This window comes from Chiloscyllium punctatum, chromosome 14 (genome assembly GCF_047496795.1).
Source record: "Chiloscyllium punctatum isolate Juve2018m chromosome 14, sChiPun1.3, whole genome shotgun sequence".
Lineage (NCBI taxonomy): Eukaryota > Metazoa > Chordata > Chondrichthyes > Orectolobiformes > Hemiscylliidae > Chiloscyllium > Chiloscyllium punctatum.
In genome coordinates, this window is record NC_092752.1 from 25,642,133 (window position 1) to 25,786,311 (window position 144,179).

The 144,179-nt window shown below is 40.7% G+C and overlaps 1 long non-coding RNA gene across 3 annotated transcripts; it reads left to right on the forward strand.

Annotated features, from left to right (window-relative positions):
* The first annotated feature begins 37,835 nt into the window (after nt 1-37,835).
* On the forward strand, nt 37,836-84,327 carry LOC140485671 (uncharacterized). Of its 3 annotated transcripts, none has more exons than XR_011962406.1 (5): nt 37,836-37,986; nt 43,105-43,167; nt 79,862-79,935; nt 80,350-80,552; nt 82,773-84,327. It is a non-coding gene; the product is annotated as an uncharacterized lncRNA (long non-coding RNA). The 3 variants fall into 3 exon arrangements; XR_011962405.1 differs by lacking the exon at nt 37,836-37,986 and adding an exon at nt 37,991-38,105; XR_011962404.1 differs by lacking the exon at nt 37,836-37,986 and having other exon boundaries at nt 42,684-43,167.
* The last annotated feature ends 59,852 nt before the right edge of the window (nt 84,328-144,179 follow it).

The following is a 144,179-nucleotide window of genomic DNA, read 5'->3' on the forward strand; positions in this document are numbered from 1 at the left end:
TGGAAAAACCACAGCAGGTCAGGAAGCATCTGAGAAACAGGAGAGTCAACATTTCAGGCAGGACCCTTCATCAGGACCCTGACTATGGATTCCCGCCTGTGTCCCAGCTATGCCTGCCTCTTCATAGGATCCGTGGAACAGGCCCTCTTCCACAGCTTCACTGCCACCTTTTCCTCCACTACATCGATGAGTGTATCGGCACTGCCTCGTGCTCCCACAAGAAGCTTGAATAGTTTATCCACTATACAAACACCTCCCAGCCTGACCTCAAATTCATCTTGACGATCTCCAACACCTCCCTCCCCTTCCTGGACCTCTCCGTCTCCATCTCCAGCGATTGGCTCAACACTGAAATCTACTTCAAAACCATCATCTACCTTGAGTACATCTCCTCCTACTGCCCCCCCCCCCCAACCCTGTAAAAACCACTCTTATTCCCAATTCCTCTACCTCCACCGTAGAGTCCTGGTGAAGTGTCCTGCCCGAAACGTCAACTCTTCTGCTCCTCGGATGCTGCCTGACCTGCTGTGCGTTTTGCAGCGTCACACTCTTTCTAGAATGAACAGACCCCAGATCATGTTCCCAAAGTTATTATCATTCCAGACAAGGTACAGCAAGTCACGAAGCTTCCAAATGAGGAAGGATGAATTAGCTCTCCTTCTTTATTAACCCGTCTCCTCAGCTGGTCGTAACAAGATTTATTAAAGTAATTCTGCATCTTACAAACTATTTTTGTTAAGATATCCAATCCTGTGTTCTGTTTTGCCCATGTCTGACCTTAACTTTATGACAACATTAGTTTATCTAACATTTTCTCTTTATCGTTATTATTTAAAAACGTTTAAAGTTGCTTTAAATCTATTGTATCGCAGTGTTCTTTAGAAGGTGCTGGCTTGTAGGTTTTTCATCTTTGAAGTATGTCAATGCTGTTCTAATCTTCAGCCTTTGCCAATTAAGATAATTCTACACACAATAGCTATGCTGTTTAATATTCTGATTTTACAATGTTTTATATTATTGTAACACTGTCATTGTCTTCTATTAAAGCTTCTGATTCTATATTACGGCAATGTTGAAATATTTTGCTTCATTCAAAGCTTGAGCCTCTGTTAAATAGCAACAATTTTTCTCTTTACTGTTTTCCAGCCATTCTTGCAGTCAAAAAGCTTTCTTTTGCTGCCTTTTCCAGTTTAGATGAAGATTTCCCATTTCTTTGCAGGCAATATGTGTGTTTTCCATCTTTGACAATACACAAAGCAAGTGCCTTCTCTCAATTTTTACATTAAAACTTTGTGGTTGTGTTTTTAATAAATCTTCCTGTCAAAATTTTGGTTTAACTTGTTAAAAGCATCGCTATATTGTGTAGAATTATTTAAATTGGCAAGGCTGAAGATTAGAATAGCATTGACATGCTTCAAAGATTAAAAGCCTACAAGCTAGCACCTTCTGAAGAACTATGTGATACTATAGATTTAAAGCAACTTTAAAAGTTTTATTCTGTCAGGCTCTGACTTCTGCATAATTTACATTGGCCTTTCATTGTCTTAAATGTGCATCAAGATATTCCAACTATTGCATCTTTCAAATTAATTAACTTAAGGTTACCACTCTATTCATCCCCCATGTTTTGTGATGACGGCAATGTTCACCATGACAGGCAAATTCTGCAAGTGAAGGACTAATGCTTTCAACCCTCCATTCTTTCCATGGGTTATATTTCCTTTTATTTTGTTCACTCATGGACTTTGTTGGCTGGGCCAGAATTTATCGTCCTTCCCTAGCTGCCCTTGAGAAGGTCATGGTAAGTTGCCTTCCTTGTTCATTTCCAAGCCAGATGATGAGTGGCTTAGAGGGAAACTTTCAGGCAAAGGTTTTCCCATGTATCCAATGCCTTTGTCCTTCCAGATGTTTGAAGATTTGCAAGGTGCTGTCTCAGGAACCTTGGTGAATTTCTTGGAGATGGTACACACTGCTGCTACTGCACTTTGGTAATCGGGGGAGTGAATAACAGCTGATCTATGAACATTAAAGTGGGTTGCTTTGTCCTGGATGGTGTCTTGTGTGTTGCTGGAGCTGCATCCAGGTGAGTCGGAGCATTCAGTCACACTCCTAACTTGTGTTTTGTAGTTGGTGAACAGGCTTTGAGGAGTCAGGAGGTAAGTCACTTCCTGCAGAAATCCTAGTCTCTCTCTTGCTCTTGTACCCATAGAACTTCTATGGCTACTCCAGTTCAATTTCTGAGCAATTGTAAACACCAGCATGATGATAATGAGATATTCAGATATTCCCAGATCTGAGGTGACCACCCTTCAACAACCACAACCATTTTCCATAATGCTCGGTATGAATCCAACCAGCAGAGAGTTTCCCCTCTGATTCCTGGTGACTTTAGTTTCACTATGTCAATTGTGGCCTCAATGTCACTTTTATCTCACCTCTCCAATTCAGCACTTTTGTCCCTGTTGAAATCAAGGCTGTGATGAGGCCAGGAGCTGAGTATGCCTGGCAAAAAACAAACAGAGCATCAGTGTGCTGGCTATTGAAATGCAGGTGGATCTTGATGATACTTGATAAAACCTTCAGTCATATACTTGGCCAGTTTGATTTGTGCTAATTTTTATGTTTAAAACATTCTAGGCAATTATTGACATTGGCAGGTAAATGCCAATATTGCAACTGTATTGTAACAGCTTGGTTAGAAATGCTGCAAGTTCTGGAGTGTATGTTTTTCATACTATTGACATAAAGTTGTCAGGGCCCATAAACTTTTCAGTTGCCATTGCCTTCAGCTACTTCTTGATATCACATGGAGATAATTGAATTGGCTGAGGACTGGCTTCTGTGATGCTGGAGTCCTTGAGAAGGTGCCAAGACAGTTCTGTCACTCAGTTCCTTTGGCTGAAGATTGAGGAAAGATTGCTTTAGCCTTATGTTTTGTAATAATGGAGTCCCGCATTATTGCATTTGCATATATTTATGCATCCTCTTCCTCTGCTGAGTTGTTTCATTGTCCATCACCATTCAGAGCTAGGTGTGGCAGATTCGAAGAGCATAGATGTGATTCACTGGATGTGGAATCCCTTATCCCTGTCAATCACTTGCTGCATATGCAGTTTAACATATAGTAGTTTTATGCTGAGCATTCACCAAGTTGACACTTCCTTTTTAAGTAAACCCAGTGCTGATCCTGGCATGACTTCCTGTAAACTTCATTGTATCAGATTTAATCCTCTGGCTTGATGATGATGCTGGAGTGAGGGGATGAGCCAAACTATGACGTCGTAGATTTGTTTGCAGTGCAATTATGCTGCTGCTAATGGAGCACAGTATCTCCATAGATGCCCAATCTTAAATTGTTAGAGCTATTTGAAGTCTGGAAGAGAAGCTGGGGCTTTACCTCCATAAGGACTGTACAATCTGATCTTGGACAGATGCATCTGCAGCAGGCAGTTTACTGGGGATGAGGTTAAGTATGTTTTTTCACTTTTATCATTTCCTTTCCTTTTGCCGCAGACCCAGTCCAGTAGCTTTAAGACTCAATCAGCTTAGTCTGTAATTGTTCTGCTGAGCAGCTTTTGGAAATAGACATTGAATTCCACAACCCAAAACACATTCTACTCCCTTAAGATGTCCAGTTTTTCCAGCAAATGCTGTTCAGCGTGAAGGATCACTGATTCATCAATTGGTTGTAGAGTGATGTGGGTGTGGGGCGGGTGGGATGTTGATACATTGGTGGCAATGGTGGCACATAATACTTAGCAGGGGCTTTTCTTGCCTGGGTTTCAATTAATCTGATCCCTATGACACTTTGCAGCTCACCTGTGCTGAACTTGCTGTTTTGATTTGCGGTGCCCAGATCAATGCCAAGAAGTTTGTTCTGGTTTCATTCTAAACTTGAGATTTTTCAGCTCTTTAATGCAACTGTTTGTCTTGATAGCCATTTCAGAGGTAGTTAAATGTCAAGCACTTTGCTATGAGTTGGGTGTAGACCAGAGCAGATAAAGGCAAGTTTTCCATCCCTAATAGAAATTAATGAATTGGATGGGTTTTTATGACAATCCTCAATGGTTTCACAAACATCATTATACTTCTAATACCAGATTATTAAAAAAACCACCATCTATCACGTTGGAGTTTTAATCTGAGTCATCACAGCATTCCATGGGTCACTGGATTATTTGAGCTGCTGGTCTGTTCTAGTGCTATTCATAGCTATCCGAGTATTCTTTAAAGTAGTAATGTGTTTAAGGTTTTGAAACTCGCATGCCTTGTCATCATTATTTCTCTGGGTTTTGCTTTCATTGTTATTATCGTGGTAAACTTTTTCTGAACGACACTAAACCAATCATTTTGCCTTGTGTGCTGCAGAGATAGCCATGAACAGCTAATGGTTTGGGTAAAGTGATGCTACCAATCCTCCACTCTATAATGGATGAACATCCTGCATGGTAAACAATGGTAGAGTATAAACTGCCAGAGATTCTTAGTAAGAACAGACACTTGTCTTACTTGCAAGATACAATTTATTCCACGTCTATCAAAAGCCAGGGAAGATAAGTTTGACCCCATCAGAAACTCAAAATTGACTATTCTTTACCCAATCCTATTGAATTGTATCATCAGGTTGGGTGCAGCTTAATGTAGTCTCCAACATTAACCCTTGCTCGTTGGATGCTGCCTGAACTGCTGTGCTCTTCCAGCACCACTAATCCCCTTTCAAATAATTACCTTACACAGCATAAATCAATTCAATGATAAAGTTCTAAGTATCCTATCCAAATATCTAGCTCAGACTCTCAAAAAGAAATTTCTTACACCAGTCTTATTCTTCCTCATCGACCATCAACTATTCTTACAAGTGTTTTACATTGATAATTGTACATATGAAATCTGTGAAACATTTCTGTTATAGACCTATACCTAATTAGGATTAATTCTGTAATTTTTGAAGTCCTTGCAGTTACTAAAATGTGTGGTGACTGTTGTTCATATTATGTCCCTGAGAGTGTGAGCTCATGTCTCACTCCAGGACTTGAGCACACAAATCAAAGCGGACATTCAGTGCAGTACACCACAGAGTGATGCATGTTAATGATATTCTGGATCTCAAGGAACATTGGATAGTTGATTTTATCTCTTTGTTTTTCCCTGTGATGTTGGGATCACGGGAAATCCAGTATTTATTGTCTATCCCTCATTGCTCTTGAGCTTTCAAAAGTTGGCTGGGAGCAGATGTTCGCAGGTAAAGGGACTGCTGGAAAATGGGAAGCCTTCAGAAATGAGGATAACGAGAATCCAGAGAAAGTATATTCCTGTTAAAAGAAAAGGCTGGTAGATATAGGGAATGCTGGATGACTAAAGAAATTGAGTGGTTAAGAAAAAGAAGGAAGCATAATTAAGGTATAGACAGGATAGATCGAGTGAATCCTTAGAGTATAAAGGAAGTAGGAGTATACTTAAGAGGGAAATCAGGAGGGCAAAAAGGGGACATGAGATAGCTTTGGCAAATAGAATTAAGGAGAATCCAACGGGTTTTTACAAATACATTAAGGACAAAAGGATAACTAGGGAGAAAATAGGGCCCCTCAAAGACCAGCAAGGCAGCCTTTGTGTGGAGCCACAGGAGATGGGGCAGATACTAAATGAATATTTTGCGTCAGTACTTACTGTGGAAAAGGATATGGAAGATATAGGAAGTAGCAAAATAGATGGTGACATCTTGCAAAATGTCTAGATTACAGAGGAGGAAGTGCTGGATGCCTTGAAACACATAAAGGTAGATAAATCCCCAGTACCTGATCAGGTGTACCCGAGAACTTTGTGGGAAGCTAGAGAAGTGATTGCTGAGGTATTTGTATCATCGATAGTCACAGGTGAGGTGCCGGAAGACTGGAGGTTGGTAACGTGGTGCCACTTTTTAAGAAGGGCGGTAAAGACAAGCCAAGGAGCTATAGACTGGTGAGCCTGACCTCGGTGGTGGGTAAGTTGTTGAAGGGAATCCTGAGGGACAGGATGTACATGTATTTGGAAAGGCAAGGACTGATTCGGGATAGTCAACATGGCTTTGTGCGTGGGAAATCATGTCTCACAAACTTGATTGAGTTTTTTGAAGAAGTAACAAAGAGGATTGATGAGGGCAGAGCATTAGATGTGATCTATATGGACTTCAGTAAGGCATTCGACAAGGTTCCCCATGGGAGACTGGTTAGCAAGGTTAGTGCTTACTGAATAAACGGAGAACTAGCCATTTGGATACAGAACTGGCTCAAAAGTAGAAGACAGAGGGTGGTGGTGGAGGGTTGTTTTTCAGACTGGAGGCCTGTGACCAGTGAAGTGCCACAAGGATCAGTGCTGGGCCCTCTACTTTTTGTCATTTACATAAATGATTTGGATGCGAGCATAAGAGGCGCAGTTAGTAAGTTTGCAGATGACACCAAAATTGGAGGTGTAGTGGACAGCGAAGAAGGTTACCTCAGATTACAACAGAATCTTCATCAGATGGGCCAATGGTCCGAGAAGTGACAGATGGAGTTTAATTCAAATAAATGCAATGTGCTGCATTTTGGGAAAGCACATCTTAGAAGAACTTATACACTTAATGGTAAGGTCTTAGAGAGTGTTGCTGAACAAAGAGACCTTGGAGTGCAGGTTCATAGCTCCTTGAAAGTGGAGTCGCAGATAGATATGATAGTGATGAAGGCGTTTGGTATGTTTTCCTTTATTAGTCAGAGTATTGAGTACAGGAGTTGGGAGGTCATGTTGTGGCTGAACAGAACATTGGTTAGGCCACTGTTGGAATATTGCATGCAATTCTGGTCTCCTTCCTATTGGAAAGATGTTGTGAAATTTGAAAGGGTTCAGAAAAGATTTGCAAGGATGTTGCCATGGTTAGAGGATTTGAGCTATGGGGGGAGGCTGAACAGGCTGGGGCTGTTTTCCCTGGAGTGTCGGAAGCTGAGGGGTGACCTTATAGAGGTTTACAAAATTATGAGGGACATGAATAGGATAAATAGGCAAAGTCTTTTCCGTGGGGTGGGGGAGTCCAGAATAAGAGGGCATAGGTTTAGGGTGAGAGAGGAAAGATATTAAAGGGACCCAACGGGCAACTTTTTCATGCAGAGGATGGTACATGTATGGAATGTGCTGCCAGACGAAGTTGTGGAGGCTGGTACAATTGCAACATTTAAAAGGAATTTGGATAGGTATATGAATAGGAAGGGTTTGGAGGGATGTAGACCGGGTGCAGGTAGGTGGGACTAGATTGGGTTGGAATATCTAATCAGCATGGATGGGTTGGACTGAAATGTCTGTTTCCATGCTGTACATCTCTATGACTCTATGACTACGTAGCTTCTTCGACCATTTCAGTGCATATTGAAGAGTTGCCCTGTTGCTGTAGTTCTCAAGTCATATATATGCTAGATAAAGTAAGAATTGCAGATTTCCAAAGGATATTAATGAACCAGATGGGTTTTTATGACAATCACAATGGTTTTATTGTGGAGGTTCGTTTTTATTTTCCAGATTTACCTATTAAATCAAATTCCACCAATTTTAAATTTAATTTCCACCCAAGCCTCAAACAAATTGTCTTAGTTTATGACTGGAGGGCTGAATGTGTGTCTTAAGGATTTGTGAGGGATTAATGTTTTCTATCCATGGGGCCCTGTATCAGAAATGGAGATAGACAGAACAGTATATTTTGGAGTAATCTTGATTTGAACCACACAGAAATCAGCATTCTAGAAAATTTTAAAATTATAGTTGGAGGAGTCGGGCAACACTCACATGAGGGTTTGGAGTGTTGAAGTGGAGGGATGAAGCAATAGTGCAGGGTAGCAGCAAAGGTAAGAAGTGGAATTGGAAAAGGGTTAAAAGATAAGAAAATAGGGAAATAGTGAAAGACATTTGAAGACAATATTTAATGAATCTCAATAAAGATATTCTCCATTCAGAAAGCAAGACTTTATGGGTTACATCTTCTTACAGTTTCCCATGTTGTTCAAATGCATATTCAAGGCTAATTGAGACAGAATTCTAATGTATAATAGAGCCAATGGGGTGGTCAGGTAGGAAAGTGGAGTTGAGGTCACAGTCAGATTAGCCATGATCATACTAAATGGCAGGGCAAGCTTGATTGGTTGAACTGCTTCAATTTATTAAGATCTTATAATTTCATGAAAGGAGTGTTATAGTATTGCTTTTTGGATCAACAAAAAATTAAACCAAATTCACCATTTCTCTCTTGGGTTTCCATATAAGATGGTATGGTATGCTGGTCAAAGACCTGCCTGAGTGTCATCCCTGACATTCTGGTGAATAATTATCCCTCAAATGAAATCACAAATAGCAGTTATTTGTTCATTATCACAGGGCTGTATAGGAGAGCTTGTGGTGCATAAATTGTCTATTTCCTTTTGTAAACCATCAGTACCCATCAAAAGCCTTATTTGGCTGTAAACTGTTTTGCAATATCCTGAGATCATGACAGAATATGCTGTAGAAATGTCAGCTTTTTTATCTCTGATAATACGTTTTTCTGAATTTAATTTTAAATAATTGTTTTTTTTTTATTTTAGTACTATAACTCCATCCATCTCTCATATGGATATGGAATCACAGATGTGAAAACTCTACCAATGTTTCCAGGAGTAATGGATTATCAATATCAGAGATTCAAGTGTAGAACTGAACAGAAGTAGCTGAGTCATATTGTGTAAGGGAGGTGAGCAGCACTGCAGCATCTCCTAGTGAAAATAAAAGTGCAGCACATTTCCAGTGATGCCTCAGCAGACTTAATCAAATCCAATGTTAAGGGGTCCAATTACTTATAAGAGGTATATTTAATTTTAAAAAATGAAAATGTGCCTAAATCAATTTATGGTTCTAAATTATGATTATCTACAATAAAATGACTCTTTTGATTTGTTTAGTTTGAAATCAGAGAAAGCTCAGATCTACAGAATTTAACATATGGAAACCCAACTCCTCAAATTTAGCATCTATACAAAACAGTTGTCCTGCATTTACAAGTCAATGTTTTCCCCTATGTAGTCTTCAACTACATTTCTAACTGTTTACTAAGTGTTGATTTGGTCTCTGCCACAATCACTCGACTTTGTAACCCTCTCTATAAACAATTCTGCTCTCTGTCCTAAATCTCATATATTTAATCTTTTGCTCCATGTCCCTTTTTTCGATATTCTCAGCTAGCCTGTTTCCATTTACCATTATCACCCTTCATAACTGTAAATACCATAAACAAATCACTCTGCCATCATGCAAACATATGAATTAGAGCAAGATTGAATTATTTGGCTCTTTTAACCGGCTCCATCTTTCCTATTTTTGACCTAATAACAATTGACAGTCTTGCTAGTCAAGGATTAGATTAGATTCCCTACAGTGTGGAAACTGGCCCTTCAGCTCAACCAGTCCACACCGACCCTCCGAAGGGGAAACCACCCAGACCCATTTCCCTCTGACTAATGTACATAAACTATGGGCAATTTAGCATGGCCAATTCACCTGAGCTGCATATCTTTGGACTGTAGGGGGAAGCCGGAGCAAACCCACACAGACAGTCACCTGAGGCTGGAATTGAACCTGAAACCCTGGTGTTGTGAGGCAGCAGTGCTAATCACTGAGCCACCATGCCGAAATTATCTACCTTTGTCTAGAAAGTATTTAATGATCCCATCTCTACACTTTACACTTGAGTAAAGGGTTCCATGGATTCATCACCATCTGAGATGGGAAAAATCCTCCTCATCTCTATTTTGAATGATAGATCTCTTTCTTTTCAAACTGTCTACTCTAGTTCTATTCTCTCCCAAAAGGGAAACATCCTTTCAGTATCCATCCCGTAAAAAGTCACTCAGGGTCTTTATATTCTTCAATAAGATGGCCTCTCATTCTCCTTAACTCCTCCAATGGTTAAAGGCACATCCAAACCAACCTTCCCCATAGGATACCTTGGCAATGCCAGGTATGAGTGAATTGAATCTTTTTTCTGTAACTGTCTCCAAGGCAATTACATCCTTTCCTTTATATAGATATTAAAACTGTACTGTACACATCTCCATATGTAATCTCATCATCATCCACAACAACTAAACAAAACATTATGACATTAATATTCCATTCTCTGGCAATAAACAACATTCTATTTACATTCCTATCACTTGCTATGTCAACACATACACCTTTTTTGATTTGTGTACCAGGACTCCCAGTTCCCTCTATATCTCAAGTTTTGCAACCTCTCTCCAGTTAAATAACATGCTGGCTTTCCATTTTTACTACCAAAGTGGATGCATTTTACCAAATTTTATGCACCATTTGCCAATCTTTTTACCCACCCACTTCCTATCTGTATTCTCTTGTAGTCTATTTGTGTCACCTTCACAAAGTTATTTTCTGATCTATCTGTGCATCATTAACAAAGTTAGCAATCATTAATTTCATCCCTTAATCCAAGTTGTTGATATAAATTGTAAATACTTGAGGTTCTAACATTGATCCCTATGGCAGGATATTTGGCATATCCTGTGACCAACTAATTTAAGTTCACCTACTGTTTCTTATTAAATAACCAATTACCTATCCATGTTGATATACTACCCCCTGCACCATGGCTTTTGTTTTGCATATTAACCTTTGATGTGACCTTTTGTCAATGCCTTCAGGAAATTGAAGTACAGGTTCCCCTTTTTATGTATATTGCTTATTACTTAATGAACGCTGATAAATTAGTCAAACGTAATTTCTGTTTTATGTACCATGTTGGCTCTGCTTGATTCCTTTAAGATTTTATGAGTGCCCTGTATAATGCCCTTAAAAATAGATTTCAGAAATTTCCTTATGACAGAATTTAGCCTTACTGACATGTAGTTTCCTGCTTTCACTCTCTCTCCTTTATTGAATAGATGAGTTACATTTTGCATTCCAATTAAATGGAGCCTTTCCAGAAACTGGGAACCTCTGTATAACTCAAACCATGCATCTACTATCTCAACAGCCATTTCTTTTAAGAGCCTAGGCTAATGTTTGTCAGGGCCAACAGACTACTCAAAACTATTAGAACCAAAATGTGACCACTTTTTCCCCAGTGATTAAAAATGTTTCTATCTCCCTTTCACATTCTGGTTCACAATTGTTTCTGGAATGTTATTTTTATTCTCAACACTAAGTACATGCAAAATAACTATGCACCTAGCATTCCTTTCTTTTTCCACTATAAACTCCCCAATCCTTCATTGACAAATTCTTACAGTACTTATTCTTTTCATTTTTAAATATCTGTGGAAATTCAGGTCATAATTTTTGTCACTATTGTTCAAGTGTGGAGGCAGATATGTTCAGAGGCAGTCAACACACAATCGCTCATTGTCAAGATAACTCGGCTGATGGTGCGCACATCAGCCTCACTAAAAATGACAGGTGAATGTGGTTGTGTTTCTCTGCCTATCAGAAGCCTCAAAATGGGCAGCCTGGTCAGCAGAAGCTGCCAGCCAATCAGAGTCTGTGTCTTAAAAAATGCCAGTTGAGGCTTAATCCTGATGGAATCCAGCAACGTGAAGCTAAGTGATTTCTACATTTTTTTTTTCCACAGGTTGGGAACTGCTACAAGAGGGCAATGAGGGGCATCAGAGACAAAGACAGGGAGATGACTTTCAGAGGTCAACCCTTTGCTCCCTCATCTGTGCTTCTGCTAGCCCTTAATCCTCCAAGCCCAGCAGGCAGGTCACCCTCATTTTCTAGACAGGGAAGTAGCCATCCTTTCTACCCACTGGGAAGGCAGGTAATTGGAGAGCTGGTGAGTTGAGGCCGTTGAGTGACCAATAATTAATTACTGAAGAAACTCAATTAGTGGTGGGTTGTGAAAACCCTGAATGAAACCTTCTTTCCAAGAACTTAATTTGTAAGGGGGCAAGTAGCTCTCTAGGACCAACTCACCCAATTAAGACCTTCTCACCACTTCTAGCGAAGGAAAAATTTTACCCTATTTTTACATTTCAAGGTAGTGCTTTTACACCCTCCTTAATGATCTTCTAATTATTCTTGTTTTTTTTTAAAGATTCCCTACAGTGCAGAAACAGGCCCTTTGGCCCAACAAGTCCATACCAACCCTCTGAAGGGCAACCCACCCAGGCCCATTCCCCCCTGAATGATGCACCTAACACTACAGGCAATTTAGCATGGCCAATTCACCTAACTTGCACATCTTTGGACTGTGGGAGGAAACCGGAGCACCCAGGGAAACTCATGCAGACATGGGGGGATTGTGCAAACTCCACACAGACAATTGCCCGAGGTGGGAATTGAACTTGGGTCCCTGGCGCTGTGAGGCAGCAGTGCTAACCACTGAGCCACCATGCCACCCTTATATTCTGTCTGATCTTCCAACCATCTACTCAACATTATAGACGTATACACTATTTCTTTCAATTTGATATTAACTTTAAGTTCCTTCATTCACTAGAGATGATGTATCCTTCTCTTAAAGTAATATTCGTGTCACACAAATGCCAAACAACGACCATCTCTAATCAAAGACAATCTAACCCCGGTTCTTTGATATTCAGTGGTGTTATCATTACTGAATCCCCCACTATCAACATCCTGATGGTTACCATTGACAAGAAACTGAATAGGACTTGCCATATCAATACAATGCTAACAACAACAGGACAAAGGCTAGGAATACCGCAGCAAGTAACTCATCTCCTGACTCCCTAAATCCTACAAAGCACAAGCCAGGAGCATGATGACTACAGTTCCAAGAACACTTAAGAAACACCAAGACAAAGCAGCCCACTTGATTGGCATTGCATTCACAAGCATCCACTCCCTCCGACATCAATGCTCAGTAGCAGCTGTATTTTGCTAAAGTTCCTCAGGCAGCACCTTCCAAACTTACATCCACTTTCATCTTGAAAGACAATGAGAGTGGATATTTGGGTATATCATCAGCTGAAAGCTCTCCTCCAAACCACTTGCCATCCCAACTTGGGAATATATCACCAGTTCCTTTTACTGTCATTGGATCAAACTCCTAGAATACCCTCCCTCATGGTGTTAAGGATCCAACTACAGCACATGGACTGCAGCGGTTGAAGAAAACAGCTCACTACTATCTTCTAAAGAGCAATTGGGAACAGTCAATAAATGCTGGCCAGCCAGCAATGCCCACGACTCTCAACTAAACTTTTAAAAATCTACTGAAGGCTATCTTTTCTGAGTGTTCTGAAATACCTTCTTAAAGGTCTGTCACCCTATCTCTGCCAATGTATTAATTAGCCTTGTTAAGCTCTTTTACTGAGATAGCTCTGACTACATGTACTTATAATCGCTCTAGTTTAAAGAATTTTGTGTCAATCCAAACTCCTCTGCCTCAAACCAATGTAAATTTCAATCAGTTTATGCTCACAGTTACCTAGAAGCGCCTTTACCTTGAGATCATTAGATCAATGTCCTTTCTCATTTCACATTATCAGATTTAGTGAAGCTTGATATTCTGAACCCGAAGTGTTAATTCTGCTTTCTCTCCACAGATGCTGCCAGTCCTGCTGGCAATTTCTGTTTCTGATTCTGATTTTTAGAATCCTTAGTTCTTTGGGTTATCTTTTCGAGCTTGCTGCCTGGGTGGATCTAGAACATGTTCCTTGAAGAAACTGTCTCACAAATGCTCTGTTATGTCATCACCAGGCTTCCATTACTATGCTGATTCATTCAATTTGTACATAGATTACAATCACCCATGATTATCTTATTATCTTTCTCACAATTTCTCATGAATGCAACCCCATTTTTTTAAAATATAGATTGAAAAGCAACACACTGCAGAGGCTGGAAAATTCAAGGAACGCTCAGCAAGTTAGGTGCCTTTCTGGAGACAGAACCATCATTAACATTATTACCATTTATTCTGATTACCTCTGAGCAGAACAAATGTCAGGTCATCAACATAAATCAGTAACTGTTGTTCTCACCACAGTGCTGGCTGGCTATTTTGAACAACTGGTAGCAAGCTCGCATTCACCAATGTCAATGCTGTGATACTTCAAGGAGACGTTCCGAGTGCCTTGGTGGAATTTATTTGTTCTCTCCTTGAACTTTGGACATTTGAGATTTGAGGAAACAGAACACAATGGGGAGATGCTATTCAGTCATCCAATTATAGGGTTCAGCCGATCATGGTTTATTTTGCACAGGTTTTGCCTGAATACTTATAGAACATACTTTGAAAAGGTCACTATTGTTTTTCGATGCTCCTTCAGATGAATCTGGATAATTTAGCATAGAGATGCTGGAATACAAAACTTGCATTCTTGTTACATTGGATAGTCATAAGACCAATACTGAAAATAAGTCAAAATACAAGCTAAATACTCAATTGGTTGGATAGCTGGTTTGCAAAGCAGAGTGACTCAACAGCATGGGTTCAATTTCTGCACCAACTAAGGTTAGCATGAAAGTCTTGCCTGAATCCTGCACCACCCTGCCTTGCCTAAACCAGTTGTCTCTCTCTGATGAGGGAGCAGCCCTATGGTCATCAAGTTCAATGGTGACTTTACCTTTTTATAATGCAGAATATCTGCTATTTATTGATCCATTGCTCTTTCCATCAATAATCATTGAAAGCACAGAGTATAATTGGGTGTGATACAGAAAACATAAATTTATTTCTCTTTGTTGCACGGTCTAAAAATAATGATATAAGTTTGTGAGAAGATTTGTAACTCGGGTGCTCGTTGTTGTGGTTCTGTTCACCGAGCTGGGAATTTGTGTTGCAGACGTTTCGTCCCCTGTCTAGGTGACATCCTCAGTGCTTGGGAGCCTCCTGTGAAGCACTTCTGTGATCTTTCCTCCGGCATTTGTAGTGGTTTGAATCTGCTGCTTCCGGTTGTCAGTTCCAGCTGTCCGCTGCAGTGGTCGGTATATTGGGTCCAGGTCGATGTGCTTATTGATTGAATCTGTGGATGAGCCCTGGAAAATCATAGAGTCATAGAGATGTACAGCATGGAAACAGACCCTTCAGTCGAATCCGTCCATGCCGACCAGATATCCCAACCCAATCTCCTCCCACCTGCCAGCACCCGGCCCATATCCCTCCAAACCCTTCCTATTCATATACCCATCCAAATGCCTCTTAAATGTTGCAATTGTACCAGCCTCCACAACTTCCTATGGCAGCTCATTCCATACACGTACCACCCTCTGCATGAAAAAGTTGCCCCTTACGTCTCTTTTATATCTTCCCCCTCTCACTCTACACCTATGCCCTCTAGGTCTGGACTCCCTGGCCCAAGGGGAAAGACTTTGTCTATTTATCCCATCCATGCCCCTCATAACTTTGTAAACCTCTATAAGATCACCCCTCAGCCTCTGACGCTCAGGGAAACAGCCCCAGCCTGTTCAGCTTCTCCCTGTAGCTCAAATCCTCCAGCCCTGGCAACATCCTTGTAAATCTTTTCTGAACCTTTTCAAGTTTCACAACATCTTTCCGATAGGAAAGACCAGAATTGCACGCAATATTCCAACAGTGGCCTAACCAATGTCCTGTACAGCCGCAACATGACCTCCCAACTCCTGTACTCAATACTCTGACCAATAAAGAAAAGCATACCAAACGCCTTCTTCACTATCCTATCTACCTACGACTCCACTTTCAAGGAGCTATGAACCTGCACTCCAAGGTCTCTTTGTTCAGCAACACTCCCTAGGATCTTACTATTAAGTGTATAAGTCCTGCTAAGATTTGCTTTCCCAAAATGCAGCACCTCGCATTTATCTGAATGAAACTCCATCTGCCACTTCTCAGCCCATTGGCCCATCTGGTCCAGATCCTGTTATAATCTGATGTAACCCTCTTTGCTGTCCACTACACCTCCAATTTTGGTGTCATCTGCAAGCTGTACCTCTTATGCTCGCATCCAAATCATTTATGTAAATGACAAAAAGTAGAGGGCCCAGCACCGATCCTTGTGGCACTCCACTGGTCACAGGCATCCAGGCTGAAAAACAACCCTCCACCACCACCTCTGTCTTCTACCTTTGAGCCAGTTCTGTATCCAAATGTCTAGTTCTCCTTGTATTCCATGAGATCTAACCTTGCTCGTCAGTCTGCCATGTGGAACCTTGCCAAACGCACGCACAAAAACTCATTCAGCAGAGTGACAACCCGGGAATGAATTCCTCCATGTGGTCCTCATAAAACAATTGTTATTTTACTGTTGCTTAAGGTAATAAAAGATTTCTACATAAATTGTATCTTTTGTGTCACTGAAAGCTAACGTATGGGGTAAGGACCCCAGGGTGAAATGAGACATCAGCACTGCAAATTGATTGAGGGTAGATCTTTGACTCACTGTCTGTTGATCCTGATCTTGTCAAGTTTCATTAGTGGTGGTTTGCTATTGCCTTTGACTCTTGGAGTAAGGCAATGAAGCCACACACCTCCCCCCCCCCACCAATGCTACTTTAACTGTTGAATTTGTACAATTGGTGTTGTTTTGAAACACAAGCTATTTTGCCAACTGAAATGAGCAGCACCTTCTCCTCAATAGTTCCATGTAATATCTAACGTTGTATCCTGCATGATTCATCAGTTTTTATTTTCTTTGCATGACATTTCTATTACAGCAATCGTTCAAACACCATCACTTTCCCCTCTTTCTGTTCTAATTACAAACTTTGAGCCCTTAGCCATTTACAAAGAAAGGTTCTCTGTGAAACTGATTTTTAAAAAAGATCCATTCACAGAATAAGGGCATCGCTGGCTTGGCCAGCATTTATTGTTCATCTCTAATTACCCTAAGGGCAGTTGAGAGTCAACCACATTGCTGTGGTCTAGGATCATATGTAGACCAGACCAGGTAAAGTTCACAATTTCTTTCCCTAAAGGACAGCAGTGAACCAGATGGGTTTTCCTGACAATTGACTCAAAGTCATCATTAGACTCTTAATTCCAAATAGTTATTGAGTTTAAATTCCACCATCTGCTATGATGGGATGTGAACCCAAGGTACACAGATCATTATGTAGGTCTGTGGATTAACAGATCCATAATACCACTAGGCCATTGCCTCCCTGATTTTGATAGGTGATCGGGCTGATGCAAGTTCACATTGTCATAGATCTGTACCGGATCAGTGAGAGCACCAAGCACAAAACTGAAACATTTTCATTTGTCAAATCATCGCCCCCTCACTGAGGGTAGCATATATGCAATTGCATCAACACACACACACCCACACAGAAAAATATTGACCGAAGTGTATTTGTAGAAAACAAGAAATTCCATTATGCCTCTAAAATTTATTTTTGTCTAAGTTTATTGTATTCTTTCTTAAAAATATAATTTAATAAGTCTCAATTAGTATTAAAGTTAAGAAAATTAAACAAGTGGGTTTGGGTCAGGTGGGGAGGTATAGAAATTTCAGACTTGATCTCCAACCTGCCGACTTCTGTATTAAATGTCGACTAGACAAGAGAGAGAAGCCAACTCACTCATAGGAGGGGGATTGTTTTTTCTAAATATAATAGTGAGGCTGGGAGCCTTGCATTGAGCTTCTCTTATCAGATTATCGGGTAACCAGAAAGCTCAAGAAAGAATGCTTATGCAGAAAGTGTGTGTTCTTACAGCACTGTGAGAGAGCCTGGAAGTTCAGGACTGCTTCCCTTTTTGCCCCTCAGCTTGCCTGAGAGTGCTTCTCCCCCAGCCTCAACCCTCACCATCATCCACCCACACCCAACAACAGCAAGGGATTGACAGGATCAGCAGTTAACAAAATTTGTGAAACCCTGGCTTTATAAATAGAGACCAGACCCACAAAATTGCACTTTACAATACTCATTTCGTTCTATGGAAGTCCAGAGTCCCAAGGCAAATTTATCTGATCAGTCTTCAGCATAGACTACGTAATAAACCATGTTTCTAAGGACTCGAGCCCAGCATGCCATGCACATGCCAAAGTGGGTAAAAAGTGATTTCAGTTTGTGTGATTTGGTGCCCAATCTGTGAATGTAGAACTTACAGCCCTTTTCATGTCTTTTCTTAAATGCGATCTTTTGAACTCTTATTTATCGAAACATTTAGCCCCTGTACCCATCCCCATCAAGGGATTGGCATAACACTGTCAGGTGATGGGCTACAGCAGAGCTGGTTGAAGTATTTCTTCCAGAGATACTGAAGAAACTCTGCAATTCCTTAGAGATTTATCCAAGGAGTTCAGTGGAGTTTGAAGGGCTACCAAGAGAAAGGTTGTGATTATACTTGAGGGCTTACTATTTCATTTACTGCTGACCTTTTTGGGCAACAGTATAACGAGGAGGAAGACATCCCTCACTAAAAGGGAGAATCTTAATATAACAGCAAATAATTTCCCAACAATTCTTGCATGATACTGGTCCCTTAAGTGGCTATGTCTCATTAATGTCTCATGCGATTCAACTAAGCCAGTACTGCTAAGGATGTGATGGCAATGGCTTTAAATGCAACAATAGTTTTCAACTGTTCCTTCAGCAGATTCTTCCATTCTAGACCAGCAATAAAATTAACACATCACAGTTAATCCTGCATCAGTTACCTTTTTAGTGCAGCAGTCTGGTTGTGGGAGAATTGGAATGATAGTAAGTTAGTACTTGTCTGATAAGAAAAGGATGCATAGACTTGCTTCTAACTTAAGAGGACCCAGGAGAAAGAAGCACTGCTCTTTGTTAGTTCGTGAAAGGCCAATGATGCATATTGCCTTCAATGGCACACTTGGCTTTGTGAGGCCATATCCTTATGTGGACATGTGACAGAGCCACAGGAATTACCTTTAACTCAGGATTGACATGTGACTATGTACAGTGTAAAATGCCAGTAAAGGCCTACAGTCCTGGTGGTAGCAATGCATCGTCCAGTCTCTGCCAGTCAGCCATTCTGGCCTTATTCCAGCCACCAGCACAACTCTGTAATCAGTGAGTTGAAAAAGAACTATTGCAGAGATGAGAAGACTGTATTTCTCTGCAGCTAGCTGTTATAATCTGGAATCCATCACCTGAAAATGTGATGGGGGCTGACTTGACAGTTACTTTCATGAGGAAATCTGAAAAGGACTGCAGGGGAATAGGAAGAGCAGAGGAATGACACTAACTGCCTAGTTTCCTCATGCTTTCAGCATGATGGCTGAGAGATCTTCTTCCCTGCTTAATAAGTCTATGATGTTAAACTCAAAGCAAGTGAAGTTGGAACATAGTATCTTCTTAGAATGCAAGACGTTTTCTCATGATGTTGAGATTAAATGCCATCAAAGATCAAAGCTTGGAATATAAAGCATACAACTCATTCCCTCCAGAACCCAATCACTATAGCATTTGGATCAGCAAAGGAATATTGCATGGGGAATTCACAAAGTAGAAAGAGCTGCCAAATTCAGAATATTTCACTATCGTGCCTATAGAATACAATGATAGCGGATTAATGGCTTAATACAGTTCACCCCTGTCACACTGCTCCTCATGATAACGTTATCTCAGTTCTAACATGACTGATGGTTGGCTTGCATTTTTTTTCTTTGATCTCACCCTACCAGATGTCTGCCAGGCAAAGATCAAAGGAAATATTGAGATCAAACCAATGGCTACTTTGTATTACAGATAACACAAACAACAGCTGCAATTTTTATTGCAATTGGCAAGGCAAGCTTTTTCCCTAAATAAAAGCTAGTTTTTTTTTGCTTACCTGGTTTTAATAAACCCAATAGGCAAAAACTGTCTTTTAAAATAGAAAACTAATAAAGAATTGCCATGTAGAGAGGGGATTGGCAGAAGAACAGTTTTCAAGTGACAGCTTTGATGCAGCATGTTGAAGAGTTGCAAAATCTCAGAAGCAATATCAGAGTGGTTGCTTCCATATTAATTCACATGAAACCAAAATGACTGAATTAAAGGAGTTTTATGTAGTAAGCACAATGATGAGACTGAATGACCGCCCCTATATTGTTAATAAAAAAATTCTCATTTAATTAATTTTGTATATTGACAGATGATACAGGGCAAAACAGATTAGTTTTGTAGCAGTACAGAGACAATCACAGCAGTGTACAGCTTGGACAGTGCCCTATGCTAACAAATTAATCATTCTTATCAAGGTTTTTAATAAAAGGTAAGAGGAAACGTAGTCCAAAGTCAAGAGCTTCACTGCAAAAATTTCCCCTGAGATAAAGTTGGCAGAATTTCAGCAGACTTTTTGGAGGATGCTGTGCTGTTCTAGTTATCGAGAGTAGTGAAAGCTCCCCAGCTTTGGCTGGGTTCCCATGCAAGTAAGGATTCCTGTGTTCAATGGGAAATCCTCTTCTTGCTGCTCTTTTTAATGAGGTTCAAATTCCAGTCATTCCAGCAACCCATTTCTGGACATCAGTTTTCCTATTTCTCTGATCAGTACCTCAAGTGATTTTCTTCTTTTTCCTTGCCCTCACTCATTCCCTGATTTTCTTTATTGGTTGTTTTGTTCAATATTCCTATTCAGCAACCCGGATGATTTCTGAGCCATGTGATCCAAGTCTTTTCACTGTCTTTTTCCTTTATTTGTTTTGGTTTCCCATATGAGATGGAACAGGTCATATTTTAATTGACAACAAATTGGATTTATATCCTGCCTTTAGTATAAAATCTGGCAAGGTGCTTCACGGGAACAATATCAGGCAAAATGTAACATTGAGACATCTAAGAAGACATAACGACTGTGAAAAAGTGAGTTTAGTCAAAGAGGAAAATAGTATTGAAAGGCAAATAAGTTTTTAAAAAAAATTTCCATCATTTTGAGCCTAATTAGCTGGCAATACTATTGTGCGCCAAAAGAAGGCAATCTTTAACAACAGGGTGAATTTCACAGGATGCCAAGACTCCGCCCAGAGATTTTGGAGTGAGTCCATCAATTCTGATGTTTACCCCAATGCATTTTAACTTTGGAAGGGGCATCAATTACTGTAAGGTGGGACTTCCACATAAGCTGAAATGAATCAGATGGCCAACTGTTCTGTTAGCCCAGCAACAAAGTCACATCCAGTGACTGCTGTCAGAACAGGACCCACCATGCTGACAATTCTAGGTGAATCTGAAGTGGGAGTCTTAGTGTGGAAGTAGTAGGGACCTGGTACAAATGACGGGAAGAAGGATACCTCACATGAGGGGTGCAAAGGATTTGCAAAGGAATTATTCCCCCCTTGCTCGGCATCAGATTTATAGCCTAAGGTTTTTGAATTCCCACATGGGGTGGATCCATCCCCCAACATACTGACAGGGTCAGAATGGGATTCCTGGGAGGTCTTGGCTGTCTGACACCCCAATAAATATCAGATAGTTTGGGATTGGACAGCACTGGAAGATCACTCACTGGACTTTTACGTGCCAATTTACCTTCAAACCCACTAACAGAGTCACCTAAAATCAAGTTTGAGATGCCTATATTTGTGCAGCACATATGGGATTTGAGAAGGTGGGGACAACTGGGCAGACATTGAGCACGTGTGTGACAAGCTAGAAATTTTACAAAACGGGGAAGACTCCCTGATGGGGACAAAATGAAGGCTGGTATTACCAACGCCAATCCAGGGACTCTGTTATTCACTTGTGCCATTTAAGAGTGCAGCCTGACTAGCTTCACTTCTGGGATTGTTATGCCTTACTCTTCCGGATATTTAATCGAAGTGGCCCAGCTTCTCAAGGTGGTACAGTTCATGGCACTGAGATTTCAGAAACCAAGCTCAGGAGGAGGGCACATTTTCAGAAGATAGTTTCAGAGATCCTAATGATGCTCAGCACACAAAATTATGTTCAATGTGCTCAGTCCCAAGAATACATGAAATATCTTTGCTGCAAGTCCACACATTTATTAGAATGACTAAACAGGAGAACACAAGAAAAACATTGTTTGATTAACAGCTTTCTCTCGGATTTCTTCTGCCAATTGCATTATATACATTTACATGAGAAATAGATTTCAAGTACTTGTAATTTCTAATATTATTACTTGCATGGGTCCGTGTGCTCTGCGGTTGTTTTGGACTGTAGTCAAAGCATTTTTTATAAATGAATTCTTACTTTATTTGGAAGCTTTCCGAGCATGTCCATTTGTTACTATGGGGTTCACAGGAATTATAAAGATTATATTGTGGTTAAATGGGTGTGGGAATTCTCCAGGAGAAAGTAAGGGCTGCAGATGCTGGAGGTCAGAGTGAAAACGTTTGGTGCTGGAAAAGCACAGCTGGTCAGGTGGTATCCAAGGAGCAGGAGAATCAACGTTTTGAGCAGAAGCATCATTCCTTATGCTACCTAACGGGCTGTGCTTTTCCAGCACCACATTCTTTGACATGGAGATTCTCCAGCTTAGTAAAGTGGATATGAAGGGACCATTAGCAGTGGAAAGCATCAATTGGCATGGATACAGTATGAGTGTGTGGGGCTTGATGGGATGTGAAGGTTGAAGTCTAGAGGGCCAAAATCCCAAATCACCAAGGTAAATCTTTGAAACAGACCATCTCAGCACTAAGCAGCCTATGAGGATACCTCCAAACTCTTTCTGGGATGGCAGACCTGACTCCCAGCACACACCAGTTGTTGGGGGCAGAATCTTAGCAACATTTTAGCATGAGAGCCAGTGATTTGCAACTTTGCAACAATGAATTGGAGGAAATCTTTACACATTCAATTGGCTGAGATGCAGAATAACACCAACGGCATGGTTTCGATTCTCACACCAGCTGAGGCTACCATGAAAGGCTGTCCTTCTCAGCCTCTCCCCTTACCTGAGGCATTAAAGCCCTCAGTTTAAATGACCAGCAGCCATCTCTCTCAAATGCAAGGGCAGCCCTATGAGATTTACTAAGTAGATAATTGACCAGATGCATGGGAACAGAAAGGATTTCGTTGAGTTAGAACTAAATGTTAGCAGCATTCATGTGGAATATGGTGTGTGGTTTCACAAGGTGTTGATGAGAGGCTACATAGGGCTAAGAAATAGAGGAAGACAAGGATACATCCTTGGATTTCTTCAGAGTTAATGTTGTGTGAATGGACAAAGATTACATTGTGGGATTGTCTGGCTGGTACTGGATACGTGAGAATGGGACCCAGCCAAAAACAATCCTAGTTGCTGGACAATGGATGCGAGACGTTGAACAAGGTGTAAAAGTTGCAGATGAGTTGAGAAGGCTGAGGGAGGATTGTCTGCTACAGTTCCAGATACATACAATATCATATATTAAATTGTTTGAGAGCTGCTTTCATCAAGAACAGAAACTTAATTTAAAGGTGCAGACTGGACATTTTTGGAGAAATGGCCATGGCTTTGGGAGGTGAACATATGGTTAGGTGCATGTGAGAGAACAAGAAGGTTGGCAATGCAACAGCAGCTTGCAAGGCTGTTGATAATAGCCGATGTGAATGGAAAAGGAATTCACCAAGATAGAAATTACCTTAACAATGTCATTTGGCACGAAAGCTAGAAATCCAATTTAGTGGGAATAAGGCTGAGAGATTAGAAGGTGAATGTCTATCACAAGATTTATTTGTAAAGGGTATGAGGGAAATAAAGAAGGTAGAATTAGAATAGAATTAGAATATCCTTTATTGTCATGTGTACTCAAGTACAGAAGTACAGGGGTACCGTGATAAGTTTACAATGTGGCATCATATAACACCATGTTCAGTACAAATTACCGAGGTACAAATCTTAGATACAAAAAGTGAGGAATAAAAACATAGTATTACTTTGTGATTTACAGCATAATTTAGAAATACAATATAGTTAAGATTACATTCCCTACGGTGTGGAAATAAGACATTTGGCCCAGGAAGTCCACACCGACCTTCCGAAGAGTAACACACCCAAACCCATTTCCCACTGTCTAATGCACCTAATGCAATAGGCAATCTAGCATGGCCAGTTCACCTGACCTGCAAATCCATGACTGTGGGAGGAAACCCACCAGACACGGAAGAATGTGCAAACTCCATTCAGACATTTGCCCCAGGCTGGAATCGAAACTCAGGTTGCTGGCACGATACGGCAGCAGTGCTAACCACTGAGCCACTGTGCTGCCCCACGGTGGCTCAGAGATAGACATTCCAGTCAGATAACTAAATTACAAATAAACATTACATTGCAGCACAGTGCAGGGCCCACTCCAAGTTTCCCCACACCGGCCTGCACTCTGGGATTGCTTCTCCACACCGGTCTCTGCTCCGGGGCTGCATCTCCCTCACTGGTCTCCGTTCTGAGACTGCTTCCCCGCATCGGCCTCTGCTCTGGAACTGCTCCCCCATGTCGGCCTCTGCTCTGGGGCTCACTTCCCTGCACCAACCTCCGTTCTGGGACTGCCTCTCCCTCACTGGTCTCTGTTCCAGGACTACTTCCCCACAACGGCCTCCGCTTCGGGACTCGTTTCCCTGCACCAGCCTCTGCTCCGGGACTGCCACCCCACACCGGCCTCCACTCCAGGACTTACTTCCCCTCACTGGACTCTGCTCCAGGACTGCTTCCCCTCACCAGCCATCACTCCGGGAATGCTTCCCCACACTGGACTCTGCTCCGGGACACACTTCCCCTCACCGGACTCTGCCCCAGGACTGCTTCTCTGCACCGGCCTCCGTTCCGGAACTGCTTCCCTGCACCAGCCATCACTCCAGGAGTGCTTCCTCACACTGGTCTCTGTTCCGGGCCTGCTTCCCCATACCGGCCTCTGCTCTGGGACTCGCTTCCCCGCACCGGCCTTTGCTCCAGGACTGCTTGCCCTCAATGGCTTTCAATATGGTGCTGCTGCCCTGGACCAGCCTCCGCTCTGGGACTGCTTCCGTGCACCAGCCTCTATTTTGGGAACCACCTCCCCGTACCAACCTCTGCTCTAGGATCCTACCTTACCATACCAACCTCTGCTCCAGGACTCATCTCCCACACCAGCTGTTATGAAGTTGAAGGCCTGTGCTATACATTTAAAAAGAGAGTGAAAGCTGTTCTGTACTGAGAGCTTACAAGCACTTGTGATATGACCAGATAGTAGTCTCAGCACATACTGGAAAATTGAAAGTATGTATCATTTGACTGTGAAATGGATATCTGAGTGGGTTGCTATTTTGACAACAAGTCAAATTTAACCAATCAGTTTAAATTATGCCCCAGGATACTAAAACCCAAACGAGTTTGAATTTATTGTTTTGCCAGCATTGAACCAATGAGACAATCCAACATTGGGGATATTAAAAAGGCAGGCAGATTGAAAGTCAGATGGAGCAACTGCCATTGAAACACTCTCTAGCAAAGATACCTTTTCTTATGAAACATATTTGCAGGAAAAGAAAGAAGGCAACCCAGGGAGATCTTCAGCCAGAAGAATAAAGACACCAATGATGACAGCAGTTGTATGGTTTTGAAATTAAGTTTATATAATTTTAAGAAATGTTTTATCAAAATACTATATTGTTATAGAGTTGGAAGCAGGTAGTAAGCAGTTAAGAGAAAGGAGTCTTAGAGTTGTGAATAGTTGTTGTTTAATGTTCACTTTTAGAGTTAAAGAATACATTGATACTATTTTCTTTAAATAGTGGAATTTGGGAGTTCTCTGTCACTCATATTTGAATAGATTATGAGGCAAGGTGAGCTTTTCTGGGTGTTTGGTTTAATTCACTGAAGGATTCACTGCCATGTCAAAACAGTTTTTAGGCTTATCCAGAATTTGGACAGGTTTCGATAGATCCAGTCTGAGATTTGGATAGATTTGAACAGATTTGGGATACAAAAAAACCTAGCAGATTTAACACTTGTCAATTAATGACTGAGATCTTAAAATAAAATGTAGGTGAGACAATTTGTTTAATTTTGGTTATTTGTGATCGGTTAAATTAAAAGTGAGAGAAATGGCTCTTAAGATTGCTAAAGCGTTCCTGGGTTTGAAGATTATTCCCAAATTTGCCAAGAACATTTAGAATGTTTAGAGAAAGGCCATACTTTTAGAATTAGCAAATAGGTTAGAATTGGGTCTAACCAGGGACAAAAGGAAAGCTGAATTTGTTATGGAGTTAGTCAAGCACTTAGGTGAGTCAGAGAAACAAATAAATGTAGTAAAATTAGAAAAACTTAAGTTACAATTGAGGCAAATGGATTTAGAAGATAAAGAAAGTCAAAGAAGAGCCATCAAAGGAGAAAGAGAGAGAGAGAGAAAATAGAGAGAGAGAGACAGACAGACAGACAGATAGAGAGGGGGGAGAGAGGATGCAGAGAGTAAGACGAAAAAGGAAAGGAGAGAAGGTTCTTAACTGAACAAAGAGAGAGAAGAGAAAGAGAAAAAGGGAGAGAGGATTTGAACTACAGAAGTTGCAAACTAGTTAGGGAAGTCAAGTTAACAGGATGGAGATGAAGAGAGAAGGTTGTGATGTGTACCTATATGTTAAAATATTGCCACATTTTGATGAGAAAGATGTCAAATCCTCCTTTATTGATTTGAAAAATTGACTAGTCAGATGGAGTGGTGGGTAATGCTAGTTTAGACTAAGCTTGTAGGCAGAACTTGTGAGGTATATGTAGCATTGTCAGATGAGAGGTCAAAAGATTATGCAGATGTCAAACAGGCTATTTTAAGTGCATATGAATTGGCACTAGAAGCATATAGACAGTGATTTAGAAACATAAAGAAGGTACCAGGTCAGACTTATGTTGAATTCAAAAGAATTAAACATAGATGGGTGCGGGTTCTAAAAATAGATAAGACCTATGATGTTCTGAAGTAGGTTGTTCTGCTGGGGGAGTTTAACAACTCACTTCCAGAGATGAAAAGAATTCATGTGGATGAACAGAAAGTTCAAGAACTGAAAAAAGCAGCAGAGATGGCAGATGAATATGCGATACTGCATGAGGCAAAATTTGGCTTCTGGCAAGAATTTCATTCGGTGAGGGATAGAAATTGGGAGAAGGAGAGATCCTCCACTACAAAACAAAAATTAGAGTACACTGATAATAGTTTGCCACAGGTGAAAAAGGAAGCCCAAGAGGATGAAAAGGAGGTGAAAGTCCTCAGGTGTTTCCACTGCAGTAAAGTGGGACACAAAGTCATATTGCTGGTTGTTACAGAAGGGCACTGTGGGAAAAGATATGGTAAAAGTTGCTAAGCAATCAGTGAAAGGAGTAAAGGAAACCTCAAGAAAAGTTGAGAAGCTGCAGGATAGTGCACAGCCTAGGCAGGGGTTGAAAATCGCATTAGTGCTTGATCTCTCTAAAGACTTTGCCTCTCTGGGTAGAGGTTATTCAAAGAACAAAGGGAGAAGGGAAATAAGTTATAATTTTGAGAGATACAGTCTCTAATAGGAAGCAATTAATGTATTTGCATGTTTTCTGACTTGTTATGTAAGAGGATGGCAATTTGTGGGATAGATGGACAGAAATTTAGCATTCCCCTATGTAAGATCAGGTTGGAGTGCTAGTTCAAGACTGGGGATGATAAAGTGGGAGTGATTGACCGAGTGCCAGATCCAGGAACTCAGTTTGTTCTTGGGAATGATTTAGCAGGATCCAAGGTGGGAGTGACACCCCTTGCTGTGGAGAAGCCAAAGGAAGACAAGGGAACTGAGGAGCTAAAAGAAAAATACTCTGGAATTTTTCCAGACTGTGTAGTAACAAGATTACACTATCATAAGTTACAGCAAGACACAAAAACTAAAGAGAAAGACAAAAGGAGTTGAGGCTCAGTTAGCAGACACCCTGTTTGATGTAATGGTGCAGGAAAAGCCTGAGCAGGCAGAGGGTCAGTCAGAAGTGTTTAGTCCTGCAAGGCTAATGGACTTACATGGATGAGACAATAAAAAATATGCACATTAATGCATACTTAGAAAAGGAATCAGAATGTATTCTTGAGGGTTATTATCTTAAAGAAAGAATCCTAAGACAAAAATGGAGACCGCAAGCAGGTTAGTGCAGGGGAGCAATGGGCAGAAGTGCACCAGAATGAGTTACCGGTAGCATGCAGACAGGTGGTGTTATAGGTAGTATACGAATTACCAGTAGGAGGTCACCTCGGGAAATGAAAGACTCACTGGACTGCACAAGGATGTAGTTAACTTTTGATGTACATGTCATACATACCAAATGATGGTTAAGCCACTGGCAGTAATAAAACCAGCACCTTTGTTGCCAATTCCCACATTTGAAGAATCTTTCACAAGGATCATGATTGATTGTGTTGGTCTTCTTCCTAAAACTAAAATTGGGAACCAGGACTTTCTAACCATAATGGATGTGCCTACCAGATTTTGGGAGGCAATTCCATTTATGGAGTATTAAGACAAAAATGGTGACAGTGGAGTTAGTAGATTTTTTTCACGTGGTAAGGGCTACCCAGAGAGATTCAGTAAGACCAAGCATCAAATTTTATTGCTAGGCTGTTTAAGGAAATCGTGGATATCTTAAGCATACAGCACTTTAAATCAAGTGTGTACCATCCTGAATCCCAGGGAGCTTTGGAAAGGTGGCATTAGACTCTGAAGACCACGTTAAAAGTGTACTGTCAGGATTACCCAAATGATTGGGATAAAGGTATTTCATTCGTATTGTTTGCCATTAGAGATGCCTCAAATGAATCTACTCAGTTTACTCCATGTGAGTTAATCTGACATGATGTGATAGGGCCTTTGGAATTAATTAAAGAAAAACTGACAGGACCCAAGTCAGGGGTCTCACACTTGGAATATGTACCGGAGGGGAGGGAGAGATTAAATCACGTAGGTGAATTCGCTAAACAGCGCCTGAAAAGGGCACAGCATAGAATGAAAATCAGACCTTTAACGATGGATATGATGTACTACTATTGTTACCAGTGATAGGAGATCCCTTCAAAGCCAGGTTTAGTGGTCCCTACCAAATTGAGAAAAAGTTGACTCAGGTAAACTGTCTGGTAAAGATGCCAGATAGAAAAAAAACTATATTGGACATGTCATGTGAACATGATGAAACCTTATTATAATTGAAGCAGGGAACTCAAGAAACAGGTGTTAGTTACTGCCCCGCAGAGTGACGTATCAAATCCAGATGTCATGGAGTTTGGTGTACTTCAAAATTCATTAAACAATGAGGAAGTCCTTGAGGAGTGAGATAGGTGAGTGAAATATTTGTCTCAGGAGCAAACAACCCAGTTGAAAGGTTTGTTGTAGCAGTATGAGGACATATGCAGGAATAAGATGGGGAGGACTAATAATATTGTGCATGAGGTTGAAGTAAGGAATGCTGTTCTGATAAAGCAGACTTAATCCTTTCAAGTCACACAGGTCCAGAAAGAAGTGGAGGTGAACCTCAATGAAGATATCATCGAACTGAATCAGAGTGAGTGGAGTTCACCAATCGAGTTAGTTCCCAAACCTGACAGGACTGAACAATTTTGTGTGGACTATCAGAAGGTCAATGCCATGACAAAATTGGACTCTTACCCAATACCAAAAGTTGAACAAGACAGTTACATTACAAAGTTGTATTTATTGTGTGGTTATTGGCATGTACCTTTATCAGAGAACTCGAAAGAAGTTTCTGCATTTGAAACCCCAAATGGGCTCTATCAATTCAAAGTGACACCATTTGGAATGAAGAATGCACCAGCCATATTTCAAAAACTCGTGAACAGAGTTGTGGCTGGATTAACAAATTGTGCAGCTTACCTGGATGATGGAGTGATCTTTAGCGAGTCATGGAAAGATCACATGGTACATTTGGCTCTTTGAATGATTACAAGAAGCAAAACTGGTAATAAACTTTAAAAAAAACAAAATTCGTGAAGGCATAGGTGATGTTCTTGGGACATAACATCAGTCATAGAAGGTTAGCCCCAAGGAATGTGAAGATGACGGTCATCAAGGAATTTCCACAACCATCCTCAAAGAAAGAGGTCCTTCCATTTTTGGGACTAAGCAGTTTCTACCAGAGGTTTGTTCCAAACTTCAGCAGTGTGCTGGCACCACTGACAGATTTACTAAAGAAGAACACAAAATTTCAGATGACAGAACAATGCCAGGAGGCATTTGAGAGTTTAAAATCAGCATTAATCACCACACAACTTTTAGCAAATTTTTTTGAATCCCTTCAAAGTTGCAATTGATGCTAGTGACATAGGAGTTGGAGCAGTACTGCTACAGGAAGATGATGATGGAATTGAATGGCCAATTGGATACTTTTCAAAAAAAAACTCAACATCTACCAGAAAAAATACTCAACCTTCAGAAAGTAATTGCTGAGTTTGATACTGGCCTTACAACATTTTAACGTGTATGTGAGGAACAATGTGTCGGAGACAGTTGTACACATGGACAACAATCCTCTTACATTCTTGGAAAGATTTAAAGACATAAATTTGAAACTATTTCATTGGAGTCTTATGTTACAGACTTTTAATTTCAAACTGTATATGTTGGAGGTTGGAAAAATGTGATAGCAGATGCGTTATCACAGATTAAAAGAAAAGATATTGATTAGATTGGACAGATTCCAGTGCTTTATATTTGTGTGTACAGAAATTAATATGAATTTAGATTAATGACCAACGTATTTCATTGTAATGGGATTAAGAATTTAGAAAAAAAAAAGCCATCTTTTCATTATGATGATTCTTTTTTTTTCTTGGGGGGGTGTGGTGTTATGAAATTGAAAGCATGGACTGTACCTTAAAGAAAGAATGAATGCTGTTCTGCACTGAGAGCTTACAAGCACCTGTGATATGACCAGATAGCAGTCTCAGATTGTACATGAAAATTGAAAATATGTAACATTTGGCTGTGAAATGGATACCTTAGTTGATTGTTATTTCGACAACAATTCAAATTTAACTGATTAGTTTAAATTATGCCCCAGGATACTAAAGCATCGAACCAATGAGACAATCTAATGTTGGGGATATGAAAAAGACAGGCATTTTGAAAATCAGACAGAGCAACTGAATTAGGAAACACTCTCTATCAAAGGTACCATTTCATATGAAACATTCTCGAAGTGAAAGAAAGAAGACGACCCAGGGAGATCTATAGCTGGAAGAAGAAAGACATCGAAGATGACAGCCACGGTATGGCTTTGAAATTAAGCTGTTACAATTTTAATAAGCATCTTAATGGAACAGCATTATGTTAGAGTTGGAAGCAGGTAATAAGCAGTTAAGAGAAATGGGGGAGGAGGGCTTAGATTTGTGAATAGTTGCTGCTTAATGCTCACTGTTAGAGTTAAGGCATAAATTGACATTATTTTCTTTAAATAGTGGAATTTGGGAGCTCTGTGTCACTCATATTTTGACAGATTACAAGGTGAAGTAAGCTTTTCTGGGTGTTTGGTTTAATTAACAGAGGGGTTAACCGCAGTGTCGTAACACCGGCCTTCATTCTGGGACTTGCTTCCCCGCATCGACCTCTGGTGTGGGACATGCCTCCGCATGCTGGTGCCTGTTCCGGGACTGCTTCGCCATGCCGGCCTCTACTCTATCAACTCGCCTTGCCACACCAGCTTCCACTCCAGAAGATGCCTCCCTGTGTTGGCCTCTGCTCTGTCTGGACACACCTCCCCAAGCCAGCCTCCACTCCGGGCTGCTTCCCTGTGCCGGCCTCTGCTTCAGGCTGCTTCCCTGTGCAGCCTCCACTCTGGGACTGTTTCCCCATCCTGGTCTCCGCCCTGGGACTGCTTCCCTGTGCCAGACCCCGCTCCATAGACTCACCTCCAGACTTGCCAGCGATGGCTTCTGGTCTGGATTAACCTCCTTCATTCCCTCCAGGTAAGTCCAAAAGATAAAAAAAATATGCAGGACAGGTGAGAAAAGAGAAGGAAAAGAAAAGAATGGGTGGAGCATCTTACTCTGCAACCATCTTGCTGTAAGAGAAGGTTAAGAAATATGTGACTTCAGGGTTGGGACAGTGGACTGCTTTTGGGAAATTTGGCTTGATTTGGAAGGGAAATGTAGAGAGAGCGAGCATTGGGCGATGAACAGATGGTCTTACTCTTCAAATTAAAGAAGAATATTAGCTTCAGTGTTTATTTGAAGTGAATATTGAGGAATAGAGCTCTAAAAGATGAGTAAATTGCAAAGAATAGAAGGTAAGTGTAAAATTCACATGTAGAGATAATCCCAGAAAACTGAATAGATTTAGCAGAGGAGATCAGGATTAAATTGTCATAGAGTCACAGAGATATACAGCAGGGAAACAGACCTTCGGTCCAACTTGACCATGCCAACTAGATAACCCGAATTAATCTAGTCTCATTTGCCAGCATGTGGTCCTTATCCCTCTTTCCTGATGAAGAGCTTTTGCCCAAAACATCGATTCTCCTGCTCCTCGGATGCTGCTTGACCTGCTGTGCTTTCCCAGCACCACACTCTTGACTCTAATCTCCAGCATCTGCAGTCCTCATATTCGCCATATCCTTCTAAACCCTTCCTCCTCATATACCCATCCAGATGCCTTTTAAATGTTGTAATTGTACCAACCTCCACCACTTCCTCTGGCAGCTCATTCCATATATGCACCACACTCTACATGAAAAAGTTGCACCTTAGGTCCCTTTTATATCCTGCCCCTCTCACCCTAAACCAACGCCCTCTGGTTCTGGACTCCCCCGCCCCAGGGAAAATACCTTGTCTATTTATCATATCCATGCCCCTTATGATTTTATAAACCTCTATAAGGTCACCCCTCAGCCTAGATGCTTTATTGTGTTTTATTCAGACTATTTGATATAAAGGTGAGGGAAGGTAGGGGAGGGGATTGTGACAGATGCTAAGTACTATATTTGCAAGGGTCACTGGGATTAAAAAGCAATGTGTTTTCCTCAGTGGACTTGGAAACTGGTTCGGATTGATTAATAAGAATCTATTTTCTGATGGCCATATACTTTTCAAATGAAAGGAATTGTGGAACATTTCATCATTTTCTTAGTGGATATGAGTCCTCAACACAGTGTTTTCCATTATCCCATTTAAAACAGACTGTTCAGTATAGAGAAATTCACATTGCAGCACTCTAAGGTTGACTCTTAAGGACAGGACTAAGACAAGTTGATTGGGCATCTAATCATATTGCCCCTCAATCAGGTATGCTTGATGGAGACACTGCATAATAAAAAGGATGGGCATTCCACGTACTTCCACAAATGAATGACATTTCATTATAATTACAAAATAAATTATCAATACTATTGGTTAAAATTACAAGAGCAATAATCCCAAACCAATACAACAACTAAAAATAATTGTCAATGTGTTTTATGCGACCTATTCAGCCAAATCATGCAAAATAATTAGTTGACTACATCATTGGTTTTTAAATGAGAGTACCAATTTTCCCTTTTTTTTGCATGGAACTCAGACAAAACAAGGATTGTTTGGTCCCTTTAAGTACATATAGTTTAGTCTTCTACAGGATTTTCAATGTCAAATTCCTTCCTTTTTTCTTGATTTCTGCACTCGACAATAGATTAAGAAGGACAATAGCAGGTAATTATTACTACAACTTGAAATTAAAATAGAATTCTAATTTTGGCCATCTATCTAACTGAACACAGCTGCCAAAATGCTGCATGCCTCCAATCCCACACAAAATATATTTATGGTGGATATTTTAGTAAATGTTCGAACAGAAATTCATCTCAACTGTGCACAGAGGAAAAGATGCAGACTGTGATAACAGCTGGAGACAGATTTAGTGGGCGGTGGATGACATTTGACACCGCAGGTCTTTTGCGCATGAATCGAAGTTCAGTTAGTTACAATAATCTGGATGAATGTGGGTACATTGATCAATAGATGGTGTGCTGCATCCTGACTGTGAGATACCGATAACCCAAAGTCAACATTGATGAGGCTGGGCTGAAAGAACGTTAATTGTCAGCCAATTGGTAATAAATAATGAACCTCTGCAAGCAACTGACTGTAGAGATATTGAATAGCACCATCATACTATAAGTCAACTTATGCACAAGGTATTATTATGTAAGTAACACCTTAACAACTGTACAGAATTTGTGTTATTGGGTCACTGTAACCAGTCAGTTGACTGTTCAGAGAAATAAAATCATTCTGGGAGTAGTTTTATTTTGGATTTAGAGCATAGCTTTTCCCCTTATAAAACAGAAACACATTGTGCATGAATGCAATTCCCCAGGTACCAGATTTGGTTTGCACCACAGTCATCTAACTCTTTTGCAGACCGTAACATTTGGAATTGATGTGGCATTCGGTGAATAAACTACTGGATATGTGACACAGATGCAATTCAAAACAATTTTCTTTTAAATTACTCAAGACAGTCTTTGTATTGCCATCTTCAAGAATGATAAAAATAGAATGTTGTGCAGACAATACTTTATATGGGTTCTCCATTAGTAAAGGAGTCAAAACGAATGTATGATACATCAGAGGTCAAGGAATATCAATTCATATTTTAGTCAGTGTCTACCATCGCCTGATATTTGTTCTCATTTATTTTCTCCCTTTGACATCAGAATGTCATTTCTTCCGTCTCTCTTGATGCTGCCCAAAGCAATCAACAGCACTGCCTAAAACAGAATCCTTCATATGCAGATGCCCACCCCCGATAGCTGAGCTATACCATTCTCAAGAAAAATGTAAGCTTTCCTCACAGTCTCTAGAATTGTGTTTGAATTATGATTTCGAGGTTTGTGAACCTCTTCTGTATCACCTGATTAAATATCCATCTCAGAAGCAAATGGGCAATGTGTAGGAAGCTATTAAAAACTTAAAAGATGGCACCAGGTCTTTCTAAAATGAGGAAGATAGGAAATGCGTCCAACTCAAAAAGAAAATAAATTGAATATGAGCACACTTGCTCATATTTCTATTTTTTTCTCCTGGAACTCGCTAATGCTGAAAATGTAAATGGAGAACAACACGAAGCTGTCAATGTGATGCAAGATCTTCATCAAGAGTTTATCTTTATGAAGAGTTACGCATTCCAAACAAGTATTTAAAATATTTCCCTCTTCAGGAAATCTTTGCTTACTGGGCTAAAGATGAAGTGAGGCTCCCATCTTCTTCTTTTCCATCATCTCTGGCAGTATGGAGTACAGAAGGTGTCGTACTGCAGATTTTTTCAATTGTCCTCTTGGCCTCCACCACAAGAGAAAACAAATACTTCACTGTGCAGTAATCTATTTGGAGTTAAACCCATAAATGTCCAAAATTTGCTGAGAAAATGCTGATGAAGGTAGACAATCATTTACATGCCAAGCTGGTAGGAATTTGAAGTAGAGATTGATGTCGTGCCCAAACTTATATTATCCAAGCCTGATTAAAACTGTGTGCTGATCTACATCGCAATAATTGAGGAGCCTTGCTAGCTTCCTGTACTTACCTTTTTCAACAAGTGGAATCTGAATCACCATCACAGACATGTGGAAAATGAAATTCACCCAACTCCTGTATGGTGTCAGATGTATTTTAGATATATTTATAACTTCATCATTTGATGTGGGCCCAACTATTATATCTGTTAATTTTTTTTTTAAATTTTAGTGAGCCATAATCAATGTGGAATATATAAGCAAGGTGGCAGCAAGTAAAATGTAGTGCTTTGCCAAAACATACATCAACTGGTACTTCGATCACATTCAGTGTTACATTTTCACACCCTAGCAGACCTCTAGTGCCCCATCACAATATGTCAAGCAGTACTATATTATTATAAGTTAGTAGGTGTTCACAACAAAATTTTCATTGATATCCTCTTTACCGCAAATGCCATTTTAGTTTTTTTAAAACAACCTACACATATTAGGCCACAGTTCTAATAATGCTAGCTACTCACTCATGTCTATCCCACATTGCTTTTTTTTCCTTAAGTCGCTGAATTACCATTGGTTTTTGCAGGATGTTCAATAATTACAGAGAGGCTTAAACCACTTCCTGCACAATTTAATAATATTTAGCCTTTTAAACAGCCAATCTTTTGTTACCCCCAATTGGACAATTCCAATGCTTCCGTTTGTGTTTTTCTAGCTTCCATTCTTTGTTAAATTTAACTAATTCAGACTTCTGCTGTTTGCATCAAAACTAGCAGAACCATCTCATTCAGTCATCATTCTTGAGTTTGTTGACCTACACTACTCCTGCTCCAGCAACACCACTATTTTAAAATTCCATAATTGCATTAAAATTGATCCATGGCCTCACCTATCCCTGTGTCTGTTACTTCCTCCAGACGTACACAGGAACCCTTGATTATCTGAAGGACACGGGCAGGGAGCATTTCATTCAGTGAATCAAATTCCGGTTAATCGAATGCTGGATAACAGTTTAGCTTAGCATTGGGACCTTGCGATCTTGCTGGATAATCCGATATTTGGATAATCGAATGCCGGATAATCAAGGTTACTCTGTACAACTCTGTTGAATTGTTGTATTCCTCAAGTTCTGGATTCTGGTATATTCTCAATTTCCTTTTCTTGACCTGAAACTAATACAGGTCAGAAAATGTGGGGATGATGGGTTAAGGATTGGTAACGTCTTAGATATGGTATGGATTTGCATAATTTGAGTTCATATGATGTGAATGAAAATAACATTTACAACAGATTTCCTGAATTAGTCTGAGGTAAGTAGCTGATTTATGACAGTGAAAACATAACTATATTAATGTAATTTTGCATGGTCTCAGGCAAAATATGAATACTGTATCCCAAACTGTCTACTGATATATTTAACACCCAATCATTGGGGGGTTGTGTGTCAAGAAATACTTCTGATCCTCAAGTTTCATCAGCATGCGTCAATTCCCAAATGTTCAGCATGGAACAATAACTTCAGTTCTACAATTGCAGAGACATAAATTTTAAACTTGCTGAATTTAAAAGACAATAGATCCAAATGTTGTTCCAAAGTGTTCATTGTTAAATACTAATTGAGAAATTGTTGTGGGTTAACTATTAGGTTGAACAACGTGAGAAATATTTCACAGTAAGCAACGTGCTTTAAAGATTAAGGCGATAGTATATTGCTGATACTATCCAGAGGGAGCCCTGAACTTTTAAATGATCTATGCTACACTTGCCCAAGGGTTGATTAAACTCAGCAGTAGGTGCAAAGACGAATTTATGTTGTGACAACTGCAATAAGTCCATTCCTTCATACTGACATAAGTAAAGAAATCACGATACTTGAAAAAACTAAGCACGTCAACTCGCTTCTATGGAACTGGGAAAAACAGTTTTATTAATGTTTGTTTTCCAGTGGAAATTATCAATATGATATCATATAACTCCAGATTTGGAGTATGAATAGAGAAAAAGAAACTTTAAATTTAGCATCTTTACAGCATGAGTAGTATTATTAGTAAAAAAAGGATCTTTAAGCAAATTTAAACTTCTGTTAGGCAGAAAATTATACTTACTGCTGTTTAAAATGGCTTTTATTTAAGTAGAGAATGTGTTCTGTATCACTGTGATTGCACAAAAATGAGAGCTTAAACAACTTTAAAACTTTAATTCAGCAGGCTTCCATCTAACCAAAAATATGATAACGTAAAAATAAATTAACTGCATAAAATCAGCGAGATCATACAGATGCTAAATATTTACATTCATTTTGGATAATTTTTCACTGTTAGATTCCATTTTACAGTCAGTATGCCTTTAAGAGAAATGTGCTCATGATGTCACCACTGTATTGTAGTATGGGACCTGAGAGTATAGAGGTCTAATACCACTTCTTACTTCAGATTACTTGAAGCATGCTGCTGTGTTGTAACCCAATATTTAATATCAGCCCAGAAATGTCTTTACTGAGACATGCACACTTTTATATGCTAGTTTGACATAGTTTTATTTTGAGGTATTTTAGGTGTTGGAGGTGACTTCCTCGAATTCCAGGAGCAGCAATTACTGTTTAATATGCTGTTGCATTGTTTTGGAACTTTGGGAAAAAAAAGTCAAAACAACGGCAGGTTAAAAGGGAGAAGAGCAGACAAAGGAAGCACATGGTGAGGACAGTGCAGGAGAGAGAGAGAGAGAGAGCGAGAGTGAGCGCGAGCCTGAGCCTGCACAGTTACTGCCTTTCCTGTTTGAATTCATATGTTGCTGGACATCGGAGTGCGTCTGGGTAAATTAACAAACAGTGAAATTCACAACTAATTTTGGAGGAACTGTTGGGTGAAGTTCACAGCACAGAATCAGATAAGTTAATTGTTGTTTTATGTCTGTCCAAGAGAAAGGCTGCAGTAGTGAGTATCGTGGATTCTATCATGATTATATGTTTTTGGAGATAAGTCTTTTGATTAAACTTAAAATATAAGAAATAGCTATTAATTTAACCTGGGGCAGTGTTTGTAGAGGAATAAGACGGTGTTATTTTCTGGGTCTGTAGATTGTGAAGGAGCAAAAATGGCCTTTGCAGTGATATTGTCAGATGTGGGAGTTCAAAGAGAGTTTAAGGGTTACTGCGGATTATATCTGCCATAAACGCTGTTGGATGCGAATCTTATCAGGTCGAGTGGATCGGTTGGAGAGACAGATAGAAGCGATGAGGAATTTGCAACAGGAACAGTACGTGATGGATGGCAGTTATAGGAAGGGGGGAAAGTCTCAGATATAGTCACATAGAGGGGTTAACTCCAGGAAGGGTGAGAGAGGTCAGCACCTAGGGCAGGAGTCTTTTGTGGATATACCCATTTCAAACAGGTATGCTGTTTTGGAAAATGTAGGGGGTGATGGATTCTCAGGGGAATGTAGCACAAACAGCCAGGTTTCTGATATTGAGACTGGCTCTACTGCAACGAGGGGTATGTTGGCTTCCAATAGATCAATTGTGTTAGGGGATACTGTAGTCAGAGGTACAGACAGACGTTTCTGTGGCCAGCAGAGAAAAAGCAGAATGGTGTGTCGTCTCAGAGAGGGTGCAGAATGTTCTCACGGGGGGAGAGGGGCCAGCAGGAGGTCATTGTCCACATTGGAACCAATGATATTGGAAGGGAAAAGGTTGAGATTCTGAAGGGAGATTACAGAGAGTTAGGCAGAAATTTTAAAAAGGAGGCCCTCAAGGGTAGTAATATCTGGATTACTCCCAATTCTATGAGCTAGTGAGGGCAGGAATAGGAGGATAGAGCAGATGAATGCGTGGCTGAGGAGCTGGTGTATGAGAGAAGGATTCACATTTTTGGATCAGTGGAATCTCTTTTAGGATAGAAGTGACCTGTACAAGAAGGACGGATTGCACCTAAATTGGAAGGGTACTAATATACTGGCAGGGAGATTTGCTAGAACTGCTTGGGAGGATTTAAATTAGTAAGGTGTGGGGGGGTGGGGGGGAAAGAGATTGGTCCGAGACAGGTACAGCTGAGAACAGAAGTGAGTCAAACAGTCAGGGCAGACAGGGACAGGTAGGACTAATAAATTAAACTGCATTTATTTCAATGCAAGGGGCCTAACACGGAAGGCAGATGAACTCAGGGCATGGTTAGCAACATGGACTGGGATATCATAGCAATTACGGAAACATGGCTCAGGGATGGACAGGACTGGCAGCTCAATTTTCCAGGATACAAAATGCGACAGGAAGGATAGAAAGGGAGGCAAGAAAGGAGGGGGAGTGGCATTTTTGATAAGGGATAGCATTACAGCTGTGCTGAGGGAGGATATGTTGTAGTTCTCTTCACCGAGCTGGGAATTTGTCTTGCAAACGTTTCGTCCCCTGTCTAGGTGACATCCTCAGTTCTTGGGAGCCTCCTGTGAAGCGCTTCTGTGCTGTTTCCTCCGGCATTTATAGTGGCCTGTCTCTGCCGCTTCCGGTTATCAGTTCCAGCTGTCCGCTGCAGTGGCCGGTATATTGGGTCCAGGTCGATGTGTTTGTTGATAGAGTCTTTGGATGAGTGCCATGCCTCTAGGAATTCCCTGGCTGTTCTCTGTTTGGCTTGCCCTATAATGGTTGTATTGTCCCAGTCGAATTCATGTTGCTTGTCATCTGCATGTGTGGCTACTAAGGATAGCTGGTCGTGTCATTTCGTGGCTAGTTGGAGGGAGGATATTCCCGGAAATACATCCAGGGAAGTTATTTGGGTGGAACTGAGAAATAAGAAAGGGATGATCACATGACTGGAATTGTATTTTAGACCCCCCAATGGTCAGAGGGAAATTGAGAAACAAACTTGTAAGGAGATGTCAGCTATCTGTAAGAATAATAGGGCAGTTATGGTCGGGGGTTTTAACTTTCCAAACATTGACTGGGACTGCCATAGTGTTAAAGGTTTAGATGGAGAGGAATTTCTTAAGTGTGTACAAGACAATTTTCAGATTCAGTATGTGGATGTACCTACTAGAGAAGGTGCAAAACTTGACCTTCTCTTGGGAAATAAGGCAGGGCAGGTGACTGAGGTGTCACTGGGGGAACACTTTGGGGCCAGCGATCATAATTCTGTTTGTTTTAAAATAGTGATGGAAAAGGATAGACCAGATCTAAAAGTTGACGTCCTAAATTGAAGAAAGGCCAATTTTGAAGTCTTAGGCAAGAACTTTCAAAAGCTGATTGGAGGCAGATATTCGCAGGTAAAGGGACGGCTGGAAAATGGGAAGCCTTCAGAAATAAGATAACAAGAATCCAGAGAAAGTATATTCCTGACAGGGTGAAAGAGAAGGCTGGTAGGTATAGGGAATGTTGGATGACTAAAGAAACTGAGGGTTTGGTTAAGAAAAAGAAGGAAGCATATGTCAGGTATAGACAGGATAGATCGAGTGAATCCTTAGAAGAGTATAAAGAAAGTAGGAGTATACTTAAGAGGGAAATCAGGAGGGAAAAATGGGGACATGAGATAGCTTTGCCAAATAGAATTAAGGAGAATCCAAAGGGTTTTTACAAATACATTAAGGACAAAAGGGTAAATAGGAGAGAATAGGGCCCCTCAAAGATCAGTAAGGCGACCTTTGTGTGGAGCCACAGAAAATGGGGGAGATACTAAATGAATATTTTGCATCAGTATTTACTGTGGAAAAGGATATGGAAGGTATAGATGTAGGGAAATAGAAGGTGACATTTTACAAAATGTCCAGATTACAGAGGAGGAAGTGCTGGATGTCTTGAAACGGTTAAAAGTGGATAAATCCCCAGGACCTGATCAGGTGTACCCGAGAACTCTGTGGGAAGCTAGAGAAGTGATTGTTGGGCCTCTTGCTGAGATATTTGTATCATCGATAGTCGCAGGTGAGGTGCCGGAAGACTGGAGGTTGGCAAATGCGGTAATGACAAGCCAGGGAACTATAAACCGGTGAGCCTGACCTTAGTGGTGGGCAAGTTGTTGGAGGGAATCCTGCGGGACAGGATATTCATGTATTTGGAAAGGCAAGGACTGATTCGGGATAGTCAACATGGTTTTGTGCATGGGAAATCATGTCTCACAAACTTGATTGAGTTTTTTGAAGAAGTAACAAAGAGAATTGCTGAGGGTAGAGCATTAGATGTGATCTATATGGACTTCAGTAAGGCATTTGACAAGGTTCCCCATGGGAGAGTGATTAGCAAGGTTAGATCTCATGGAATACAGGGAGAACTAGCCATTTGGATACAGAACTGGCTCAAAGGTAGAAGACAGAGGGTGGTGGTGGAGGGTTGTTTTTCAGACTGGAGGCCTGTGACCAGTGGAGTGCCACAAGGATCGGTGCTGGGCCCTCTACTTTTTGTCATTTGCATAAATGATTTGCATGCGAGCATAAGAGGTACAGTTAGTAAATTTGCAGATGACAACAAAATTGGAGGTGTAGTGGACAGCAAAGAGGGTTACCTCAGATTACAACAGGATCTGGACCAGATGGGCCAATGGGCTGAGAAGTGGCAGATGGAGTTTAATTCAGATAAATGCGAGGTGCTGCATTTTGGGAAAGCAAATCTTAGCAGGACTTATACACTTAATGGTCGGGTCCTAGAGAGTGTTGCTGAACAAAGAGGCCTTGGAGTGCAGGTTCATAGCTCCTTGAAACTGGAGTCACAAGTAGATAGGATAGTGAAGAAGGCGTTTGGTATGCTTTCCTTTATTGGTCAGAGTATTGAGTATAGGAGTTGGGAGGTCATGTTGTAGCTGTACAGGACATTGGTTAGGCCATTGTTGGAATATTGCTTGCAATTCTGGTGTCCTTCCTATCGGAAAGATGTTGTGAAACTTGAAAGGGTTCAGAAAAGATTTACAAGGATGTTGCAATGGTTGGAGGATCTGAGGTACAATGAAAGGCTGAACAGGCTGGGGCTGTTTTCCCTGGAGCGTCGGGAGCTGAGGGGTGACCTTATAGAGGTTTGCAAAATTATGAGAGGCGTGGATAGGATAAATAGACAAAGTCTTTTCCCTTGGGTTGGGGAGTCCAGAACTAGAGTGAGAGGGTGAGAGGGGAAAGGTATAAAAGAGACCCAAGGGGCAACCTTTTCACACAGAGGCTGGTACGTGTATGGAATGTGCTGCCAGAGGATGGGGTGGAGGCTGGTACATTGCAACATTTAAGAGGTATTTGGATGTGTATATGAATAGGAAGGGTTTGGAGAAATATGGGCCAGGTGCTGGCAGGTGGGACTAGATTGGGTTGGGATATCTGGTCGGCATGGATGAGTTGGACCGAATGTTCTGTTTCCATGCTGTACATCTCTATGTCTCTATGACTCTAAATGTCTGTTGGATTCTTCCATACCACATTATCCACACTTAGTTTCTTATGTTACAGAAGATAACATAAGCATTGAAACATCAAGTAAAACAGTCAGTTAAAGATAAATCTACACCACCCATTAAGTTTATTCCCTTTTCATCCTGACGGTTTTTCATTCTCTCATTAAGACAGTAGTTGGTTCACTCATGACAAAATCCCCAGCTTTTGGCTTTCTGCAGTAATATGGAATTTATGTGGCTGTCTCAGTAGTTTAAGGTTAATTATGGCTCCAATAATATTGACAGTGGAAAACTCATTGATAATGCTATTGAATGTCAAGGAAAGTAGATATCGTTTAATGTGTTATTTTAATTTTAACTCTGGGCAGTTCCTAACAGATAATGGCAACAAGAAACACAATTACGGAAATCATGGACTATTTTAATTCTTAGATCATCTTATATCCACCACTTTGCTTCCAGGGCATGATGCCAGAGGGAAGTGATGGAAATTAACACAACTCAGAGGCTATCCACCAATGCAAGGTAAGTGTCAGGATTGGGTTTCGAGGTTTTTATTCCTACTTTTCCTGGTCCATCCAATTTATTCTCGATATTAATAATCGAAGGCAGTCCCAAAAATGGGTTTTACCCTATTGTTCTTTACTGAAGGTGCACTCCAAAATACTGTCATAATAGTGATACAGCAAAGTTTGTTTTCACCGAAACATTAAGCACCCAGCATTCTTGATAAACCGACAGAAATTATATAATTCAAATACTGCAATGTTTACTGTATTATTCTGTTCACTTATTATAGCTTTTAATTTATTTACATCAATGTAAATATACTTGTTGTTCAATCAAATGACCACACGAAAGATCAACAGTTTATTCAATTTCAAGTCAATTTCTCCTCAAATACCGTGATCTACTGCGATGTCTGAGTAGGCAGTTGAGGGTGCGAGTAAGAAGGCTCTCTGCTGGTTTGTTTTATTTAAAGCTAAGTCACAATCTTATTTAATTGAGTTATACTGTAAATAGACTATAACAGTGATGTGTATATCCCCTGTATTATATTTCTATTGATTATGTGAACCTCTTGATGAACCAGAATATTTGATCAACTGGCACACTTGTGGTTCCTTAGGTGCAGAATAATGAAATGTTTACTGCACATCAAAACTTCTGTACATGTGCAATGATTAGAAGTGACTCAGTTTATGTGGACTTGTCAGACCAGCCTGCTCTGTCTCAACCTCCAGCCACGATCCAACAACTCCTATTCCTGAGCTCACTAGCTATCACACTGAGGCATATTCTCTTATCTTACGTTTTCATACAAACAGCTAGTGTGATGAAAGCTTAACACTGTCTAATCGTCAGCGATTGAACAGTTTAACCCACTGATAAGCGACACAAATATGTCATTCACACGATTAGTTGGATCTTTTCCTTGGAAATTTGCTAGGTTTCTCTGGAAGGAGATTTATCAACAAACCTTGACCCACACCAAGCTGCTCATACAAGCTCACGGCTTTTGTGTCATCTAATCTACCAAATGATCTTTACATGGCCCAAGTGTGGAACCATTAAACCGTACGGTACAGAAGATGCATTCAGCCCATTAAGTCTTTACTGTCAAAACAGACTAAATCTACACTACCCAGCAGAAGGCCCACAGCCTTGAATATTATGACAAGACCTCAATTCTCAATTCTTGTAATCTTTTCTTCCACCACCTCTTTCAACTTTTCACTTTAAAAGTAATCAACATCACTTTGTTGTGTTGACAAATGGTACATCACACATCCAGAACATAAAATCTGTTTTAAATCAAGGCTCACCCAGACATACAGTGTCATTAGTTCAATTCATTTCCTGCTGTGTTGTGACACTTGTAAAACACAGAAAACACTTAAGACATAGCCCAGTGATTTTCTAATAATTCGGTCACCATTCAACTGATTAACCTTTCAGTGAGGCAAGCTTCTTACGTTTTCTCTCATTTTATCTGAGCAAACATAAGGTCACCATCCATGGGTTCCGAGACTATATTGTGAGTCAGCAGTTCAAAAAGGAAAGAAAAGCATTTAACTCCAGCCTTCTCTGGAGCCGAGTCTCTTTGCCACCACAAGCTCAGTCCTCAGTTGAAATCACTGCCTCAGGTGTGACCTGAAAATGCAATTGAGCCTAAGGATGTCATTGAGATAACCCAAGATATGCAAGAAGACATCTCCATAAACATATATCACTTCATCTATAAAGCATCATTTTGCAGATGAAGCTGTAAATAGATGAACAGCAGTACTGCCTGTGTTACTGCAAGTAGCTGTGTAAACATTTGGAATGCTTCAGAGGTGACAGGAACCTTGCTGCTCAGCAGAAAAGGCGCACGGGAAATGAGGTAATGGCTTCCCAGGCTGTTCAACCCAGCCTCTCACTTTATTAGTAGTCACCAACTAAGTGGTTGATGGTGGAGCTACATCTTAATAAGGAGTGTGATGCACCCTCAAAAAGATACCCAGCAGAGAAGGCCAGCAGCCTCAGCAGCACCACCACTAATAGTAGTGGCTGTGAGCTACAACTGGAAGGTGAAGGTATGTCAATGACCATACTCACCATAGTCAGGTAAGTAAAAACTTACAATTCTAGGCCAGTCAGGCAAACTTAGGGGATGTGGGTGGGTTGCTGAGGGCAAGAGGCATGAATGCCAAGGCATGGCCAGTTCAATTGAGGGAGTCCTTTTGTGTTCCAACACCTTGCCCGGAAAAGGGATCAAGGTACAGTAGTTAAATTCGTGATGACACAAGTAGATGACTTGTGAAAAGGACACAATGAGTCGACAAAGGGATATAGATAGTTTACGTGAGTGGGAAATTATCTGGCAAATGGAATACAATGTGGGAAGTGGGAAGTGGGAAAATGTCCATTTTGATGGGAAGAATAGGAAAACACATTATCTAACTGGTGAGAGGTTGCAGAACTCTGAGACACACATGGATTTGGGAGTCCTAGTGCATGAATCACAGAAGGTGATGCAGGTACAGCAAGTAATCAGGAAAGCTAATAGAATATTTTGTTTAATTGTGAGAGGAATTGAATGCCACAGTATGAATGTTATGCTGCAATTATACATGACATTGGTGAGAATGCATCTGGAATATTGGTACTGGTCACTTACGGAAAGATATTAAGGTGTTGGAAGCAGTTAAGAAGACTGCTAGTTACTAGATTAATACATTACAGATTGTATTATGAAGAAAGGCTTGAGAGGCTGGGCCTGTATTGTCTGGAGCTTAGAAGAGTAAGAGGTGACTCTGTTGGAACAAACAAGATCCTGAGGGAACTTGACTGGATGAATGTGGAAAGGATATTTGTTCTTGTGGGACAATCTAAACTAAGGGCTATAATTTCAAAATATGGGGGTCCCCATTTAAAACAAAGATGAGGAAGCATTTTTGTCTCTCAAAGGATTGTGAGTCTTTTGAATTTCATTCCTCAAAAGCAAGTGGATGAAGAATATTTAAATATGTTTAAGGCAGACATGCATTGGTTCCCAATAACCAGGGGTATAAACGATTATCGGGTATGTGCAGGACTGCAGAGTTTCGGTTCAAATCAGATCAGCCATTGAATGTTAGGGCAGATGCAAAGGAACTTGTGACCTATTGTTAGGAACATGGAAATAGGAGTAGGCCATTCAGCTCTTTGAGGCTGCTCTGCCATTCATTCAATAATAGATCTGTGGTCTAACAATATATGCCTTCCTTGGGCCCATGTCCATAGATACCTTTGCTTAATAAAAGTATAATTATCTCAGATATAAATTTAATAATGCAATTAGCATCGAACATTTTTTGAGAAAGGGAGTTTTAAACCTTCACTGCTCTGCATGTAGAAGTGCTTTCTAACATCTCTTCTAAATGGCCTGGTCCTAATTCTTAGACAATTTCTCCTGGTTCTAGAATTTTCAGACAGTAGAAAAATCTTACTTTTATCCTTCTTATTATTCATTTATTGCCCAGCCCTGGTTGCCTTGAGAAAGTGGTGGTGAGCTGCCTTCCTGAATTCTGCAGGACACCTGCTGTGGGTTGGCCCACAATTTCATTAAGGAGGGAATTCCAAGCTTTTGACCCAGCAACAGCAAAGATATTCTAATATATTTCCAAGTTGGGATGGTGATTGGATTGGAGAGTGGTGGTGGCCTACATATCTGCTGCCCTAGTCCTTTTAGATGGAAGTGGTTGTAGACTTGGAAAGTGCTGTCTAAGGACCTTTGGTGAATTTCTGCAGTGCATGCTGCTGCTACTGAGCATTGGTGATGGAGGGAATGGATGTAGATGTGATGCTAATCAAGCAGGCTTCTTTGTCCTGGATGGTGTCAAGCTTCTGGAGTGTTGTTGGAGCTGCACCCATCCAGACAAAGTGTGGCGTATTCCATCATACTCCTGACTTGTGCCTTGTAGATGGTGGACAGGCTTTGGGGAGTCAGGAGGTGAGTTACATACTGCAGTACTCCTAACCTCTAACCTGCTATTGTAGTCACTGTGTTTATGATGGGGATATTTATGGATCTTCCTCCTCCAGTGAGTTGTTAAATTGTTCACCACCACATCCATGACTGGATGTGGCAGAACTGTAGAGCTTAGATCTGATCCATCGGTTTGGGATCACTTAGCTCTATCACTTGCTGCTTATGCTGTTTGGCATGCAGATAGTCTTTTGGTGGCTTCACCAGGTTAACACCTCATTTTTGGTATGCCAGGTGCAGCTCCTGGCATGCCCTCCTACATAGTCCCTTAAGTCAGGATTGATCCCCAGACTTGATGGTAGAGGCATAAAGTTGTACAGCATGGAGACAGATCCTTCCACCCAACTCATCCATGCTGACCAAACATCCCAATCTGACCTAGTCCCATTTGCTAGCATTTGGCCCACATCTCTCTAAACCCCTTCTATTCATAAACCCATCCAGATGCCTTTTAAAAGTTATAATTGTATCATCCTCCACCACATCCTCTGGCAGCACATTCCATACATGTACCACCCTCTATGTGAGAGGTTATCCCTCAGGACCTTCTTAAATCTTTTCTCTCTCATCTTAAACTTATATCCTCTGGTCAGCTTTAGGACATGTGCTTTGAAGCACAGTTGCAGTGGGAAAAATGATTGGTTTCAATATAAAATTGCAATGTCCCATGACTTAGTCAGCTGGGAATATGGCCCATGTAGGTATTGGGGGCCCATTCGTCTATCCCTCCACAATTTTTCCCAAATTATCAATATAGGTATAATATTTATTAAGATTGGTTTTTCGCCATGCAAAAACAGTGCTATTTCTGCAATCAAACATGTTTTCCTAATTTAGTGCTAACTATGGAATCATATCGTATAGAAAATGCAAATTCAGTACATTGTGCCTGTGTCAGTCCTTTCCAAGTAATGCCACTCCTTTGCTTTAATCTGATAACCAAGCAGGATCATCTATATCAAGTACACATAAAACACACTTATGAAAATGATTAATGACTTTATTTCTTCCTGATCATAACTTGCTGACTGCAGAGTGTAACTACATAAGTTTGAGTTTTGACAACATTGAGGGAATAAAACCAGTGACAGCTAAGATTTCCCAAAATGAAATGTGAAATTTGGGAGGTGGTTGTTATTTCTAGATATTTTCTAATCAGCTTGATCAGAGGTTCTACTTTACATCTCTGGGAGTGGTGGGATTTGAACCCACGCTTCCTGGCTCAGAGGTAGGAATGCTACTGTTCTGCCCCAATAATCATAGACATCGCTTCTATGTTTGATTTGATTTATTGACATGTGTGCCTACATACAGTGAAAAGCTTTGTTTCACGAACAGTACAGGCAAATCATAGCAAACAAGGGCATACAGATTATAAGGTGCTTAGACAGAGCAATGCTTACAAGATTACAGCTGCACGGGAGGCACACTGAAGCATGATCAATATCAGATTTGAAATTAGGGAGATCCCTTCAAGCAGCCTGATTATAGCAAGGAAGAAGCTATTTTTGAATCTGTTAGTGTGTGTCTTCAAGCTTCTGTACCTGCTGCCTGACAGAAGAGATTGAAAGAGATATTAACAGGGTGGGAGGGGCCCTTGATGATGTTGGCAGCCTGTCTGCAGCAAGGAGAGGTGTAAATGGATGAGAGGTTCACTTCTGTGATGATCTGGGCTGTGCAACTTTCTGCAGTTTCTTACAGTACTGGGCAGAGCAGTTGCCAGGCCATGTGATTGCAGACTATGCTGGAGTAAAATTCTGCTGTTGATAGCTCACAGCGCCTCATGGATGCTCAATCTGTTTAAAGTCTGTCCCATTTAGTGTGGTGATAATGCCACACAAGATGATGGAGGTTACTCTCAATGTGAAGGCAAGACTTCATCTCCACAAGGACGATGAGGTGGTTGCTGTTACATGCATCTGTAATTGGCAGATCAGTAAGGATGAGGTCAAGTATGTTTTTCCCTCTTGTTGATTCCCTCACCACCTGCCGCAGACCCAGTCTAGCAGCTATGTCCTTTAGGGCCCAACCAGCTCAATCAGTAGTGCTGCTGCCAAACCACTCTTGGCACTGGACATTGAAATCCCAACCCGGAGTACATTTTGTGCCCTTGTCACCCTCAGTGCTTCTTCCAAGTCTTGTTCAAAATGGAGGAGTACTGATTCATCAGCCTGTGGAAGATGATATGTGACAATCAGCAGGAGATTTCCTTGCCCATGTGTAACCTGAAGCCATGAGACTTCATGGGGTCCAGAGTCAATGTTAGGGACTCCCAGGGCAACTCCCTCCCGATTGTATCCCACTGTGCTGCCACTTCTGCTGGGACTATCCTGCTGGTGGGACAGGACATATCTAGGGATGGTGATATCTGGGACATTGATTGGATGGTATGATTCTGTGAGTATGGTTATATCAGATTATTACTTAACTAGTCTGTGAGATAGCTCTCGCAATTTTGGCACTCGTCCCCAGATATTGGTAAGGAGGACTTTACAGGATTCTATTTCTCTGATTTCCTTTCCAGTGCCTTGGCCAATGTCAGGTGATCTACCTGGTTTCATTTCTTTGAGACTTCATAGTGACTGATACAAAAGAATGGCTTGCTAGTCAAACACATTGCTGTGGGTCTAGAGTCACATGTAGGCCAGATCAGGTAAGGACTGCATATTTCCTTCTCTGAAGGACATTGGTGAACAGATTTTTTTTCTGATAATTGGCAATGGTTTCACAGTCATCAGTAGGTGCTTAAGTCTAGATTTTTAAATTGAATTCAAATTCCATCATTTACTATGGTGGGATTTGAACCAGGATCCCCAGAACATTAGTTGAGTTTCTGGATTAACATTCTAGCAATAATACCACTAGGCCATCACATCCTATATTTACCCTGTCTATATCTGGAAAACCTCAATTAGGACACCATTTAAGTTTCTAAATTTTAAAGAATGAAGGCTTAATTTATCTAATCTTTCTTTATAATTTTTCCCCTGAAGTCCAGGTAACATCCTTGTTGAAGTCCCTCCAGGGCAAAAACATTTTCCTTGAGGATGTGGTGCCTAGATCTGGTCACAGTACTCTAAGTGGGCTCTAACTAGGGTTTTGTACAACCGCAACATAACATCTGCATCCTTTTACTCCAACCTTTTAGATATGATAGCTTTCATTCTATTAGCCTTCTTGTCTATTTTCAGCATCTGTTCATGGCATTTTAAAGAACTGTGCACCTGAACGCCCAAATCTCATTCCACATCTACTATATTTAAATGTTGTGCCTTCTAAAAAATACCCTGGTTGATCCTTTGTTGGTCCCTCACACTTGCTTATTTAAAATCCATCTGCCAAAGCTTTGCTCATTCACCTAATCTATCACTATTCTGTTGAAAATTTATGCTGTCATCAATACCATCTGCAATGCTGTCTAATATTGTGTCATCAGCAAATTTAGAGATTTGACTTTTTATGCCATTATCAAAGTCATTAATGAATACATGTATTACTTCTATAACATGATGATTGTGTTCTTGTGCATGACTATGTAAAAATCATGCAATAAAAACAATACTTAGTGTTGGCAATGCAATTGTGTTATAGCCACCACATTTTAAAAGTTTGTGCTCTAGAAATAGCGTCCACTATTCATCAGTTGCATTACAACCAAGTTGCATTGACGAAACATGCGATAAAGCAAAATGACTTTGTTTTGTGTATATTTGAGCCCCTAACACAGAATCCCTGCGGGACACCAATGGTCATGTCCTGCCAGTTTGAGTACTTATCCATTATTCCAACTCTCTGCTTCCTGCCACTGAACCAATTTCCTTTCCACGCAACAGTGAAGGTGTTAGAGAATAAGCATTGGTGAGAGGTGGGTACAATGAACAGATAAAGTAACATAGCACAGAAGGTTACTCTTATGCTGGAAGCACGGATAAGAGAATTGACCTTCTTTTTGCACTGCTGCCCTGTTCTCCTCATCCTGGTGATGGCACTGACCTGGGTAATGATCACTGACCATGGTGGCATTTTATAGTGGCATGGGCTCCAGGAAAACATATCATCTCTTCGCTAATCCATGCACATTGACTTCCAGATCCCTCTCAGAGAAGTACGAATGCCACTTACCTCTGATTTGCATTCTCTCCTATTCTTTCCACAGCTGAGCAGCACAATTTCCAGATGGCAGCACACCTGCAGGTATGCTACAAGCTTCAGAAGTTGGCATACCTGCAAGAGTTGGTGGCCTTCGGGAGGACCTCCATGGAAGTTGCTTTGGGAACAGTGTGTGATAAGATGTGACAAAAATTGCAAGTGATTCTTGCTCTGGAGACTCAATAGTATTTAATGGGATGAGTTTGGTAAGACCTGGTGAGAACACTCAATCTGCCTCACTGCGAGAATCACTCCATAGAACTCAATGCAGCTTTGTCAAACCCAAGTCCCTTTAAATTCTACCTTGGAGAAAAATGCCTACTCTTATAGAATTACAAGTTACCCCTATTCTGTGTTAGTGGCTCAACTTGATCTTTGAGATTGGCCAAAGTCATTGATTATCAGCAATGCAAGCTTCTCTCAATGCTAACTGTTTCCTCACTGCACAGCAACCCCAATGAGTCTTGGTCACATCACTTCAACAATGCCCAACCAAACTGTCTTTTAACCAAACAATTTTGAAATTGTTTTCAGTTAATAGATTATACAATATCTATTGATAATATCAAAACCCCTAACTCTGGGCTATAAAGCAAAAGTCATTGGCCTATTATAAAAAAAGCCAAGAACTTGTATTTGTGTTCTCTTCAAGTAATCAACCTTCATTCATGAGAACAACAAAGTTGAAATTACAGAAATATACAGATACATTTCAGTAATATTCATCAGATGACCCTGGTGATGAAATTTTAAAATCTGTCTACTATCCTGATATGCTGGTAGTCAGTCAACCATCCCCACAAAGGAATTCCAGCTTGGAACATTTGGACTCCATCGTAACAGCAAGGACGTTGATAACCATTTTATATTCAACTGTCACTAATTGAATACTCTCTTTATAATTTTCAATTTGGTTCCTCTTTGTATTTTTGTAAGTTGAAACAAAAGTTGCAAATATTTTGCCCATGTTGTGCAGTAACCACCCCCACATATACTCCTGTCTAAGAGTTGTGTTAAATAAACATTTCTATTCATGCAGTCCAAACAACGTCAGAGTCCACAAACAGAGGGAGTGGGAAATATATCACCACTGTATAAAAAAAGGGAAAGAATAAAATCACAATCTGCTTAAAGACAGGTGGTGAGAATAAGGAAAGGGACTTGTTTTGAAACTCTCAATCTGTCTGCGACTGTAGAGAAATGCAAATTACTTCATACAGGGAATGTGCACAAAAGAAACGAAGAGTCTTGATTAACAGTAAATTGAAAATGTTCAGTTCCTGTGATTAAAGTAATTCAAATCAAGTCAAATATTTGATGTATTAAAAGGTTAATAATGAACAAAAAAAAGAGATAATTCTGTCACCTTATCAATCATTACATTAAACATAGCTCTGGCCATGACAATACGATAGGATATTCCAAAGTATATTTTTAAAAAAAAGACAGCAATCCAAATTGACAGAGGAGATGGAGGGATTGGATTATGAAGAATGATTTCTTCCTGAGAAATAAAAGGAATACAGGATGATATGATTGAATTTTTTTTACATTCTGATGTTTAGTTAATGTAGACCATGACAAGCTGTTGAGTCTTGTCCAAAATATTGACAAGAGGATGCAATCTGTACTTAATGTGGGAAATAATTCCACCTTAACCTGTAGAAATTTTAGGACATACTGTGAAACAAGCAGTCATGAATTAGCAGCCCAGTTTAGATCTCTTTTGATTCTAATTTGCATTGACTGTCAGAATCCCGGAAGAGACAATGGAAATCAATAATGCTTATTCATTCAATACAAAGTTAGATAGGTTTCTTCCAGTAAATATTTTGGGATGCATCATGTGGGTAATTTGAGACATGATATGTGGTAACTGTAATAGGAGGAATAGATGACCTTAAACCTACGGTTCCCAAAGATCTACTTTGCTGTTTTTATTTGTTGCCTTATGTCTGAGTCTATTGTGGTGGGATGATGGCGATTGATTGCTAATGATTAATTAACAACTCCATTATTGTTGTAACCGTGACTGTCAGATGCTCAAAAGTAACAGGTATAAACCTTGTTTCTTTTGTTCTGCAGCACTTTCTATCTCCCTCCATGTAGTTGGTGGACCATTTGTACTTCAATGAAAGGAGGCTGCATTGAAACATTAAGCTGTCATAGTTTTCAGACAAGTGAACATACAGAGCAACAGTTATTTTCAGATTCAGTTCAATCAGCTTAACTTGTCTGCATGGTACAATACAAAATAATGAACAGACTATGCTTCACCAAGTGGGTGCAATCTGTTGCTCGTTTCAAATAAAATAACTTCTAATACATTCCCCCATTCAGCCTTGCTCAGCTCCTTACCATATGGTCTTCATTCTAATTCCTCACTTGGCAGTACAAAAAAGGCAGAAGGGGATAGCTAAACTGAGGCAGGCTGTACATGCTCCTTTCCCTTCTGCTGAGTCCAATTTTAATTTCCCTCACAGCAGGGTCAAGTAGCCAGCAGGGTTTTTTTTTAAACCGGAGGTCTGAGTGGGGGAATATTGCTGGATTCTTAACTGGGTCAAACATATCAATAACAGGAACCAGGTTCTGAAGAGGTACAAGGAAGCATATTTCACATGTTATTTTAGTTAGGGCTCTATAGGGAAATCGAAGCACATTCTGTTGCCTAGCTGGAGAGGTCAGCCCTGGGAGCAGCACTAATGTGCTGTGTGAGTGCACAGCATCCAGCCCATGTAGTCAACTATGGAGCGATTAAATGTCAGGGACCTTGCAGGGCTGTTCCAGACTGAGTTCTTTTCTGGGTGCTTAACAGACTTTGAAAGATGGTGCATAATGAAGGATGCCAGTGAATTCACAGTAATCTGGTGAATGGCAAGTTGCTTTAGGAGTAGTGTGGTAGGATGGGGTGAGAATTAGACATGAGAGCACAGTAGATAATTAACATGGAATATTTGGTAAGAAATAGAGAGAGAACTCATTGGGGCTCAAGTTAGCAAATCCTCCAAAGAATGATTAGTAGCATTAATACATGTTGAAACGCATATCTACATCATTCCATAAGCCAAGTATTTTTCAAACTAATTATTTGCCCTGTTCCAATTTTCTTCTGTTATGTAATCTAGGGATTACCATTAAAGTTCTGCCTTTTAATCTTGGTGCTCATTACCCAGATGCCTTCACTGCTCAGTGCATTGACTACAGAGGCTGGGACATCATGTTGCAGCTTGCAGGACTTTGGTAAGGCCACTTTTAGAATACTGTATTCATTTCTGGTCTCCCTGCTATAGGAAAGATGTTGTTCAACATGAAAAAGTTCAGAAAGGATTTACAAAGATGCTCCTGGGATTGGAGGACTTGAGTTAGAGTGAAAGACTGAATAAGCTGTATTTAATTTTCCCCAGAGCATCGGAGACTGAGGGGTGGCCTTATAGAAGTTTATAAAACCATGAGAGGAATGGATAGGGTGAATAGCCAAGGTCTTCTTTCCAGGGAAGGAGAGTCAAAAACAAAAGGGCATCAGTTTAAAGCAAGAGGGGAAAGATTTAAAAGGGACCTGAGGGGCAACATTTTCAAGCAGAAGATGGTATGTGTAAAGAACAAGCTACCAGAACAAGTGGTGGTATCTGGGTGGGTACAGGAACAGGAAGTGTTTAGAGGGATATGGGCCAAATGCTGGAAAATGGGACAAAATTAGTTTAGGATATCTGGCTGACATGGATGAGTTAGTCCGAAGTGTCTGTTTCAGTGCTATATAACTCTATGACTCCACAACTCAACACAACTCAACCTTAACAAAAAAAACCCACAAGATTCAGACCTTGAATGCTCAAATTTAGTGACTCACCCCAGTCGGTTCATCTAGGACTATCATCCATTAACAATAAATTGTGATTTAGTTTAATGTTTCCAAGAGGATCTGTAAACTTGAAGTATATTTATTTATTTCTTCAGTCATGTTCTGGTTGCACTACCCGAATTAAAGTTTGTTATTCACTAACAATGGGAAGATGGTTGCAAAATAAAAAGCTTGGAAGAAGAAAGTTACAGCAAAATCCATTTTACACCCAGATTCTCTTCAAGTGCAGTGATTTTTTTGTAACAGCACTAGATGGGCACATATATCAATTTGAGTAGCATAATGGCACTGTTTACTTACAATGTACTCAGGTTGCCTGAAGTGTGCTTTCCTGGCCTTACAAGCTAACTGTGCTGTGTGTAAAGGTTTCCACATCAACAACGTCTACATATATTAATATGCTTCAGTGAGATACCCTGCAGGGACACGTACTGTTCCACATGCAGAAGTACACGTGGTGTTTTCAAAACTCTTATGAGTGTCATAAACCCCAAGGGCAAGGAGGCAACACACTGTGCTACTCATTGTTCTCTCAATGTTTTTTTTCACTGTCATAATCAAAATAAATGCTTTTCATCCCAAGATAGATTCACGTTCGGCAGATCATTCAACAAATTCCAATTCATTCACTTATAATTCTCCCCGGCACCATTTCAACATTCAATGTTTGAAGCAATCTATCTATTCCAAAGTGCTCCAATATTTGATTTGTTTTCCAATAAGTATTTGATATCGGGCTCGATCTTTTGCCCTTCACAACTCCCATTCCCATCATTGCTGGGGGTCTGGGGAGGGGTGGTGGGGGAGGGGAGGGGTGGAAGTGTAAAATGCATACACCAGCTACCTGAGTACACCTGACCTGATGCCCAGTAAAAATAGACTGTCCTCTATGGAACCATTCTGGAGTGTGTGACATAGAGAGTACTCACAAAAGGAAAACACAGACTGCATTCATGTACTATTTACTGCTGTTACTGACTGAGCTAGAAGCCTCCAAGGGTGAATTTGTATTGCCATTCTGTACCAACAGAAGATCAAAGAAAAAGATTTTGAAATCAGTTGTGAAGAGATTCCTGAATCAGCTTCAATTCCCTATACATCATGAGGACATGCACTGCAAACTTCAACAGAGAACAACAAGTGGTCACTCAGTTAATGCAACAGTTGTCTCCTATCTATTAGTGGGGGTGTGGGGGGGGGGGGGGTCCTTCAGGAGAATGGTCTATGCACACTGGGGCAACCCTCTCCAGGAGTTTCCATCTGACTTACAAAACCCACTCCTGTTAATCCACCTGGGCTGTCCGTTAACCTCCCCATCCAAAAATCCAGGGACTAATCTCGGTCTGGGATCCATCCTTGAACTTCACTGACCTATCATAGTCCTCAGTAGGGACCATGCCTGAGTTCTGGTGCTGCTGAAACTGCTAATTAGCTTCCAGCTCTGGAGGGGAGGATTTCAATCATTGAGGAGCAGAAGTTTGACTTTCAATTCCCTAAAGGCACCCAGAACAAATTCTGGCTGTGAGTTAGCCTTGCTTAATGTTGTCTATCTGTGACTGACTTTGCTTCTGGGGAATAAGGAAAATGAACCCTCCCTTTCACTCCTCCACAAGTAAAATGTAATCCATAGTGTAATGTTCAGTTTTTCTCTATTTGATTATGTAAATCTGATCAATGCATACTATAAGCAATTAGCTAATCCTGGTTGATTACTCAGAGCTTGAGTAAATACATTAGTTACTATAAGCATGACTGCAGACATTTTTCAATGCAAAAATATATCAAAACATTTTAAAATGAACATTGGTGCCATTGTTGCATTGCTCTGAACCAAATGAAACAAACAACATGTACAACACAAATCTATCTATACATTTCAAGTGGGTTTCCTCCTGGTGCTCCCGTTTCCTTCCACAGTCCAAAGATGTGCAGGTTAGGTGGATTGGCCATGCTTAATTGCCCATAGTGTCCATGGATGTGCAGGCTAAGTGGATTGGCCTTGGGAAATGCAGGTTTACAAGGTTAGGATGGGGGTGGATGCTATTCCAAGGGGCGGTGTAGACTCAATGTGCTAAGTAGCCTGCTTCCACACTGTAGGGAATTTGTGATTCTATTCTATAAATAGTCTATTTGATCATGTTTCTGCCTAGACAATGAAAATAAGGTATGGTCTTACCTCCCGCAACTTTTTACTTTTGTGCAAAGTGAAAGCTTTGCTTTAAGTTAAAGCTTAAACAGTGATGTGAGTTAAATGTCAGTAAATATTTATACAAAGGCATTGCAGACTGTGGAACAAAAATGTTTGGTACGTCTTTCTTTTTCATAAAATAAAACATTTTTGTAAGCATGTTTAACTTCCAGCAGTTAAAAGGTTTTGCTGGGGAGTTGAACTAATGGTTCCAGGGAGAATTGCCAACTTACACTTTGAAATACACAGAAAACATCTGACAGTTATAACACTTTGTAGATTCATCCAGAGGTTCACGGGAATTATTTTCAACATGAATGCTAACTGTGGATTGAGGAATGAGAGTTATATTCTGTTTAGTATCTCATCAAAAACAACTTATCTGCCTGAATTCTGTAATTTTATGCCTGTTAATAGTGTACTTATTCAAAACTTTGGGGAAAATCTATAGTGGATTTTCAAACAGTTGTGTAAAACAAACCTCAAGTCTAACACCCAAGTCAGATCATTTGAAAAATATTAAAATAATAATTTCTTTATTAATAATTCCATCACAGAACGAAAGGAATATGAATAACATTTAGTTTGATATGAAGCTTTGCTTTATGAAAAAGTGATTTTATGAGCTGGAAACCATTAGTTCCATTTTAAAAAGACAAAAGCAATATTCAAGTGACTTGAAACACAACATCTAAGCTGGCGAAATATTTGGCTTACTCTACATGGCAAATTCTTAATTAAGTTGAGCTAACTCAACTATAAGATCCCATACATTGCATTATCTTAGGGAAATATGAATGAATCACGTTCTCATTCACTGAACGTACAGACTCAACTGGCAGGTCAACACCATGAGATGTCACCACTTCAGATAAAGGATTCTAGGCTAAGGTAAAAATCACCCCAGCCGTAATGTAATTAGGTACAATTGGAATCCACGAGCTGTGATCATATTTGGATTACTGGTCAGTTAGTTTGAGAGAAGGGGAGAGAGAGAGAGAAGAGAGAGAGAGAAGAGAGAGAAGAGAGAAGAGAGAAAAGAGAAGAGAGAGAAGAGAGAAGAGAAGAGAGAAGAGAGAAGAGAGAAGAGAGAAGAGAGGAGAAGAGAGAAGAGAGAAGAGAGGAGAAGAGAGAAGAGAGAAGAGAGGAGAAGAGAGAAGAGAGGAGAAGAGAGAAGAGAGAAGAGAGAAGAGAGGGGGAAGAGAGAAGAGGGGGGGAAGAGAGAAGGGGGGGGGGAAGAGAGTGAAGGGGGGAAGAGACCAGGGAGGGGGACTGGGGGAGAGAGTGAGGGGGGGGGGGAGAGCGACAGGGGTAGAGCAAGGGAGTTGAAGAGAGCGAGGGGGGGAAGAGAATGAGAGTGGGGAGAAAGTGCGCGAGGGGGGAGGGAGAGCGTGAGGGGAGGAGGGAGATCGCGAGGGGGAGGGAGAGCGCAGAGGGGTGAGCGCAAGGGGGAGGGAGTGTGCGAGGGGGGAGGGAGAGCACAAGGGGGATGGAGTGCACGAGGCAGGGGAGAGCGAGAGTGGGGAGAGAACACGCGGGGGAGGGCATGAAGTGGGAGGGAGAGCATGAATGGGGAGAGAGAGCGTGGGGAGGAAGAGAGCGAGACGGGGGAGAGAGCACGAGTGAGGGAGAGTGAGTGTGGGAGAGTGAGACCGAGCCAGAGCGAGAGAGAAAAGCCTAATTCCCTTCAGTGTTTAAAACAGTTTCTTTAAGACACAGGATAAAGCAAGATAAGATTTCAAAAACTTCTGTCTCAGTCCCATACTCGCTTTCCATCCATTTTATAACCTTGAATCGGTCTGCTGTTTGAATATGTCACACAGAGATTTTAAAGAACTGAATTCAACATCTGCTGCCTCCAGTGGAACAGATAAAGAACTTGATCACAGCTTTCAATGCCAAAGCTAGAAGATTGCTTAGCTCACCCTGGTCTCAATCAAGGTATCAACATATGAAAACCATTCAACTTTAATCATAATGAAACTTTAATGTGCCACCTGTATATTTCCACTCTTTGGCTTAGTAATGGGTGTGTGTGCATGAACTTCAAGTGAGAAAGTTTTCTTTTGCAGTTAAATATTCATTGATATGGTATGCATATCCTTTAAAAACCTCTATTCTGGTTACATGAGGGGCAAGAAAAGAGGGAAGTCATCTTATCCCTTCTCACCTGATTGTAGCTTTGTACATAGAATCCCTACAGTGAAGAAGCAGGCCATTTGGTCCATCAAGTCCACACTAACCCTTCAAATAGCATCCTACCCAGACCCACCCTCCCCTATCCCTATAATTTACCATGGCTAACCCAGTTATCCTGTACATCCCTGAACACTGAGCAATTTAGCATGGCCCATCTCCCAAACCTACACACTTTTGGACAGTGGTGGGGGAAATCAGAGCACCCAGATAAAACCCATGCAGATGCAAGGAGAACATGCAAACTCCACGCAGTCATTCGCCAAAGGGCAGGATCGAACCTGGGTCCCTGGTGCTGTGAGGCAACAGTGCTGACCAGTGGCCACCAACCACCCATTTACTGTGTACAAAATATGATAAAATCATCATAAGTAATCCAGGAACAGAAAAGTTGATGGAAAGTAATGATAACATCTGTGTTAAAAATGAGAGCACAGTAAAACTGCTGGCATTCAAATTATCAACAGCAATATGTGTGATAAGCCAAAAATGTTTAAAACAAAATACCATCAAGGCATATGAACAGCATGGGAACAGTCACAAAAATAAGAGTTCTCTACATGAATGCACACAGCATAAGGAATAAAACAATTAAGCTGGAAGTACAAATTCATCTTAAAGGGTATGATATAGTAGCAATTATAGAGATCGAGCTACAAACTAGGAATGATTGGGAGGTAAATATTTCAAGTTGTGGTACCTTTAGAAAGAACAAGGTTATTGAGAAAGGAGAAGGAGCAGTATCAATATTACCAAAAAACACAATTAGAGCAGTGGAAAGATATATTTAAAAAGGGTGATCAAATAATGAAAATAGATATAGCTAAGGAATAGCCGAGTGTGCAATGCCCTGGTGGGAATTGTATACAGACCTACTGACAGTCATGATGTAGTGGGGAGAATGTATAAATGCAAAGATCAGAGAAGCATGTAGCAAAAACAATGTGGTTATAATGGGAGATTTTAATTTCCACATAGACATAGCAAAACTGTTCAAGTAATAAAGGCAGTCAATTTCCAGAAGGTATCTGGGACTGTTTTCCTGGAACTATAGGGCCAGATTTTGCTGTCACACTAGCAACAAGGCTAATGGTCCTCACTGTTATTTATGCGCAAATGTTACAATGATGTCAAGAGTGGAGAATTTGCACAAAGAAGAGAAAAATCCGAAAGTTGCTTTCCAGCTTGCTCCTCTGTTAGCTGAAAATGTGTTGCTGGAAAAGCACAGCAGGTCAGGCAGCATCCAAGGAACAGGAGAATCGATGTTTCGGGCATGAGCCCTTCTTCAGGAATGAGGAAAGTGTGTCCAGCAGGCTAAGATAAAAGGTAGGGAGGAGGGACTTGGGGGAGGGGCGTTGGAAATGTGATAGGCGGAAGGAGGTCAAGGGGAGGGTGATAGGCCGGAGTGGGGGTGGGGGCGGAGAGGTCAGGAAGAAGATTGCAGGTAAGGAAGGCGGTGCTGAGTTCGAGGGATTTGATTGAGACAAGGTGGGGGGAGGGGAAATGAGGAAACTGGAGAAATCTGAGTTCATCCCTTGTGGTTGGAGGGTTCCTATGCGGAAGATGAGGCGCTCTTCCTCCAACCGTCGTGTTGCTATGGTCTGGCAATGGAGGAGTCCAAGGACCTGCATGTCCTTGGTGGGGTGGGAGGGGGAGTTGAAGTGTTGAGCCACGGGGTGGTTGGGTTGGTTGGTCCGGGTGTCCCAGAGGTGTTCTTTGAAACTTTCCGCAAGTAGGTGGCCTGTCTCCCCAATATAGAGGAGGCCACATCGGGTGCAGCGAATGCAATAAATCAGGTGTGTGGAGGTGCAGGTGAATTTGTGGCAGATATGGAAGGATCCCTTGGGGCCTTGGAGGGAAGTAAGGGGGGAGGTGTGGGTGTAAGTTTTGCATTTCTTGCGGTTGCAGGGGAAGGTGCCGGGAGTGGAGGTTGGGTTGGTGGGGGGTGTGGACCTGACAGGGAGTCACAGAGGGAGTGGTCTTTACGGAACGCTGATAGGGGAGGGGAGGGAAATATATCCTTGGTGGTGGGGTCCATTTGGAGGTGGCAGAAATGATGACGGATGATACGATGTATATGGAGGTTGGTGGGGTGGAAGGTCAGGACCAATGGGGTTCTGTCCTGGTGGCAATTGGAAGGGCGGGGCTCAAGGGCAGAGGAGCGGGAAGTGGAGGAGATACAGTGGAGAACATCGCTGACCACGTCTGGGGGGAAATTGCAGTCTTTGAAGAAGGAGGCCATCTGGGTTGTACAGTATTGGAACTGGTCCTCCTGGGAGCAGATGTGGCGGAGACGAAGGAATTGGGAATATGGGATGGCGTTTTCACAGGGGGCAGGGTGGGAAGAGGTGTAGTCTAGGTAGCTGTGGGAGTCGGTCGGTTTATAGTAAATGTTCCTCTGTTAGCTCTGTGTTACTAGTCACTTGTTTAAAATACATGGTAAGTGGTCATTGCATTTCTGTGATAGATATGAGCTAAACTCACCACAGAATGCTAAGACAAATTATTTCAAGTCTATGTGCCATTTTATCAATGTTCAAAATATTAATTAGCTCCTTTCTGCACTAAAAATTAAGTTTACATGTTTGAAATCTTGCTCCTTCAGTTATCACTTACTGTTGGAGAGTTAAAAAGGGTAAGATTTTTAATATAACTTTTATTTTCTTCCACTTCTTTCTTCTGTTTGAATCTTTCTTTGTTCTCTTTATTTTTTCTACTTGATTTGGCATTGAAATCATCTGCTCTAATTTTGACTTCCTTCTCAGTCCTTACACTGTTTAAGTCACAATCCTTTGGTCTCATTGATTAAGCTTTGTTTTCCTCCCAGTTTACTCATGTCCCAGAAATTTGAATTCCCTGACCGAAATATTTCAGTTGACACTTGCTGCCATAGCTACCAGCTCAGAATGGACATGCATTAGAAAATATGCCCATGTTACATTGTAAGTGAAAACTTTGACATTATGATCAACACAAAAAAAAATGCTGGAGTAATTTACCCCCAGGAAAGCCATATCCCAAGCCAATGTTTCAACACATCTATCAGCTTGGGAAAATATAGTTGCAGAACAGACCCTTTGCTCTAACTTGTCCACGCTGACTAGACGTCCCATATTGACCTAGTCCTATATGCCAGCATTTGATCCATATCTCCATAAACCCTTCCTATTCATCTACCTATGCAGATTACTTTTAAATTATGTAATTGTACCAGTCTTCAACACCTCTTTTAGCATCTGATTCCGTACACATACCACTCTCTGCTTGAAAACATTACTCCTCAGGTCCATTTCAAATCCTTCCCCTCTCACCCCAAGGCTGTGACCTCTACTTGAAGACTGCGCCATCCTAGGAAAAAAAAACCTTGGCTATTCACCCTATCCATGCCCCTCATGATTTTATAAATCTCTATAAGGTCACCCCTCAGTCTCCTATGCTCCAGAGAAATAAAAGGCCCCAGCCTATTCTGCTTTTCCCTATAACTCAAACACCCATCAGCATTCTCTGTCAAGTTGTTTATATTTATGACAAACAGAAATTACTGAAGCAAGAATAACCTGTAGCAGACTTTGAACAACAGTCTGGTATGAAGAATAGAAAATTTATCTACCAAACTGAGAGCAACTGTTCTGTCCACTCTGTTCACATGTGAGACTTACCGGTATAAAAGCATCAGGCCAAGGTATCCCACTACCTCCACGTGAGAAATTTCTGAAAGCAAAATACCGGACACTGGGATACTCACCCAAGCTGCCATGCAAAGCATCCACAACATATTGAGATAATCGGACCGAAATTGAGTTGGTCATCCTGTCAAATTATCCGACACTGTTAGAAATCATAAAATCCCTACAGTGTGGCCCATTGAATCCACATCATGTCTCCTTCCTACCCTATCCCTGTAATCCTGCATTTCTAAATCCCTGGACACGATGGGCAATTTAAAATGGCCAATCCATCTAACCTGCATATCTTTTGACTGTGGGAGGAAACCAGAGCACTAGGAGGAAACCCAAGCAGACATGGGGAGAATGTGTGAACTCCACACAGACAGTTGCCCAAGGATAGAATCAGACTGGGGTCCCTGGTGCTGTGAGGTGGCAGTGCTAACCATTGAGCCAGCAAATCCTTTAGGAAGAATTTGTGTCTGGGGTGTCCTGTCATAGTGATCAAAAGAAATACAACAAGGACCTTCTGAAGGCTTCACTCTCCACTTCAAATCCTGTAGAAGCTCATCTAGGATGCTGCATTTGCCATAAACAAATATAAAATAAAGTGTCTGGAGTCCATAAAAATAAAGGCATACAGAGGTAGAGAGTGGAAGTAAGGAAGAAAACTCCAGAACCATTAACTCATCCAAAATGTAATCAACCTCAGTATCCTGTTTTGGTTCCAGCAGAACATTCCAGGTGCAGAACCCCTTTAGCAGTCAACTATGTAGCCACTTCAATCCCCAGCCCTACACTCAAGCTGATGAGCATAGCCCCGAAGGAAGAACAAAATCAAGATCTTGTAAATAACGTAAGCACCGAACCGTGCAAAGGCAGGTTTAAATTATGGCACATGCTGTCAGCATGTCTCAGCACAGCAAAATTTCACCTCATGTTTTGGAACCAGTAAGGGAAAAAAAATAATAATAATAAACAATGACCAGATTTTTATTAAAGTTTGTCCAAATATCTTGATATAGGGAAAGGATTCTGACTACATTTGCTGAACTAGACACACTTATGCAGGAAGATTATAGTTGATTGTCAATTTTACCTTACTCAGACTCTTCCTTTATTCCAATAACAATGAGATCAGGTGGGCAGGCTTGCACTATACTTTGTTTTAACATGGATTTGCTCATATCTGCTTGTTTTCTATATCTAGTGTAAATCTTACTCCCAAGTAAATCACCCACTCGATGATATTCGACAGCTGCATGATCGCCCACGGTGCGGACATTACTCAAACCTCTGCATCAGACTAATTCTGCATCAGACCTCTGCATCAAACCTCTGACCCCACATTCCCACTGGGCAGTGCTCATTCCCCCTTCTGCGCGCTGGACAATGCTCAGCAACCCTCCATTCCACGCACCGCCATCTTAGATCACAAAATGTATCCGAGCAGTCCTTTTCGAATTTGGTTAAACGTAGTTAACAGAAGACACAACAACATGAATTTACCTACATATGAACATTTACCAAGGAATAATAACAAATGAAGAAAAGAAAGGAACATATATTAAGTACAAGAATGAAAAAGGAAGGAACAGTTTCAGCCCTTTCGCTCATCCTGTACAATCTTCCCTCGAGAGAGAGAAAGAAAGAGAGAAAAAGAAGAGACAGAGAGAGAGAGAGAGAGAGACAGACAGAGAGAGAGAGAGAGAGAAAAGCTGGCTGTTCTGGCATTTGGATCTTTCTGTGCACTTTAATTTTAATTACTGCTGCCACTGGGTATGTGACTAGGATCTCATGTTGGATTGTACTACTGCTCAAGGTAATACAGCCTCATTTGCCCATGTCATCATGTAGTCATGGGCTACACCAAGATATTTTTGCTGTCTGTGTAGATGTTAACTCTTTGCCCTTTTCCTAGCTGGAGGGTGGCAGTAAGCTTTTTTAGTTCAGCTGCCTGGACAGACTGACATTCTTCTATCCTCTCTCCTGCCAAAACATCCCCTTTCAAATTAACTATGGTCCACCTCTTCTGGGCTGCTCCATAATAGTACTTCCACAGCCCATCTCCAAACATGCATTACACATTTTCAAAGAAAGGAGAAAAAAAACCTCGATCCTTTCTGCCCATTAGGCACCCCTCAATCAATGACTAGTCTGAGGGCTTAGGTTCATTCCTGGCACCGTTTGTGATCCTGGTTCAAGGTGAAGTCCAACGACTTGGAACAAAACTCTCTCTCTCTCTCGAAAAACACATTAACCACGCCATCTTCGGTAGGCACAGGAATGGTCACAGAATTCATTTGCAATCGTGCAGCTGTCGAATATCATCAACAATTTTAGCCCTTTAGCCAATCCTAAACACTCACCTTCCCCGACCCCTCCCCATAACTTACCTTCTGGAGCTCCTGGCTCCAATCTGGCTGTTGTCAGATTGTTGGGGTATACAGGGTTGTGACTGTAGTGACGGTGAGGTGGAGGTGAGTGGAATTGTTCAGTAGCTTCATATTTTTGAGGGATGTGTTAGGCATAGTGAGCACTGTTGGAATGAGAGAGAAGGTGAGCTTTGTTGGATGAGGGGAATGAAACACTGTCAAGGTGAGAGAAGGAGATGACCATGGTCAGTTCTGGGCAAGTGGCAGGGCTGAGAGAGAGGATGAACGTGATGCGGTAAAGGAAAGATTTAAATGTGGGGTGGATTTGAACATTATCAAATGGTCAGGGCAGGCATTGTCTGGAGTTTTGGAGGATGCTTTTGGGAGGGTTGAAAGCTCCATTTAAAACAGTATAAATCAATGAACTGAAGAAAAGAAAAGAGACCATGTCTGCACTGGAATTACACACAACAATTCTCTTCCTGACTGTGATCATTGCTGCATCCCTGATGGAACAAATCAGCAGGAGAAAAGGCTCCAGCACAAAATGGTAAATGGATAGGTTAAGTTGCAGGCAGCATCAGATGCACACTTTCCCACACACACTGAACAAAAGATCTAGACCAATGTTACAGTAAGTGAACATCTTGCAAGTACTGGATATAATTTAGTTGAATTATGTCAGGTTTGAGAGAAAAAGATAAAAGACATAAATCAGGATTTTAAATTCAGTGTAGCAAACTTCAAACAGATCAGAAATAAAATGACTACAGTAAATTAGACCAAACTGTTAATGGGCAACAAGGGAGAATCTATCAATTTATTTGAAAATATGAGGTGTAATGCCAAAATTCGCTCTGTGAAAATGGCTTGCTAACACCCAGCTAGCTTCAGCTGCTTTTCTGAAGTTGATAGCGACTGGAATAATCTTAAACAAAGGACTGAATTTTGCTCACCCCTTAGGAACAAACTGTTAAGTGGGAAGACTAATGAAGTGGAGAAGGGGGACATGGAAGGGGTGGTGTGCCCCATGTTTGCTTGCTATCATGCTGCATGTTATAATGACTACTGGAAGCTCAAATGAGCCAAGTATGTGGTTAGTGGTCCTCTTTTCAAATGGACAAGTGACCTACCAGTAACCGGGGAGACCATTCCAGTAGGCATCTCAGCATGCTTCGATGGGGCCCCCACTTTTTTGGGAATTCCATGATTCACAGAAAGGCCTCAACAGCAATGCCCAATCTCTGCCCACAGAGACCATGTGCTCTCACCCGCATTAGCAAGCTAGCATTCCTGTATACCATATAACATGCTTTTAAAATGCCCAATCATTGAATGAACTTGCAGCCTTAGCACTGACCACCACTAACAGTGGTGTTGTTGAGCTGCTGGACCCCTGACTGGACTGGCAGCGCTTCAAGATGGACTGCCAAACTTAATAGTGTCTGCAAAGCTGAGGATGGCTGCTCAATCACCATGGGGAATGGAGCTGTCAACCCCCTAACCCTAACCAGAACCCAGGTCCCTTTATCCCTGTTACCTTCCTTGGCAGTGGAATTTTCATCTCCATGATTAAATTCAATCCAATATTTTCAATGTCCACTATTGAACTTATTCCAATTATATTTCGATTTTGTGGGGTAGGACACCTGAAATATTCAGCACAAAAAGAAAACATATTTTAATCCTGTGGAATACCATGCATTGTACATATTCTCTGCTAAGTACACCAACTGTCTAAACAGCAAAGTGTTCTTGTTTATATCACTTTTTGTCAGCATTGATAGACCTCATTCAAATGATTTGGATGAGATTGGTTCTGATTCAGCTTTTAAGCTTTTAAGGGGTGCATTGTTTTTATTTCAAGCCAGTTACTGATCGTAGCAAAATATCCTAAAAAGGAAGTAGGGCAAAGTGTTCGTCGATGGCACAAACACTAATCATATGACCCATGTTCAATCGCTCAGCATTGTTTTTACAGTTTCTTTCTGCACTGACCTCATCTAACTTTACACAAGGAAAATGCAAGAACTATGTTAATTAAATAAATGTAAGATGCTGGGGGCCCATTGCTTGTTTTTCTTTCCCTCTCCCTTTGAACCTAACTGCTGACTTGAAACCAACAGAATGTGGGCAGGCTAATAATAGAATTTCCCAACGTGTCCTTCATCTCAAGAAACAGCCTATTAAAGTAAAACATGAAAAGAGATGAGCTTTGTTCCAGTCCTAGACATAGAACATTCACCAACAATTCACTATGAATTAAAAAGAAGAAATGTGTTACAGTGAAATTCCGGCATTTCCTTTTTTGTCGCTAATTTGTCACATCAGAGGCTTTTTGAAAGTTACATTAATGATGAAAATTTCTAATGGATCAAAGTGGAAACTAAGTCACCGTGTTCTGACATCTACCAAACTTGAAAGGAATTACCAATTTTAAAGAACACTTAAAAACAAGAGAATGGTCCTGTTGCAAATTACCCATCAATTGTCTGCTTTACCCAATGAACTATCCAGCTTCTTACTACTCACTACCTGCCTGGCTGGCATGATGGAGATATAGGTGTGACAGGTCAATGCAAGATAATTCTTATGTTATCACATGTACTGCAAATCAATAGGCACTAAGATTAACGGCAATACCTGAGAACCTATTATTTCTTTCAGTCAGTGCCCTGCATGGCTTTGCTCAATTTCCAGTCACTGCCAGAAATTTCAAAGACAAGGCAAAACTCTAAAATCAGAAGATTCTCTGTCACTATGAAAGTACCATTTCAGGCATTTATTATTTAGAAATACAGACTGTGGATCAATGGGTTCCATGCTTTTTCCTATCTGATTTGGAACCTAGCTCAGATTGACAGGCTGAAAGACTCCACAGTGTACTAGCAGTAAAGATGTGATATAAAATATGCTTTGGCAGCTTTAAGCCAGTTTCTATTAGACCTGGGACTGTGCAACAAATAACTCAGGTATCAACCTGCCATTGATGCAAACTGTGGAATGGAAAAGATAGAATGCTAAGGAATTGTTTTTTGTAAACTTTCAGTGTTGACAGGAAACTATAGGTTGGAGATCAGGAGACCTTTATACATCCCAGACAATTCCCTTCTCTATTCAAGTTTTCTGATATTAGTGTTGTGGAACAGTGATTAGAAGGAGGAGGTTTTGTTTTGTGTCTGAGTATAGTTTAACCAATATTGGGACTTTGGATGTTTAGGTTGCAGACCTGATAATGGAACATTTTTTCATTTTTTCTAAGCAGCATATGGACCACCCTGGGAATGCTGAAACTGCAGTGATCAGATTGAGATATCCAAATACCTTGTATTTAGTTATCCCCAGGCATTAATTAGGTTTCACTTTGGAATAAAACATGACTTGGAGAATGAACAAAGGACAGGTTGCTGGTAGGGGGAGAGACAATGAGGAAGAGGCAAAGAAAGAGAAGCAATAGAGAATTTTATGATTCAGGGATAACATGCAGATCCTTCTGCAATGTCTTCCTCTGCAATATGTGCAGTCCTAGTGCTGGGCTACTAGTTACAAGCTACTAGCTGTAAGTGAGAAATTAAGTGCTGGTGTTTTTTCATTACAGCTTTTGTGTTGTTGCTCTAATGCTTTACCGAGTTAAACTTGTTTGATAACTGAAGGGTAGAAGGTAAGGTTATAATGATGGGAGGAAAAGTAAGAGCTAGGTAAATGCTTATGTAATTTACAGCTTGTGAGTCAAAAGCTTCTAAGGAAGGTAAAGGAGGATATGGATGTGCGATTTGTTAAGTGTGTGGCTCTCCCTTGGCTCAAGTATAATATCTACTCTGGATTACACTGTCTTTCAGCCATTCTGAAGAAGTCCATTCTTGATTTTAAAAAAATCTTTGGATATGTGGAGCTGGATCTCTTCAATGTAATGAAATCTGGAGTACAAGGTTTCCTTTCTTTACTGCTCTTCTTGGCCACTATTCTGTTTCATTATGATAGAAAATCATGATAGAAGCTGATGAAAAATGTTGTCACAAATCTGAAAATAATGGAGTAAGTTCCTATTAGCCATGAATATTATCTCAGACTTCAGTGAGAGTTTCAGAGGCTCCTTGAATCATTTCTTGATCAGGCAATCACTTTCTAGATGGTAGAGGTCGTCACGTTTTGTAGTATCCTAGACATTGTAGATCAGGCTGGGTCTTCTTTCTGACCATATCCTTGATCCGTGGGCATTGATTTGGCTATTTTAGATCCATATGCACTAATTTCTCCCACCAAGTGTTGATCAGACTGAACGGCTTCAGTCACCAATTAGGATTGCTTGACTGTGAAGTGAATTTTTCAGATTCCCAGTCATGTTACTGAAAGATAGCTGGTCACTCAACGTTATCTCAGTCACTGGTATTGTTCTGTCATAGAATGCAGAGGATTGAACATTTCCACCAATCTTGTGAAATCAGGGACATTTTCTATTTTAATAATGTTAAATAGTTCCCTTATGGCAACATAATCTTCAGGGGTTCTATTTTCAGCTTCTTTTCCATCATGAGTCTAGAAAGCCCAATTAAGTCTTCGGTAAATGGTAGGCCAATAATGGTTTGTTTCTCATCCAGAGTTTGAAAGCTGTTTGCTTCTGGACCAGTTATTCTCTGGGAGCTTGTTGTCTGTCTCCAACTCTTTGGGTAAATTTGAAGTTGATACGTGTGTGTGGCTTAAAGTTAACTTGATTGACTCTGATCAATACACATAATTTCAGCTCCTATGTTCTGTAATTCAATATTTTGCAACATTGTTCTGTAACCTGAAATATTCCTATGCTTCTGTTTCTCCACTTGTGTTATGTATCATATCATACCTTAATGAGAGTTGGACATTGTCCATACCTGCGAGCCCTTGTTGTTCCATGGCATTGACTTTAGTATTCTGCATCAGATGTTAGATTTGTCCTCTGTATAGGTCTGTCACATGCTTTTTCATAATGTTCCTACCCTATAAAGTGAGTAAACTCTATTTCCCTCCAGAGGTAGCATTAGTCTTCTCATTTCAGGATCTGCATATTGAGCTTTATTTTTTCTGCAACGAGCACCATTTGAATAGCATTCGCTAGTATTGATTTTACCTTGGGTCGTAAAAGAATGGTTATTTTCCCTGGAGCGTCGGAGGCTGAAGGATGATCTTATAGAAGTTTATAAGAACATGAGGAGTATGGACAGGGTAAATAGACAAGGCCTTTTCCCTGGAGTGGGGGAGTCCACAACTAGAGGGCATAAAGTTAAGGTGAGAGGGGAAAGTTTAAAAAGAACCTAAGGGACAACATTTTCATGCAGAGGGTGTATGGAATGAACTGCAGGAGGAAGTGGTAGAGGCTGGTACAACTATAACATTTAAAAGACATCTTGATGGGTATATGAATAGGAAGGGATTAGGGGGATATGGGCCAAGTGCTGGTAAATGGTATTAGGTTTATTTAGGATACCTGGTCAGCATGGATGGGTTGGACCGAGGGGTCTGTTTCCGTGCTGTACATCTTTATGACTCTGATAAGTCCATCAAGCATTGCAATCACAATTTTGACTCCTCCATATTCAGTTTTTCACTTATCTGTTAAAGTAATGAATTAAATTATTTATACATTCTCCTGGAAGCTGAACACTTGTTTATTTGTTGTTAAATTTAAACAGTAGGCAAAACTTCTTAGTGCATTCTCAAAAGTGCTTGCAGATGTCCTTTCATTGTTTTTATTTTAATAACATAATTCGTAATTTAATCTATTGAATGTAATGGCATATTAACTTGCTCAGCTTCAGTCTTAATGTTTAATTTTGAGACACTTTGCTGTATGTTAAAAAATGGCAGCCTTGAACAGAGGAATTCCTGATGAAATTCCTGTAGCACTCTTAGATGTCACTGATATATATTTCAGATATATCTTTCCACATGTACTGCCAGTTTTTGAAGGTTGAGCTAACCTGGTGTTGCTTCTGCTCATTAATGATAGCTGTGTGTGACTGCTGAGGTATGGGATGTACTCAATGTATTCCAGAACTCCTCTGTAGAGTGTGTAGATGGAATATTTAGCTGAGTATGTATAAGTAGCTATGAGAGTTTTGTTTTAGCAACATTCAAGTACAGGCCAAGTTTCTTGAATGCAGAGGTCAAGAAATCAAGTGTGGCTAAGAAACCTGGAGCACAGTGGACAACAACATTGCTGTCATACACAAGTTTTTGTTCATGTAGATTTTTAGCAATCATTTTTAATTTTGATGTGAAGGTGCTATCTGTATGAAATTGAATGCTGATATAGGAGGAAAGTTGATTTTTGATTAAGTGAGTAGTCAGTTATTGTTAATAATTATTAATTATTGTAAAAGGTACAGGGTAATCACAAAGCCTTGCTTGATTCAAATCCTGATTTTGGAGGTGCCTGCTTCAAATTTTATAGTCAAGTTTCATTCACCTTTTCATAATGCAGTTACAGAATTGTAATTAAGTGTTTTGGACATCCAAATCTATCCTTAGAGCATCACAATTCACTTCGTCAAATCCTTTGGCCATGCCAATTAATGAAAGGTTCCTCTGGAAGGGGTAATGCCACATTGTGACTCGGAACATTTGAATCACCTACTTCCTGTAGCTGAGGCAATGACTTCATATGGGGACAAGAATGAAAAACATTCAGAGGGCCTCCTGACCCTCCCTGGATACAGATCATGTCTCCTCCTTTCAATCTCCTCCATAAAGTCTCCACTGCAGTGCTCAAAAGCATGTGTCGTCCCCGATGGCGAGCTTAGTCATGTGGACAATGAAACAGATGGAACAGTTATGGGTGGGGTTGCTAACTCCTTCTCACTTCCAATTTAACTAAATCAGATGGGGAAACCTATGGATGCCCTCACAGCCAATTGATGCCCTGAAGTAGAAAACTAATGCCAAATTAAGGGCATCTTGTCATCATTGCTGTATAGGAAGATGGGGAAGGTATCAAACTGACTAATTACGGGGTCCTGGGTTTATCTCTCATTCAAAGGTACCCAGTGCCAGCCCAAGATGCACAGCATTCTGAAGGGAGTGGTCTGCTTAGAACCTTGCCCCTTCTTTGACTGCAAGGAACCCTTCTCCAGCCACTCCTTGCAAAACCCCTGCTTATGAGCCCCTACTTCTCAACAACCTTCCAGCACCACTTCCCTCCATCTCCATTTACCTGTGGCCCAAAATTCAACAATGAGTGACACCACGGTTGATCACTAAAATCGATTGACCTTCCAAAAAGGGGCAAGGTAGGCTTTCCCTGGATCACGCTAGTGGTTCAGACCCCCATCCCACTTCACCTCAACAAGATTTTGCCCTAAATGGAAGGCCAAAGTTCTTTTATTCTATTTTAGTCACACGCTTGTGATAAATCAGGATACACTGATATGGCAAAGATTAAGCAAGCTTTTAACCTTTTATGATGACTTTAAACTGAATTAAGCATCAGGAGGTGTAATTAGAATTTCAAATAAGTCAGGAAATCTTCACAGAAGGTATATTCTATTGCTGGCATGGCTAAAACTGCAGTTGAATTTATTAAAATTCAACAGTTCCCAGGACTAGATTTAATAGTATAAATATGACAGCTGGCATGTAAATGATATAAATACCAGATGTTGCCACAATTAACATATGTAACTTCCTATTTAATTTCACAATGTTTAGTTCGTTGAGAAGTCTCAATTGTTCACCCATTTTATTAGAGGTAAACATAACCCATTTAATTGAATATATTTACTTAATGCTCACTCATATGCATTTCAAATTGATTCCGACAATGATATCTTCATAGTCTCATGATCTAACTGCGCCAAATTAAAACTGCAGAGACAGTCTAAGTAGGACAGCACAAACTGGTCAGCACAATGCTCCATTTTGAGAGATAAAAATGGGAAAATGCAACAATGAAATTAACTGAGAGTGTTTGTGGCGTGGAATAGATTTTCCTTCTACATTTCTTTTAACAAGGATCATCAAATCAATGAAAATTGCTTTAATTATATAAAATTCCCTGGCTCCAACATTATGTAGTTAAAGGATACCACTGAAGAATATTTCTTCCTCTTGTAAACCTAATGATAATAACATACTTGAGTCCTGAAGAAGGGTTACATCTGAAACGTCAACTTCTAAACCTTCTGATACTGCCTGGCTTACTGTGTTCTTCCAGCCTCCAGTCTATCTACTTTGGATTCCAGCATCTGCAGTTTTTTTGTCTCTTAAAAAGGTAAGTCAAGCCAGAGATGTTGTCACCCTGTAAGTTCTCATTGACACAGCAATGCAGGGTTGGTTTGGAGGAGATCTGAGCAAAAGAAATCACCAAGAGGATATAGAATTTGCTGCCTAAGGCAATGGTTGAGGCAAGCACTCTCACAATATTTCAGAAGCATCTGGATGAGCACTTAAAATGCCCGAGAATAATAGTCTATGAACCAAGTGCAGGTCAATGGAATTAATGTAGTTTGGTATTTGTTGGTCAGTGTAGACATAGTGGGCCAAAGGGCATTTGATTCTATGATTCTAAAGTCTAATAAACATTCTTATAGAGTAAACATAGATGATGGTATATCAATAATATCACTGGACTAGTCAATACAGAAGTGCAGACTAAATCTCTGGGGGAATATAGGTTCAAATCACAGCACAACAGCTGATTTAATTTAAATTCAATTAATTCAACTGAAATTAAAAGCTGGTTTATTGGTAAAAACATGGTGGATGTAAAAACCCAACTGATTCATTAATATCCATTATGAAAGGAAATTTGCTGCCCTTACTTGGTCTGGCCCAGACCAACAGTAATTTGGTTGATCCTGAAATGTCAGAGTCAGCATTCAAATGGTTTAAATTTTCTATGAAGTCTGCAAAATCGATGCACTATCTGGTCCTGGCCTGCGATAACAATAGCAAATTCAGCTATGACTTTTTCCTCTGTCACGGAGTCAAAAATTCTAGAACTCTCTTCATCATCGTTCTTCATACTTACATTCTAGTGGCTACAGATGTTCCTGAAGACTGCTCATCACAGCTGTCTCGAATGTAATTAGGGATAAGCAATAAATGCCCACATCCCATGAACAAATTTAAAAAGATAGCAATATGGCACTTTTCAGAGGTATGCATTATTTATATGAAACTGATTTTAAGCAGAAATATAATGATATGATGTTCCTAGTCCTTAACCTAGAGCACACATTTAAAAGAAGTTGCCTTATTTGGTAATATTGTTCCATCAGTTCAATTACTGTGTCTGACAAACTCTATAAACAACTTTGAAAGGATTTGAAAAGAATAATTAGTGGTATATACACACCTTAATGACTAACACAAAGTCCTGAGAGAAATAGCTGTTAATATGGAAAGCAATGTTAAAGTGAAGCTAGCAGAGATGCAATTATGCTTATCCTATTTATATTATGTGTCATATGTTTTTTTAAAATCAACTTGTGCACATGTCCAGTTTCAAAATATGTCTATAATGTATATTTTTGGGATAAATAATGAAACTTATTTAACAATCTGAATATACATTAAATGATAAATAGCCCAGTTGGCAAATATAATTCAATCATACAGTTAAAGTCCAATTTGGATCATGTCAGTTTAAATCTAAATAGTCCCTCTGAAATAAGCTTTTTACCACAACACAATAAATTTCTCTCAAAAGTCATTGAAACAAACAAACTAGTTTACTGATATGAACATTTCAGACGTGACAACTGGTAGTTTCCAGATTGGAGTAATGTTTGTTATTTCTGTCGGACACTAAAATTATCAGGATGAGGTTTTGAACTGACTTGATAGGTTACTTCTGTTCCGCATAGTGTCCGGCATAAAACATCATCCAACTGAAGGAGTTGAAGCTTGCAAGAGAAGCAAAAGGGTATGATTACTCGTGATTTGCCTGCTCACACATTAATAAGGCTGTTCTGTATTCCAGTTGACCTAAAACCTACTCCCAACAGTGACTAACTGATTGGGATTAAACATATCACCTGCTGCTGATTTTGTTCCACTTAAAAATATATCAGCTTACTCATGCTATAGCTTTCCTTATCTAAAACTTTGAGTTCCTCTATATTTCACTTTTTTGCAATTAAAACAAACACTAAGTCTCTTCAACTTCCATCAACTGACTAAGATCACAAGACCTTCCTGGATTAATGTTACTTTAAAAGAGGACAAATGCTGACCTGAAATGATTGAGGTAAACACCTGACAGCCCTGGCAAGCCACATAGAATATACAAAACTATCTGCATGGGAATCATCATTTTACGGCTGAACCACAGAAACTTAGTGATATGTCAATAATTTGGCATTTCTTATTTTGCTCACATTCAGATAATAATGTCACCTATTTGTAAATGAATGGCAACCTGCAGAGTACTTAAATCAAAGATGTTAAGAGAGCAAAACTTGAAATTTGCAAGAAAGCCATATTTGACTTGAAGCAGCAAACAGACAGAAAGGATCATGGACTGATAATAGCAAGGATAAGCTCTTCAGAAAGCTCTTCTTTCCCTTTTTCTTTCAATCTTGCGAAACAAATATTGATGAAAAACCACCATTCATCAAGAACTCAGAGTACTTACTCCAATCCTGAGGACACAGGTCAACTGTTTGGGACTTAAGATTCTTGAGTTGCAAGAGGGAACCTAAAACATTATACTGCAACTGTATGGACACTCACCACCTTTCTGATTAGATTAGATTCCCTACAGTGTGGAAACAGGCCCTTCGGCCCAACAAGTCCACACCGACCCTCCGAAGAGAAACCCACCCCCCGATATTTACCCCTGACGAATACACCCAACACTACAGGCAATTTAGCATGGGCAATTCACCTGACCTGCACATCCTTGGACTGTGGGAGGAAACCCAGAGGAATCCCACACAAACACGGGGAGAATGTGCAAACTCCACACAGACAGTTGCCCGAGGCAGGAATTGAACTGGGGTACCTGGTGCTGTGAGGCAACAGTGCTAACCACTGAACTATATGCCACCCATTTAAGCTTCTATTTAAACTTATTTCCTGCGCTTGTGATTGAAGTCACATTTTTTTCAGATTGCAGGTAATAAGAATCTTCTGCCTTTCACTGCCTTGAAATTGGGTCCTTAATTTTTCTCCAGTTAACTGAGTTTCATTGGAAGTGTAATGGCTGCATGCTAAGAAAGAAATTTTTTAAAAAATTGTTGTGACTACAAATAGAGAGGTAAAAAAGAGAAGAGCCAATCGTTTAAAATCACCTGGTGAATACCTTTAAAATCCCCCTTCAAAGCTATTACTTGGAGCCATCTGCCAAAAATAGAACTGTTTATGGTAATAAACTCTATACCAGACAGGACTCTGTTTGCTGATAATTGACACTGTCATGTTGCTTGTTGAGGTTATCACCTGCACTGTCTTGTGTGTCCCTGGGTCGAGCAGGTCTTTCTGTGAGTTGGGATGCTCATAGTTGTGCTGAAAGCTGTCACCCTGAGAGCCAGAGGATGTGTAGGCCATTCCGTGAACCTGAAGGTTGGTAGGCTATCCCAAAAGCCAGAGGGTGGATGGGCCACCCTGATGCCAGTGGCCCCAAGAGCCGGAAGGTGGGTAGACTGTTCTGAGCGCTGTCGTCCCGAGAAAGGGTCATTGGGATGGGCTGTCCTAGAGGTGGTCCGGAAGGTGTATCAAAGTGGCTGAGAGTCAGAAGGTGTGTAGGGAAAGGCTGTGATCCAGAAGGGTTGTGGGCTGCCCTGCGTGCTGTTGTCCCAGGGAAAGGGACGGGCTGTCCTAAAGGTGGCCGGAAGGTGTGTCAGGGCAGTCCACGGGCTGGATGGTGCATCAGGGTGGGTGAGAGCTCGATGGTTCATAGGGGCAGACCGAGAACCGGCAGGTGGGTAGGCTGTCTTCAGCGCTGTCACCTCGGGCACGTACCGGGGTGGGCTGTCCTAGAGGTGGCTGGAAGGTGCAAAGGGTGGTTAGGCAAGCCAGAAGGTGGGTAGGCTGTCCTGATCACTGTTGTCCTGGGGGGGGAGGGGGGGGTGAGAGGGGGGTGTTGGGGAAGCGGGACAGGCCGTCCTAGAGGTGGTGGGAAGGTATGTCAGGGTGGACTGAGAGCCGGAAGGGGAATGGAGTGGGCCAACAGCTGGAAGGGGTGTATGGGCGGGCTGCCTTAGAGTGGCCAGATGGTGGGAGGGACAGGTAGGTTGCTGGGACTCTGTATTGTATGTACATTTTTTAAAAAAATTATGTCTTTTTATGTACAAATGTCATTGTTACTGTTTTGTAATGGCTGAAACTGGGATTTGAGATTTGTCCTCATTTCCCTGAAAACTGGTTGAACGGTACAGTTTGGGGCTTGGCTTTGCTGATCTTCTCCCTTGTAAAATTGTTGTTTCTCTGTATACAGCTGTTCATGTTAATTGTTTTGTAAACTGTGCATTGTTTAATAAAATTAAAAATATATATAAACAGGAGATTTAGAGTCTCCTCGTGTAGGGAACTGATTCTGTGCTGGCTGGGCCACAATCAGTATGTTCCTAAAAAAACAAAACAGGAGATAAGGACACTGCTTGTCACTGGCCACTCAGATCTTTCATTTCTTCCTGGTGGTGGAATTATAAATAAAGATTTCTGCACTTGTTATTCTTCACTGTGCCCTACACCCGTGCACACACAACATTGGTGCTGGGGATAAACAAGCAATACTGCTGTTCGGTGGTAGTGTGGGGAAAAAGAAAAAAAGAGTAAAAAATAAACAGAAATGTCAGAGCTTCTGCTTACTTTGAGAGCTGGCTCTGATAAAAAAGAAAATATATATAAACAGGAGGTAAGGGCACTGCTTGTCACTGGCCATTTGGATGTGTCCTTTCTTCCTGGTGGTGGCATTATAAATAAAAATTCCTGCACTTGTTGTATTTCACTGTGTCCTACACCTGCACACACAAGACATGGGTGCTGGGGAAAATAAGCAGTATTGCTGATTGGTGGTAGTGTGGGTGTTTAAGAAAATCAAAAAAATATAACTAGCGATCAAATAAATAAACATTACAGGTGTTAGGCAGAAAGAGTGGGGGTTAAAGAAAAAAATATATCTAAATAGGAGATTTAGAATCTCCTCAGCCTGGGGGACTGATTCTGACCTGGCTGGCCACAGCCAGTGTATTGTGTACAAGTAAAAAAAGGGTCACTTGGTGACAGGATACTGGCCTCTGTGAGGATATTCAGCATTTCTGTACAGTCAGTTTTGCTATATTGCATGTTTCCTCAATGTGAACTGGCTTCAACACAATTGAAGAACTTAAACCATTGTTTGTAAAACACAAACTTTTCTTACCTGTATTGGATAGAACACACTTCTGGCCCTTTTGGTTTAAATGGTGCAGCTATTGTGCAATTTTCTTGTAATGCAAGATCGCACAAGAACAGAACTATCACGTTATATGAGAACCGACTGTAACAAAGATGATATATAAATACAAATTATTGACAATGTTTCGGAAATGTTATCAATGTTAACTGGTTCAACACCTTTGTTAAAATTAGTAAATTGAGGAGTCGAAGAATAAAGCTTTCAATGGTTCATCATTAGCGTTACACTAACAAGAATTAACTGTGGTGTTAATAAATTTAAAGAAGTATCTTCACAGTCATGATCTCTTGTAAAGATCAAATAATTATACTTAGTCATACAATTCAGCCATTTTTTGGATATGTGCAATGCATTTTAGAGGAAAACTGTAATTGATTTTACTGAGAAATACTTCATATAAATCATGTCAATAGACACTATTGTCATTTTCAGGTATGGAAATTGGACCTCGCCAATGTTTTTCTGTCCAACCACCTTCTTTATTAAGAAAATGGTCTCTTAATTAACCATAAATAAGAGTCAAATTTTAACATAAAGAATAAATTGAATGTTACTACTGAGGTGTCTAGATCAGGACATCTGTTCTATTTGTGAAATATGAACCAGATACATTTCACTTTAAAAAGTAGTGAGTTAAAATCAAATCCATTGGGAAATATGGCTATTTAAAGATAGTTGCAGTTGGCATTTAATTAGTGATCCTTTCCAAGAATTTGGAAAATTGTGTTAATTCAGGACAAATACCAACCAATCTATAACTTATTTTATTCACCTATTTCACTAAACTCAAATCCAATCTGTAAAAGAGTGGAAACCATCATAACTACACCACTAAAGAAAATTAGTGAGAAGTTCATGCTGATTTCTGACTTCCTTTGTCATTTTCTTCCGAGTTGCAGATATTCCTTGCTTGGCCTATACTTGTTGATGACAGCATAAAGATACTGCCTTGAATGAATTATTGAGGTCAAAGGTGAGTTGGAACTGAATTGATCACAATAAAAATATTGCCACAAACAAATATTGTCAAGTGACACAATAATATCATTTCCACCTACGTACATTCATTCTGGAGCTGAAGTGCACAATAGACTCTGTCAAGCCAATAAACAAAATCATATCATTCAATTCACTGAAAATCAATGACTGCCAGACTATTTAGACCCTTTGGCTACATGGCAGCCCACAAACCCATCAACACACTAAAACAGCAGCTAATGAACTTCAAAGACCCTATACAGACAACAATGTCATTTACAAAATACCATGCAAGAATTATAACAAACACTACATTGGACAACAGGCAAAAAACTAGCCAGCAGGATACATGAACATCAACTAGCCACAAAACGACATAACCCTCTCTCACTAATATCCTTACATACAGATAAGGAAGGACACTACTTCGACTGGGAAAACACATCCATCCTAGGAAAAGCCAAACAGAGACACGCACGAGAATTCCTAGAAGCATGGCATTCCAACCGGAACTCTATCAACAAACACATCGAGTTAGACCCCATCTACCACCCCCTGAGAAAAAGAACAGGAAATGACATCACCACATGAAATGACAGCACCAACCCAAAGGTACCTGAACATATAAATAGAAAACATGAAGTATCAGTAGTGCTTCACCTGGAGGCCCACTGAAGATGTTACCTAGTAGGGTGATGAAACGTCTGGAAATGAATCTTCCAGCTCAGCGAGCAAACCTACATCAAGAACTGAAAATCAATGAAAATAGACTGGACAAAGCAAAGCAAATGGATTTGAAATTCCACAATATTATGAGTTGTTATTTAATATTTCTGCTGAGCAGGTCAGAATGTATGCTGTAAGGCAGGTGCGCCAGAGTTAGCCATGTTCTACAGTAACCAATAAATTCTGGAATTTTGGTTTCTAGCCACAAGTGATCTTGTCTTTCAGAATTTAGGTTGGCAGGAAATGTCAGAGCTAAATCAACTGTTACAGAAATGGGATTAATTACATCAGAATTGAAACTTCCTTAACTAAAACCTGTGGAAAAGTCTGTTAAGTTCACAGAATGATTTTTCAAACTAGAAATTTAGTGGAGTTATGCGTGTTAACAGTGAGATTTTACCTCATTTATTCATTCATTTAACACAATAAAAATTGAACCCTCAGCCTTCAAACTTTGTCTGTAATGTAAGTTCTGCCTGAAATGCAAGGAAGGCTATTTTAAGTTGTGCTACTAAAAAAGAACTGTGCAATTACCTCTCAGTGTTGTTTCCCATCTTACTACAGAATTTTTACCATAGAATTCACTCAAAAACTTTCTAAAGATATGTCTTCATAATGGAGGCAGGGAAAATGAAATAAAGGTATTTGGAATCAGAAAAGCTTGGAGTTTGAGATGATCCTGAAGGACAAAAAGACCAATTGTGAGCGACCCTCTTGGTTTAAAATGATGTCCATTTTCCGAACATGCTCGGCGATATTCTTTTCCATAGAAACGATGGCTTGTAATTATTTCAGAAAAGGTATTTTGTAAATTGTGATGTTATTGTGTTCGATAGAATGCTTCAATTAGGTAGAAGTAACCAGAAAAGTTCAGTCTCAGATTGAAATGAATTGAACTGAATTTGAAAAGTAAACTGTTAAGCTTGGAAGTGAAGCATTCATAGCCATGCCAATGGTGTGATGCTTTGCACAGTATAGTTGCTGCTGTCTATGTTAATTGTATTCATAGACTCCAGAGCAAACCAAAACTTTACACTACTGTGCAAATACAGTTATCTGCATTTTCCTAAAATTCTCCACAGATCACTAACTGTAACAAGTTTAAGGGCACTTACTTTTTAAAATAAGTTGCTTCTTTAAGAAATATGGCTTCTCCTCAGAATAGCCCATTTACTGCAAAATAGTTGCCCGGCTTCTCACTGTACACTGCATGTCTGCGAAGTGACAAAATGAAATCACACCACAAGAGGCTTCAATCCTTGTTATTACCCACAAGTACTTTAAATGCTGCATGGAATTTTCATCCACTACCATTCTGACAAGATGATTTGAGCAGATCTTGCTCTTATCTGTGTACCAAGAGACAAATTCCATCCTAGGTTGCATTCCTGGATCAGAAAGGCTGAGGTCATCAGGAGGACAAACTGAACACAAACAGGCAGCATGATAAGGCCGAAATGGTCTCTTAAGAGACTTTGGAGTATATTTTCAGGTCTTGGTGCCAAAATAGCAGGCCCAAAACATCAGACGCTAACTTACTTCTTGCACAACCAAACTCCTGGGATTTTGTGAGTTGGCCACAATGAATAATTCACAGAAATTTCCTGCCCGTAACTGGCCTGAGACTGGAAGCTTGCTGAAAAAGAGAGGGAGGATGCTCCAAATATCAAAATTAAAGAGAGATAGCACTTTAATATTATCGACTAAATATAGGGCCAAGAATTGTTTCAATGTTTACAAAGGTTTTAGATATTTAACAGTATGTACAACCATTACATAGACTGGCAAAAATAAGCCAATGTCAGTTACATAAATACAGCACAAAATATACTGATAAATGGTTGTTGAAACAAGCACTAGATTCCTACTTGGCATGCCAGGGCACTCTTGACAGCACCTAACAATGCAGCATGTCTGGCACAAGGTGACACTGTGTGTATAATTCAGAACCTGGCAACAAAAGAGGCAGAAGATAATGCAAGACCATTCAGTAATAGAAGCCAAAATATAAATGCAATAATGTATGGCCTATTTCCACAATGATTGTCAGTGAGTGCTTTGCTTTCACACAACCTTATAACTCTTAACTTTATTTGTTTGTTGCAGAACTCACGTCCATAGTGTGGATCCATTGTTTTTCTTCAAATAGCACAATCGAAAATGGAACAAATATCTTGGCCGACATTTATTTCTCAATCAGTACCATTAAAAAAGTATATCTATAGCATAGTAATGGCATTCTTGACTAAGTCTGCTGGTTGTGAGTTTAAGCTCCACTCCTGAATTTTGAGTATTTGGTCTAAGGGCTGTTACTGCAGTGCAACATGCTGGAAAAATATTAAATTTTCTATGGAACCATTGCATTAAACCAAAGTAAAGATTTGGTTTAAAGGTGTTCAAAGGTGAATTCTGTCAATGGTTTCATGCACATTTATGACTCAAACCATTCCTAAGAAACATATCTGTTCATTGGATTTTTTATGTAAATTATCTGCAGTATTTTCTGTGCTGGAACAGTGAATATTCTTTAAAGATGCTTTATTGCTTGTTAAGTGCTTTGGAATGTCCTGTGATTGTGAGGGGCTCCATGTAAATTTCAGTTTACTATGCATGTGTATAACTAGCAGGACACACATTCAACTGACCCTTGGTACATTCATCTTCAAAGACCTTTACAGAAAAAAACATTGTCCTGCTTCGCTGATGTATAGTCATTGAGTGACATGGAATTTAAGTTGTCCTCATAACTGCTTCCATTAAACTTCTACCTGAAAAATAAATGAACAAATGTAATGTTATTGTGCAGCTATGCAACATATTTAATGCAGCTTATTCCTTTAATAGTCAGTGATGTAGGGGATGAACGTTTTAGGTTAAAAGCAAGAGGAATCAAGACACTTGATCAGCCAATCTTGGTTGCTATTCGCTGCAGTGCAATTTGACTACAGCTATCCTGAAAGCAGAACTCAGCAGTTGGAAATAGCTCCATGCACACCTGAAGCCTTCACATCTACTTGGTGACAAAATGACAGAAGCAGGTAGTCCAGTTGTGGTACCTGTCCAATTTCCTCACATATCATCTTGAAGTTCATTCCACTTTAACAAATTGGGGTGGGGGTGATAGTCTGTGTTATCACTGGACCGTTAATCCAGAGACCCAAATAATGTCCTGGGGACCTGGTTTCACATCCCACCATGGCAGGTGGTAGAATTTGAGTTCAAGTTTTTAAAAATCTGGAATTAAGAGTCCAAAATTGACTGTGAATCCATTGTTACAGAAAAATCCAACTAGTTCACTAATGATCTTTAGAGAAGGAAACTGCTATCCTTACCTGGTCTGCCCTACACATGACTCCAGACTGAGTGCAATGTGGTTGACTCTGGGAAAATACAGATGGGCAATAAATCCTGACTTTGCCAGCGGCACCCACGTCCCATGAATTTATTTTTTAAAATACAGTGCTCAACATTAATGGTATTTTTGATGATTCAATTCAAACTTCATTACTAGCTTTTGATATGCCAATCGCCAGGGTAATTTTATGTATTATCACTACTTCATCTGCAAAAGCTTACATCATTTTGCATGGCCCTCTTTTGAACAATTTCGACTCCAATGAAGACTGTGAAAAGCCCCAATCACAGGAAGCCTTCTGATCAATAAGCAGGCAATATTTAACTTTTTCAGATGTTTCATATAGTTTTTTAAAAAACAATATCAAGAAAAATTAGTAATAGAAGTCAGCATTCAAATTGTTAAGTGAGGAAAATGTCAAATGCAGCAGACCGTAGGTGGCACCACTGAGCAATGCTTTTTATGGAGGTTCTATGATACCTGTCCCAGATGGGAAAAGAAAAAACTCAACCCAGTCCAACTCTACATGGATCCAAAGTTTCACTGAAAATCACTTAAACCTAAACAGACTAGCAACAAGTTGATTATCAATTTCAAAGATTTTGAGGACGAAACAGCAGATATTTCATATGTAAGCCTGATTAGTGGATAGTAATTCACAACATGGACCTATCATACCAAGCATATGTATACATGGAAGTATTAAGTGGTTATACATGATGATTACATAATGTAAGAAACACCTTAGAAGATTTATTTTATTAAACACACTAAATTAATGCAAGTTGTTGCCATAGCGCAATTAAAATTGGCTCTTTGCCATCAAAGAAATATAGGTACAGATAGTCGAAGGATAAAGGCCTAGAGAATTCAGCTAAGCAATTTGTTTCCAAAATCATTAACAGAATAATATTGACCATAATGTTTTGGCTAAGGACAGATATGGTGAATTAAATTTAGACACAAAAAGCATCTCGATACTGCTTACGACAAACTATTCTATTCCAAATTTGCATAAATACTTCCTTTAATGAACACAAATAAAAACCTGCCTTATTATATATTGACAGGTGATTTAGCTGGCACATGTTATGTGTTTTAGAGATATAGAAAACCAAAGTTGAGAACAAAGGCACAGTGGTCACAAATTGTACAGTTAAGGTCTCCGATGGAATTGGCCATGTGATATATCGAGTACAGTTTACATTGCTTTAACAGATATCAAGTGTGACCATGTAGCGTTAGAAGAAGTAGCTATGGCAGGGCATAAAACTGGTGTAAACAATATGCCAGTTATGCTCAAGAGATTAGTGAAGCTGGCAAAGTAGACATAGAGCGGCAAAGTTGTTTGCATAAATATTTTGACCACACAGTTATGTAGAGTTTATGCAATTTGCACATCAGATGCAGAGGAAGCATTGGACAGAGGTAAGATCATAGAATCCTTACAGTGTTGAAGTAGGCCATTTAGCCTATCAAGTCCATACTGACCCTCCGAAGTGCATCCCACCGAGACCCACCCCTCCCCCCACCCTATCTCTGAAACCCTGCATTTCCTTGGACACAATGGACAATTCACCATGGCCAATCCACCTAATCTGTGCATTTGTAGACTGTTGGACAAAACTGGAACAGACATGGGGAGAATGTGCAAACTCCACACAGACAGACACCCAAGGGTGGAATTGAACCTGGATCCTTGCTTTGTGAAGCAGTAATGCTAACCACTGATCCACTATGCCAAAGTTAATTAAATAGCTTGCATTATTAATATTTTAATATTTTTTCAAGAAAAAAACAACAACAGTTACAAAACTTCTACCCTGATAGTATTGACATACAAGAAACAAATTTTCTTTCTTTCCCTTCAATAGTAGATTGAGGGGTATTTTCTGTTTATCTGTATACAGTCACGCATTCCTTCTAAAGCTTCTAACTTTCTTGTTTATACCTTTAGTAGCTTTTTTTTAATTTCTGAATATGCAGCTATTGTTCACATTTTTCCTGTGTTTCTCAAATTTAAAATTCTTTCAATCGTAAATAGATTGAAATAAGTGTGCTTAAAGAGTTCTAAATGCTGTAATTGAATTTTCTTATCATCGAATATTATTATAATTCATGTTTGGAATAATATTTTTGCTTATTTGTGTTGATTCTTCCATGTTCCAATGACTTCACTGATAATTTTTGACAGAACTATTAAAGATAATGATTTCTTCTCTTGTGCTGCGTTGTTACAATTTTATCATACCCTGAAGGCTTTCCAAATGCTAAATGAATCTGACTGCTTTAGAAGTTGTTATACTGTTGTGCTTTCTCCAGACAATGCTTAGTAGTTTGATGTTTGACGACTCCATGCAGGCTGTTAGAATATGATGATATATTTAAGGCCTTATAAATGCAATGTCAAATATATCTATTTAGCAAAGTCTCGGGTCATGAAAACAATGGCTTTTCACTGTCGTGAAATCTGCAGTTGATCTGGAGTGTTTGATTTTCTATTTCTGTTCTGTGCAACAAGGACCCTCTGTCTTTGCTTGGGTGCTGATCTCACTGCAGTCACCATTAATATATTCTGTGCATAATTACTCAGATATTTACGTGCGTGTATGACTAATATAGTAAAGAGAAGTCTGTTTCTTTTCCTTTCATGAAATGATTGATAAAAGCCAATTTATTCTTCATGGCAAAGCCTGCCAATCTCGCATTACTTGCTCATGGACAGAACATCTATTTGTGGGCATTCTAAAATACCATTGCATCCATTGTGACCAAAACATGACAAGTCAGTGTCAGCCTAAGGGCCAGGCAGCTTGTTTGTATTGAAATCATGGGCCTGCACATGGGGCAGACCAGCAACCTCCAAACAGTTAGCCTCCAAAAAAAAATCAAGGAGATTCACTGAAGTAAAACGCAATCACAGATGCCGAGCCCAAATAAGGAGAGATTAGGGAGAGCAATCGCAAGCCTGATCAATTAGGTAGCATTATAAGGCACGGTTTGAAGGAGTAAAGGGGGAGAGAGGGTTAAATGAGCCACTTTCAATGATTGCAATCAAGCTGATAAAAAGCATGGTCACCGGCTTTGCAGCCGAATGTGTAATGTTGCAAAATGGCAAGCAGCTGGTTTGTGCCCAGAGTTATCAGAAAATGCATTGCTGGCCAATGAGAAAGGCAGTTGCAGGAAGCTATCAAGTAATTTACATCACCCATTCAATCTTCACCTCTACTTACCCATTCTCCTGAAGTTAGTATTTGTAAATTACAAGACGGATGACATTATAAATTGACGATACCATAGCTTTAAGAGGTAGATTTGTCCTTTTTTGGAGATTTTAAGACAGAGGGCGGCACGGTTGCACAGTGGTTAGCACTGCTGCCTCACAGTGCCAGAGACCCGGGTTCAATTACTGCCTGAGGTGACTGTCTGTGTCGAGCTTGTACATTCTCCGCGTGGGTTTCCTCCGGGTGCTCAGGTTTCCTCCCACAGTCCAAAAAAATGTGCAGGTTAGGTGAATTGGCCATGCTAAATTGCCTGTAGTGTTAGGTAAAGGGGTAAAATGGGTCTGGGTGGGTTGCGCTTCGGCGGGTCGGTGTGGACTTGTTGGGCCGAAGGGACTGTTTCCACACTGTAAGCAATCTAAGATAACAATCTGTCTATTTGAATCCAAAATAGTAAACAGCTTGTGAGGTCTTGGGTGTTTTTTTTTTAAGTTGGAACAATAGAAGCAGCCTGAGTAGATGTTGTCAAGCTCTCCACAGCCAGGCTTTTTAGATTTGTTTATCATTAGCAGTGGCTGGAGTCTTGAAGTTGAGTGTACATCTCTCGCTGCTACTTTCTTTCTCTCTCAAAGTTTTCTCTTTATGTGTTTTTTTTCTCCTGGGCTGGAGAATTTCCTGTGAGACAATCTATTTTACTGAAATTGCCTTTGCCAAGGTTATGTTTATGAGGACTTATTGTATTGGAACAATTACTGTTTAGTAGTTAAATAATCTATTATTGTGTTAAGTTTCCCAATGGAGTTAATTATTCCAATTTCTTCTCTTTTTTGTTGTATTTTAACTGTAGTGCATTAATAAAGCATGTATTGCTTCAAGACAGGTAGAATGATAAATTAATTTGCATCCAGGACGCAACACCTGGCACTTGCCTTTAAAATAAGAAATGTTTTGGACTGGGCTATCTTCTTAATATATTTTGAGGGTTTGGTCTGATCCATAACAATAGGGAGGTGATGGCCTACTGTATTATCACAGGATTGTTAATTCAGAGACCCAGATAATGTTCTGGGGACCTGGCTTTGAATCCTACCACAGAAGAAGGTGGAATTTGATTCAATACATACCTGGAATTAAGAATCTAATGGTGAACATGAATTGACTGTTGTAAAACTCCATCTGGTTCACTAATACCCTTTTGGGAAGGAAGCTACTATCCTTACCTGGTCTGGCCTACATGTGACTCCCAACTGACAGTGATGTGGTTTCCTTTTAACTGTATTCTGGGCAATTAGGGATGATGCCTAGCCAGCGATGCCCTCATCCTGTGAATGAATAAAAGAAAACACTAGAGAGTAGGGAATCTAAGAAAAAAGTGCATGCTATATTTTGACACAGAAAGCAAAAATAACATTTACATTCGAGGAGACAAACATTGTTATAATTTTGCAAAGCATGAATACTTTAAGCCGCTTTGTGTATTCAAACACATGAGCAGTATGATGAGCTGCTTATGGCATCCTTGATTAGAATAGTTTGGATTCTGTGTGGCATGGTCTTGAAATTTAAATTATGCTCCAAGAATGTGGAACTCTTCTGGGGGATTAGTGTCTGCTCATGAACCAATCATATTACCACATTTTCATTAACTACTTAGGCAAATTCAACTTTTAACGCTTGCATTTATTTCCAAAATCAAAATGTGCAGAGACACTGATGATTTCACAAGAGCGTACAGAATACTGACTCATGCATGGTCACACTTAATGAAATGAGCTAAGACTTTCTATCTATTTAGTTTGATTTTAATTTATTATCATATTCATACATAGCAGCACTCTCTGTTGCCAGAGTAAATGCAAACTATTATGAGACAATTATTAAAATGAATTAAATATAACTGGATCTGGCTCTTATGAACAATTACAATGTGAACTTATTAAATATTATTCATGTACAACCTATGAAAATTGGTATTTAATTATATGCACTGATCATTCCATTTAAGAAATAAAAACAGGCTGATCAGCCTGCTAGCAACTCCTAAGCTGTGATGTCCATCACCAAGAAGGACACGAATACAGAAACACTGTCAACTTCAAATTGCATGTCATCCTGACTTGAATGTATATTACCATAATGGAGGTAGTTGAGTAATCCAGGTGACATACATTTAAATCCCATCATGCTGATCTCACTGCCAGATGATGAAATTTGAACTGAGTAAAACTCCATAGCAAAAAGCAGGTCCAATAATGACTGTGGGCAGACTCTTTTAGAAGTCTGTGCAGCAGAACTATGTTGAGAGAACTAGCAGGATAAGTCGAGCGAGCCATAGCTCAATGTCAGCAGCATCTTACTCCACCTTTCATGCTTTTGCTGAATAGCATGGCAAGTTTCCTGTTTGACAGTGGCAAGATGTTGATTAAGCAGGATGTTGCTTGTTAAACACTTTAGCAGATGGGCTAGCCTCATCAATAGTCCTATTCTTGTCTTATCAAACATGCAGAAAAGGTAGCAATCAGGAAATTGCAAATTGGAAACCAGATTGAGTACCTGGCAACTTCAGCTTGCTGTTGGCTCTGTACGACCGCCATATTGGATATCATACACCAACATCTCAGGGCACACTCCAAGGGCACCACCACAGGCATCTCATGTCCAGAGACAATGGCATCTAATGTGCCCCCCTCTAAAATTCTAATGCTGCACCTTGGGTTGTACTGGCAAATGCCACTGTAAAGCTTTGGAGAGGACACTCTGTGCTCAGGGACATGTGCCCAGATCATGAACTGGACGAGATTACTTCTCAGCCTCTAGTCTGGGTAAGTACTGAGCTTTGGCAATTTCTATGAAATCTTGTCTTCACCATTTTGTTGTAACCTCTGTAAGTGCTGAATGTGCCTCACTGCTACCTCCCCCCACAGCCCAAGCTGAAGATTGGCAGTTCACCAGTTTCAGTTTCACAGATGGCACTGTATCCAAAGGCCAGCCAGGAACTTTTGTATTGGAATGGGGTATTGGCACAAAAGGAATGCAGGCAGCTTGAAGCTGAGAGGGTGAATTCTGTGTAGAAAGCAAGGCAGGAGCACAAGAAAATAGTGAAGTGTCAGTGTGAAAGATGAAGGGTACACATGTTGCTGTATGGCATGGTGCCAGAACAATGTTCTAATTGGTACATGTGCCAGCAGTTACAAAGCAAGCTCAATGCAAATGTATAATGACCATGGTGATGTGTGAAAGGCAAAGGAAAGACATATTTAGTAGGGTAAGAATAACCTCCAGTCTGTCAGAGAGTACCACCACAGTCAGTCCAGGGGCTGGACTGTTTCAAATCTGGAGGTTTGGCTCCAGTCCTCAGGCAGTTGGTGAAAGTCTGACAATCAGTCCTGTCTCAGACTGAGGATTGGGTCATAGTTAGTCTTGAAAGTGAAGCAAAATTAGTCCAGGTCTTGCTGGTGGGTCAGTTAGGGTCATTGTACAAATTCAGTTCAGGAAATGGGTCATGATAAGAAAAAACTGTTTTGCAAAGTCTGTCTGGGGGGGGGGGGATGAGCTAAATTCAGTCTGGGGGACAGGCTGCACATTATCCAGGAGCTTTTAGGGTCAGAACTGAGGAAGGGTCACTCAACCCAAAACATTAACTTTGATTTTTCTCCACAGATGCTGCCAGACCTGCTGAGCTTTACCGGCAATTTCTGCTTTTGCTTTTAGGGTCAGACCTGCCAGCTTCAAAACTGCAGGCAGCTCAGGTCAGCTTGGATGTATTCTGTCTTGAGGGAAAAGTTACAGTCTGAGTGGGGAATTGAATATAGTATGGTGGGATCTGGTAGGCTAAGGTAGGGGCATGGATTGTCTTGAAGGTGGGTGTAAGGTAAGTCATGGCCTCTACAATGCCAGAAAGATCACCTCAATAGTCATAGATTCTGGGGGGCAAAACAGAGGCATTGGTGGTGCCATAAAGGGGTTTAATTGAAACTGGGAGAAGGAAGGTGAAGAGTCATTGGGAAAATAGGGATTGTGATACACTACAAGATGTGATGTAAGGATAACATTACATGTGTCACAGACAAAATCTATAATTCATTGCAATGATCACAAGTTCTAAAGTTCATCATATTGATCTGAAAATCAAATTCAACTGGCGGGTCAAAGCTTATGCTTGCAGAATTCCACTGGTCACAAGTCACTATTACGCCAGCTTTTAATTCCATACATTTATTGCTTCAAATGTCACCATTTGACATGGTGTGATTCAAACCATTGTCACCAGAACATGAGCTTGGGTCTCTGGATTTCCTGTCCTGTGTAAACACCACCTCCCCTTCCTCATCATACTGTCATAGTTGCCTTTGTTTAGATTTACGGCCCTTTTTTCAGATTGAGCAACATGGTTGGACTAATCAAGTACAGGTCCAAAATGATAACTGGCCGTACCTCAGCATTCTGCTGCATGGCTTTGCAAAGCAGCTGCTACCCTCTCCATGAAGGCAACCAAGCAGGAGCCATAACAATAGTCAGAACTTGAACAGACTCCTCAATTTTTCTTTCTATCCCATTGAGGGCTGCTCGCACACTTGTCTTATGTTACTCTGCTTCTCTCTGCAGGGTTGACCATGTCACTTATGGCTGTGTACAGTGGTACACCCACTGTCTGGAGCTGAGCAGCTGCCTGGTCTCAGACAGTCATCTGATTGTTATAGATCTCTGGTGTTTTTTCTTCCCCCTCAAACCTCCCCAACCCCCCCACCCCAACACCCCACCACCACCACCCCCTCACCCGGTTGTGGACATAACTCAGTGCTGCACTGACCAGATTTTCCACCTGAGTGTCATCTAGCTAGAACACCAACTGAGGTGATTGTGACTGTGCTGGTTGAGGCTAATGCTAACATAAACACATTATACGGGTTCACAGGTTTCCTCTTCAGACACAGCGCAGCTACAGACGGGGAGTAAGCTGCAGCCTGATGTGCTGGGTCTGGCGCTGAGTGTCACCAATGTTTGCAGAAGAAATGTAAAAGAATTAGTTTCTGAAGGGCCAATATACCTTTTGCAGAATAATATGTTTACTTTCCTGCACAGTTGAGAAGCAGCAAATTGAGTGTTGCTTCCAATGGTCCCAGTTTTCCCAACCAGTTTGATAACACTTTCTTTCAAAGGAAAAGAAAAATCAATGTTTTGGACATAAGCTCTTCAGCAGGAATGAGGCCTGTGGGCCAGAGTCGCTAAGAGATAAGTGGGAGGGGGTTAGGCTGGGGAAAGGTAGTTGGGAATATGATAGCTCGATGAATCTTTATCTGAATTGTAATGAAGACTAGAAGAACTAACTCTTCCTTCTTAAACCCATGATTTGGAGGTGCTAGTGCTGGACTGTGGTGGACAAAGTTAAAAATAACACAACGCCAGGTCACAGTCCAAGAGGTTTATTTGGAAGCACTAGCTTTTGAAACGCTGCCTCTTCATCAGGTGGTTGTCTTTGACCTAGACACACAAAAGCTGAGGCAAGCTAACTCAGCACAGGTTGAGTTTTCTTTAATATTTCCCAAGCCTGCAGCATTTCATTTTATGACTACAGCTGAGCATCTGCTTAGATTTGAAAATAGCTTTGCTGAATGGATTGCATGAGGTTACTGTCCAGGGAAAAAAAGACATGCAGTTAATGTGCTGCTGGTTTAGTTTTATTTCATGTCTTTAGAGTTATGACAAATACTGTTAACAGGCACGAGTACAGAACCACTACATGAATTTAAATAAGGATAGAAACAAAAGTTATACTTGCTAGAAATCTGAAATAATAACAGCAGATATGTTAACATCTGAAAAGAGACAAGAGAGTAAAACTTTCTGTTCAGTTGTCGCTAATTCATGAGTATAAAGTGGACATAGCAGATTGGAAAATAAATGAAGATGCATTATGCCAAATTACACCAGCCAAAAGTGAGTGTAATTATATTAAAGTTAGGTCCTGATGACATTGTTTTGGCATATGTACACTTTCACTTGTATAGCTGTCATTCTCAATGGTCATAAAGTTCAGTGTTGCTACAATCTCTTTTTATAGAAGTACATTAAAGGCACTCTAAATTAAGAACTTTAGTAGAGAATAGAGCTATTTCTGAATCTTTTTTGCTGGCATATGTTCAATTTCTACTTAATTGTTTTGGGAGACTATGTCTTGCATTGTCTACTGTTGCCATTTTTTATGATAAAATCATGTCTTTAATCAGGAGCTTTGCCTGTAAGAACTCATGTTTCTGCATTACTGCCACTCTGAAGGGGCACTGTAACAAAATTAAAATTTTAAAAGAAACTTATTAAATTTAAAAGCAACCTAATGTATCTAGTCACTCCATGACCAATGGTTGCAGAAGGGCTGGAATGACATGTGCTCCTTTTCCAAGGACAGTCTGATACAGGAGTAACCTCAAAGGAGAGCCTGGCAGTTAGATCCCACAATCTATTCATGGCCTGCTGCAAGGCCATTTAAATGCCATTCAGCCCAAACCACAGAGCACAGACCGAGTTGGTCCACTGACCTGCATATCTTCACATCAGATGTCCAAAGGTCAGAAGCACTGAGTTAAAACGCAGCCAAAAGTTTAAAAATTGCTACATTTTTCTTTTTTGTAGAGTTAGTCCCTCAAATCAGGAGACTCTGAATTTCCTGTTTTGTTTTTCCCCTACACTACTGCCATATGGGATCAATGTGGATTTCTCCAGTTTCTTCAGTTCCCCTTCCCCCACCATATCCCAGTCCCAAGCCTCCACCTCAGCACCACCATCTTGACATGTCCATCTTCCTTCCCAACTATCCGCTCCACCCTCCTCGCCGACCTATCAACACCTCCCATCTTCATCTACCTATCACATTCCCAGCTACCTACCCCCAGCCCCATGCCCCTCCCACTTATCTCTCAGCCACCCTGGCCCACAAGCCTCATTCCTGATGAAGGGCTTATATCAGAAATGTCGATTTTTCTACTCCTCAGATGCTGCCTGGCCTGCTGTGCTTTTCCACTACCACACTCTTGACTCTAATCTCCAGCATCTGCAGTCCTCACTTTCTCCTTCCTGAATCTATCAATGGTCAGGCCAAGGAGCAGCGACCTGAGGAGATGGGGTGGCACGGTGGCTCAGTGCTTAGTAGAGCTGCTTCACAACACCAGAGACCTGGGTTCAATCCCAGCCCTGGGTAACTGTCTATATGGAGTTTGCATATTCTCCCCATGTCTGCATGGGTTTCAGCTCGCTGCTCTGGTTTCCTCCCACAGTCTGAAGATGGGTGGATTGGCTGTGCTAAATGTATGGTTATAAAATAGTAATTTGTATTTTTTTTTAAAAAGTGTTTAAGGTGTCATAATCAAGCACCTATATTGATAACAGAAAGCATGTATTTAAAAAAAAGACAATGTCTACCCTTGTTCAATTCACGGCTCATGGGTTCCCAAGATCAAGGCAAGGACAGGAACTGCATTCTATACTGGTGCAGAAAGCTGACATCGAATCTCAGGCCATTGGAATCCCGGGTCAGACCACAGTGTCACCAAAGACACCACAGCAGTCATTTCATGGTCCATCTTGTCGCTAAAGCTGCTGCTGAAGACCATCAATTCAGGGCCATTGGTTTCGAATCCTGGTTTGGAAGATGCAGCAGAACTTGTCTCAAGGAATTCCGGGCTGTTGGAATCCTATGCCAAACCGACCTCACCACCAAAGCCACTGTTGACCCGGACTTTTTCAGGAGTAAGGTAGAGGGGGGTGTGGGCTGGGTTTAGGTGGGATGCTCTTTGGGTGATCAGTACATACTCAATGGGTCTCTTTCCTCACTGTAGGGATTCTATGTTCTATGTCAATGAGATCTTCTAATCAAAAGCATGCTCCACACAGTTGCCCAAGTATCAGGAAATAGGTCAATGTGCAACAACAAAAAGATTGAGAATGACCTTTTAAAAGAGTAAAAGAAACGGTCTGTAACCAATTACAATTAGCATTTACATAGCACACAGACTCCTGAAGATCACAAAAATTTCTGGCAGATTCTATGAACCAACCTCACCTGCATGAGTCTGTATTCAACATTCCCCATCACAGATTCTCAGTGATAAGGGTGAAGAGTCTCACAACCCTCCTTTTTACTCTTTTAAACCAACCATAAGCAAAATGAACAACCCCTGGTATGGCACTGTATCAAAAAGAAAATTTAACAGAACTTACAAAACTGGAACAGAAACATGAAAAAATCAGAGCTAATTATCATTTTCTGAAGTGACGAGAGAGCAAAGGCCTGTATTATGCCAGTGTACATCACATGCTTTTTCTCAATAGCACAGGCATGAATAAGGATGAGGGACAGACAGTTAAGTACTAAGGCCTCTCCATGGCCCCTCCAAGGCCCATGCTACTCTGTTAATGGCCACTTCCACCAGGCTCAGCAGTATGCCATTGGGCATGCCTTCTAATATGCCAGCACTTTCCTTTAGAAAACAGAACAGGGGCTGGCATTTATCACAATCTATATAGATGTGGCCGATAGATTCCTCAAGGTCGCAAAACTTACAGGCAGCTTGCAAATTCAAGAAGCAGCTTCACCTGTGGTTGAATGGGATACAGCATGGAATACACACAATCCAAAAATCCCAATGGTAAGGGAGAGAACTCTCACATGGAGAGCCCTCCATGATCCTCTTTTCAATGTTGAGTCTAAAAGCCTATCACATTAACAATTCTAGAGAATGACTACTATTGAGTTTTTACAGGAAGAGATATTGTTTTAACATAAGGTAGCTATCAAACGATAGTGATAGATACAAGTTCCATTGAATAATTAGGCATAATGAAGAAAGTCTTCCACAGCCAGAGTTAACATGTCAGTCTCCGTTGGGAGCTCATACTAGACTGCTCACTATCCAACATCAGCAGCTCCAACACTAATCCTTTCAGAATCATTATCTTTTACAAAACTGTACACCTCATATGGCCTCTCTCTTACCTTCTGTGCCAGCCTATGTCCCTGTACCTACATACATGATCCCTCATATTTTACTTTTAACTTATAAACCTGTGTCCACCCATCAGTATTCCTTTGCATCCAGGCTTTGGTACACTTCTAGTGATGAGATTAAATAACGTTCCGTAAACAAGCATTTGATAAGGTTCCCCATGGTAGGCTTATGCGGAAAGTCAGGAGGCATGGGATAGAGGGAAATTTGGCCAATTGGATAGAAAACTGGCTAACCGGTCGAAGTCAGAGAGTGGTGGTAGATGGTAAATATTCAGCATGGAGTCCAGTTACAAGTGGAGTTCCGCAGGGATCAGTTCTGGGTCCTCTGCTGTTTGTAATTTTTATTAATGACTTAGATGAGGGAGTCGAAGGGTGGGTCAGTAAATTTGCAGATGATACAAAGATAGGTGGAGTTGTGGACAGTGAGGAGGGCTGTTGTCGGCTGCAGAGGGACTTAGATATGATGCAGAGCTGGGCTGAGGAGTGGCAGATGGAGTTCAACCCTGCCAAGTGTGAGGTTGTCCATTTTGGAAGAACAAATAAGAATGCGGAATACAGGGTTAATGGTAGGGTTCTTGGTCAGGTGGAGGAACAGAGGGATCTTGGGGTCTATGTACATAGATCTTTGAAGGTTGCCACTCAGGTGGATAGAGTTTGTAAGAAGGCCTATGGAGTATTATCATTCATTAGGAGAGGGATTGAATTCAAGAGTCGTGAGGTGATGTTGCAGCTGTACAGGACTTTGGTTAGGCCACATTTGGAGTACTGTGTGCAGTTCTGGTCGCCTCACTTTAGGAAAGATGTGGAAGCTTTGGAGAGGGTGCAGAGAAGATTTACCAGGATGTTGCCTGGAATGGAGAGTAGGTCGTACGAGGATAGGTTGAGAGTTCTCAGCCTTTTCTCGTTGGAACGGCGAAGGATGAGGGGTGACTTGATAGAGGTTTATAAGATGATCGGAGGAATAGATAGAGTAGACAGTCAGAAACTTTTTCCCCGGGTACAACAGAGTTTTACAAGGGGACATAAATTTAAGGTGAAGGGTGGAAGGTATAGGGGAGATGTCAGGGGTGGGTTCTTTACCCAGAGAGTGGTGGGGGCATGGAATGCGCTGCCCGAGGGAGTGGTAGAATCAGATTCATTGGCAACCTTTAAGCGGCATTTGGATAGGTACATGGATGGGTGCTTAATCTAGGATAGAAGTTCGGCACAACATCGTGGGCCGAAGGGCCTGTTCTGTGCTGTATTGTTCTATGTTCTATGTTTTATGTTCTAAGATGCTGTGCCTATTTCAAGCTTTATTATTTTGGATTAAACATACTCATTCATTTCAAAAATGTTAAATTCCTTCAACTACGTAATGTCTCCTAGGAACAAACAATTTAATTCAAGTGCATAATCTCTAACAACAAAAAGCACAGGAACTCATTGATAGTACTGTTTCAAATCGTGCATAACAGTGGAGCTGTCAATCAAAATGAAATAGCAGGTACCCGACTGTGATAATGGGCAATTGTAAAATCAGTGATGGACAGTACTATGTGCATGGCAACAGACATTATTATCAAAGTTTAAAGGGCAATACTTTTCAATGTATTGACAACTTCTTCACAAACTTGATTGAGTTTTTTTGAAGAAGTAACAAAGAGGATTGATGAGGCCAGAGTGGTAGATGTGATCTCTACCAACTTCAGTAAGGCATTCGACAAGGTTCCTCATGGGAGACTAGTGAGCAAGGTGAGCTGTAATGGAATACAGAGAGAACTTGTTATTTGGATACAGAACTGGCTCAAAAGTAGAAGACAGAGGGTAATGGTGGAGGGTTGTTTTTCAGGCTGGAGGTCTGTGACCAGGGAGTGCCACAAGGATCAGTGCTGGGTCCACAATTTTTCATCATTTATATAAATGATTTGGATGTGAGCATAAGAGGTACAGTTAGTAAGTTTGCAGATGACACCAAAATTGGAGGTGTCATGGACAGCTCAGATTACAGGATCTTGATCAGATGGGCCAAGGGGCTGAGAAGTGGCAGATGGAGTTTAATTTAGATAAATGTGAGGTGCTACATTTTGGGAAAGCAAATCTTAGCAGGACTGATACACTGACTAATAAGGTCCTAGGGAGTGTTGTTGAACAAAGACACCTTGGAGTGCAGGTTCATAGCTCCTTGAAAATAGTGTCGCAGGTAGATAGGATAGTAAAGAAGGCATTTGGTATGTTTTCCTTTATTGGTCAGAGTACTAAGTACAGGAGTTGAGAGGTCATGTCATGACTGTGCATTGGTTAACCCACTGTTGGAATATTGCGTGCAATTCTGGTCTCCTTCCTATCGGAAAGATGTTGTGAAACTTGAAAGGGTTCAGAACATATTTACAAGGATGTTGCCTGGGTTGGAAGATTTGAGATATAGGGAGAGGGTGAATAGGCTAGGGCTGTTTTCCCTGGAACATCAGAGGCTGAGGGGTGACCTTATAGAGGTTTATAAAATCATGAGGGGCATAGATAGGATAGATAGACAAAGTCTTTTTCCCGGGGTGTCCAGAACTAGAGGGCATAGTTTTAGGGTGAGAGGGGAAAGATATAAAAGAGACCTATGGGGCAACTTTTTCACACAGAGAGTGGTACGTGTATGGAATGAGCTGCCAGAGGAAGTGGTGGAGGCTGGTACAATTGCAACATTTAAGAGGCATTTGGATGGGTATATGAATAGGAAGGGTTTGGAGGTGGGACTAGGTTGGGTTGGAATATCCGGTCGGCATGGATGGCTTGGACTGAAGGGTCTGTTTCCATGCTGTACATCTCTATGACTCTATAACTTGACAGTTCCATTTAACTATTGGTTTGGACAGGTTCTGTTGACAACAATCTCAATACTTTTGACAATTTTGATAGGAAGGTTAAAATTCCAATGAACTTGACAATAACTGATATATGTACTTTCTACGTCAATGTTTAACCTTTCCAAAGAGCACCTTACCTCACCCAATAGCTATCTAAACTCCCTTGGCGGTCACATGGTGTTTCAGGTCCAAAAGGGTATCTTATTACAACAAAGGGTACCCTGGCTATTCAAATAAGTGCACAATGTTCAGATCTATTTTCCCAGTCACTCTATTTGCACTTCAGGTTTCACATCTACTCCTGTGTCACCAAAATCACTCAGGAATGGGGCAGCTGATGACTTAAGTGATGAGCTATATCTTTGAATCTTAAACACACAAATACCAGCATGATCCTGGTTGGTACAGACATGATGGACCAAAGGGCCTGTTTCTATGATGTATGACCTAGAATGTGAAGTACAATATTCTTGAGTGAGAGTGCAATTTCCAGGCTCACATAGCACTTTCATTACATGGTGAAAGTCCAAATCTTCTGGGTGATAATCCAAAGAGTTGCTCTCTCTCATTATGAGGAGAAAAGAAAGCTCTGAAAATCTGATTCAGTTAACATATTAAGGACTTCCACAAATGTCAGAAATCAGGAAGGTATCTTTTGGAATTGTTCAAAATATCTGCCATAAATTTCAGTAGAAGTTGTACTGGCCTCCTGACTGCTTAGGCCATTGTACCTATTGAAGTTGTAGCATGGAATCAGGAGACCATGTTTAGAAATTTCTACAATGTTTTGTTTCCTCTTCAGGAATTATCATGGAATTTTAAATCTAAACTAGAGGTGCTTCATCTTATATAATTCATTAAGTACATTCCATTTTCACTTTCTTTCTCAGTTTTTCATAAGCAACATTTTACAAATTATCTTTGATTTTCATTTTTGTCCTGATGCATTTTTGTTTTACACTACATTAATTTCTATTACATATAGATGCATTTCAATATAATGTGCTCCGTTACTCTTTACAAGATATCAAACTGCCTCCTGCTTCTTACAGTGATTCCCATTTTGTTGGTGTTTCTTAGTAACTGCTATCCTAGTGAACAAACGAGCAAGTCACTTTGCTGATTTGATTAAGTTTATTGATTTCAGCATGTTTTATTGTTATATGTTCCTAAACAATATTACATTTGTGTCTGTGCATAATTTTTAATGAATTGCAATCTTCAACTCATTACAGTAAAGCCAACAACTGACAATATGGTGTAATTCAAGAATCAATCTTTAAAATGAGCCATGACAAAATAAAATTGCATTTTACATTTGGAAGGTTAATTACTCAGTAAATATCTATCTTTGCGTAAATTTTCCTTAACACATTGGGAATTAAGGTTGATTTATTTTTGCCTCATTTCCATGCATACTTTTTCCATTTGTCTTTTTGCATTTCAACATCTTTATGTTGCATACCTGAATTCACATTAGCACCAAATATTCTAAATTAATGATGGATGACCATCTTGACTAAACTGGGAAATTGAGAATAAGGTATCAATTGAAAGATGAGATGGTAGTTTTATTATCAAAGTGGCCTGGAATTGTGAATTTTCCAGTTCTGAGGAGTTCACATATTGGTGGTTGTAGCTACTCTTGGAACCATTAGGATTTTTTGGCAACTTTCAAAAGGTGATTTCCTGGGGTACATTTCCTAACACCAACATGGGTGTACCATCAGTTAAAGAACTGCAACTATTCGCAAGGCAACACATCACCATTTTGAGCATCGAATAAAGCATAATAAGTATGACTTTTCCAACATCCATTACTTCTAAAAGTAAAAGGAAAAGGTACAGAAATCAAAAAGCTTTAACTGTTTTCAGTTATGAAAATTAATATCTCACTATGATAGCTTTTACACATCTGTATACAATACTTTTCTTTTCTTGTAGAATGCAGCATGATTGTCTTAATCTAGCCCTATTTGGATGGTGTTGATTATATATCTTTCAGAATACATCAGTTTCCTCCATTCTCCCTTTATTGCTTCATTCACAGGATGTGGAATATCACTGGCAAGATTGGTATTTATTTCTCTTTACTGGTGACTTTGTGTTAACAATTTGTTCCAACTGAATGATTTAGAAGGTCACTGCAGAGGCTAATTTAAATTTAAGAGTGCATTATTGCCCTGGAGTTAGTGAGCATAAGGAAAATGGGTTTCCTTCTCCAAAGGATGCTGTTTAACCAGACAGGTTTTTATGCAAACTGACAGCCTCATGGATACTTTTGATCCAAACCAGCTTTTGATTTCCAGACACAGCATTGATTGATTTTACATTCCCAAAATGCCAAATGATGGAATTGAATCTTACATCCTTTAGGATCTATTTGTCCACACGTCTGAATCACAGCTCATGTACCCTGATCCTAAATGGCATTCATAAAACTGTTACAGAGGTTTTTTTTAACTTTAGTTCAGTTTGAGAAGATAACATTGTACTGTTTTGAACTCTATACATACAAACAAACTGTAGGCAGATAGTTAAGGTGGCATGAATAGTGGAAAGAAGAGGTGGAAATTCACGATGCATCAAGCAGGAGGTGAGATAAATTGATATCTCAATCACATTGGGACTTACTATAGAGTCCAATGTTGGGATGTCATGACCACATGATGCCAGCACCAAGAAAACAATCAGTCACGAGAGTTAATGTTATTCTTCAAATTATATATGTGGTGTACGCTGCTCATGGGAGGTCTGTTCCCTGACTTGTTAAAGTTGACTTCGCCAACAAGGCCTCTTGCTCCCAAGCAGAAGCCAACCATTTTAAAGCAGTTTTCTTTAGAATATACACTTCTGGAAAAAGGGAAGGGGAGGGCATTATTGCAGTCAGTCTGTGGGGCAGTTCTGAGGAACTGAAGGGGCAGCCAATTGCAGGAATTGCAGCCAATTGCAGCGACAGGATGAGGATGAATTGGGAAGTCCTGTGACCAACTGGACATTTCTTTCAGTGCCAGGAATTACTAAAGTGTATGGACAACAGCTTTGGGACTCAGTCATCCAGTACACCCGAAATATCAGCACCTGCTTCACCTCCCTCCATGCCCACCATCCCATGTATAGGAAGGCCAATCTCTGGTTAGGCAAGCCACAGCAGGATGTGGTGTGGACTGGCATCCCAAGAGTATGGCACAGAGATTTCTAGACACACATGAACCACCGCTAGATGTCATATTGTCAATGCCAAGGAGGACTGCTGTTGTCAAGGAAGGCTATATAAATCACACATAATGCATCTCAACCCCGGGACTTAGTGGACACCTGATGCCCATGATGCTGAAAGTTACAGCTATATTGAACGTCTAAGCATCTGCCTCCTTCAGGAATTCACTGAGAACATATGCGGGATCTCCAGGTACCAGCTGCTTTAAGGCATTATCACTGCATTGTTCAAACAGGCTAGAGGACTTGTGCACTCACAGATAGACCCTGATACCCTGGAAGAGAGGTCCATCATCTCAAGACCATCGCAGATTCCCTGAAGTGTGAGGTGTTTTCGATTGAGAGCAGATTGCTATGAAGGTTCTCAGTCCAGCCAGTGGCCTGCAGTAACAGGAAGGAGCTGTACTCAAACATTTAACACACAGTGAGAACTGAGTGTGTACTTGTTTCCGCAGGAGTAAACATGACACTTTCTTTCCTCCACAAGGACTTTTTGCATTCTCTGTCTATCTGAATCACTACTCTAGTTTCTTATAAATGTCATTTGTCATCTTGTAGTTTAAGAGTTCCGTTGTGCCAAGATTGAGCCTCTCCTTAAATAGATCTCTGTTGCTTTTCATCCTCTGTTACTCTCACTAACCAAATGGATTTCTCTGGAGTCAGGTCTTCTTTGGGCGGTAATAAATTTTATTAAAATTTTATGAGTATTTTTGTAATAATTTTGTCTTTTACGAACTCCGACTTTAAGTGACATTTGTCCACTAATCTGTCGAGATCATCAATGAAATCATTCATGAGTACCCCTGAATGCTGCATAGTTCTACTAACTCTTGTTCTTTGAAGAATTATATTAGTTTTGAGGTTGAAGTAATTATCAAAGGCTTCCAAGTACTTCTTCAAAGTATTTGTTGTTTCTCTCATGCCCTGAAAACTATAATGCTATGCGCTCAATTCTGTATAAAAGTGGACAGAATTCAGTTTCTGATTTAGTATACAAGTTTGAAATTTTTCTGTACCTCAAAATTGTTTTCTCCAAATTGTCCAATTCTATTTTTAATTTGGCCCATCTCTGAAATTAAGTCTTTCTCATAATATTGTTTTTATTGCCATGTATTCCAAATGAGATTATATATTTTGATGCCTTAGATGACCTTTACTTTGCACTAAAAAGAAATGTTCTTCTGATCTTTGCTTCTGTACTGAAAGGTTTTTTCACCTTTGCAGCTAAAATGGAGGATTATCACCTCCTCATAGTTAAAGCTATGATTCCCAACTGCATGGGTAAAATAAAGGATTCCTGGCTTATTTGTAGTTTCACTGTATGAATCATGTTGTTTGCGTCTTGACTAAACAATTCCTGTTTTAATCTCTGTATTACTGAATGATTCCTGCCTGCATGGTCTAAATAATTGATTCACTCCTTTATTGAACCACTTAAGAAATGTTGCTCACCTTTTTTACAGCCTGAATAAAGTCTCCCAAATTTACTTTCTCTGTTAGACTTGCTTTGTTTAGGTGTTTGAACTGCCTAATGTCATACGTTAATTATTAGTTTTGCCATGTCCCTGGATTTGTAAGCACAGATTAATATTTCATTCATGTCCCTTTAGTTTTATTTCTGTGGCTTTGCCTCAGTTTCTGCTTGCTATGGTAGTGAGACTCAATCTGAGATTTAAATAATTTGATTTAGCTTTTTCCTTTTCCAGCCTGGATTATCGCCCTTTCCTTTAAATTTCCTATGGCCAACAAAGACTTTAAGTTGCATCACAGAACCTCTGATATCTGCTCGTTTATCATTAAACACCAAATAAGGACCACTCTCACAGGCCACCACTTTGTGATGCAGCTTGTACCTGCTTGGAAATTACTAATTCTCCTTCTCCAGGGATTAAGCTCCAGTATATCTCTTATAAGGTCTGAAAGGCTTTTACCATTGACTAGTCACAGTCCTGAAGAAGGGTTACACTCAAAGCATTTTCTCCACCTCCTGATGCTGCCTGGCTTACTGTCTTCTTCCTGCCTACTGCCTGTCTACTTTACCATTGACTGGAGCATTTTTCGTTGTTCTTCTTCTGTCGAACTCTTCAACCTTCGGCTCAATCCCTGTTGCTGACTGTGATGTGTGAGCAAGCGACATCACTGAATTTGAGGATCTCAGAGAATTGCTCATTATGTAGCAGGAGCAGTCAAATCAAATTCCCACTGCAGCCTATCTTGTTGTATGAGCTCGTGACACTATATGAGCTGCTGCTCATAATGAAGGTTGCTACAACCAACCTCTTCAAGTGGCGAAGTGACAGGGCCTGCTCGATGTAGTATGGTACAGGAACACTACTTCCTGATCTAACTAACTGAGCCTTTTGTAATTAACAAGATATAGTTTATTTCATGTTACTAACTAACTAAAAGTTACTTCGATTTGATGGGTATTGCGATATATCTTCCACTGGTTAGACAGCTGTTACAGACACCTTGATTATCCAACATTTGATTATCTGAGTTTCAGATTATCTGGCAAGATCACAAGGTCCCGATGTTTGGATAAACTGTGTTCTCCAGCATTCAATTATCTGAATCTCAATTATCTGAATAAATTTCTCCCCGCCTGTGTTGCTCGGATAACCAAGGTTCCTCTGTATAATTGTATAGGTAATACGGGGTAGACCATTTAGGACAGAGATGAGGAGAAACTACTTCACACAGAGAGTGGTGGCTGTGTGGAATGCTCTGCCCCAGAGGGCAGTGGAGGCCCAGTCTCTGGATTCTTTTAAGAAAGAATTGGATAGAGCTCTTAAAGATAGTGGAGTCAAGGGGTATGGAGATAAGGCTGGAACAGGATACTAATTAGGAATGATCAGCCATGATCATATTGAATGGCGGTGCAGGCTCGAAGGGCAGAATGGCCTACTCCTGCATCTATTGTCTATTGTCTATTGTCTATTGTCTATTGTCTATTGTAATAATTGCACATTGGAGCCCTTAAAAATCCCTGTCATTGCAGACTCTGAAAAAATTGTCCAAGAAACTGAATGGCTATTCCTCCACAGGTGGAATCCTTCAAAAGTCTCCATTAAAATCTTTTGAAAGGTTCCAATTTTTTTCTTAATTGTTTCTTTGGATAAGTTAAATTATTGAATACATCATTTCTGTATTGTTATGAAAGTGATCCCATAATGATGTCACTTCTCCTGAGTTATGCCATCCCCAGACTCTGACCCTGATACCCTCGGGACTCAGGACCTGACACCTTCTCTCTGCCAGTCAACCTGAATACTTCCCGACCACTGCCACCTAAACCAATGTCCCTCCCCTTACTGCTGTAGGACACCACTGTCAGCCCATCAGACATGACTTGATGTTCAAGCTCTACACTAAACACTTAGCTATACCCACTCTTTTTTTTAAGATTCCCTACAGTGTGGAAACAGGCCCTTCGGCCCAACAAGCCCACACCACCCCTTCGAAGAGTAACCCACCCAGTCCCATTTCCCTCTGACTAATGCACCTAACACTATGGGCAATTTAGCATGGCCAATTCACATGACCTGCACACCTTTGGACTGTGGGAGGAAACCAGAGCACCCGGAGGAAATCCACGCAAACATGGGGAGAATGTGCAAACTCCAGACAGACAGTCGCCCAAGGCTGAAATCGAACCTGGAACCCAGGTGCTGTGAGGCAGCAGTGCTAACCACTGAGCCACCGTGCCTCCTTGCCAACTTGTAACCTGGTACCTTGCTCCCTGCTGCCGCAACCAGTTCGAATCTTCATCAATACACTGTTGGAGCTGAACAAGTCCGATATATCTGCTACCAGACTCAATCATCCATTCTCCTTTCCTGATGGACTGGACCCCAACCTGACCTGATTTCACCAGTCTACTCTGACCTATCCTGCCTCCACTTGCCAGCTTGCAACCTGGAAACCTATTTATCTGGTACATTATCCCCACTCCACGTGGCATCCTATCCAGTTAGCACCCTACTCCCTACATTTGGCAACCCATGACCTGGCACTCTACATAGTTAGAACCCTGGCTCTGTACCCACCTGGCACCACTGCTTACCAGTATCCACACTGACATTTCTCTGGCATCATTATTTACAACGTAGAGATATTTAATCATCCCATTCAAAGATGCTATGAGACAGGACTGGAGCAGGTGGGACTTGAAATCAGATCTCATGGCTCAGAGGCAGGGACACTGCCACACTGTCAGAGTGCCCCCACTTTCACCTTACTTACTTAACCTTTGACAGCAGCTGTCAAACTGGCTGTCAGGAATTTTGAAGTTCAAAATACAGCAGCTGACTGCTGTGCAAAGTGAACATTGATTGCCTGTCACTGACAGTTTGATGCTACAAACGAACTGTCAGAATGGCAGCATGACTCCCCATTTCTGAGAGAGACCTGAACAGAATCTCCCCTCTGAAATGTGGATCGCCCTTCTTTCATCAAAATAAAGGAAAGACAAAGTGGCAATCTATGTGGAATTTCTGTTCCCCAGAATATCTGGGGTTGGAGGAGAACTTTGAGGAGGACCAGATGTTAGGTTTCAGTCTTTCAACATCCTCAGCTCACAGTCCATTTGACATCATCACAATGAGGGGTGCTTCTGGCACCCCACTTTATTAACCCACTTAAACCCTTTCACACCATACATTGCAGTAGGTGAGTCACTTTGAGATGTCATTATGTCAGAATACTGTATCTTATAAATCAACTCTTGTGTGTGCCTGATCTTTCAGAGGATTCATACAAGAATAACAATGATATTATACATTTGCAGTTTCTGAGAACTTTTACAAATTATCCCTAATTCATAAAGTTTGTTCTCTAATTTACTGAATTGGTTTGACTGTAACTCCAACAAAATAATAGATGTATTAACAACTACTAATTGATTGTTCCAGTGTACTGACATCCCATAAACATATCCTTGGCAAAGGCAAATTCAGTAAATTAGATTGTCTCACATGCAATTCTAGCAGCAAGAAGAGAACCCCAGTTTATAGCTGTAATAGGGAGAGGAATAAGATCTTCCACATCCAGCTTCAAGATGTCAGCAACTGCTGAAAGCTAAAACTAAAAATCTTGTTTCTGTGGGAGCTTGACCCCACCCATTCAGGCTGCGTCCTTTGTTCCCAAGGTCTCACAAGCTGTGTACTTTTTTGGCTTTGAGCAGACCACTTGGCATCTCTGCCTCAGCATTTCTTTCCAAAAAAAATGGACAACATACATCTCTTAAAGCTATCATGTCATGACATACCATATAAATGAAGATATCCAGAGCAGAGCCCTATGGATCTGATCTTATTAGTGGAACCAGGCAGAACACATTTTCATTTGTCATCATCACCTTGTTTCTGTTGTTAAACAATATACATCAATTAACTAATTCACCAGTTCCATTACTTTTATTTTTGCTTCTGCAAGTAATCTTGTCAAATATCTTCTGAAAGTCCAAGTATGTTATTGATCAGTTTAGCAGAATGATGGTTGTAGTGTAGTTCTTTCTACAATACCAGCACATATCAGGAAGTCATTTGTAAGATCAGCATGTCTTACATGAATTTTTTAACCATATTGTGCATTTCAAATGTATACTGACAGTAGCCATAAATTACTTTGAAGCATTTTCTTCCTCTATTAATGTTAAGATAACCATTTTATAATCTTATTAAGAATATCAATTAATTCCTCCCAGATTTCTGTAATGACTATAACGTTCATCATTTTTGCTACAAACCTCTTGTAGGTACAGTCGCGCCTCGACTTACGAACTTAATCCATTCCGGGACCCAGTTCGCGAACCGAAAAGTTTGCGAACTGAATCAATTTTTCCCATTGTTCGGATAGTGTAAGAATGCTTGGACGGCTGTTCACAGCGCACGCGCCAAAGACGAACAGAATGAAATCACGTGGGGCCCGAGAGCTTTTGCGTTCAACAAGCGCATAGCAAAGCAGAAGAATGAGACCACGTGGTCGCACATGGGCTTTTTGCGTTCGTACCTTTGTTCGTACCTTGAATTTCGTATGTACATTGAAGCAAAATTTTACATACAATCCTGTTCGTAAACCAATTTGTTCATGAACAGGGTCGTTCGTATTGTCGAGGCGCTACTGTATTTATTTCTGGGAGGCTATTTCCACAACATTTTACATTTAGATGCATCATAGACCCTTATTAAAGCCAGAATATCTTAAAGCTTCAATTGTAATAGATTTGTGAATAATTCTGCTGAATTCTGATCCTCTATTTTTCCCATCCCATTCCTTATTTAACCTTGGAACTAATTTGTCAGGCATTGATGTTCACTCACATTGTGTGGACTTCAATCGTTCCTTTACTTGAAGGAGATTAGTGACCCCATTGAACATTCGTCACACTCCATCAGTTGTCATGAAAGAAAAGAAAGGCTGGTATGTATATATACAGCCTTACATAACCTTAGGACCTGCTAAAGCACATACAAACAATGATGCATTTGTGAGTTATAGTCATTAAGGCAACTGGGAAAGACAGTAGGCAGTTTGCACATAGCAAGCTCTAAAACACAACAATGTGATAAACTATCAGATAATCTGACTTTGAGTGAAAGATTGCCCAAGACTTTGAAGGGAAGTCCCCTGCCCTCTTCAAATTACACACGATCAATGGAACAGCAGACCAGTTTAAAGTCTCATGCAGAAGATGATTCATGGTCATCTTTTACTGGGGGCAAGTTCATAAATTTTCAGATATTTTATAGTCAATGGTATACTTGCATGTGGTGGGATTTGAACTCTTAACCTCTGGCTTGCTTTAATAATATCATAACGACTGCACTCCCTTGTCATTCTTACTGCTGTCTTTATGTGGCCTTCTCTTCACACAGGGTCACATGCAAGTAATCTTTAGATATGTACTTCTGGCAGGCACAGCTTGAGGTCAGGAATGTGCAATTGCAAATTTGTCCTTATATTATCAAGGCATACAGACTTTGAAGCTTTACGTACTTCAACCTTTCCCTTACTCTTCTCCTTTATTCTATCTGTTGTATCTTTTCAAGGTTGAAATACATTTCATTGCCTTCACACACAAATTTCTACAGATGTGCTGAATCATCAGTATTAATCTTTGAGCAACCACAAATGTGACTAGAAATGGAGCATCGTACTGTGCATGTTACTCCATCTTACGAGTAATATGACAAAATTCCAGATTATTCAGCCAATCCTAGAGACCTTCAAACAAACCTTTTGATTTTACTGCTTTGTGTGAACGATTTTCACCTCACTCTGTATTTAGTAATGTAATCTGTGCATATGTATAGCAGGTCTAATTTTAATATTGGACATTTGGGTATCATGCAAAAGTATACAAATCTACGAAGATTAAGTCAGAAGAAGCTGCAAAACATGACAAAAAAAATTGAGGGAGAGAGCATGATAGCTCACTGGGTTATACAAAACCAGATTATGAAAGTGTTTAAATTAGATAAAAGGTAATAAATGATGGAAAACAGAAATGGCAGAAGAGTTGAACAGGCAATATGTGTCTGTCTAGAAGATGCAGAAAACTTCCCAAAGTTATGTGAAAATGAAGATGTGAAAAGGAGAGCAGACTATAAAACAATCACCTGAAAGGGACAAAGTACTGAAATAATTCTTAAACTGAAATGTTAACAAATCCCTCAGACTGGATACCCTATCTCCTTAACCTTTAAAAAGTGGTTACAGAGAAAATAGATGCCCTTCCTGATGAAGGGCTTTTGCCTGAAACATCAACTCCCCATGCCTCAGATGCTGCCTGACCTGCTGTGCTTTTCCAGCACCAGACTCTCAAGGAAGAATAAGAAACCTTATACTATTTAAACGGAGAATGATTACAGAGCTTGGTGGTACAAAGGCAATTGTATCAAAATAGTTAATATGTTGGTACTGCAAGGAATTAGGAAAAAAAAAGACTGTTGTAATTTATTGCATGGGGGTGGATGGAATATAGATGAGTGAAGGTTTTACCATAGTTATGAAAGGTGAAAGTGTGACAACAGCTGGAGAAGCTTGAAATGTTGGACTTATTTGAAAAAGTATACAATTGCATTCAAGGAAGTTCAGAGACAGGTTACTTGACTCATTCGTGGGATGAAGGATTTACCTTATGAAAAACATTGAACAATTTGAGTCCATATCCATTGAAGTTTAGAACAATAAGGAGTGATCTCATTGAAACATTTTGAGGTGAATAGGTAGGGGAATTACTGGGAATATAGTGAAGATAATAAAGGTATAAAGGTTATGGTGGAGACTTGAAATAGGGGCCATAGATTAAGAATAAGATGTCTCATTTTTAGGAAGGAGATGTAGGAATTTTCTTTTCTCCCTGAGGCTCATCAATAATTGAAATTGTCTTTTCCAGAAAGCAGTGAAATCTAGGTAACTGAATTTATCTAAGGCTGCATTAGATAGATTTTTGTTAGATAAGTGAGTCATGGGTTATGAAATACAGACAGGAAAGTCAAGTTGAAACCATAATCAGATCAGCTATGATTGTGTTAAATGGTGAAGCAAGCTTTAAAGGCCACATAGCCGATTCCTGTTCCTGTGTCCTAAATTGTTTGTCCCCAAGACAGTAAGATCAGCTGAATTCTCCTGAAATTTTCATTAATTAATTTATTGCCTTATTATCTCCAAAGATCATTCATTGAGGTTCAGGGGCTCTTTCTAATTGGTGGCTGAAGCAATAACATATTTCAGGAACACTTTAATAGACAAATTAAGGTCCCAATGCCCATACATGGCACCCTATTTGCCCTTTAGGATAGAACTGACTAGAGCATGGTCTATGCACTAATAACAATGTCAACGGAAACTGAAGAAGTGCGGCACAGCTGTTCAGTGGTTAGCATTGCTACCTCACAGTGCCAGGGACCTGGATTAGGTGGTTGTCTGTGTGGAGTTTGCACATTCTCCCTGTTCCTGTGTGAATTTGCTCTGGTTTCCTCCCACAGACCAAAGGTATACCGGTTAGGTGAATTAGCTATGCTAAATTGCCCAGGGATGTACAGGCTGGGTGAGTTAGTCATGGGAATTGTGGGGTACTGGGATAGGATGGGGTGGGGGGGGGTTGGGGAGGGGAGTTGATTTCCTGGGTGGGATGCTCTTCAGGATGGACCCATTGGGCTGAATAGCCTGCTCCCATCCTGAAGGGATGAACTCGGCAACTAAGTTTTAATTTGTGCTCTAGAGGACAGCTACCTGGACAGTCTCACCATCCCAACTTCAGCTTTACCTCATCTCCAGCCAACCCCAGCGTGCCAGCAACTGCAGGTGTCATTGGCTGCCCAGCTGATATTCCTGAGGTTCAGAATCATCACGCCAACTCAGGATGCCTATTTGGTACCATCCATTTTCAAGCCTCAAAATTATGAGGACCTGTTCCTCATCAGAATAATTTTTAATATCAACTCACATAGTTAATTGTTAATTATCTCCTCTCCATGCATTCTTCAATGCTGGAATAAGTAGTTGGCATTGTGGTCAGATGTCGCACAATGTTCAGGATCATTTCAGAAATATTAATACTTTTTCATGCACATGGATAAAAACATGAAAAGTGGAAGCCAAATTTAAGCCCAGCCAGATTCTGCAGCTTTCAAACTACAGAGATGGAACAGACAGTATTTATACAGCCAGGCCTTGGATAGTCAACTTCCCACTAAAACCAGACAGGCCTAGAACTATCTGGCCAGGTATTAATGGCCACATTGTTCCAGAACCAACTGTTGTTTCCACCTGCAATAAACCTGCTTTGTTAGACGGAATGTGGAGGTACCAGTGTTGGATTGGGGTGTACAAAGTTAAAAATCACACAGCACCAGGTTATAGTCCAATAGCTTTGTTTGGAAGCACTAGCTTTTAGAACATTGCTCCTTCATCAGGTGGAGCAGCACTCTGAAAACTAGTGCTTCCAAACAAACCTGTTGGACTATAACCTGGTGTTGTGTGATTTTTAACTTTGCTTTGTTAGAAGAACGTTACACAGACTTGGTGGCACCCAGCTCAGTCGGAGGGCAGAGGCATTTGTGACAAGAACAGCATTTGAGAGAAGAAGGGTGAAAATCATGTTCTGTGATTGCCAAACATGGAAGATAGTTACCTCGTAGGATCTTTCTGCTCCTGCCCAATGCTAGCATTGGAAACAGGCCAAAGAATCCTCATGAAGGACGTGAAGAAAGTGGTTTAAAGAAGCAACCTAGAGCCCTAGCTTACTAAAAGCACCTTCTACTGAGCTGTATTGAACAGCATCTCCAGCTCCTTGTACCTCGTGGTTACCTCATCAGACTGACAAGACCCAGAAGCTTACCTCAGTGAGATGACCCAAAGACGAAAAACGACCCTAGACAAGAGGAGAAATCCAAATCAACAACTGTAAATCCTGAAATGTCAGCCAACCCTTAAAGACTAAAGAACAGCTTGTCCCAAACTTTATGAATGCATATTATCAGCCCTTTCATACAACAGCTCATGCAGTGGTAGGGAGCAAGATGGGTGTAGCAAATTCTCAGAAATACACTGCGTATGTAAATAACTAGTGTTTACTGAAGAATCCTGTGAAGAAATTAATAAGGTTTGATAGAACGTAATTAAAGTACAAAAGTAGAGCCTGATAAAGATTGTTTCTCTTTGATAAAATATTCAATTAGGTTATGTTGGACCTTCTCCTGACACATGTCTCCTTTGTCTATCACTTTGTGTAAAGTGCCAGAGTTAAAAAGACTTATTGCAAACAGGTCAAGGTGAGTCAGCGTACATTTACCCACCTTTGCATAGTACAGCAGCATCACAAATTTTGATTCAATTTTTGACCTAAATTATATGATTATATGACATCATTGTAATATGTCACCCAGTAGCTATATCTTTTCAATATTGAAGTAAGAATAGGTATTTTAACTTGACAATATCTTGTCATAAATGAATTCTTCAATGCACAGATAGCGTGATTTTTTGGGTGAAATTTCTGCATTTGCTTTTTTTAACAAAGTCATTAAGGTAAGTATAGAAAGGAATTTGCCTCAAACACCTTAACAGATTAATTAAAAATATCACACAGAGGAATGTCTACCCTAAGGTGCCAAAACAATCACTGTTGTGGTAAAACCTCATTACACATGTAGCTTTTGGTTAATTATCTTATAATTACACAGCACTTTCACCTCTCAGCTTGATGACCCCCTCAAGACAAAACATAGCCCAAAAAAAAAGGCAGAGAGACAGAATGTCTCTCTAATTGCATTCCCATCAATGTATATTTTACAGATTCAAGTAGAATCAAATGAAAAATTGGTTAATACATGCACTTGCAACTAAACACTAACTCTGTGTACATCTATACATGCCTTGTGTAGATTTATGTTTAGAGCTACATAGTACATAAAATTGGTCATGAAGATTTTGATGATTCACAATGAAATATTTCATTCTGGCTTCTAATACAATGGCAGTGCCTTAAATTTTCAAACTGGTTGCTTCACCTTAATCATTAATACTCTAAACCAGTTTGTTGTAATGACAAAGAAAACACAAAGCACCCAGTTGGAACAGAATAAAATGCCATAAAGAACCATATTAAAATTTAAAAGCATTGCAAATAATATGAATTATGCATAAACTTCTCACACAAATGGATTTTGGTGATGTGATTGGCTATTAACTACAATTGATAAGAAGACAATAATTTGAAGAATTCCTCATCTTAATTGGTAAGAAAGCTTCTTCCTCTGAAATAATGATCGGTAAATCCAATTCATCTGATAGTAATTCAGAAGTAATGATTTCTGGCAAGATATCTGCAAATATTTCTTCAAGCATTATCATAAGATAATATCAATGTCTCACTGCACAGAGAAATTAACCAGTATGATGACAGTACCTGATAATTTTAGTTAACATTTCATACATTACAGTTTGTTTAACTTAAACTCATGCTAGCAATTTCCGATGACCAGCAAATTGCCTGTGCTGCACTGCATTAAGATTCAACTTTCATTCATTGTTAAAGGAATAAAACCTTCAATCTAAAAGGCTCAAGGCTTGTGCAAACATCACAGAACAGCTACTCAGTGAAGTCTTAATTGTCAATGACCACAGTCTCATAGCTCCAGAGGACAGTCATCTGTTTGTTAACTGCTTTGTCCAAGCCTCAGGACACCTCGGCCTTACAAATAACCTAAAAATGACGGTATTGTTGTACAAATCTGCCACTGGCCACCAGCAACATGTTCCTCAACTCATTTCAGAACTTCCGCCAGTGTTGAAATATTCCCAGTGTGTTGAATTATGAAATTGCTGATTGTCCAACGAAAGAAATTCTGCATTCAGCAGGAGCTTGGGAAAGAGCAAGGAGTTTGTCTCAAAATACAAATTGAAGTCTTCCTGGCAATGGTTCTCATATCTCTGTGGGTGTGAGGCAAGGACAACCTGCCAGAAACATGTAAAGCAACTGGACACTTTTACCTTTGCTATTTAAGATTTATTGCAACATCAACCAATGAGATAAAATCCCAAACTCCAAAGTTTTTGTGGTTTGTCACTTACTGGTATCAAGTGCATGCTCATGGGAGCTCAACATTTGCTAGAGTGGTATGTAGTTCACATGGAGGATTCCATCAACCATGAGAAATAGGAACAGGAGTAGTCCATTTGGCCCCTCAAGTCTGCTCTGCCATTCAATTAGATCATGTCTCTGATATTTCTCACATCCACTTTCCTACGTTTTTCCTCTAATCCTTGATTCTCCTGCTAATCAAGAATCTCTCTATTTCAGCCTTAAGTGTATACAAGAACTGTACCCCACAGCTCTCTGTAGCAAGACGTTTCAAAGACTCACAACCCTCTGAGAGAAGAAATTCCTCCTCATCTTAGTCTTGAATTGATACTGCTTTATTCTAAGGCTATGCCTTTTGGTCCTAGATATTCCCATGAGGAAACTTATTCCTCTAAATTTCCATATACAAAGATGGGCAGTCTACAGTCAACTGAACAGAGGAACCCTGATTACACGACAACCCAAATCTCAAGACAAAGAAGGCAAGGAAAGAGGGAAGAAATAGTAGGAAGTACTCTGGATCTATAATGTTCCTACCTGCAGCCAATCATTTTCAAGAATTTTCCACTTACTTATCTCTGACAGATATTGGCCTCTGATGCTACATTTCTACACAGAAAGAAAAGGAGGGCTATTACTAAACACGTGTATAGTTTAACAGGGCTGAACAGATACCATTCTCACATCAGAGTCAGAAGACTCCTTGTGTGGCCATCTCTTCAGCATGTACAGAAACATTCTTCAGCTGCTCTTCGAAGTCCCTTTTTGAAGAAGAATCAGGAATCTCATTGCTGTCCTGGACAACATCCCTTCCTCAACCAACACAACAAATAACAACTAGATTAACTCTGGAAACCTGTGTCATGCAAGTTATGCTGACTTGCATGCCAAGAGTAGCCTCATTAGAAAAAAAAAGGCTGTAACGTGCCTTGAGAATGCTGCAGGTACTAAATCAATGCGTATTCTTTATTACTCATTCCCACCATGGGAACATGCTTGATTGCTTCTCCTTGTTTTGCTTCTTGAAAATTCACAGTTGCAAATGTCTGCCACTTCTGAATATATGGTTGGACTGGCATAGGGTGAAACTGAAGAGACAGGGAGATATAAAAATGAATGGTTAGTGATGTTGTGAAATAGATATTTTGTACATTAGTGCCATGCTCACTCTGGATTTTTTCTGGGACCATGGGCAGAAATTTCATCCCAATAAAGGGGCAAGGACAGAGAACAGGTGGACTCAACTGTTCAAAGCACCATCAGATATACAGGTTCAGGGGCAGCACTTTGTCCTGGACCAGCAGTCTCCATTTTAATGTTAAATGTTTTTTACATTTGCTCAAAGGGCACCTCAACCTAAACCAGCAGCTCCTTTCATCTAGCTCTTCAGTTTCAAGAGTCCACTTTGCATCCTTGCTTGAGAGGCATGTGTGCCTTCTGCCAATTAATTGATTAAGTCAAGAAAAACATGACTACCAGGTGACTTTCCTAGACAATATGTAGTCATGACTCCGATAGGAGTTTCATTACTCAGAACCTAAAATGCCGCTCTGTTCTCATCAGCCTGGCCTTATTTAATTGTAGCTGAAAATGTGTTGCTGGAAAAGCGCAGCAGGTCAGGCAGCATCCAAGGAACAGGAGAATCGATGTTTCGGGCATCAGCCCTTCTCCTGTTCCTTAGATGCTGCCTGACCTGCTGCGCTTTTCCAGCATCACATTTTCAGCTCTGATCTCCAGCATCTGCAGTCCTCACTTTCTCCCCTTATTTAGTTGTAGCTAACTCAGTGTGATTTTACAATGGCTACCATGGACAGAGTCTCAGAAATCTGTGACCACCAGGTGAACAATTTTATTCATTTGTGGGATGAGGGCATCTCTGGCTAGATCAACATTTATTGCCCATCCTTAATTGCGCCAGTGTGTTGTTAAGTATCAACCATACCACTGTAGGTCTGAAGACATATGAAGGCCAAACCAGGTAAGGATGGTAGTTTCCTTCCCTAAGGGTCATTAGTGAACCAGATGGGTTTTTTCCCAACAATCAGCAATGAATTCATGGTCACCATTAGATTCTTAATTCCAGTGTTTATTCAATTCATATTACACTATACCGCCATGGCAAGTTTCAAACTTAGGATCCCAGCATATTACCTAGGTCTCTGGATTAACAATCCCATGATAATAGCATGACAGTGTCACCTTCGACCTTTAAGATGGCAACAGTAGAGTCAGCTGCAACAGGGCTCTTGAGTCTGGGGCTTGCCCATTCCATCCATTTTTACTTTTTCTTTTTCTTTTCTCTTTTTTTTCTGTTTTAGTTTAAGATTTTAAAATTATTTTTCACTTACCTTCTGGAGAGAGTTTCGTCGTGGCGGCACAGCAGTGAGAGTATCAGAGTCTGGAGTCCAGAGCGTAGCAACGGTTGAAGCTGGCAGAACTTTGATGGTCGGCAGCGAGGTGGCTAGTGAGCTCCGGATGGCAGTTAGTGGTAAGGGACTCAGACAGTGCAGCAGAGAGCATGCTCTCATGGAGAATACAGGCCCAGCGCAGGGGAGAGTGTGCCCTCTAGGGGAATGCAGGCCCAATGCAAGGGACAGTGTTCCCAAATGGGGAATGCAGGCTCAGTGCAGAGGAGAGCATGCCCTCATGGGAAATGCAGGCCCAGTGCAGGGGACAGTGTGCTGTCATGGGGAATGCAGGCCCAGAACAGGGAAGAGGCCCCTTGTGGGGAATGCAGGTCCAGTGCAGGGGAGAGTTTGCCATCATGGGGAATGCATGTCCAATGTAGGGGAGAGTGTGCCCTCGTGGGGAATGCAGGTCCAATGTAGGGGAGAGTGTGCCCTCGTAGTGAAAGTTAAATATTGGGTAACTATGGTCAATGAAGAACTATAATGTTGAATTTTTAACTTATGTCTTTATTTTTCTATCATGTATTTAAGATTTTGTACCGGCTCTGGGAGTTGTGACTTTATATACCTTTCGCTGTGCTCCTGTACTTCTATACTTGAGTACATGTGACAATAAACTTAATTCTAATTCTAACCTCTCCATTGACGTATATTTTTCTCTTTGCACACATTAATGTCCTCTTATAAAGATTCGATTTGTGCACTCTGTGTAGTTTCTCAATTGACAACAGTGACTGTACTTTAAAAGAACTTCATTAACTGAAAGCTCTTTTGTGACATCCTGACTCTATATAAATGAAAGTCTTTATCTACTTCCTAACTGCACAAGATAACACATAAAATCTGCTATCACAGGATAACAGCTTGTGTTGCATTTTTCAAATAGACTATATCTAAATATTAGTTGAAACAAGAAATCAAACATTATTAACATGACAGAATCTTAAGAAAATCACTATAATAAAGACAGGTTTATTTTGCATGGCTGTTGTATTTTTAATGAAAATTAATTTTAAAAAGACTTTCAAAATTCTCTTTTAATTTAACAAATGTCATATGATCAAACAGCTAAAGTGACTGCTCAATGTTAGTTTGACCATAACCTACATGCAAAATGAAGGCAAAAACAATCATGAAAATTTATGCTCTTACACGTCTTTCTAGGAACGCATGAAGTGTTGCCTGCAGGCCTGCATCTGTTAGTCTGATTCATATATCAGTAAATTTATGCTGATAGATTCCTCCAGGTGAATCAGGTCTGTGCATGGTTTTTAACCCCAAGCACAAAAAATCAACAGTCTGCCGTTGAAGCACAAAGAACTACTCTGCTAAATGTTGCATTACTGAATCAGACTTTTTAAAAAGAATGCCCAATTTATCTAGGGTCTGTAATTTTTTTAAAAAAATTCATTCGCAGGATATCACTGGCGAGGCAGCATTTATTTCCTATCCCTAATTATCCAGAGGGCAGTTAGAGTCAACCACTTTGCTGTGGGTCTGGAGTCACAAGTTGGCCAGATGAGGTAAAGATGGCAGGTTAACTTCTCGAAAGGATATCAGTGAACCACTAATGTGAACCACATTGGTATCATAAAAGAAGATTTGACATTGAAACACAAGGATATACTAGACCAAATGATGAAAAGTTTGGTCTGAGGCATTATGTTCAAAAGAGCATCTTAAAGAAGAGGAGTAAGGCAGAGAGCTAAAGGGACTTTGGGGAGATAATTCCAGAGTTTAGGATTCTGGTAGAAGGAGGCATTGCTACCAATGCTGCAGCAATTAAAACCCAGGATGCTCATGAGACCAGAATTAGAGGAATTTGGAGGTGGGTGATTATGAATGTTGGAAAGACAGTGCCCACGGAGGGGTTCAAAGTGAGAATTTTAAAATCAAGGTGTTGTTTAAACAGGAGCCAATGAGCCAGGGATCATGGCTGAATGGGATTCTCTGAATGGACACAGGAAGCATCCTTGTGGGAGGCACGGTGGCACAGTGGTTAGTACTGCTGCCTCACAGCGCCAGATACCTGGGTTCAATTCCTGCCTCAGGCAACTGACTGTGTGGAGTTTGCACATTCTCCCCGTGTCTGCGTGGGTTTCCTCTGGGTGCTCCGGTTTCCTCCCACAGTCCAAAAATGTGCAGGTTAGGTGAATTGGCCATGCTAAATTGCCCATAGTGTTAGATGTAGGGGAGTGGGTCTGGGTGCGTTGCGCTTCGGCGGGTCGGTGTGGACTTGTTGGGCCGAAGGGCCTGTTTCTACACTGTAAGTAATCTAATCTAATATTTTGGCTGATCTAAAATTTACAAAGGGTAGTATATATGAGGCTGATCAGGAGTGTTCAAGGCTTAAGGTAACAAAGACACGCATCAGTGTTTCAGTTGTATATCAGCTGAGGCAAGAGTTGATTCAAGCTATGTAACAGAAATGGAAACAGGCAGTCCTAGTGATGGCACAGATATGTGCTTAGAAGCAAAATCAAGACATTTGAGATCAGATTAACTTATTTTTGCACTGTCATTTCCATTTAAAGGTCATTAATCAGAGGAACCTTTGGTTACAAATACAAGAATATGGGCACAATAACATAGTGATTATGGAAACGACAGGGCTAATAATCTGCAAAATACAAGTTCAAATCTCACCATGATAGATTAGAGAACTGAAATTCAATTTTTAAAGAGCAAGTATCTGTGAAAGTAGCTGTGATGTCATTGGGTTGGCATAAAAAAGTATATTATCAAAAAGCAAAATTCACTTCATTCTTTTGTCTATGTCTTCTCATGCATATTCCAAATGCAATTATCACAGCCTATGATGTTTTGATTTGGGTAGTCACTGCCAATAGATCTTCCTCTCACTGTACTCAGTTTTGAACTGTCTGATTATCACTGGTACAACATAGATTACTGGTAAATTTAAAAAGAAGAGAAATTTGTTTTTGATAACAAGGTAGATTGTTGCATGGCAGTTTACATTAACTTGCTTGGCATAATTACTGATGACTCTACGGAGCTATATGGAATATAACTGGTCCCTTTAGATATTTGTCCCAAACTCAACAGTCTCCAACCAAAGACAGTTTGACACATTCAGATTGAGTGGGACTCAATGCAAAAAGAACTATAACTCCTTCAGAACCAGTCCCTTATACTTTCCTTTGGTGTCTATGGTGATCCTCTTCACTGTTTATTGCATTGTGTGTACAGTATACTATTGATTTACATTTGGCTATTACTTATTCATTTTAAAAGGAATTGGACTTAATATTGATGGGCTAAGGTTGTGTTGCCATCCAGTTCAGACTAACACCAAATTATTTATGGACAGAGCGAATTTGGATATAAAACCTTCCATGAGGCTGATTTTCATCTGAAAATAGGGATGACTTTATATTTACATATTGGCTTTAATGTAATAAATAATGTAATAAAGTTTTACTCCCAGGTAAGGACTGAACAATCAGGACATTTGTTTAGTTTCATAAACCCAACTTGGGAGAAAGTACCTCGGAATATTGGATTTTCATTCTAATGGGATCAGTTTTATCTGGGAATCCTGATGGGTGATCCCAGAAACAGAGTGCAGGCTATCAAGTGTAACATGTACTAAAAACACGGCATGGTGGCTCAATGGTGAGCACTGCTGTTTCACAGCACCAGGTACGTGTTCTCAATTCTAGCCTTGGGTGACTGTCTGTGTGGAGTTTGCACATTCTCCCCCTGTCTGTGTGGAGTTTGCACATTCTCCCCCTGTCTGTGTGAGCTTCCTCTGGGTGCTCTGGTTTCCTCCACAATCCAACGATGTGCAGGTTAGGTCAGTTGGCCATGCTAAATTGCCCATAATGTTCAGGGATGTAAAGTTTCAAGTTTAGATGTTGAGTCATCAAGATTTGAAATGTTAGCTTGCTCTCTGTCCATGGACATTGTCTGACCCACTGTGATCTCCAGCATTTGTTATTTTCAGTACAGATTCCAACAACTGCAGTAATTTGCTCCTACTAGATGTGGAAGTGAGTCGGACATGAAGCCTGAATTTCTGCGTCAGCATTTTGCTGGGATTTTAAAATAAGAATAAAGTATAAAATATCTTTCCAGCCTTTATACCTCACACCTTTTCCAAGCCAGCATGCCTTCACACCATCTGCCATAGTTCCTCATACTGGCCATACCAATCTCACACATTTCTGCCCACAACATGACCATCATACAAATCTGTGTCAAACTGTATGCCTCAACCCATCCCCAATTTCCTCTCATAGACCCTATTACAACCCACCTCTTCTCTTCTACCCACCTCTTACAGAGCCTCATATCCTCCATGTCCAAGTATGCAGCTCTACCAACCCCATTGGTTGATTTTAGCACTTATGTTAACTTGATGCTTACTCGTGTCAGCCCATGCCCCACTATCATTTTCCCCTACATCAAGTATGCCAACTGACTTTGTTTCCACCACGAGCAGACTTCAGTCACTTACTTTGATTAAAGAATATTCTGAAGTATTTATTTAAGAATACAATTCAATGCAAGCAATTATTGGTTAAAACAGAGAGTTAACTTCCTTTAATCCACTGTTTAAACAGATATTTGAATTCTTAGTGTGATGAAAGGTTTTTTAAATAGATAATAACATAATTTTGAATTTCAAAATAATGGAATATGTATATTAACTAGCTTCGCAAGGGGTTTTCTTTAAAGAAAAAGGAAGTAAAAAGGCAGTGACCTAAGCTAGAAACAAACAAAAACAGAAATTGTTGTAGAAACTAAGCAGGTCTTGCAGTATCTGTGGAGAGAAAGCACTTTCCAAATCCAGGGACCCTCTTGAAGATTATTTAAAAAGCTTGTATTGGCATATTTAGAAAAAAAATTATCAAATTGTCTCCACAATCCATATCAAATAAGCTGTCATGTATCAACTAAACAGAACCCTCAGAACTTGAGAGATGGAGTGTGACTTCTCTTTTTTAAATCTCTGTAAAGTGATGTGTTGAAATAAGTGGTAAACTTTATTGCACTTGTCCTTTAAGACTTTTTTTTTCAAACTAGGTATTCTTATTTTCTGTTTCCATCTTCTGTGTAATAAACTTTGACTTTGTTGTTAAAGAGACTCTGTAGACTCATACTTTTCAGTGACTGATCATAGTTTGAACTACATTTTTTTAAGATGTTCTAACAAGACAATTTTCATTCTGGGATATGAATGTCCAGTAGTATCATAAGTAGGGATCATAAAAATAGCCCCAAGTCAAAATATGTATAATCACTTGGAGCCATGAATCAAATTATGAATTTAAAGGCATTCTACAGTGATAATCAAAGGTTCTGAAATCAGTCATGCAACACAAATGATAATCTTCAGGTTTATGAGTTCATGAACTTCATACACACTTTCAGGTTTTTTTTGCTATCCCTGAGGATAGATCACTCCTAAGCGGCAGCTAATTTCCCCCAGTGGTATCTGGGCATCACAGCGAAAGGATTATCTCCAAAAATGTACTCTCCCAATGCAAACAACTCTGCAAAGTTTAGACCTGCTCTTACCATGTCTACTCTGTTTACATTGTGTTTCAATAATTTAGGTCATGAAAAGCAGACAAAACTGGAAGCAGCTTGATGTGGGGAAAATCATCAGCCTTGGAGTCAGAGTCGGGGTTCAATGTCAGAATTTATTGTACAAGGAAATACCAGAGCTCCGAGGAGAGAAAGACACCAACAGCACAGTGGTCAGCTGCGATTCTTCTCTTGACCTAGAGCACATCAAGATACTTTCCTACATTTTGTAATAATAGATCAGTGATGAGGTTATTGTCTTTATAACATGGTTTGCTTATGATAAACATTGCAGAATCACTAATAGTTTTGGTGCAATCATTGTCAGTTCCAGCGCAGCCGTGGTTCATTTCAGCATTGTCAATTTCAGCACAGACATTGTCAGTTTCAATTCTGCATGGCAGTCCATTTCTGTAGTAATGGGTGCTAATTGCTCTTTCTGAGAAGGATGTTTACTGTAGCCCTGGCTATTAGCACATTGTATTGAGTCCATATCGAATTGTTAGCCTTTCTATTAAAGGTGTTGCCTGGACCCAGACACTTCGGCGGGCAGTGTACGCTACCCATATTCTCTCCCCCGCCCACGGCTCTTCCGTGATGACACTCGCTGTTAGTACAGTTCTCATCAGTAGTGCCTTACAGCAGAGCTTTAAACACCTGAGGCCCACACCGAATACCAACATGAGTGCAATGAGGAGAACTATCCCTTGCGCCAAATAGGCTCCCCAAGATTTACCTATCAACCAATTTAGCCAACTGTCTGTAATTGTGGGTCCCTGTCGAAAATTGTCTAGCTGGTCTCAGAGATTCTTGATGGCTTCTGTAATGTTATAAGAGGCATCAATAACATGGGTGATACAATTGTCACCAATAATTGTACAAACTCCTCCTTGCTGTGCTAGTTGATAATCCACCATGTAACGTGCCTGCTGTATGTAGAGTTCAGCCAGTTCTGTACTAATTGCTTCCAAAGCTTTTAAGGTATTATTGCCCAAGATAGCCAGGCCACATACAAGGTAATTTCGGTTTTGGCGCTGACGGCCCCTGCTCTGCACCCCCCCCCCGCCCCCAAAAGATAGAAATCCCAAGAATCCATATCCCACTGAGGACCCCAAAGTGGTGGGAACCTGCCAGTCAGCACAGAACTCCTGACTGATGGAGGGGGTCAGTATCCTTCTCTGAATATGTCCCCCGCTGAAGCAATGTACAGTAAGGGGTGCAATTGTCCCTACTGCGAACAGGTTTGGGAGGTCTGGGGTGTCTGTTGCATAAGTCCCCTTAAATAGCAAAACAAATTCCTTCATTGCTCGGTGACATACATCATCCTGTCCTTCCATCTGTTTGTCCACCCACATTGCGCCGATCCCCTGGGTGACCTCCCCCCCACGGCTGGTACGTATTGAACGGGTATGTCCATGTGGCAGAGCTGACATGGGTACCATTGCACTGACCAAATATGAATTGTATGCTCACAGTCACATTCAAGCAAGCCTGCTCACTGCAGGCACAGGTAAACTGTCCCCTAGTGACTGTACAATGCTGATAAGTGCACTGTGTCTGGATGCATGAGTCATTTTTGGGGACCAGGGCATAAACGCATCCCCATCCCTGCTCTGTGAAACAGAGTGGGTAATTATCAGGTTTTAAATAGGCCTTGTCCTCCCGAGGCTGGGGGATCCAGCCCCATGGGCTAGTGGTCCTGCCCAGCTACACACATCTTCCCTGGAGTCCCCGCTTATATTTCCCTATCTGCCCCTTACACAGCGCTCCCGAGGTGTCTACTATATACAGGTCACAAGGGGTCCACACCGGGGTGGCCACAAATAGGGATTCTATTGATCGTGCTCGTTCAGTTCCCATGTAAACATAGGTGGGTTTTATAGAAGAGGTTATCTTCAAATCATAACATGCTCCCGACAGTCGCAACACTTAAATACATTGAAATACATTCAGGTATATATATTTTGCAAAAAGTGGTGTTGGAAAAACACAGCAGGCCAGTCAGCATCTGAGCAGCAGGAGAATCGATGTTTCAGGCATAAGCCCTTCTTCAGGAATGTGGTGCTGTGTTTTTCCAGCATCACGTTTTTCAACTCTGGTCTCCAGCATCTGCATTCTTCACTTTCTCCTATATATTTTGCAGTTAAAATAAAGTTATCAGTCAAGGTCTTTGTTTTTGTCAGGAGGTGCAGTCATGCTTCTGTCTGGTTTGTTGTGTTGTGTTTTTGGTATTTCCCCCCCCTCCCACCGCCGCGATGACCGTCTTGCCCACCATTCGTGTCTACACCTGGGGAATGGTCAATTACATTAGTTTGGTCACAGGAATCTTTAAACAGCTTTAGTAGGGTCCAGTGCTTGCCTGTGCCTTTTCCTTTAATGTCTGTGCAGGCCTAGGTGTCCATTTATTATCACATCGTATGGCCCACTCCATTTTGGGACAAAGTCTGGTTTGTCAGGCAGTACTTACACCAGGATGTGGCTTCCTGCTGCTGGGACCTCAGGGAAGATTTTGAGTTCCCCTGCCTTGTCCTTTTTGCCCTGTTTATCAATTACAGATTTCCGTATCCCTTTAATTGGGCACTTAATTCTATCACATACCGCCAAATTTTGTTTTTTCAGGGACCCACACCGGTGCCACCCGTGATTATTGTCTCTGGCAATTGCATTGCTTGCCCGGTCATTAATTCATAAGGTGTTAGCCTGGTTGCCTGATTCATAGTGGCTCTTAATTTCATTAGTATGGTTGGCAGCACTTCAGCCCATGTTGTGCCTAAGGTTTGCATAGCCTTAGCTAAAGTATTTTTGAGCGTTCTATTCATTGTCTCTTCCATTCCTGAGCCCTGGGGTGATCGGAAATGTGAAATTTTTGTCTAATGCCAAGTAATTAGCAGACAGTCATGACTTACCTGTAAAATGCATTCCTTGGTCGGAGTCAATCTGATGGGGTACCCCCCTACCTTGGGATTACCTCCTCCATTAATATTCTGGCTATAGTGGTAGTAATGCATCTTTTGGTTGGGAATGCTTCTACTCACCAGGTGAATTTGTCTATAATGACCAGAAACCTTTGGCTATGTCTAAAACAGTAAACATCTTGTGTTTGGGGGCCAAGCCATTTAAAATGGTGGTGGGGTCTGCTGCAAAGGGATGCAATTTGGGGGTGACATTATTTAGTCCTGTATAATCAATGGTGAGTCTGTAGCTCCCTCCAGGCTTTATTATTAGCCACGTTGGGGGATTAGTTGTACTTGTGGTTTCTTTCAGGATTCCTTGTCTCACTAGTCCATTCACTATCTCCATATATGCGTTTTCTGCTTCGGTCTTTATTGGGTATTGTCAGTATTGCTTATGCTCTGGTCCGGGAACCCTTATCGGGTCTATGTTAACTAGACCTGTATCTAACTTTGTTTCTGCCCATGCTCCGGGGACGAAGGCGCAGATAGCTCCAACTCCCCCCTTTTCGAGGTTCTAGTCCCTACTGGTGACTGTAGCCATTTTAATAGTTTCAAGGTGACTTGTAAGTTTCCTAGTCTCGATCTTTCGACCGCCCTGTCTGGGCCAAATCAATTTCTCTTTTGCACAATCGAATATAACATTATATTCTCTCATGAAATCATTGCCCATTATGGTGCCCTCATTATTTTGGCATACATAGAGTTTCATGGGGATATATATACTGTTTATTTCTACGAGGATCGTTACGCGTAGGTAAGCTGGTGTTTTATCTTCTCCTACCCCGGTTAAGTGAATAATTTCATTTGTGTGGGATAAGGGTAATTTTGTGATGGATACGGCCACTCCTGTGGCTGCAAGCATTTCACATTTCCTTCCTCCCATTACTGCAGGTACGGAAAATTTTCCGCTCTCCCTTACCCTCACGAATGGGGGCAGCTGGTTGTCAGCTCTGCTGACCTTGGGACTCCTGCGGTTCCGCGGTGTTCCGGGTGGTGTTTGGGGGTGCCCCATGCTTTTTCCAGCACACTGCTTCTATGTGTCCTATTCTTTTGCAGTGGCTGCAGTATTTTACATTGTTCCCTGGTCTATTCCCAACTCATGAGACCCTACATTCTCGAGCAAGGTGTCCCTGTCGGCCATATTTGTGGCAGGATAGTTTTATTCTATTCTCACCTGCATTCCAGTCGGCTGCTTTGTCAGGTCTTACCTTTGTTTCAGGAGCTTCTGCCTCCTGCACCCTGCTAGCCCACTCAACTAGACCATCACAATCCTGGGACATAATTAATTCCATTTTCAGGAAGGCTTGGTGGGCACTGGAGAGCCCATCTTTAAAAGCTTGGATGCATGCCCAGTCCCCCCGATCTGGGTTTGCTTGCCCTAACCATTCCTGATAGACCCTAAATAATCATTCCCCATATTCAGAGGCTCCTTCCCTTCTAAGTTGCTTAGTGGTCATGGTCTTGCTGCAGTTCTTGGGAGCATTTCCTAGCACCCTCTGGATTTCTCCTTTAAAGTCGGTGAAGGGGGCCTGGTGGGCATCTATCTCAGCTGTAAGGGCAACAGCATGTGTCCACCATCCTCCATTAAAGTCTCGGGCTGCTGTGACATTGGATCCACTAGCTACTGTCTCCACTTGTCTGCTGGGCAAGCTGCCCGGACCAGCTGGTGTATGTCTCTCAGATGTAGCTGGTGTCCTACCCATACTCTATACAACTCTTCCCAGAACCTGGTGTTTGCATTCTGTGGCTGTAATTTGCCTAGGAAAGACATAATTTGCTGCCTGTCCCCTAGCATGAAGGGTTTATAATTTGCTTTGGTCTATGAGTCTGTTCCTCCTCTAGTAACGGGCGCAAAGTTATAGTCTTGCACTGTTCATCTAACAAGGGGAGCAGTTGGTACCTGCTGGACGGTTTCGTAGGAGGGGAGAGAATCCGTCTCCCTTTCCTCCTGTATTTTTTCTAATCTGTGTTTGAGCTCCTTTATCCTGTCCACCTGCTCCTCAATTCATTCTTGGCCTTTTCTCCACCTGCTAGTGGAGGCTACTTGTTCAATTAGGCCTGCTAATTGCTCCACTAACATTACCCCTATCTTTTTAGTTTTATTTTGTTTCTGTTTGTCTACCCACTCTCTCTGTTGCACTAATGTCTGAGATGGATCCCAACCACCTTTCTTCATTTGCTCTGTCAGCCCTTGTCTGTCTACCTTCTATTTTTCTCAGTAAGGGATCCTGCAGGATCCCCTTTAAAACATTGATATGCCATTCAGATTGTGTCCCCCCAGATACCACCAACAGTAAAGTGTTCCTAAACCTGTGGGGACTTCTCTACCACCTGGCCAATAATACCGTCCCCGCACCATCCATTTGGCCGATGCAGCCTCCGAGCAAGCTGTGCTCTCTACCGGTGGGACTTCTCTACCCTCCTGGCCACCACTACTAGTCGGTACCTATCAGTCGCTGGGAATGCTGGCTCAATAGGGTGTGCTCTCTACCGAGACTCCTCTAGCCTCCCAGCCACCTCTACTGTCCCAACACCTCCTCATAGGCCCGGAAACCTACCTCTAGCCCGGTGTGCTCTCTACTGGTGGGACTCCTTACCCTTCCAGCCACCGCGACTATTCAAGTTCTGTCATTCTACTACGGACTGACAGGATATCACATTTACTCACAGTGTCTACACTCCCCACCTTGGTAATGTGCACTCCACTGAGGTTTGGCTCTTGGTCAGAGTGATCAGCTTCTCTTCCTCACCATATTGGAAATTACAAATACAAACAGCACCCAATTTTTAACTTAAACGCTAACTGCACTCTGCGTTGTTCACCCCTACAGAGTCCAATGTTACCTGACTTTGCCACTTGTGCTTCACAGCTCCTAGTGCCCTTGGCACCACAATTCCCACTTCAAATCCCAGCCTTCGTGTGTGGGGGCTACCCCTCTTAACAACCAGTTTAGGGCAGGGCCTTTGAGACAGCCACTATCTTGTCCTCTGGCTGTTTCAGCACAAGCAGTAGTTTCCTACAATAGTTAATACAGTTAACACTTATCCTCCACAGACATGCACTTAAACGTTTTTTCAGTACTGCAGCAAATTAGACATTACAATCGGTATACCTTTTAAACTGCGTCTTTGGCCTGGTCTGACTTTTCCTGTTTGCAGGTACAATTTGGTTCTTACCCCAGCTCCCCGATCATGGCCTTAAACCGGGGCACCAATAGTAAGATACCCTGCTCACAGTGCCAATTGTTGTAGGGAAAATAACCAGCCTCAGCGTCAGAGTTGGTGTTCAATGACAGGGTTTATTGTACAACGGAATACTGGAGCTCCGAGGAGAGAAAGACACCAACAGCACAGTATCAGCTGTGATTCTTCTCTCGACCCAGAGCACATGTCAAGATACGTTTCTACATTTTGTGATAGGTCAGTGATGAGGTTATCGTCTTTGGAACATGGTTTCTTTATGGCAAACATTGCAGAATCGTTAATAGTTTTAGTGTAGTCATTGTCAGTTCCAATGCAGACTTTGTTAATTTCTAAAGTTAAAAATCACACAACACCAGGTTATAGTCCAACAGGTTTAATTGGAAGTACACTAGCTTTCGGAGCGACGCTCCTTCATTAGGTGGTAGTCATTCCGAAAGCTAGTGTGCTTCCAATTAAACCTGTTGGACTATAACCTGGTGTTGTGTGATTTTTAACTTTGTACACCCCAGCCCAACACCGGCATCTCCAAATCATTTGTTAATTTCAGCAGCGTCTGTGTTTGCTCTGCTGTGTCTTTCCATATTGTGGTTTGGTGGCCATTTTGTGTGTCAAGTGGCCAACTTAAGACTCAGCAGCCATCTTGTGTGTCCGTGTGCCAAGTGTCACCCTGCCCCGTGCCGTCTCCCATTTCAAGCTGCTTTTTTATTTGAGCACGTACTTCATGAACTGAGGATGTGCAATTTAAAATATGCCACCAGTAGCCCTTTATTAAAATGTTATATTCCATATTCAGGGTTGGAACTTATACTGTCCAACTTTAAAATCACTGCAAAAATTTAGATCACAATATGAAAAAAACAACTTGGCAGGTAAGTTCTGGCACAAAATTAGATCCCAACCCCTATTAAGTCAATGGTCAGAAACTTAGTCAAAGTGTTAGGTTTTAAGGGATATTTAAGTGAAGAAGGGACAGTGGAAGGGCTGAAGGAGAGGATTCTGAACTTAAGTCCTAGATAGCTGAAAACATAGTAATGATTGATGGAGCAATTAAATTAGAAACACTCAGGATGCCAAATGAGGAATGCCAGTATCTTGGTTAGTTGGGGAACTGGAGGAGATAACAGAGGGAGAGAGGCATAATACCATGATGGAATTTGAAAGTATGAAGCTTTTAAAATCATGGCATAGTTTGGGAACCAGTGGCAATGAGTGATAAGGAAATAGATGTTAGTCTAATTGAGGATACAGCAGCAGGGCATGACTGGGATGGAAATTTGTGTTTTACCACTGAAAATTTATGTGATTAACCATCAAATAAGCTGCTGTTCTAATCGTTGGGCATTTAGGTGGCTGATGCTCCTGCAAAAACACAGCTAGAGACCTAATTAATATCCTCAATTTTTGATGAACTAACATTGTCAGGATTTCTATGCCACTTTTACCTCAGTCAATGTTGCTGCCATTACCTTCTGAGCTCATGGTTTCATAGGTTGAGACATCCAGTTATTGTACTCACTAGAGTGAGCAAATGCAGTCACCAAATGCTGCTCATAGGTTGGGAACTCATTTTTAGCTTATTTCGCTTAAGAATTTCAAACTTTAAAGATTGTTATATATTAATCCTTACTGCTGTGTTTGCTGACAACATACTCTTCCCACTGAAATCTGTTGTTCTATTCAACCCCAGATTTTGTTTCTATGGACATATCCTTTGAAATGCTCCGACAGATCAGTTTCTGATCATCAGATTGTTTTTCATCACAGATGCTAAGCTTCCTGTGAAATCATTGGCACCTCACTTGTCCTATTTGAATGAGGTCTGGCTAGCTAAATCAATTGGTATTCCTACATACAACAGGCAAGTAGAATAGACTCCGAGCCAGCTTCAACTACTGTGGAGACTAAAATTCTTTCACATATTTTTAATGGGAAATGTTCCCTACGCTAACTTGAAAAAACCCATAAAGGATTATACAGGTTGATGCAGCAAAACAAATGTTGTTTATCTGTATGCATTGTATAGGCAGCAGAATGCTATGTCCTTTCCATGGGCCAAATGTTTAGGCTGCCTAGTGCTCAAGCAAAAAGCAAAAAGATTTCATCATTTTCTACTTCAGCTACTCTGTGAATCTTCTTGATAGAGTACAGAAAAAAGGCTTAATAGCCAATTAGAACACATATGAGCTGAATCTTATCAATGTCTGAGTGGCATGAGCAATGGTGAGATGTGTGATGGAATTGGAGGACGTGTGCAATGAAGCATTGGAGAGAAGATAGTGATACTTATTCTAACATAGTAGAGAAGGTCATTGACTTTCTTCCTACAAAGTCGGGCATCCCAGCAGCTGAGACTGCTTTAATTCGGATGATAACGCCGACCAACCAGTCTGGTGTTGTGGCCTCCACTGCTGGTTCTTGGAGAAGGGGATGTCCCGATTGTACATCATCTCATCCATCAGAACCTCCTAGGTCCAAAAGTGCTGTGCCAATTTCCTTCTTTCTTCCATGACCAAGACAAATATCAGCAGTTCAGGCTCACACTGCCTTATCAGTTGTAAAAACTGCCTTTAAAGGTGGCTCATATGCAAGGAATGTTGTTTAATTCTGGGTTATCTGCTGAATGATGAATTGTTCTGGAAAGATGCAAGGTAAGATAGGGCAGAAATTGCACACTTGCTATTTGCCCCGTGATAAAAAGAAACAATAGTCATTGTTGTCTGGTTCCTCTTCAAACAACCCATGGTACACTGGTTGACAAGGTTAGATCTCATGGAATACAGGGAGAACTCGCCATTTGGATACAGAGCTGGCTCAAAGGTAGAAGACAGAGGGTGGTGGTGGAGGGTTGGTTTTCAGACTGGAGGCCTGTGACCAGTGGAGTGCCACAAGGATCGGTGCTGGGTCCACTACTTCTCATCATTCATATAAATGATTTGGATGTGAGCATAAGAGATACAGTTAGTAAGTTTGAAGATGACACCAAAATTGTAGGTGTAGTTGACAGTGAAGAAGGTTACCTCAGATTACAATGGGATCTTGATCAGATGGGCCGATGGGCTGAGAAGTGGCAGATGGAGTTTAATTCAGATAAATGCGAGGTGCTGCATTTTGGGAAAGCGAATCTTAGCAGGACTTATACACTTAATGGTAAGGTCCTGAGGAGTGTTGTTGAACAGAGACCTTGGAGTGCAAGCTCATAGCTCCTTGAAAATGGAGTAGCAGGTAGATAGGATAGTGAAGAAGGTGTTTGGTATGCTTTCCCTTATTGGTCAGAGTATTGAGCACAGGAGTTGGGAGGTCATGTTGCAGCTGTACAAGACAGTCGTTAAGCCACTTCTGGAATATTGCGTGCAAGTCGGAAGGATTCATGTATTGTGAAACTTGAAAGGGTTCATAAAATATTTACAAAGATGTTGCCAGGGTTGGAGGATTTCAGCTATTGGGAGAGGTTGAATAGGCTGGGGCTGTTTTCCCTGGAGCATCGGAGGCTGAGGAGTGACCTTACAGAGGTTTATAAAATCATGAGGGGCATGGATAGGATAAATAGACAAAGTCTTTTCCCTGGGGTGGGGGAGTCCAGAACTAGAGGGCATAGGTTTAGGATGAGAGGGGAAAGATATCAAAGAGACCTGAGGAGCAATTATTTCATGCAGTGCTTGATACGTGTATGAAATGAGCTGCCAGAGGAAGTGGTGGAGGCTGGTACAATTGCAACATTTAAAAGGGATCTCAATGGGTATATGAATATGAAGAACTTAGAGGGATATGGGCCGGGTGCTGGCAGGTGGGACTAGATTGGTTTGGGATATCCGGTCAGCATGGACAAGTTGGACCAAAAGATCTGTTTCTGTGCTGTACGACTCTATGACTCTATGACTCTAAGTTACAGACAACTCCAAACAGAATATCATGAGTGAATTTGCCCAGGTGTCCAACAATACTGAACACAAGTCGGTACCAATGCAAAACAGTTTTTATTAGCAACAAAGCCACAATAATCCTTAATTTGAAACAAACTATCTCTGATCCTTTTTGGCTCCTTAATGTTACCAATACCCGCCAAGTCTTTGTAGATTTGCACAGTTTCTCTTTCTCTCTGGCTCAGTCTCTGGGTCTGTGAAGCTGCTTTCTTTGTCTCTCTCTGGATGGTCAGCAGGTCTCTGCCTCTTCCCGTGCTGGTCTCCTCAGAAAGCCTCAAAAGATTCCAAGAGAGGTTCAAAGAGCAAGGCCTGCAGGTGAATTTTGTTTTTATATCCTTGAGATGGTTTTCTGGAATTTTCTATAGTTCTGGCCAGTCAAGGAGACACACTTAATAGTTTGAAACAGAGTCCGACATTTGGATGGCTTGCCACTGTTAGTTTCTTTATGTAGCAAGTACTTTTTTGTCTGGGTCCTCATTTGTTTATTGGATAAGTTGTTGGGGCTATGTCTATCTAGGATAACTGTTGTCTTCTACATTTTGTCAATATCTTTAGCACCTGGCTGCTGTATTTCCACTCTGTCTGGTTTGTGATTTGGTGATTTCAGAGTTTTACTTGACCAATGTACCCAGCATCCTTTGCTGTTTGGCCAACGTAGCAACCTATCTATATTTTAGCAGCCAGGAGGCAGCTACATTATGCTTCACACATTGAATTTCAGGCCGAGCGTCTTATCATGAATGAACACCCAAATGTACACATCACCTTCTTTGTTGCTCTCCCCATCTACTTTGAACTTCCCCATGATCCTACAAATCCATTTGTCTAACTGAATCTTCTCCAGTTTATGCCCTTAACCCCAAACATCTGAGCCAACAAGCCAAATAAAGTCATGCATAAACCCTCATCACAGTCAGGGTAGTGCTGACTGTTAATACCCTCTTATCCCTCTTTACTCCTTTCCCATTATGTAGTATCATCTGTTGCAGTTATGTCTTTGGTTGTCTTCACAATTGTTATCCCCTTGGCCTCCCAGCATGCTGATTCCAATCTACACAATTGGGTCTCCAGCTTCCCTCTCTTCTCTATGGTCCCTGATAATTCCCGACCCCTTTGACTTTTACTGAACTGGTGATGACCAACTCCTTTAACTAACTTGTACAGACAGCCTCAACTGATGACTTCTGACTGATCTCTGTGCAGCTTCCCAACTTACTTCAGCAGCTCAGCACACTCTTTGCACTTGACGCAGAGAGTTGACCATGCTCATTCTCTGGATTGTAGAGAAACAGACTCATATCCCTAACCATCCCAAGCAGCTTCCTGATGATGCTGAAGTCCTCAGATTGATATTGCCCGCTGCTCTTGACCTACTGCGCGAGAACACCTTGACATAAGGTGTCTCTCTTGATTTGGCTGAGGACTAATCCCCTCAAACATTGAAACATGGCAATTTTCTTGAAGCACTTTTGGGTTGTTTGCTGTGTAGGCTACTAGCACATGGCGCAGCTATGAGATTGATGTCACTTGGTACCACAGAGTGAAATGTCCAACTCCTTGATTGACCATTGTTGCCAAGCTAACTGGCTTTGTGTCTGTGCTGAAAGACAAGTCAAGGCAAAAATAATGTGGGCATATAAGGCCGGCTGAGAGGACTAAGTGCAAGGTGATATAAGGCAAGCCAGTGATGCAATGATGACCCAAACATGTGTAAATTGAGTAAGTGCTAGGGAAGCAAGCAAGGACCCTACTCCAATCCATGGGAGGAAGGGCTCTTGCACAAAACGTTGATTCTCCTGCTCCTCGGATGCTGCCTGACCTGCTGTGCTTTTCTGGCACCACACTGTCCACTCTGATCTCCAGCATCTGCAGTCCGCACTTTCTCCATGAGATGGGTGCCTATCCCTGCAGTGTCCTGGATAAGTGTCCTTGTAACAGACTTCAAATGAAAGGTGCTGGTGCACTGCACACATCATGGAAGTACAGAACCATTGAGTCGGAGATGTGTCATGAAGGCGTAATGAAGCTGGTACATGTCAGATGCTAATGTCCATAGGCATGGAGTACATGTGATTGCTGCCCATGGAGTGTGCACTGAGATGGCAGTGACTGGTATCTAAGATGGAGGAGCAAGTGTTGAACTGGAGTTGCCAGGTAACCACTTTGATTTTCATGTCAGGCTTCTCACTATCTAGTTTCTACCTGGAGGTTAGAAGATTAGAAAAGTGCCTATAAATGATCACAATTAATTAATAATGAGTATGTTAATGGCTCATGATGCTAACTAGCAGGAATTCCACCTTATCATTCAACATTTGGTCGAAATTTGGGACCGTTTGATCTCATCATCGAGAGGCTCCTCACTGCAAATCCCACAAGATTTTTCTACTTTTTTGCCAATGCTCACATTGCTAGTGCCTGGGAGATTCCATGCTGTGTCTTTAAGATTTTCTTCATCCTGTGTTTGTGATTGTACAAGCGCATCATGAATAATGTCCTTTCCACTACTTGAAAGAATACATCTTGAGATTGTCACAAAGAGATTGTTATTGCAAACGTGCTATGACTTCATCATAACTGGTTAAAGAGTAAAAGGCAAAATATCAATGGAGAGGACCGATGTCTTATACCAATGTGAGTTTAATATTCAATAGCAGAGAAGAAACAAAGCTATAAGAACATAATAAATAGAACTTTTACACTGAGGACAGTACTTTGTTCCTGGAGGTCTCCTGTGTAACATACTTCCTACTATAGATTATATTCCTGCCATTATACTTCATTCAATCCACAAGTGCAAAAAGCATATATTCATTTATGAAGAATTCACCTTGAATTTTGAATGTCACCATATGCCCAAATTGTTAAATATTTATTCTGAAAATGTGTAAATGATCTCCCTTGATATAATTTCTTTTCTTGGAAACGAGGGTCACGGTTTTTATATCAAGGAAAGCACTTAATGCAATATTCATATATAAAGGCCAGGAATCACTTACTATTACTGTTATTTGCTGAGTACTAAAAATAGATTGTGAGGTCAGTACTCTTCCCCTGTATGAGCTGGCTACTATTTAAGATATATTTCCATTCCAGTTAGGTAGATTTTTTAGGAGACAAGATAAGTTAAGGAATAACAGAAAAAAAGCCATTCAGCATGTTAAAGAGAATCCCTCCAGTACATTAAATTTCCTAGCATGGCCTTTAATTACATTTTGAATAATTCCAACATCTTTACCTTAACTATATTGCTGATAAATTATTCCATTTTATTTTCTATCTTGGAGTAGTGAATGCATTTCCCATTCATGTTTACTCTAAGTTTACTTTTCACTAATTTCTATTGATAGTCCTATTTGGTGCAATTTGACATTATCTGTGGACACTCTCCTGACTTTCTTCAGAGATTGATTACTAACAAATCTTCCATTTAATTCTGGGTGACAGTGTCTATACACTGATAAATATTTGCAGAGCTGCACAATTAAATAACATTTGTCAGAAGAATTGTTCAGCAACAAATTTGAAACATTTCAAAAAGCCATTTATCGTTTATTTGCTTGATGCAAAAACCAGATACTAATTTTACACTAAAGCTGGTAATAACATTCCACACATATATAGGATAAATAAGATTCTAGAAGCTGCGCACAACAGGAATGGGGAAAGCAACGGCTCAGCCTGGTTGTTTAATCAGCAGTCAAAAATTAGCAAGTCATCAGAAGAATAGCCACTTAACCAGCTTTAATGGATGAAGTAAAATTTCAACGATAGTCTGCACTGCAAATGGACAGAGATCACCTGTTAAAAATTCAGCTGAAGAGTAGTGTTTTTAAAACCCACCACCATAAGATAACAAAGGGGCACAGGTTTTATATTCTTTCTTATTTCTCCATGAATAATTAGTCTCTCATCTCACAGATACCAGATAGATTGGCAGATATTTCAAAGGCTTAGCATTTGAAAGCAATTCTCACTTTTGCTACTTGTGATTTACAATCCTATAACCATCTTTAAGTGACCAGATTGATAATTTTTTTTAATATGGAAAAGCCAGGATCCAAAAAACATTTTAAGTTTGTTCTACATTGCTCTTTAACTTCTGTTCCAAAATCTTTGGGAGCCAATGGCCAGATTACCGTAAAATTGTTGGATTTTGTTTGACAGACTTTTGGGAAGACACTTATTTTTAATAGAGCATCCAGTTAGACTGGCCAATTTAAAGGCCAATGTGGTGTTGATATATTTTAAGCATTATCTCTGTTGATATCATGATGCTGTTATCAACAAATCTATCCTACGGTACTGTTAAACTGAAAGATTAGAAATGAAAAAAAAATACTTTTACATGTAGTATCTTCTATCCATACCTAGACTGATCACAAGCCAATTAAAACTGCTGCAGAGAAAAAGCACTTTCAGTTGATATACCCTAATGTGATTGCCATGCACATTAGTCAATTTGTTGCAGCCATGCTTCCAATGTGTGACACTGAGAAGGCATGTTTCTGCTGGTTCTAAGACAGATTTTTAATACAATTTACAAAATAAATTCAGTCTCTTTAATTACTTATAATTCAAGGTTTGTGCGAAGATTTGTAGCTTGGGTGCTGGTTGTTGTGGTTCTGTTCGCTGAGCTGGGAATTTGTGTTGCAGACGTTTCGGCCCCTGTCTAGGTGACATCCTCAGTGCTTGGGAGCCTCCTGTGAAGCGCTTCTGTGATCTTTCCTACGGCATTTGTAGTGGTTTGAATCTGCCGCTTCCGGTTGTCAGTTCCAGCTGTCCGCTGCAGTGGTCGGTATATTGGGTCCAGGTCGATGCGCTTATCGATTGAATTTGTGGATGAGATCCACAGATTCAATCAATAAGCACATCGACCTGGACCCAATATACCGCCACTGCAGCGGACAGCTGGAACTGACAACCGGAAGCGGCAGATTCAAACCACTACAAATGCCAGAGGAAACATCACAGAAGCGCTTCACAGGAGGCTCCCAAGCACTGAGGATGTCACCTAGACAGGGGACGAAACGTCTGCAACACAAATTCCCAGCTCGGCGAACAGAACCACAACAACTTATAATTCAGTACAGGTTGACCAGCAGGCATATTTTCCAAATTCCCTATTCTGCTGTTGGATGCATAGGTCTGTCGCTTGCTGTAGCCAACCTTTGCACCAGATCTGGGTTGAAATAGTAAATAGTTTACTGTGATAGCCTTCATTTTATCAAACTTTGTGCTGATTCACTGCTGCAGCATTCCAAATGCAGCATTGTCTGATTTTTGGTTATTGATGCAAGATTGGCTGGTGTTTTTGATAATTCCGTGTTTAATTTGTTTGTTCCCTCAACTCTGAATACATCTGCCAAAATGGAAAGCAAGAACTTATTGAAATGTATTTATATATTTATTTATATTTATACCAATTGCAAGTTAGTTGGCTGTTGTCAGTCCCCATATAGATTGCAGTTAACAATTTGGTGGAAGAGCACCAAATTTAATGTTCAGAAGATTGCAATAGTAGAGGATTTCTTTTTCATTAGTGTGACATAACATGAATGTGGCAGTTAACAAGTCACATAAAGAACATAAGAATAGGAGCAGATATTAGCCATTTAGCCTATTGAGCCTACTCCATCATTCAAAAAGAGACCATGGCTGGTCTCATTATGGCCTTAGCTTTTATTTGCCAGTTTGCTGCCCTATAATCAATCAAAATTCTGTCTAACTAAGCCTTAAATGGACTCAGTATCCCAGTCTTCTCTGTACTCTGTGAGTGAAGATTCTAAAGATTAATGATCTGCTGAGAGGGAAAAGTCTTATCTCTAACTTATAATGGAGATTCATAATGTTGAATCTATGCCTGCTGATTCTAGGTGCCACTAGAAGGAAGCATCCTCTCAGCATCTATCCTGTCAAGGGTGGTTAGAATCTTATTTGTGTTAACATAACTAAGGCTGGGGCTTTGTGTGTAATTGGTGGCCCTACCAATTGGATGGAAATTGACTGCCCTCAGCCAAAACTAATTACCTCCAATTGTGCCTTCTCCTCTGAAGCAGCATGTTGCACTTTCAAACATTACAAGACAATCAGAAGGCTGACAGCACTCCAGTCTCAGTAATGCTACTGGGACTGGTAGATTACTGGGACTGCAGCAGTCTGCAGCCCATTCCACATGGAGGCCACCATATTTCACTCAGCCAGGTCGCTAAGTGCCCACTTGTCACTGCCAATCTACGAGCAGAGATGAAAAGGTAATGGGCATGAACTATTCCCACCTCCATCACCCTGCACAATTGTGCCAAGACTGCTCCACTTTTATATTCCATTCTACTTGTGGTCAAGACCAACATTCCAATTGTGTTCTTAATACCGTGTTGTAGTTGCATGCCAAGTTTTATGATTCATGTGCAATTCAAGCCCAACTCAAGTAGGGTCTGGAAAACCAACCCCACTTGAAGTTGTCACAAAAATTAAAAATTTAAACAACGTATGCAAAGTCATCAATTTATCTGTCACATTGACACAGATTAACAGAAAACATGGTCAAGAACTATTATTTATTATGAATAAATAGAATACAATCTTAGGCAAACAATTAGGAACTGTCAACATAAAATGCTACCAGTTTAAACTTTACTCCTCTTCCACTCTTCTCCTACCACCCCTTATCTCCAAATTCAGATACAGTCTCAGACAGGCAAAACATTGGTGTTATAGGTGGATAGAAACCAAAATATGGGGAATGGTTTAATGACCCCAGTCCACAGGATTTGTTGAAATTATCCTTTTGCTTGCCAGGGTTTTGGTTATTAAAACTCTTTTATCCAGGTCCTTCTCACTTTTATGTTTTGTTAGAGGTACATTCAATTAGTATGCAAATTGCAAAGTGTACTGATTAAAGGCTACAACTTACTGCAACTGGTAATGGAAAATAAATTGACTTTCTTCAGGCTTTGCGTATTTAATGAGAGAGGTAAACAAAAAAGGCAGAAGTTGCTGTCCAAAGTCTTCTGCCAGTGTTATGGGCACCCACAGGCTGCTCAGCTATCCAGCAGCCAATCAACTAGTTATTCTCAACTGATGACCTTTGCCAACCTCAATGGTCACAAGTCCACAAATCAATCAGCAACCTGTTGCTGGTCAAATATCACTTTGTACACATCCCTATGGATGACCTGTTTACAAAGACCCTCCTTTACTGCTTGAACAAAGCAGCAGTGTAAGTACAACTTACAAAGAGTCGAGAGTGTAGTCCTGGAAAAACACAGCAGGTCAGGCGTCATCTGAGGAGCAGGAGAATCGACATTTCAGGCATAAGCCCTTGAGCTTATACCCAAAACGTTGATTCACCTACTCCCCGGATGCTGCCTGACCTGCTGTGCTTTTCCAGCACTACACTCTCGACTCTGATCTCCAACATCTGCAGTCCTCACTTTCACAACTTACAATGAGTTTTAGGAACTTTCTTTTTAAAATACAGCTTCCTTCCTCAGGACTTTAATGAAAACAGTCCTTTTTCTATTTTATTTCACAAAGGAAAATATAGAAATATAAAAAGTGTTAGTCTTTAAGCAAGGACATCTATTTGTATTGAAGCATTCTGTCGTCTCTCTCCATTTAAATAAAATTCTGTTTCAGTATACATTATCATATGTGAACCTCACATTGTGGATAGACATCACTATTGTCAGATTACCACCTAGTTAACATCTTCGAAAATATCCTTTAACCTAGGACATTAGTGGAGGATACTCTTAAAATAGAACAGACAAGAATTTTACTTCAATGTCACAGTAGACAGTTCACAAGTGGAAATGGTCTAGATGTAGATGTAGATTTGTCTTGGATATTGACCATGTGCTAAGTTTTACATATGAAAGTGGCATTGTTGGCCAGCAGGAACTCTGCTTTTAATGATGATCTGGTCTGGACATTTGTAATGAATCTATGAAGACTTCTGCAAAGTATTTTATCGATATTTATACTTCGAAAGCTAAAAGACTACTGAGTATTTTCAGTTTTTGTTTTAGATTTCCTGCATCTGCAGTACACTATTTATGTGGCAATGTGATGTTAATTGAGGGATAAGTATAGGTAAAGATATTGGTGAGATCCCATCTCATCTTCATTTTAATGGCACTTAGAGTTAAAGAGATGTACAGCATGGAAACAGACCCTTAAGACCAACTCGTCTATGCCAACCAGATATTCTAAATTAATCTAGTCCCATTTGATCCACCTAAACCCTTCCTATTCATATACCCATCCAGATGCCTTTTAAATGTTGTAATTGTAACAGCCTCTACCACTTCCTCTGGCAGCTCATTCCAAACATGCACCACCCTCTGTATGAAAAAGTTGCCCCTTAGGTCCCTTTCAAATCTTTCCCCTCTCACCTTAAACTGATGCCCTCTAGTTCTGGACTCCCCCAACCCAGGGAAAGACCTTGTCTATTTACCCTTTACGTTCCCCTCATGGTTTGATAAACCTCAAGAAGGTAATTCCCCTGCCGCCAATGCTCCATTCCACCTAAGACAACTGACAGGGTCTCAGTTTGGCATCTTTTCTGAAAGACATGGCTTCCACCATGAGTATAAGACTTGATGCTTATGCTAAATCCTGGAATGGGATTTGAATCAACAACCATCTAAGACAGTATCAATGCTGCAACTGAGCCATAGCCGACAGCATAAATTAACTTAATATCTAGCAATATAGCCAAGTGTACTGAAATAACCACAACCTTTACATTGAATCAGGTTGAATCACTGTGAGATTATAATATATAATGACATTTATGCACATTTTAAGAACAAAATACATATTTGTGTAATTTGGGGATGTATGGTTTTCTGATGTTACGGCCTATCATAAAAGCATCATAAATTCACATTTACATTGCCTATCTTCAAATCACAGGAAGTGGTTGAGTAAGGTAACATAGAGTAGAATCGTATTGGGATTTGAACATTGTGAGCTATGGTAGATTTTGTGGCAGAATCAGACAAGAAGTCTGATGAGCCCAATTTCAATGTCAAGAGCATCTCATGCTATTTATTATGCTTTTCACAAGATTCTATTATATCCTAGGTTGTTAAACACCATCTTAGTGACCCAACTCACCCCATTAATATTCAGATTCCTATTCTTATTAAATGCACAAAACAATTTAGAACATAGAACATAGAACATAGAACATAGAACAATACAGCACAGAACAGGCCCTTCGGCCCACGATGTTGTGCCGAACTTCTAACCTAGATTAAGCACCCATCCATGTACCTATCCAAATGCCGCTTAAAGGTCGCCAATGATTCTGACTCTACCACTCCCACGGGCAGCGCATTCCATGCCCCCACCACTCTCTGGGTAAAGAACCCACCCCTGACATCTCCCCTATACCTTCCACCCTTCACCTTAAATTTATGTCCCCTTGTAACACTCTGTTGTACCCGGGGAAAAAGTTTCTGACTGTCTACTCTATCTATTCCTCTGATCATCTTATAAACCTCTATCAAGTCACCCCTCATCCTTCGCCGTTCCAACGAGAAAAGGCCGAGAACTCTCAACCTATCCTCGTACGACCTACTCTCCATTCCAGGCAACATCCTGGTAAATCTTCTCTGCACCCTCTCCAAAGCTTCCACATCTTTCCTAAAGTGAGGCGACCAGAACTGCACACAGTACTCCAACTGTGGCCTAACCAAAGTCCTGTACAGCTGCAACATCACTTCACGACTCTTGAATTCAATCCCTCTGCTAATGAACGATAATACTCCATAGGCCTTCTGACAAACTCTATCCACCTGAGTGGCAACCTTCAAAGATCTATGTACATAGACCCCAAGATCCCTCTGTTCCTCCACCTGACTAAGAACCCTACCATTAACCCTGTATTCCGCATTCTTATTTGTTCTTCCAAAATGGACAACCTCACACTTGGCAGGGTTGAACTCCATCTGCCACTCCTCAGCCCAGCTCTGCATCATATCTAAGTCCCTCTGCAGCCGACAACAGCCCTCCTCACTGTCCACAACTCCACCTATCTTCTTATCATCTGCAAATTTACTGACCCACCCTTCGACTCCCTCATCTAAGTCATTAATAAAAATTACAAACAGCAGAGGACCTAGAACTGATCCCTGCAGAACTCCACTTATAACTGGGCTCCAGGCTGAATATTTACCATCTACCACCACTCTCTGCCTTCGACCGGTTAGCCAGTTTTCTATCCAATCGGCCAAATTTCCCTCTATCCCATGCCTCCTGACTTTCCGCATAAGCCTACCATGGGGAACCTTATCAAATGCCTTACTAAAATCCATGTACACTACATCCACTGCTCTACCCTCATCCACATGCTTGGTCACCTCCTCGAAGAATTCAATAAGACTTGTAAGGCAAGACCTACCCTTCACAAGTCCGTGCTGGCTGTCCCTAATCAAGCAGTGTCTTTCCAGATACTATCCCTCAGTACCCTTTCCATTACTTTGCCTACCACAGAAGTAAGACTAACTGGCCTGTAATTCCCGGGGTTATCCCTATTCCCTTTTTTGAACAGGGGCACAACATTCGCTACTCTCCAGTCCCCTGGTACCACCCCCATTGCCAGTGAAGACGAGAAGATCATTGCCAACGGTACTGCAATTTCCTCTCTTGCTTCCCACATAATCCTAGGATATATCCCGTCAGGCCCAGGGGACTTGTCTATCCTCAAGTTGTTCAAAATGTCCAACACATCTTCCTTCCTAACAAGTATCTCTTCTAGCTTAACAGTCCGTTTCACACTCTCCTCTTCAACAATACGGTCCCTCTCGTTCGTAAATACTGAAGAGAAGTACTTGTTCAAGACCTCTCCTATCTCTTCCAACTCTATACACAGTCTCCCACTACTGTCCTTGATTGGACCTACCCTCGTTCTCGTCATTCTCAGGTTTCTCACATACGCATAAAATGCCTTGGGGTTATCCTTGATCCTATCCGCCAAGGATTTTTCATACCCTCTCTTAGCTCTCCTAATCCCTTTCTTCAGGTCCCTTCTGGCTATCCTGTATCCCTCCACTGCTCTGTCTGAACCCTGTTTCCTCAACCTTATGTAAGCCTCCTTCTTCCTCTTTACTAGACATTCAACCTCCCTCGTCAACCAAGGCTCCCTCACACGACCATTTCTTTCCTGCCTGATAGGTACATACATATCAAGGACACGTCGTATCTGCTCCTTGAAAAAGTTCCACATTTCCACCACA